We start from the raw sequence: 142,202 nt of genomic DNA, 5'->3' as shown, positions 1-142,202 counted from the left end.
ACTGAAAGGTGAACAAGGAAGGCCACAGTACTTGTCCCTCTGCTGGGAGAACTTGCTGTCCAGAGCAGGAGGGAGGGCTTATTAAACAAGCTATTAAAATATGAGATTATATGAGAAGGGGATTTTAGGATGCTGAAAAAACACAGATGGGGCACTTAAGCCCAGATAAAGGGAGTCAATGAAGGCCTCAGTAAGAAGGGCTGAGAGATCTAAGTTAGCATTTGAGGAATGAGTAGAGAGTTAGACCTTGTAACATGAGGGCAGAGGGGGGGAGGGCAAAAATATTTTGCAGGTAGAAAATGTGGAGAGGAGAAAAATGGAAGAAAAGAAATAATTTGACCGTGGCTGGCGACTAGAAGCTAATTTTGGAGTATGTGTGTGGCAGGAAGGGTGACAAATGGGGCTGGAGATGTGGGCAGGTTAGGGCAGTGATCATTAAAATGTAGAAAGCTGCCCCAAGCAAAGTGGAAAGGACTTGTCCTGTATTAGAATTGTCTAAGGTGACAGCAGAGGCTGCTCACTCATGGGCTGCTACCTACAGTGGGAAGAACAGTACCACACAGATCAACTTAATCTCAACTTAAAGTGCGCAGGTATTACTAAAAGTAAGTCTACTAAAGAATCTAAGAAGTTTGCAGCTACGTGGAAAGAAGCGGCTTAAAAGTGGTTAAGGCCACAGACTGCTAATCCATTTGCTCTGCTTGTGTGGGCTTGACTGCCATCCTCCCAGAGCGTGCAGTGGAGAGTAAAGCCGCCAGGGAGAGCAGAAGCACTCCGCCTTTATCGCTTTGAAATCAGATATTTATCACTTCTCAGTTCAGACTCCCTTTTCCAGTCGTAGAGTAACGTGGCCATTCTTTTAAAAACAAGAAATCCTTTTTTTATGAACACACAAATTCCTTTCTAGGAATCAAGCCAAGCGGAGACACCGGAGAGACGAGCCCTTTCTCGCCCGGATCTGGGCACAGGTCATAGCATTGGCGGCTGCTTCCGCCGTGCTGGTTTCTGCACATGGCCTCGCTCCAGCAGACGGGCTCAGACTTCCGAAGGCTGACAGTGACACTTCTGCTTATTACGGCTTAAGTATGGTGGGCTGGATTACAGGGAGAACGCTGATTTTAAGGGACGAGATCACGTGGAGAATAGTGAAGAAAAAACGAGGGAAGGTCCCACCGAGATTTGAACTCGGATCGCTGGATTCAAAGTCCAGAGTGCTAACCATTACACCATGGGGCCAGCAAGTAAAACGGCTTAATAGGTATCTCTTGGGGCAAATATTCATGACTGAGGCACTAGAACCTACATTTTGAACAACGGTTTCAACAAAACTATACTGCCCCCTAGAGGGGTATTTTGAAAATTCGTGAGTATTTGGTCTCAATAGCTGGAGGCACAACTGGCTTTTACAGGTCAGGCCCAGCAATCCTGGAAGTCCTGCGATGCTCAGGACAGTCCTACACAAAGAATTATCCTTAAGACTGCACAATTTTTGTAAAACGACCTTGTATGTTACGTCTGGATTTTCAGGGGCCTTTTCTAACAGTGAAATCCCTGCTCCCACCTTTGTACCCTCTCACTGAATCATCTTATATACAACTGGCAATGCTGTGTATGATCTTGTTAGGATTTTGACTTTCATTTTGAGATGGGAATTCACAGCTTCCGTCCGGGTGTCCTAAGAGACATGCCTTTGGAATCCTGAGCTATCCTAAGAGAAGTCTGGCCTCTCCGAGGCCACCATACTGTTAGGAAGCCCAGACCACATATACATGCTTTGGCTGACAGTCCCAGCAGACAGCCAGTATCAGTTGCTAGACAAATGAGTGAAGATGCCTACAGATGCTTCCAGCCCTCAGCAGCTATCCCAAGAATCACCACAAGCCAGTGAGCTTCCACCTGAGGCCCCAAACATCTTGGCGCAGAGAAAGCCATCCCCACTATGCTCTGTCCTCATTCCTGACCACAGAATAATCCATGAATATAATAAAATGTTTATTATATTATAATAAAAATGTTTGTTTTACACCACCAAGCTTACTATGCAGTAATAGTAACCAGAATAACTCCAGAAACAGGGATTTTCCTTGTCTACTCCCTCAGTATTACCCAATAGGACTGTCCCCAATTTTTTGCCACCATAAGTAATTCTTTAGTGAACATCAGTGTTCATGTCTCCCTGTGGCCTCTTTAAGAATTTATGTATTTTCGAAAATCATGATTGGTTATAAAATTGTTGGCCCTGAGAGTAGAATGAAATGTGAAAAGTAAAAAACATTAAGTGCATGATTAGGGATAAGAAAACTTCCCAAAAGACACCCTCTAAGCGCTATGTATTATAAAAAGACATTTGTCAGGATGCCTTTCATTCACCGTACATTCGAGCTTCTGCTCTTGGTGCTGGGGGTACGGCTGAGAACAAGACTCCTTCATTAGAATTCACCTCTTTAGGGACGGTTCTACAATATTGTTTGGTCTCCTAGATCTAGCAGAGGTGGGGCCATTTTCTCTTATTTTACAGTGCATTTTTTCAGCAGCTATTTAAAGAACCGCAGGTTTTTGAGGCTCTATGCAGAAATTAAGTTGGACTAAGAAAAAGAGGCAGATACTTGAAGCTCAAAACTTCTCACCCCAGGGCTCCCTGTGCTCCAAACCCACTAGCCTCTCTTGCTGCTCCCAGAATACGCTACACAGAGACCTGACTTGGGTGGTTTCTTCCACCTGGAATGGCTTCCCCCAGATAGTGACTCTCACCACTTTATGCCAATGAGGTCTCAGTGGGGCCTTGTCTGCATACTCTGCTTAAAGTCACAATCCCCAACTCCCTACCCCTTCCCTGCTTTATTTTTATCCAAATCACTTATCAAGTTGCTCACATATTAAGAATTTTGTTAATTTACTTTTTGTCTGGCTCAATCCTCCCCTGAACGTGCCACAAGAACAGGAATTTCACATGTTTCTTTTTTTACTGTGTATCCTCAATTCTAGAATAGTGCCTGTCATATAATAGGTGCTCATGTTTTATGATTAAATAAATTAATTTTTTTTACACTGGCTGATTGGGTCACATAGAGGTAAAATTACTGGCTCTACAATGATTTGCCTGACTTATAACTAGAGATTGCAATAATTTCTATATTATTCTTCTTCCCTTAATGCATGATGCTGAATTATTTCCCTGTTACATATATTTTTACTCGATTCAAACAACTTCCTGGTGAAATTGGGCTAGTTTTCAACCCCTATTTTGCAGATAGCTATAATGAACATCACTGACTTGTCTGTGATTGCACAGTGACCATAATGGCATTTGCCTCTTTGTGGTGGTGAAGTCACACCTCTGTGATCTCAGATCCTCAGTTGTTTTTTTTGTCAAGGAACCAGGGTCCCAATATCTAAATGTTCCAACTCCTATCTTCGCTGCATGGAGGACAGAAAGATCTGTGGGTCAAAGTGGGAGGTTGGACTCTTTTGCTTGGTTAACCATGCGGGTCTTCTTGCGCCTTTTTCTTTCTTCCTACAGCACAGCTTTTATAAGTGACAAAGTCTTGTTTGAAAATTCCGAGTCTGTAGTCTTTTTTGTCCACACAGATACTGAGATTCCAAATCAACACACTTGAGAGCCTGAACTGTGCTAACCTCTCCAATATGTGAGTGCATCTTTTGGAGCTGTCATCCAGGAATTCAGTTTTACAAGCCTTAACTGAAGTTCTTTCCCAGAATTTGAAGAGACAGTCAGAAATAAAATATGGTTATAATATGAATAGGAATAAAACGGATGAGATTCTTACAAAGTACTTCCAAGCCTCTACTATTTCTCAGATATTGAGAAATAATGCAGTCAAATGTAAAATGATATAAAGTGAAATTCCAACAATCTAATGACACATGTGCATAGGAGTTTTGATGTAATGCTTAGAATCTGAACAAAAGGAAAACTGAAATGTGAGGACTGTTGACAAGCTATACCTCAAACCAACCGAGGAAAGACAACTGGGTCAAGCTGGATTGGGAGTGTGACTGTTTAAGATACAATTATACCAAGAGGAAAGAGAGACAAGTTATAATGCTAAAGATTTATGGAAATGTTCCTTAGGAATCTGGCTACTTCGTTTACTTTGACTCTTTGCTCACAGAAGCAATTTCTGATCAATAGCTTGCGGTGAGTTCTTAGGCCAGACATATTTCCCACTACAATTTATACAGTGAATTCTAGTTTGGTGACTATCTCTTGTGAGTTTTGTTATCGTGAATATATTCCTGAGATGCAAGCATCCTAATAAAGTCCTCACTTGAAGCACTCCATTGCCACATCCAGTTTATTACAGCAGAGGCTCATGAAACACCACAGAGGAAGACAGGCAAGCGGAGAATGTCAGGTTTGCAGGACCCTGCTTAAGGTTTTCCAGCCTTAAGCTCTATGCATTATTCAGGCCTTTGTTACAGCTCAGATCTTATAAACTTTCTGAGACAGATGGAAGAGTAGGTTCTTATAGGAGACTATGAGGGTATAGGGAACCAATTTAGAAAAAAAACTTGCATGAAAGAAGATGGGGAATGTACCTACAGTAAACATATGAAAATAACAAAAACCAAAGAATACCCTTATTATTGACAATCAGCCAATGTGTACATTAGAATGAAGGACCTCCTAGATGGTGGAAGATAAAGCCCTGTTGAAGGACACTACATGCCCCCTATTCTCTTGTTATGAAATAAAATCCTCTTCAGCCTCTTTTCTATTCCTCCATGTAAAATATGAACTCAGGCCTGCTCTTTCTTGTAATATTGACTAATAAAATTTCAGAACCTAGCCTTAGAAATCAAAGTCTATAATTAATAAGATGATTGTCAAAACTAAGGAGATAGTCCCTTTCCCCTGAAGCTACAGGTACAAATCTCTTTTATAAAAATATTCAAAAGAATGTGATCTAATGTGTCATTAGATTCTCTCTTGTCCAATATGGGGTTCTGTGCCAGTATTCAAAACGACTAACAAGTTGCTTGTTCTCAGTTAATAAAAATGCAGACTGTCATTTGATTTGTAAGGGGTCTCCTAGGACATCCAAACATTAGATATTGCCGCACATCCCTTAGATATATATCTATGCAGCATGCAATTCTATCCATTGGCTTATCTGATCACATGCTGTGAGGGTTGCAATGTTGTATTTGACATCTCTCTCTCTTTTTTTTTTTTTAATTTTATTTATTTTTCCCCCAAAGCCCCAGTAGGTAGTTGTATGTCATAGCTGCACAACCTTCTAGTTGCTGTATGTGGGACCCAGCCTCAGCATGGCGAGAGAAGCGGTGCGCTTCAGGGATCCGAACCCTGGCCGCCAGCAGCGGAGCTCGTGCACTTAACCGCTAAGCCACTGGGCCGGCCCTGACATCTCTCTTTTTAACTGGTGAAAAAAAGACTATGTACTATTTCCAAAAGGGACCAATGGTACTTTCATTTTCTCCTTCATGCTCAGAGGAACAAAGAAAATCCTGACTACTAGATTAATTTAACAAATAATTTGAGAGTCTGCTCCATTTAAATAACCATACAATGTTAAATTGGCATCTAGAATTGTGCATATTTCAGAATCTTACTTGATAAGCTCTTCACAGTTCATACCTAGTTGTTTTATCCTGAAGTTCTGTCATCATTTTGAGAAGCCTGCCCATAGTATAGAAGGAAGCCCTTGGTGTAACATTCAGTCAGACTACTTGCTCAGCCCTTTGGGCTGCTCCCTTCTGCCCACCTCTGTAGACTTTAGCCCCACCAACCATTTCTGATTCCTTGAATGTGATCCCGATTTTCTTACTTCATCTGCCTAGAATGCTGTTTTGTACTCTCTCTACCCCCACTGGTAATATTATTTATTCTGTGCTCCGTGGGCTTTCCATACACATCTCTACCAAAGCATTTATTATCTTTTGTGTTTTATTTATTTACTTATTTATGTATGGACAATGCACACATACGATTCAAAACTAAAGAGCATAAAAGGGTTACAATTGAAAAGATCCTCCATCCATCCCTCCCCCTAAGCCATCTAGCTTTCTTTCCTCAGTGCTAACCAATGTTAGCAGTTTATCTAGTATCCTTCTAGAGATATTTTACATTTATACAAACATACTAATACAAAATTCGACTGCATACTATCCTGTACCTTGCTTTTTGCACTTGACAGTAAATCTTGGACATCATCAGATTATCAATACCTGGAGAGGTCGTATAGTACACAGTGGTTACAAATATGGATTGGGAGGCTAGACTGTTTTGAATTATGTTTTTACTACTTATTAGCTGTGCAACCTCAGGCAATTTTCTCAACCTCTCTGAACCTCCATTTTATAATCTGTAAAGCAGGTATAATGCTGGTAATTTAACTCAAAATGTTGTTATGAAAATTAAATGATTTAATGCATGTAAGGAACTTTTTAGGATACTTTCTGGAACATAGCAAGCAATAAATACTAGCTGCTATTATTATGAGAAACAGCTGTCTCATTTGCTTTTAGCATCAAATAGAATGATGTACTGTGATTTACTGCTTTATTTTTGATCATTCACATTGCTTCCAGTCTTTTGTGCTACAAACTGGGCTGCTGAAAAACCCTGCACATATGTCATTTTGCACATTTTCAAGAATGGTAAATTCCTAGAAGTGGGGTTGCTGAGTGTAAAAATATATACATTATTAATTTTGATAGATATTTCCAAATTTTCCTCCATGAAATTTCTGCCAATTTTCAGGGCCACCAGTAGTGACTGAGAAAGTCAGGAAGTCTTATTCACGGTTTTCCATTCCTATCCCAGCATACAATGACCGACCTATAGTGAACAGTAGATGCAGAAAAAAAATGTTCGTTAATTGGCTGGAAAAATGATTTAGCAAATACAGTTGGGTTTAGGCGGCAGCAAGAAAAACATTTTAAAATCCACTTTGGTATTTTGTTTGCTGGTAAAGTCATTGAATATTATTACAAGGCAAGGTAGAAATAGTTAAGTTTTACTGATTTTGAGCTGGTCTGTTATAACAGATATTTCTTTTAGAATCTTGAAAGGGAGATAGAAAAGCACTACTGAAGTGTTGTTACTACTGTAATGCACAAAGGCGGCAGGAGAGCGTTGATAGAAATTTGGCCAGAACTCTATTGATTTACTGGCTTTCTTGTAGACAAGTGCTTTGTTATTGTCATGGTGTGCCTTCACATTTATTATCTCATGTGATTCTGATACATATGCAAAGACACAAGAGCAAAGAGGACAAGAGAACACGGAGTGGCTAAATGCTGCTAAGCTTTAAATTTATCATTGCAATCTTCAAGTTATCCCCCTTTACAGACAAAAGATATGGAGTCGTATACCTTATGTAACTTGCTGCAAGACAGAGCCAAGTGGCCTAGCTGGGCTGAGGATCTAGCACAGCACTCGAAATGTGGTCAATGCCCAATACATTTGAATAAATGAAAAGTTACCGTGTGAGAGTGACCGATAAAGCAAAGGCCTATTTCAGTGCTTCATTTGCACTTTCTGTTTCCACAGAGGTGGATTAGGACCTAAGACAGGCAGTAGATTCTACTGCTAATAATACAGACTCAATTTTGGCTGCTTCAATTCCGTTCACCCTATTTTTTTGTGCCGTGACCTTGGGTACATTGCTTCTGTTTTGCCTTACTTGAGAAAGGAAGGTGATGACAGCACCTACTTCACAGAGCTATCCTAACAGGTTAACAGACATGGAGCACTGTAACATGCCATGTCGTGCACCGTGTGTTTGCTAATAGCATGTTCACTCTACAGATCAATAATCAAGAGTGGGTAAATTTATCTATGGTCACATAGCAAATAATGTAGCTGGGGTCAGAAGCCAGTACTTCCATTCCTAATCCAGCTTGGGCTGCGAGCTTCATTATAGCCTGTGTTTACATCTGCAGTTTGGCGGGTAGCAAGTGGAAACCCATATTCACTGACTAATCGCTTTTTCTTGCCTAAAATATTTACATCTCTGAGTCTACAGCATCCTTTCTCCCCTCCCAGGGCACCGCGCAGCCTGCCTCACCTTTATCCAAGACGGCCTCAGCGACTCGGGAGCAGCCTCGGCTGGTGCCCCCTGCTCCACCTTTGTTAGGAACACGGAAGGGGGTGGATCGAGAATTGCGAGGCTTTCCCGCCCGCGTTCTTCTAGTTTTCAATTTGGTCCGAAGGATGCAAATAAAAGGCTGACCTCTTTTTTTTTTTTTTCTCACGAGAGCGCCGTTTTTCGACTTTTGTTCTTAGAGTTCTGGTCTATACTCTCAACATCATGTCCGGCCGTGGCAAGGGTGGGAAGGGACTAGGTAAGGGTGGTGCCAAGCGCCACCGCAAGGTCCTGCGCGACAACATCCAGGGCATCACCAAGCCCGCCATCCGGCGCCTGGCCCGGCGCGGCGGCGTCAAGCGCATCTCCGGCCTCATCTACGAGGAGACCCGCGGGGTGCTCAAGGTCTTCCTGGAGAACGTGATCCGGGACGCCGTCACCTACACCGAGCACGCCAAGCGCAAGACGGTCACCGCCATGGACGTGGTCTACGCGCTCAAGCGCCAGGGCCGCACCCTCTACGGCTTCGGCGGCTGATTCCATTGTATCTTGTAAAAGGCTCTTTTCAGAGCCATCTACTCTTTCTTGTAAAGAGCTGAAAGGCTGTTCAGACTGCTGATTTGTTCCTTCCTTCCTGCACTTGTGTAGGTCATTGTGATCTGAGGCAAAGTGCTAAGAGAAAAGACATGGGTGTGCATAGTGAGTTTGAACTTCAACAGAGGAGAGCTTCAACAAATAATTCCTCTAAATTGAAGAAACTTTTTGATATCAGAGATGCTTGCAAAAGTGCAGCGGTAAATGTCCATTTTTCAGACACCACGCGCAGTCGCCCCAAAAGCACAATCCCTTTCGAACTGATAGGCAAAGTGCACCAGCTCTTTCTTGGGTAGTTAAGTGGCTCTGAAAAGAGCCTTTGGGTTGTGGGTAGCTGCGGGCCTGCTCACTTGGAGCTGGTGTACTTGGTGACAGCCTTGGTGCCCTCGGACACGGCGTGCTTGGCCAGCTCCCCGGGCAGCAGCAGGCGCACGGCCGTCTGGATCTCCCTGGACGTGATGGTCGAGCGCTTGTTGTAATGCGCCAGGCGCGACGCCTCGCCCGCGATGCGCTCGAAGATGTCGTTGACGAACGAGTTCATGATGCCCATGGCCTTGGACGAGATGCCGGTGTCGGGGTGGACCTGCTTCAGCACCTTGTACACGTACACGGAGTAGCTCTCCTTGCGGCTGCGCTTGCGCTTCTTGCCATCTTTCTTCTGGGCCTTGGTCACCGCCTTCTTAGAGCCCTTCTTCGGGGCGGGAGCGGACTTGGCTGGCTCAGGCATACTGAACGGTGGCGAAAGTGAAGCAAACAGCCCAACGGCCTCTCTTTAATTATAGTGGCTTATGCAAATTAGGTGGCGTCGAGGTCTCTGGTGATTGGCGGGTATCCTTGGTTACGTCACAATCCAGTTTCACCCAATCAAGATACGCATTCTGCATAGTCACGTTTCCATTGGTCTAAATGAAAATAAAATATTAGCCAATCGTACACCTTCCTTTTCGCGCCCAGCAGGGCCTATAAACAATGTGTTTCGGTACTTTCGCTTTAGTCAGTCTTGACAACAGCTGTTGCGCGCTTAACCATGTCTGGACGAGGCAAGCAGGGCGGCAAGGCTCGCGCCAAGGCCAAGACCCGCTCTTCGCGGGCCGGGCTGCAGTTCCCCGTGGGCCGAGTGCACCGCCTGCTCCGCAAGGGCAACTATGCCGAGCGGGTGGGAGCTGGCGCGCCGGTGTACCTGGCGGCGGTGCTGGAGTACCTGACGGCCGAGATCCTGGAGCTGGCGGGCAACGCGGCCCGCGACAACAAGAAGACGCGCATCATCCCGCGCCACCTGCAGCTGGCCATCCGCAACGACGAGGAGCTCAACAAGCTGCTGGGCAAAGTCACCATCGCGCAGGGCGGAGTCCTGCCCAACATCCAGGCTGTGCTGCTCCCCAAGAAGACCGAGAGTCATCACAAGGCCAAGGGCAAGTAGAAGTCGCTCGTTTCAGCAACTCAAGCCTCCCAATCAAACCAAAGGCTCTTTTCAGAGCCACCTACCACTTGCTTGGAAGAACTGAGCACTAGCTTTTAAAGGTTTCAACTCTGGGTACTTCTAAAACCCACTATAGATAACTACATCAGTTTCATAACTTGAGTTAGGTAACGTAGAGGCTGGCTGAGTCTCATATTCCCCCACCTCCTCCCTGTCTCTGGTAATGGGGCTATTTGCTTTTGCCGGGGCAAATGTGGCAGTTTTAAGACACTTGTTTTCTGTGTCTTAGCAATTAACATACCGTGGATCCAGGGGTATACCCAAACCCTTATGCTAGGCCAGAGACTCATTTTTGAGCCTTTAGGTTTCTGAGAAAGACCTAATCTCATATCAGTATATAAATTTGTTTCATATTCTTAATTAAGCTAAGGAAAATTTTAGTCAGCCTATTTTTTGGAAAAGTTAATTGAGGTGCCTGATAAGTGATGGTCGTTTGTGTCAGGATAAAAATGCTAAATTCTATTTTTAAAATGTATTTGTCTTTTTATTGTGATTTAAAGATCTTGTTGATGCACGGATGGACTTATATTCTCTTTTGTAACTGCTGGCTTTGGTCACTTCTAGGCCTTGGAGTGGCAGTCAGATGTATCAGTTAACACGCAAGGAAACTATCATATGGTTTTGCCAGTTGCTGATTAGAACTATTGGATGTGGATGGAAACTCAAGGAGTGATTTAGCTTGTCCTAACCACAGGTTACTGGTAGGGGGGAATTACATTCTTTAAGAGCAAAGGAATTACAAGTAACCCGGTTAGATTAGAGACATATACTGCTTCATGCCCCTGGTGAAGCCAGCACCCCTCCACCCCCCAAATTAATAAAACAAGAGCAAGTATATTTCTGTTAAAATTTTGAATTTCTAGGATAGTAGAAAAATTATGGTGCAATGGAATTGTTTTATATTATCTGAAAATGAAATTCGTCTGAGGATGCGTTTCTCTAGGAAGTTATTAGCCCTAGAATTTCTCACATGCAAATCATATTTTTCTTGCTGAAAAATAAAAAAAATTCTTAAGCTTTTAATTGTTCAAAGGATAGAAAATTGAGGGGAAAGGGTATAGAGTTGAGCTATCCAGTATGGTAGCCACTAGCCAATTGTGGCTAGTGATCACTGGACACGAGGCTAATCAGAATTAGAACAAGTGCTGTACATGTATAATACACACATGATTTTGAAGTTAGTGCAAAATAAAAAAAGAATGAAAATATCTAAGAATTTTATTGATTACATGTTGAAATGAATGTTTTGGATCTATTGGGTTAAGTAAAATACATATTATTAAAAGTAATTTCTCCTGGATTTATTTTGTTCGAATGTGGATCCTAGAAACATTATATTTCTTACGTAGCTCGCATTTAATTTCTACCGGAAATGGCTGGTATAGAGCGAATAACTTTACAGGAAAAATAGGAAAAAAAAAAATATTGAGACTATGGACAACTAAGAATATCAGAGGATTTGAGGCACAACAAATAAAAATTTCGAGTTCTTAACCAATCCGGTTACCAGTTGGGTGGGCCTAGTCTCCTCTTGTCCAATCAGCTTCTGACTCTCAGTATAAATAATGCGGCCAGCTTTCATTTCCTACACGAATCCAACGTTCAGACGATGGCTCGCACCAAGCAGACAGCTCGCAAGTCCACCGGCGGCAAGGCGCCCCGCAAGCAGCTGGCTACCAAGGCGGCTCGCAAGAGCGCCCCGGCCACCGGCGGCGTGAAGAAGCCCCACCGCTACCGGCCCGGCACGGTGGCGCTGCGCGAGATCCGCCGCTACCAGAAGTCCACCGAGCTGCTGATCCGCAAGCTGCCCTTCCAGCGCCTGGTGCGCGAGATCGCGCAGGACTTCAAGACCGACCTGCGCTTCCAGAGCTCAGCTGTGATGGCGCTGCAGGAGGCGTGCGAGGCCTACCTGGTGGGGCTCTTCGAGGACACCAACCTGTGCGCCATCCACGCCAAGCGCGTCACCATCATGCCCAAGGACATCCAGCTCGCGCGCCGCATCCGCGGCGAAAGGGCCTAAGACTCAAGGTCTCCCACTCATCCCCAAAGGCTCTTTTCAGAGCCACCCACATATACACTGAAAAGGACTGTTTCCCTGTGACCCTTAATGGTATTAGTTTTACCTTTGACAAGATAGGCTCCGTTTCCAGGCACTTTACAATCTTGCTTTCTAGAGACTGAAGATTGTTCTCCAGTGGAGACTATGGGGCAGAAGTTCCTTACAAGTGCTTTTTTTTTTTCTCTCAGCTGTCTTGACAGGTTAGTGCCCCAGTTTACACTACCTTCCAACTGTGGCTGTGGTGGTGTACATCAATGCTTTCCCCCTGGTAAAACAAAAAAATTTTTTTTTTAAGATTTTATTTTCTTTCCCCCCAAAGCCCCAGTAGATAGTTGTATGTCATAGCTGCACATCCTTCTAGTTGCTGTATGTGGGACGCGGCCTCAGCATGGCCGGAGAAGCGGTGCCTCGGTGCGCGCCCGGGATCCGAATCGGGGCGCCAGCAGCGGAGCGCGCACACTTAACCGCTAAGCAACGGGGGTGGCCCAAAACAAAAATATTTTTAATCTAAGCATTCAAGTAGAATTTACCTACAAATACATTTTTTTTTAAAGTTACATAACTAGTGCAACTGTCAAACTATTCGATCATAATCAGTCTCATTACATTCCGGTGAATGGGTTCACGGGAAGTAGAATCTACGATTTCCACATACGGAATTCAGGATAATGCTAATATGTTACCAGTTTAAAATGTTCTAATATGTTCTATTTGAATCAACACCTTAAGCAAAATAAAGCATTGAGTGTCGGCTCTCAGTAATCAGCCTTCCTCTGGAAAGGAAGATTCAATATTTGGAAGGAAGTAGTGTCCTCCCTGCCACCCCCTCCTTGGGGGCCCTGCTGATCCAATCTAAGGCCAATTTCTAAACAGATTGGTATTCTTGAGTGTGTATGCGGTGCCTTCTTTCCTTCCGGGTTGGGAAACTAAGGTATTAGTAAGTCAGGAAGGGTCCACAACAGAGATGGCCCTTTCTACACTTATCAATACTTTTGCTGGCTGGGTAGGGCACTCTCTCCTGGAGATATGCAGTCAATATACTTCTCCAAATTAATCTTTCAGCTCTGATTATGTGAATTACTCAAGGGCAGTGAGTAGTTCTAGTTATGTGCACATTCCTAAGTATGTGGATACGGATACTTCATGTCTCTCAAAACATTACATGGGCTAAACTGATGGTCTGGTAGCCTTCTACCTAGGCTCTTTCTGGGCTTTCAACATGCTCTCATCACCCCATACAAGGAATTGAATTTTACTATAGTAATGGCACACAAAAAAGAATGCTCAATGACACTGGACCATTTTGGCTCATGCTAGTGGGTAGATGATGATACCAAGTAATGAAAGAAGGATCATTGGGGATATAGTGATGATGATCACTCTGGGATATGATTTTGAGTTTCCTGGAGATATACAAGAATTTCAGAAAGTAGATGAATATGAATGTATGAACTCAGGAGACAAGTCTGGGATGGATGTAAAGATTTGGGAGTTATTAGCATATAAAAGGTATTTAAAATCAAGGGAGAGGCCTGCACATCCCTTCTGGCACTTTCCTATCTCTTGTAACCTCTTCCTTATTGCCAATATCCACCTTCTTGTCATTTGCCTGCACATGTCACAAGTGATGAGTCTGGTGATGCTCATTCTTTGCTGGAATCCCTACACTTTGCTCTAATTCCCCAATCTCTTTAATTCTCAGATGAGACGTTACCTCTCACAGATCTTACTTCTCTATGCTCCCCTAACATTCTGTGCTTACTTCCCTTGCTACATTGTGCTTTAGTTGTTTGCTTTTGTGTATTTCTCCTATTTGATTGAGTTTCTTTAGTATAGGCAGTGTCTTTTTAACATTGTATCCTTAATGCATGAACCCTAAGTGTGAAGTAAATATTTGTGGAAAGCTTAAGTACATTAGAATCTAAGAGGAAACAAAAGAAGTAGTTTTTGTGCCTGGTTTGGAGTGGCAAACTGGTAAGTAGCATAAATGTTTCAATCCTTCCCTAGGCCTAGAATAAAAGGAACTTGCTATGCCCATATAGAAATATGGACAGCATACCAGAATCTTTGATATCACGATTCTCAAAATAGCTTTTGGTATTTTCAGAAGAGGCATCCATATTTTTTCAAACTATAGGTATCATTAGTGCTTCTGGAATCAATTTAATAGCATCCAGTACCACTGTTGTTACAACCAAACTTGGACTACTAAACTTTAACATCTACTCATTTGGCAGTATGGTAATATACATAGGTAGGATATAAATATAAATTATATTCAAGGACTTTCAGTAAGCATATTGAAAACAAATCCTTCAAAGTTTTAAAAAAGATTTACTGTCTTCCTACTGACACCCCAATGGGTTTCTGTGCATCATTTATGGAAACCACCCCTGTGTACAAGAGATGCTTGTCACCTACAGCTAACTCCAGACATGAACCGAGGTAATTATCCTGAGTCAATTTATTGATCTTGCTGATGATTCAACTTAATGCATTTTAAGTCCTACTCGTAACACAAATGCCAACTTACTTTGTTGGCAAAATTCCTAACTACCAGTTCTGTAATGTGGACAAAGAGATTAAAGAAGCTAGGACCAACTGAAGCTTAACTAGTAAGTGTAAGTGTCACGTAGCAAGTTGTACTGAACAATTAACAACTGAAAACACAAGTGTCACCTTTTTTATGACCATGTAAGTGGCTCTGAAAAGAGCCTTTTGTGTAGTTGTTTCCAATCTTGCTCTTTACTTGGCCTTATGATGGCTCTCGGTCTTCTTGGGCAGCAGCACGGCCTGGATGTTGGGCAGGACGCCGCCCTGCGCGATGGTGACTTTGCCCAGCAGCTTGTTGAGCTCCTCGTCGTTGCGGATGGCCAGCTGCAGGTGGCGCGGGATGATGCGCGTCTTCTTGTTGTCGCGGGCCGCGTTGCCCGCCAGCTCCAGGATCTCGGCCGTCAGGTACTCCAGCACCGCCGCCAGGTACACCGGCGCGCCGGCCCCCACCCGCTCGGCATAGTTGCCCTTGCGGAGCAGGCGGTGCACGCGGCCCACGGGGAACTGCAGCCCGGCCCGCGAAGAGCGCGTCTTGGCCTTGGCGCGAGCCTTGCCACCCTGCTTGCCTCGTCCAGACATGGTTAAGCGCGAAACAGCTGTTGTCAAGACTGACTAAAGCGAAAGTACCGAAACACATTGTTTATAGGCACTGCTGGGCGCGAAAAGGAAGGTGTACGATTGGCTAATATTTTATTTTCATTTAGACCAATGGAAACGTGACTGTGCAGAATGCGTAGCTTGATTGGGTAAAACTGGATTGTGACGTAACAAAGGATACCCGCCAATCACCAGAGACCTCGACGCCACCTAATTTGCATAAGCCACTATAATTAAAGAGAGGCCGTTGGGCTGTTTGCTTCACTTTCGCCACCGTTCAGTATGCCTGAGCCAGCCAAGTCCGCTCCCGCCCCGAAGAAGGGCTCTAAGAAGGCGGTGACCAAGGCCCAGAAGAAAGATGGCAAGAAGCGCAAGCGCAGCCGCAAGGAGAGCTACTCCGTGTACGTGTACAAGGTGCTGAAGCAGGTCCACCCCGACACCGGCATCTCGTCCAAGGCCATGGGCATCATGAACTCATTCGTCAACGACATCTTCGAGCGCATCGCGGGCGAGGCGTCGCGCCTGGCGCATTACAACAAGCGCTCGACCATCACGTCCAGGGAGATCCAGACGGCCGTGCGCCTGCTGCTGCCCGGGGAGCTGGCCAAGCACGCCGTGTCCGAGGGCACCAAGGCCGTCACCAAGTACACCAGCTCCAAGTGAGCCATCAGCTGCAGAGCAACAGGTCCGTCTTTGTCCACGCCCCAAAGGCTCTTTTTAGAGCCATCCACGTTTTCCAAGGAAGAGCTTGTTCGCTATTGGCTCTATTGTCCTGTTTAAGGTATAAATGACTATTTTTATGCTTTCTGGAACGCGTGAGGAAAACTAGGTAAAATAAGTTTGGGACTTGCTTCGTGTATATTTTTGCACGTTTAAGTTGCAGTTGCCTTTTAATGTCAAAAACTTCGTGTCCTTAATGAAGAATTAATAATGCAAATAATACCTCGGCCCTTTGGGTTGTGGAAGTATTTGAAAATCCCGCCGTGTACTGCAAGTAGCCAGAACGTCACAGCAGTTCCTGGGGTTTTCTTTCAGTTTATCCCCGGATAGATAGATGCTAATTATTGCTCTTGGAATTGGAGTAAGGAATTAGCGCAGGATCCGGAAGTTAGGTCTCACTTGACAAGGCAGCAGAACTCTACAGTCAGTGTCTGAGTGCTTGCTCCTAAAGCTGCAGTAGGCCCACAACCTCCCGTAAACTTTTAAAACCTCTAACTTTACAGTTGGAAGATAAGGTGATCTTAAACAATAGTCCTGACCAGACTTAGTGACTTGTTATGAGGCAGCATAATTTAGATTGTGTTCTGCTTTCTCCTTTCTCACCTAGTTACCTCTCTGTACAGTTTGCCCCTGGTCCACCACCTCCTATCCTCCCCTGTAAAATTATAGGCATGGTTAAAGGGATTAAATGACTTAGTTTTGTGACAATAATGGTTTGAAAAGTAAACCTGAGTCCTTTCTCTTGTGTCAGGCTGAGTGAAGAGTTGGAAAGCTCAAAATTTCTTTTCCTTCTCCACCTCTTCAGTTCTCTTTGAAATAATATATCCAGTAAAGCAATGTGTCTTTCTGTGTTGGCAGAAAATCCTGGTATCTCAGATGGTAGGAGAAGCCAAAAGCCATGTCTGGTGTGGGGGGCTACGTTGGGCTACTGGTGGAGGAAATCCACTGCAGAACTGTTGTTATATCTTTGCTCAAGAGTAAGAAATTGGAGAGTGTAGATTGCAGGAAATAAAGTACAGTATGGTAAGTGTGCTTGTTCTTAAGGCAAGCTTCGAAATTTGCTTACTCAATCCGTCTACCATTTTTTACTCTTTCACATTTATTCAGCAAACTGCTCTTGAATGCCTAATATGTGCTAAGAAATATTCCTGAAATGGGAAAGTCCCAGCATCCTCAGGCAAAACAGTTAAGAAAATGACTCTAAAGAGAAACTGAGAAATAAGCAAAATGGAGCCTGCCTAATTTGATAAGATCCTGTAGTGGGGGAGGGGAAGGGTGCTCTAGGCTGAGGAGTCTGAACACAGAGTAGGCTGGTGGAATCATTTAGAGCTGCTAGAGGCTGGAATGGCTGGAGATAAATGTGGAAAGGTAAGCAGGAAGTGATAGCAAGGGGCTTTGTACACCTTGAAAAGTGATATAAAGTTTATCTACCAGGGGAAGGCAGAGTCTATGCAGATTTCAAAATCTTGTTAAAAGTATGATTCAGATTTATTATTCTGATGGCTCAGTTGAGAGTAAATTGGAAGGGAGTGAGATCCAAGTTGAAGAAGTTGTAAATAGCAGCCAGTGGTGAGGGTCTGAACTATGGCAGAGAGAGCAGTCAGAAAGAGGAGGAGGAGGGGATAAAAAGGAGATTTTTTAAGGAGATAAACAGATAAAGGAGGCAGAAAGGTTAGGGCTTGCTGCAGACTGACTTGCAGGGGGTGGTGAAGGAGAAGGACAAGCCCGGAATGATGTCCAGGTTTGCTTGCGCAATTTATGTTCTCAAGAAAGCGGTTTCGGAAGGTGGGCCAGGGAGGAAAAGAGACTTGCCATTGTTCATTCTGATGGGGTTCAGCATGCGCTACCCCAAAATATGGTGCCTTGGCATACTGAATATCTTATAAACTGAAGGTGTTAGAGAAAATGGCAGAAGCAGGAAGGTCACTCTGACTGCCCTCCACCTCTCACCCTTCTTCCCTGAAAGCAAGAGATAAATCTCCCATGTCAAATGTACCCTCCCTGTACCAGGACGAAGAGAGACACGGTCCTTATCACCAGAGACAGGGAATTTAGGGCCCAGAAGGCTGTATAAACAAACTTTGTTACTTCTTCACCATTTGCTACCCCTAGCCCAAACCTCTTTGTCTTGTCAATTCTTCATAAGTTTATTGTTTCTTTGTCTCAAAGGCGTAAAATCTTCCTGGTCTGGTCACTTCTTTGGTCTTTATTCTCTTGCAAAGGCTACCATGTACATATAAAAATTCAATGAAATTTGTATGCTTTTCTCCTGTTAATCTGTCTTTGTCAGGTTACCACTTAGGCCAAGCAATCTTTGTGCCCTCAATTTGCTTGGGTGTATTCTATTCCAGTTTGCCAAGTTTGTTAACAACCTCATTTAAATCCAAATGTCACAGCTGATTATTCTGAAGCAAGGATTAAATTCTTTGAAAAGAAAAAAAATCTAGTTTTCTGCTGTTAGTCTTAGGACTGGGAACTGTCTAAAAAAGACTAATTCCTAGTAAAGATGGTAAATAGACTTGAATTTCTTGTGGAATAATAAAAGAGCAATACTCAAATGAATTTTGGGTCTCCTGTTTTGGAAAAGGGTAGGTACACTAGGCAAAGGGCAGTGCTTAAGGGCAAAGACTCAGGGTGTTCTTTTTGGCTGGAGATTAAGAAACTTTTCCTGAGTCTTTCAGGAAGTCTTTCTAACCAAAGTAGTGACAAACTTCCCTCCCCCTTAGGCAGCTTCTTGATTTTATAACTTTCTTCTTTCATATCTTTTATCTATGCTTACTATAATTGATTTAAACTATATAAGAAATATCCTCTTTATTGATATAATGGTTATATTTGAAGGTTGGGAAATGGAGAACCTTGAAGGAGGATCTTAATGTGATTATATCCTACGTATATTTTAGCTATAGAATACTGTTTAGAAGTCATTTTAAAACATGCCATTTTAGGTAAAGATTTATACAAATATATTAGAAATTTAAACAAAATAAAAATTTTTATAAGTGCTTTATTTGAACGACATGCAAATAGAATAAATGTGAATTATGTAGGAAAGGAAAAGTAATTTTCCCTCTATGCTTCTAACTTCTTGGCTGAGACCCCTGTAATAAAAGACAGATTAACAAGAGAAAAACAAACAAGTTTTTTGACATGTATACATACAGACACCCAGGGAAAAACAAATAACTCAAAAGAGGCTGCTTAGAATTATGGTTTAAATACCTTTTTCACAGGGAAAGGGGAGAGAGGATGTAAGCCTCTTAGGAGAAAGTAAATTTTTTTTTTTTTATGTATAGGCCTCCTTTAAAATAGAAAAAAAATTAGAAAGCACGTTATTGTTAAATACTAGAAATTTTAAAATATATCATAGAAAATGCTTGTGTTGGAGTATTATGCAATCACTTTTTTCATTTTCTCTATGTAAATTTTCTAAGTTTTAAATTTTGCGTTCCCGTGAAAAAGCAATTTTTAAAGTCTTTAAGCATAATAACAAAATAGTTACTATGGTACAAAACAGTACAAGGGAACACAAAAAGCCTTTTTTGCTGCTGTTATATGCCCCTCCCCCACACGGGCGAGACTTCCCGCCTCTTTTCTTAGGTTCTCAGTTCGGTCCGCCAACGGATGTATAAAAGCCTGCGCCGGCTGGGGTGGCGACAATACGCTGTGGAGTTTTGTTTCTCACTATGTCTGGCCGTGGCAAAGGTGGGAAGGGTCTGGGCAAAGGCGGCGCCAAGCGCCACCGCAAGGTCCTGCGCGACAACATCCAGGGCATCACCAAGCCCGCCATCCGGCGCCTGGCCCGGCGTGGCGGCGTCAAGCGCATCTCCGGCCTCATCTACGAGGAGACCCGCGGGGTGCTCAAGGTCTTCCTGGAGAACGTGATCCGGGACGCCGTCACCTACACAGAGCACGCCAAGCGCAAGACGGTCACCGCCATGGACGTGGTCTACGCGCTCAAGCGCCAGGGCCGCACCCTCTACGGCTTCGGCGGCTAAGTGTTGGCGCTTTTGTCTCCGTTCCCTTAGCAAAACAAAAGGCCCTTATCAGGGCCCCCCACTCTTTCACCTGAGGAGCAGTAATGCTGGTTTGGCCTTTTTGTTTTTTGCACTTGATCTGGTTTCATACTCTTAATCATCTGGTTTTATTTTTTTTTATCTCTAAATCTGTTTAGGAGAACTCAATCCGTTCTTGGATTAGTGAGAGACGGAAAGTTTGCAGTGGTTTCAACATGGTTGTATTGAATTTAATTTGGCTTTTCTGTATTTTAGCTGGTAACCCTGCTGGAACGGAGTGTTTCCATTTTGATAGGCGTGGTGTGACAGGACTTGGAGAGAAACATCCAAATACATAGGGTTTGAGAATTTTGAGCAGAATGGCATTCTCTGGTTTTAGTGTATGTGTTAGGAATGGAAGGAATGAAGTACACCTGACACCTCAGCGCTAATTTGAGACGTGGCCCATTCAGTATACATGAGGCCTTAAAACTTGACCACAATTTGGTGACACCTACTGGCACCATACGTTCTCTCTTCAAGAAACAAAACTCACGGCTGTTCAATAGGCTAATTGGAGAGCTGCAATTGTGACCAGCCCTACTTACCTTTTCAGGTCTCTTTGATAGACCAAGTATGTCATTGGCCCCTTGCTCCAATCCCAGTTAGCACTCAATGGTATGGAAGGCTGGTAGAGTACTTATGTGCTAACTTAAGTAATATACCATAGAACAATTGGTGAGGGTGGGGTGCAATTAAAATGGATCTCAACTAAATTATGAGAGAAATGAGGTTGCATTACAAGGCAGCCTTCTAACCCAGCAGGGCTACTAAAAAGAGACCCTTGATATAGAGTGGAAAAGGAATCAAAAAAGGAAATAAATCTAGGCCTCAACTCAAAGGAGGTTTTAGCATCCTCCAGAGGAGGTCTTAGAAACTACAGAAAGAAACCCAAAGGTGAAAATTTGGGTGTTGGTGGAAACCTTGAGTGATGCAGATACACAGACTAAAGCAGCAATTATCCACATGTATATAAAAAGAGGAAACAATGACCAGATTTATATATGTTAAAGCTAAAGTTAAAAACTTTAAAAACTCTCTTGCCTCCCCAAGACTTACTTTGTAAAATGAAATGCTAAATAAGCATCTAGCCACTCTCCCAACTCAGGAATGTTTCCTCAAGGACCCTAGAGCCATGTCTTTGAAATATAGTCATTAAGGAAGATAACACTCTTGTCTCCCAGTTTCCTGGGTGGAGATGGGCCTATCAGCTATCACATGCCTCCAAGTTGCAAAACCTTCCTGTTTTGAATGGGTTGTATCCACTTGGCGCTGTAAAAGAGAGATTTCTTTCTGTCTTTGCAATGTCTTTAGCAGACTGCCTGTGATGCGTGTCACAATGTGGTTTAATGCTTACTCAATAATAAAACTTTTCTGTTTCTATTACCTTTGTGGAGAGGTTTTCTGGATTGGGAGATTTTGTTTTTAATTACATTTCCTCAACACCTTCTGAGGGTCTATTATCTATTTGTGGCTTTTCATTGATTTCTTGAATATTTTTGACATCTCTCAGTTCTTAAAAAAAAAAAAACAAAGCAGACAACAGGCAAAAAAAAAATCTGTAAGTATTTTCTGCATAATTTAAATGCTATTTTTATAGCTAATATTTTAGTATTTGTCTTTAGAAATCTATGACTTACATTCATAGCCTCATGTAATGAAACATTTGAAACTTTTAGATATTATCTTTTCTAAATCCAGGCACCAAATTTTGAATAATAAAACCATTAAGGTGTTACTGATACCTAAACTATTTTTGTAGTTTCCCAAGTGGCCACTAGGCCACACATAATATTTGTTCTCTAATTTTATAAGCAAAGACATACTCAATATTTGTAATTAGCCATATACAATTGTGAGAACTATTCTGTTATATATTGTACAATATGGAAAAAGAGGGCAAATCAAAAAAGGAAACTATACATCCCTAAGTTAATCAGATAAAATGTTAGTAATATAAATGTTTAACAATTATATTTTTTAAGTTGGATAGAACATACTTATATTCATATAAAAGACTGACGCAAAACTACCAACAGATTTTATTCCCGGGTATAAATGCCTTTCTCATTTGGTGGCAACAATAGTAAATACTTTATGAGATATATCAGAAGGCTTTTGGAGATTTATCAGTGTCCTCACTATACCTAAATAGAGGATTCTATCCTACTCCATACTGATAATATTGATTAATGTAATAAATTAACCAGACATATTCTTATTTGTCATCAACAAATGGTTACTGTTTTTTCATACACTTATCTCTGAAGGCTCCTGCTACAAAATACGGATCTGAAATTGAGTTTTCCAGAAGAAGCATCCAAAGAACTTTAATAAATAACTGTACCAGATACCTGTCAGACTCTACCATAGAACTGATTTAAGATTTTCCAAGCCATGTTAGAAGCAGGCTATTTAACCCAAGATCAACAAAGCAAGAATTAATGACTTAGGATTGAATGAACTGATTTGATTGTGGCTAAAGTTTCTTTACTAAAGCCATTTATACTTTCAGTTGCTATCTTTTTCACACTGATTCCTCAAATTTTAGAAAGATATTCTATTAAAAGGACTTCTGATAAGTTGTCAGGAATACTTAAAGAATAATGACTCTGTAGAAAATATATGATGCATATTGATTGGCCCTGTCTACAAAACCACACAGAAGAATGATTGGATTTTATACAAAATTCTTTTTCCCAGGAATCTGGTTACTAAGTAGGCTTAGAACTAATTGATCTTCCTTAAACCAAGTAGGCCTTTATCCCTTTTCACAACTATGTCATTAAAACAGACCAAGTTGAACAAAAGATAAAATTTAAAATATTTATTATAAAATACCTAAGGGTCTGACCATATTTGATAAAGTCCCTGATCTTGGTTTCCTAAACATTTTGATATATGTATTTCTTATACTATTTGCAGAGATTTAATTCTGCTACAGAGAAACAAATGTGATGGATGAAACTCATATGATACGATAAGTATAGATAAGTAGTTAGGAAATAGAGGGATAAAGGACCAAGAGATGTGTAATATTCATGAGGCACTAGTTATACTTGATACACTTGGACACTAAACATGCATGAGATACGTGAGGCACTAAATATGCATGATACACTAAATATATTTGGGACGTGTGGGACCTCAATTCAGTCACCCATTGGTGATAGCCATTCTGGCCCCAGGTGTTCTTTGCCCAAGATACACAACTAAAACCCATGGCTATTTGGCAGGCAAATTGGTGGGCAATAGCTGTGGCCAGGCATAATTGTCTTTCTTCAATGAACTAAGTGCCTATCATTGGCCAAGGGTACTTTCTATTTGTGGAACTTCTTGCCCAAACCTGCACTCTGGGATTCATAACCACACCATCAGCAAAGAAGGCTGGTGCAGCAGAAAGATATCTGAATGTTATATAACCCATGGTCCATCACCTTACACCTTTATCCTCTTAACTTACCCCAGGTCTTTCCCCTTGTCTCAGGCTGTGTGTTTAAATTGACTTTAAAAACCATGCATTCTCCAGCATTTTAATTTGGTCTGAGTCTTTTTGTGCCGGAGGAGAGCTTTCCTGGTAGTGTAATATTTGGAGCCTACCAGGGCATCAAGGTAATTTCCCACAGGACAGTGGAGAATCAAAAGTGGAAGCAGGGAAAACACTAAGGGCACTGAAGCCAGTAATTTAAAGGAAAGATGATAGTCCTCACATCAAAGTGGTAGCATGATGGTATTGAGAATTGGTCAGTTTTCATATATATTTTAAAGTCAAAACCAAGAGGATTTCTGGAAGAATCAAATGTAAGCATGAAAAAAGACAAGGATGAAGTTATTATCAACTGAATGGAGGAGTCTTTTAATGAAAAAAGATTATGGGGGGGGGAATATCAGGGTTTTTATTTTGGATGTGTTAACCTTAAGAGGTCTATTAAACATCCATGTGAAGAAAGAAAGTAGGGAGTTGGGTACAAGTCTGGAGTTTGGGAGAGAAGCCTGGGTTGGAGATATAAAATTGGAAGTCATTGATGTACAAGTGGTATTTAAAGCCTGAGTCTGGTGAGATCCAAGGAGTGAGTGTAGAGAGAGAAGTAGTAAAAACTTAGCCCTGAGTCCCCCAACCTTAAGGGTTTGGGGAGAAGAGATGAACTAGCAGGAGACACAGAGCCTCTGGTAAAATAGAACCAAGTGAAGAAAGTATATCAAAGAGAAATTGTAGGGTCAATTATGTCAATGTTTCCAATAGGTCAAGTAAAATGAAGGCTAATAATTGGCCACTGGATGTAACAAAGCAACTTTTGTATTAGTTTATTTTCTGTCTTTTCGTAGCAAAAAGTAAATACTATGAGGGCAGGAATTTTTTTCTTTGCTATATCACCAGTGCCAAGCACAGTGTCTGAAGCACAGCAGTCATTCAGTAATATCTAGTGAATAAATAAATTAATTAGGTAACGTTCCTGATGCTGTCAACTGAGACCCCACCTGATTGACTATATTAGGGTATATTCTCTAGGGTAGAGTCCTGAACAAGAGATGAAACTGTCAAATCTGTGTTAAGTAATACATGCTAATTCTCAGTGCATTTAGTCATTATACTTTTTTCTATTTGTTAAGGTTTTAGAGTAAAGACTGTATAGCTGGAAAAGAAAGCCAAGTGACTGTCCTAGAGTTTTGACTCTAACTACTGAACGTAGTAGATGTTTATAGCAAGATCTTTTCACACAAGATTTAATCCATTAACCACAGATTAAATAAACCCATGAGCTTGGCAATGAATCCTCTCTTGGGAGGAAGATAAGAACCTGAATTCCTGGGCAGGACCTGTAGCTTCTCATTACAACAAAGAAAGATTGATCCTTTGTCCCTTAATGTGAGTCAGAGCTTTGGGGCTGAGTTCTACAGCGTTTGAGTGTGTTCTCTTATTTAAAGTTGAAGTTGATTAAAAGATGCTATTAAAACACTGAGATTTTCCCCTGGATTTGAAAAGGTCTGTGGGACTAGTATCAATGAGAAGGGCTAATGAGTCATATTTGAGGTGACCCAACCCTGATATTCTGATTTAATTGGCCTAGGGAAAGAACCAGTTATTGATATTTTAACAAACAAAAACTTTTCCAAGTAATTCTTATGTGCTGTCACATAAGAGAAAGATCTCTGATCCACATATTGTCTGGGTATCTTTTTGGCAATTAAATTCTATGATATTCAGAAAAATGGGTTGAGGTTAATAGAAAGTTAGTGAGAACATGGAGTTAGGGAAAGACAAAAATCACAGCAAACCTATCCAGTCATGTCATACACATCCTCAAAAGGCTAATGAAGACTCCTCGTGCCCTTCATTTACCACCCAGACTGTGAGTACAAATGAACAGTTATGATATTGTAGGAATAATCAAGATAATATCTTGTTTGGGAGGAAGAATTTTCCTCTCCAGTTCAAAAGTTCTTTCAACTGGTCTAATAAATCAACATGAGACAGATTAATAGGAGAAAATCGAATTTAATTGCATACATACAAGAACCCCACATTCATGAGAGAGTCAGAGACACCAAATACATGAGAATTTAAAGACAGAACGGTAAGATGAAGTATTTACACCATCTTGAGGCAAAGAATGGGATAGTGGCCTGGGGCTTCAGAGAGGAGGAGGGTAATTCACAGGATGATAAGAGGAGCAGATGTACAGTAATTAGATGGTTGCTCTGCCATACAGATGGGTCATAAAAATGTATTTCTAGTAATAACTCTTATTATGAGCAAAGCTCCCAATTGAAAGTCTTTAAGGCAGAGGTAAAAGTTTCTCTTGAGCCTGCAGGGTCTCGATTGGCTTTAGCTCAAAACATTCCACATGCCAAACTAGCACATCTTGTAGAGGCCTATTCAGAATTTCTTCCATGTCCATTTGCAAAAATTGTTTGGAAAAAAGTACTGACATTAGGGTGTTTCCCCTGGCTCCCTAATGGAGACAAGAGTATCTCCTAATCTAATCACGCAATGGTTGGCTGAATCTTGCCTGGAATGTAGTTGTTAAAAAAAGTTGCTGACACCCAGAGCTTACAAAGTCAGATGCAATTAGGGTCAAGGCATAAATGAGTGCTTCACATTGCACTTACTGTGCGTCAGGCACTGGTATTTAAGCACTTTTCATTTATCAACTCACTAACCCTCACAGCAATCTTTTGAGCTAGGTACTACTATCATCATCATCACACGATTGTACACATGAAGAAACTGAGGCCCAGAAAAGCTATGTTAACTTAACCTGTTTTCACAAGTAGAAAAGGATGGTATAGGTTTGATCCCGTCGTCAGTTTCTAATGATTGTGCTTAAACATTTCACCATCTCGCATCACTTTGGTAGTAAAGTTGTAAAACAGGACATTTATATGTTAACTTTCAAAATATTTTTTTTTTTCTTTTTTTTCATCCTAAACGAAGAGATTATTCTTTATGTCTGAAGTATATGTGGGTCCGGTTAGTGGTGCCAGATCTGACAATTTTTTAAGGGTTAAAACTCAATACAGAGCCAGACCTGATTGCCTAGTGGTTAAAGTTCAAAGTTCGGCGCTCTCACTCCTTCGGCTGCCGGGTTTGCATCCGGGTGGCCGAACCACACCACCGGTCAGTTAGCACTCTCTAAGGGCGGCTCACGAACTAGACAGGACTTGCGACTAGGATATATAACCATGCACTGGGGCTTTGAGGAGGGGGAAAAAAATGAAGAGGGGCAACAGATGTTAGCTTAGGGCAAATCTTTCCCTGCAAAAAAAAAAAAAAAAAACCGAAAACATTTTTCATGTAACACGTTTAGTGATAAACTCAAATTAAGAAAAAAAAAAGTCGTCTAAATAAAACACATTTGCACTCCACAGGTGAACCAGAAATTTTGTTCCTTTGCTGTATCTCAATCAAATTTACTATCACTGTCCCTCCTGAGTATATATTACCACCAGACTCACATTCATCATTTCACCGTCATAAATTAACACTTGAGTGCCGATTATAAGCCTTGTTGTTAAACACCCCTACTCAAGATTCTGTTAATGTAGTAATTTAAACTTAAAAAATCTATTCTCTTCTTTGTGGTATGTAAGTGATTGAGACTAGCAGTAGGTTTAACGTCCCTCCAGGCACATAGAACATGCCAGCGACCTCCTGATTTGATAAGACAGCCATTACGTTTAGACGGAACATAGCAACCTCTAAGGGATTCTTCCCACAATATTTATTTCCTTGCGCAAATTACGCAGCTAAATGAAGATCTCCCACTGTTAACTTTAATAAGAGTCCTTGATTATAAAACCGGTAAACAGGAGTGGGGACCTGTGCTGACCACGGGTGCGATTGCGCACGCGTGAGACCCGGAGCGGGCGCCCAATAGTGACGCAAGCGGGCGGTTCCAGCTTGTAGTCTGAACGCTTAGCTGTACGCCGTGTGTACATTACCAAAGCAGCATCACAGCTCCTCGGGTGAAAGAGTGGGGGGCCCTGAGAAGGGCCTTTTGTTTTGTCAAGGAAACGGAGACAGAAGCGCCAACACTTAGCCGCCGAAGCCGTAGAGGGTGCGGCCCTGGCGCTTGAGCGCGTAGACCACGTCCATGGCGGTGACCGTCTTGCGCTTGGCGTGCTCTGTGTAGGTGACGGCGTCCCGGATCACGTTCTCCAGGAAGACCTTGAGCACCCCGCGGGTCTCCTCGTAGATGAGGCCGGAGATGCGCTTGACGCCGCCACGCCGGGCCAGGCGCCGGATGGCGGGCTTGGTGATGCCCTGGATGTTGTCGCGCAGGACCTTGCGGTGGCGCTTGGCGCCGCCTTTGCCCAGACCCTTCCCACCTTTGCCACGGCCAGACATAGTGAGAGAGAAACTTCCACAACGTCTTGTCGCTGCCTCAGCTGATGCAGGCTTTTATACATCCGTTGGCGGACCGAACTGAGAACCTAAGAAAGGAGGCGGGAAGTCCCTCTCTAGTGGGGGAGGGGAATCTGACCAAAAAAAAAAAGAAAAAGACTTTCATGTGTTCCCTTGTACCACTGTTTTGTAGATAGTAACTATTTTGTTACCATGTTTTAAGGCTTTAAAAATTGCTTTCAAATGAGAACGCAACGAAAATGAACAGAATGCCGTATAGGACCTTTTGGAACCTCTTTACACTGATTATATTTTTATCAATTTCCGTTCTAAGGAGAAAAAAGTTATTTTTTTCTTGTTAACCCATTTATTATAGGCTAGCAATGTTTCAAATGGCAAAGCTTCTACTGGTCTTTCAATTCCTTCAGTCTTCTGATGGCCGACTTGACTGTGATGGCAGGAGTGGTGGTGTAGGTTCAGGCACCACCAGCTACCGTTTTCATGCAGGAACCACAGTGCCAGATCCCCATAACTCATCTCTTCATCTTGGTTTTGACACAGAAGGAGCAAGTGTACTTGTCGCGATGGCTGATTTCAATTTTCTTTACCATTTTCCTGAGAGAGGCACCATAAGAGGCCCGTATTTACCGATGATTCTGACCTTCTTGGTTTAGGCCATGTCACCACAAACTAGGTGCCAGCCCAGAGAGGGGAAAAAGTTATTTTTAATGTCAGCTTGTTATTCCTTCTTATGAATTCTCCATAGTACAATTTTAACGAATTCCAGAGCAGCCAGTTCTTGTTTTTTTTAATAATTCATTTTTTCCACACTTAAATTTACTTCTATACTATACTAGGGTATACTGTTCTATACTGAAATTTCTAATGAAGGGTAGCAGAATGTGCCACTCCAAAATACGCCTCTTTGACATAAGGATTATTTTGAGCTGATTATTTTTGAGAAAAAGGAGATACAGGAGAAGTGCTAAAAGTAGTAAAATTTACCCTTTTGTAAGGGAAGTTTACATTTATAAGTGAAATCTCCATTTGTAAGGGTATCTCCCTTTTTGTATCAGGAACAGAAGGATAACTCTAAATCACAGGAAACTCTTATCAATGGAGAAAACACAGACTTAAATCTGCCTAACAACTTTATCCTTGGTTACTGTGCTTTTCCTAGTAACCTCCTATAACTGGCCTCCCCCTGTCCCCATCTCCCTCTTGTCCCCCTCTCCAACATCTTTCTTTTGTCTTTAGTTGAAGATGATATTTAAGGAGGTGGCTTGGGCCATTTAGAGGTGTTTTACCCAGTTCTTCTGGGTATCTCCCATGGACGTATACGTGACCTGTACATATTATTAAACTTTTGTTTGTTTTTCTCTTGTTAGTCTGTCTTATTACAGGGGGCTCTCAGCCACAGAAACTAGAAGGGTAGAGGGGAAATTATTTTTCCTCCTTTACACAATTCTTTTTTATTACATCAAAATTTTTAAATTGTAGGGGCTGACCCTGTGGCCAGGTTCACTGGTTCGGATCCTAGGCACGAACCTACTCCATTCATCAGCCATGCTGTGGTTGTGACCCACATACAAAATAGAGGAAGATTTGCACAGATGTTAGTTCAGGGCTAATTTGCTCAAGCAAGAAAAAAACCCAAAATGGTAGTTGTATTAGAGGTCATAATTTGGTACTGCAGTTGTCATTATTTATTTTCAAAATTTCATAATCTAGTTTCACAAGATTCCTGTTTTGGGCAACTTTAGCATCATTTTATGGAGTTTGAAAAAAAATCTTTGAGATTTTAATCATAATTGCATTAACTTTATAAATTAATTGGAATAGAATTAAGAACCTTTAAAAATCAAGTTCTTAAATCGAAAAACTTGATGTTTCTAGTTTTTTAAAAAGCCTTTTATTTTTTAGTGACCAAACTAAAGATTTGGTTTTCATACAATTTTTAATATGGAATCTTTTATGCATACATTGAATTTTCTTTCTTTTTTTCAACAAATACAGGGTTGTACTCTGAAATTCTTTTATCACGAATGTAATTTTTAAAACTCCTATAACTATTTTAATAGAATCCCTTGTTCTTCAACTGTTTTAGCAAAATGGATAGGAGCTGAATCTTTGGAGTTGGAAAAACCTGGTCTTAAATCTTTTCTACTGACCAGATTTTAGCTGACTAGCTTATGCTGTCTAAATCTTTGCTCATCCATAAAGTGGGATTGGGGTAGTAATGCTACTTACCTCATACAGCTGCTGTAAGAATTAATGGAGATGATTTATATAAAATACTGAGTACAGAGCCTACCTCTATTTAGTATAATAAGTAATTTTTATTTTTAGTAACTAAATTTAAAATATTTTATATTTTTGAAGGGGTTCAGAACAAGCATCCCCAGAATATGCCACTGTGGCGTGCTGATTATTTTGAGCTGAAGACAATTAAGGCCCAAAGACTCAGGAAGAGCTTCTTACCTTCCTGTTACTGCCTAAAAGAATTTAGATAGAGGGCCTGGTCCAGGAAGAGAGCTATCACCAGAGATATCTACAAAAAGTATGGGCTGGGTGTGGTAAGCTGGGAGGGAGCTTGGCAGGGCCTGTTTGTTCAAATTCCTCTGTGTCCCATTATCTCTGCATAGCATGACAAATATTTGTTTGCCAAACATTTGCTCTTTCCATCTTCCTGTGAATTGTCTTCCTTCTCTTTGAAGCCTCAGATCCTTACCCCCTTCTCTAAAGCTCAGGATGGCATGTAAGCCTCAATTGCCTGACTGTTTTGGAATCTCACATTTTTATGTGATGCTCCCGTATATATGAATTTCAATTTGTTTTTCTCCTGTTAATCGGTCTTATGTCAGTTTAATTAATAGACCAGCCAAAAGAAACTAGAAGGTGTTGGGGAGGAAAAATTTTCCTCTACCCTTACAGGTTCTTCTGGCTGATCTAAGAATTAAATTGACATGAGACAGATTAACAGGAGAAAATCAAATTTAATTTTGCACATATGGGGCCTCCATAAGAATATGAGGCCCAAAGGGCAGCCAGGTAATTGAAGTTTATATAACATTATGAGCTAAGGAAAGGGGTAGTGGTCTGGGGATACAAAAGGTCCTGCAAAAGGACCATTTGCAGGAAGGTGAGAGGAGATGTTTGAAAACAAAAGTTTGCCCTGTTATGCAGATAAGTTTCTTAGGTAAAAAGGAATCGCTGGTAATAGCTCTCTTTCTGGTACAGGCCCCCTTTCCATTGTAAATTTAGGCAGTTGAGGGGGAGCTAAATAGTTTTTCCTGAATCTGCTGGGTTTGGATTGTTTTTAGCTCAAAATACATAACCTTTATGTCAAAGTGGCATATTTCTGGGAGACTTGTTCTGAATTCCTTCAAAGGGCAGAGGAAAAATTTTTCCTCCCCTACAATATTATACTTTAAATTACATTTACAATATATTTAAATATATTTAAAATATATTTACATTAATAAATACATACATTTAAAATATTTAATATTTAAAATAATATATTAAATAATTTAAATAACTAATATTTATTTTTACTATAAATTATCACATGTTATTAACACTCAGTCTGTGTTTATTTTAAACATGTATTTATAGATTTTTATTGACATTTATTTTTGGTCAAAATATATTTTTAATATTTATTAGCCTGAAGAAAATAAACATCTAGTACTTTATTTTTCTGTGCAAATTTCTGATATATGTATGTAAATCTTTATCAAGTATTCTCTGTCTTGAAACAACTTCTAATCAGTATCCTAACAACTAAAAATACAAGTGGAGGATTGTCACAGTGAAGGACCCATTGCTGCTCCCTCTTTACCAAAATCCTGCCCTCAGACACCACCACCACAGCAGTTATACTAATATTTCTATATAAACACTTGAAATAGTAAGCATAGATAAAAGTCTGGAAGAGGAGAAATTTATAAAAACCACAAAAAACAATCTTAGAGGAAAGGCATTATTACGGAGCCTCAGAAATTTGTATTGTTGGAAGATCATAATTTTCCACTCTCAGGTTTTGCCCCTTGTCCAGAGTCCCTGCCTTGCTCTAAACCACTGGTCCCCAAAATCACTCAAGCCATTTCCTTATGCCAGCAGATAATTTATATTCATTAACATCAGTAGCATTTATTTAAATGTGAGATTGTTGATACATTGGAAGAAGAAGCAGGAGGTAGACCCAATTAATAACGTCATCCAGATCAACCTTTGTCCAGATAAGTTAATTTCATGAAGTAATAGGGCAATATAAATCTTTCCAAGTGGTCTTTCCCTCATGGAACCCTCTGATCTTAAGTCTGCCTCCTCCATTTTAACTACTTTGAATATTCATTTAACAATCCCTACATTTTCCTACGTGCAATCTCATCCTCATTTAATTTTCAACTTCTTTTTGGCTTTTATTATATGTCACTTACTTTGTATTAATTTCATAATAATAAAAAATCTTATAATTTATTGACCATATTTTATAGGCTTGTCACTGAACTAGGGTCTAGGGAGATGTAAAATATAAATAAAACCCAGTTTCCACTCACAGGGACTTTGTAAATTAATAGATAAGATACACAACGAATCTAATACAGGAAGACACTGTTAGGTGCTTTCATAGTTGTCCAGAGTCTGCAAAGAGAGAAATTAATAGGAAGGCCAACTCCAGAAAGAAAGTTTAAATAATTCTTTCATAAGTTTTCTGCCACTAAAATTGAACTTTTCCTCTTATGAAAATAATTTTACAATATAAACCATGAAGTTCTAAAACCTTCTTCAGGATCTAATTGCAATTAGAAATATCTAAATTATTTTAGCAAGATTTTTTGAAAGTTTTATCTCCATTTTTAAATATCTTTTAATTTTTTTCTGATTATGTAGATAGTTCATCTTCATGTATCAAGTAAAGAATAGAGGTGCTTTAAATGACTAGTTTAATGAGATCAGAGCAACAGTCAATTAAATAACTCAGTTAACATGTGGAATTATAAACAATGATATGCGTATCACAAATGAATATTTTACTTTACTTAAAACATAAAAATTTATATTCAGGGGCCCGCCGGGTGGCGCAAGTGGTTGGGTGAGCGCACTCCACTGTGGCGGCCAGGGGTTCACCGGTTCGGATCCTGGGTGTGCACCGTCACACCGCTTGGCAAGCCATGCTGTGGCAGCGTCCCATATAAAGTGGAGGAAGATGGGCACGGATGTCAGCCCAGGGTCAGTCTTCCTCAGCAAAAAGAGGAGGATTGGCAGATGTTAGCTCAGGGCTGATCTTCCTCACACACACACAAAAAAATTTATATTCATTTGTCAAATATTTGATTATTGGTTCATTGTTGGGTAAATCAAAAACACACCAATAATTATAATGGTATGATTTTAACAATGTGTTGGTTTTTATTGGGGGGAATAGAAACAAGGCAATAAAGCAAGTGTTAGTAACTACATCATCAACATCAATAATAATAACAATAGCATATTTTATTATTAAAAATTGAAAGAACTCATAGGCCTTCCTTGGAGCTGTATCATTTACTCTACTTGACATTTCTAGTTCTAAGAGAAATAGTTGTTTAAAACTTACATACATGATGCACATGACTTTTTAGAAGGAACAATTGAATAATAAGATTCACTGAAATCAGGGTTTGGGTCCTGCAACCTCAAATAATCATGTTAAAAAGGAAAAAAAAGGTAACATTTACTTCCTATTTGTGATTGCTGTGGTCACTTCTATTCCAAGGAATATTATTTGCATGTAATTGCAGTTGAGATTTAAATATAGGAGATAGAAATATTTCAAGAGACTCAGAAAATAAATGTATTCCAATGGACTAGAAATGCCATAGAAATTCAGTTCCATTAAAATGTATTCATGAGGAAAAACTAAACAGTAGCTGACGTGTGCTTAGATGGAGGGGAATTGAAGGCCCTCTTTAGCTAAAATGACTTGATGATCTGAGAAGGGTGAGATTGATGATGGTGGGGGAAGGGGACAGCAAAAATCATTGACAATATCAGGACTATATGATCCTGATATGGTAAAGAGCCTGATTTACAATATCCACCTTTCCTGTTTGTTAAGGCTCACACTCTTCCTAATTAATTCCATACCACTTTAACTTCACCATCATTTATGTAAATGGTCCATTATGAAATGTATTCTCTGCCTGAACTGATTTGAAACAAGGAATTTACCTACCTGGTTTCCTACTGTACTGCCATTTTGGAGGGTGAGGGTGCTCAGGAAGATTCAATTGAATTAGAAGGTAATGTAGGGAAAAGTCATAAGGTGCTAAGTTTTTGTCCCAGATGGACAATTGATCCTGCACAGGGATCACAGTGATTTATCCAGATTTTGCACTCATGGGTTTACCAAACAACTATGAGCAAAGCTTTTATTTTTTACAAGGCAACTCAATTCAGGGTCTTGGGAAAATATAACACTATATAAATGACATAGCCAAACCTTTTGTATACCCGTTCATGCTCAACAACATCTCTCTGCTATCCCACAACAATGTGACTTGAAGAAACAGCTCATTTTTGTGATAAAGTGGGTGGCTCTGAAAAGAGCCTTTTGGTTTGGAGACAAGGCTGAAGCTGCAAACTATACTAGATTTCTACTTGCCCTTGGCCTTGTGATGACTCTCGGTCTTCTTGGGGAGCAGCACAGCCTGGATGTTGGGCAGGACGCCGCCCTGCGCGATGGTGACTTTGCCCAGCAGCTTGTTGAGCTCCTCGTCGTTGCGGATGGCCAGCTGCAGGTGGCGCGGGATGATGCGCGTCTTCTTGTTGTCGCGGGCCGCGTTGCCCGCCAGCTCCAGGATCTCGGCCGTCAGGTACTCCAGCACCGCCGCCAGGTACACCGGCGCGCCGGCCCCCACCCGCTCGGCATAGTTGCCCTTGCGGAGCAGGCGGTGCACGCGGCCCACGGGGAACTGCAGCCCGGCCCGCGAAGAGCGGGTCTTGGCCTTGGCGCGAGCCTTGCCGCCCTGCTTGCCTCGTCCAGACATGATGGAGGTATAACCACTGCCCCGATTAGGGTGTAAATTGAATCAGCCAGAGCTACATTACTTATAGTCTTTACTGGGCGCGAAAATGAAAGTGTACCATTGGCTAAAACTACACTTTCAGTTAAACCAATGGAATCGTGGTCTTGAAATACACTTATTTTGATTGGACAAAATTAACATATGACGTTTCCAGGATTCACCACCAATCAGACACACGACTTTATTCACTGCCTCCTTTGTTTAAGAAGCTGTGACTGAAGAGGACATTTACAGCCTCATACTCATTCTTCCTATTACTTTCTAGCGCTTCTGCAGTTACTGCGGACCATGCCTGAGCCCTCCAAGTCTGCCCCAGCCCCGAAGAAGGGCTCCAAGAAGGCGGTGACCAAGGCGCAGAAGAAGGACGGCAAGAAGCGCAAGCGCAGCCGCAAGGAGAGCTACTCCGTGTACGTGTACAAGGTGCTGAAGCAGGTCCACCCCGACACCGGCATCTCGTCCAAGGCCATGGGCATCATGAACTCGTTCGTCAACGACATCTTCGAGCGCATCGCGGGCGAGGCGTCGCGCCTGGCGCATTACAACAAGCGCTCGACCATCACGTCCAGGGAGATCCAGACGGCCGTGCGCCTGCTGCTGCCCGGGGAGCTGGCCAAGCACGCCGTGTCCGAGGGCACCAAGGCCGTCACCAAGTACACCAGCTCCAAGTGAGCCCACCTACAGCCAAGCGCTCCGTCAAGCTAGGCCCACACCCCAAAGGCTCTTTTCAGAGCCACTCAGTCTTCTAAAGAGAACTGGCACTCACTTTCTACAGCAGGTAAGTGTTGTTTGCTGCAAAGAAACCATTTCCGTGTTTCCTTATTTTGATCCTGTTAGAAATTACTTTCACTACAATGTGCGTGCTGCAGCAACGCTCGAGACATTTTTATGAATGATCCGGTTCATCATCAGACAAACGTAGTAAAGGATAATAAAATACCCTTTGTCCTAAAACAAAATCTGCTCACCGTTAAAAATGTCAACCAGCCAGAAGGTTTTGTTAACAACGCCTTGAGCGCTCTGTCTTTAATTTTAACATGTGCCTTAACAAATGAAGCACTTGGCACACACTAAGAAACGTATAGATCGTTTTATTTACGTATGTTTTCTTTTGGGGATGGTCTTGGCTCTCTTCCCTTCCTCTGAGTTTGGATTTGCCAAGAAAGGCAGAAGAAAAAGAAATGGAAGTTGGAATTCAATTCAAATTATTTACGCTTCAATCAGGTGCCACGTTGGTACCCATAGCCAATCCAGACGCTGCGCGGGCAGTTTGAAATTAACCACCGGTTTCCTTTTGTGAGTCTGTCAGAATTGGGAGAATTCTGGGCAGCGCGGCTTTATGGGAGGAACTCGGCGGTTTTGCCCAACTCCCTCATTTCTGAGTGAAATTCCTTTTTATGAAAAGGATTAGGTTCTATTCCCCACCTTTCCTGTCAGGATCTGCTGTATGTTTTTCTCTCTGTGTCACTTGCATTTACTGCTTCTCTATTAATTAGAGGAAATTTAAAAAGAAAATTAGGAAGTAGAGCAAGAGAAGGGCTATTCCCTCACCCCCACCCCCAATTCAGGAAGTCAATCCATTTCTCCATTTTAAGCTCTTAGGAATGGCATATTTAAAACTATTTTGGTATTTGCTGGCAATGGTGTGGAAACGCTTCCACATGAATTGTATTAGCTGAAGGTTTTTGAGGATACCCTTTATCCAATTACAGTACTCCAGTGACAAAGAGTTTCACTCTTAGGTGTTTACCTGAGAATATTCTGCACATATGCAACAGGAGACATACAAAATGGAGCAGCACTATTCTTAATACCAAAATGCTAGAAGCAATTACATGTTCATGGCCAAAAGAACAAACAGATTTATTGAGGTACATTCACACAATAGGATATCATATAGCAGAGAAAATAGTTGAAATACACAGTAGTTGAAATACACAGTACTTGGTTGAATTTCAGAATCATAAGTCTCAGAAGTTTCATATATAATACCATTTTATAAAGTTCAAAAATAAAACTAAATTATCTGTTTATTTGAGGATATGTACAAGTATGTGTAAGTGTGTGACTTAAAAACTTTTTAAGAGATAGCTTCGTGAATAAATTTTTTAAAATATCAGGCAGTGGGTATGTCAGGGATAGAAGTAGGGCAAGGGGATGGGGAAAAACAGAGGTAAATATGAAGTTGTTGCTGACATTCTAGATTTGGGGTTAGAAGTTCCATCATAGGTGTTTTATCTACTTTGCTTTATACCTTAAATATATGTTACATATATTCCCTTTATGTATCAGATACTGTACTGAAAAATATAATAGACATACAGGGAAACAACCTGTGTATAAAAACAAGTTCCAAGCAACATATAGTTTGTCATAAAGGAAAACTTGTAAATGAGAACCCAGTAGTGATTCTGTAGATAATATTACATTCTTTTAGAGAGTAGGAGAAAAAGAAGACTGTCAGAGGCCATTAAAAAGGCCTGTGGATTCAGAAAACAAGATTTTTGCTACAGTTAAAGAGTCAGCAGCTGATCCCTCTAGCTCCTCCAGCTCCTCCAGCTCTTGTAAACTTCCTGTCTACACAGCTTCTTAAAATCTTTGTGACAGCTCTCTGGTGGAGGTGTGTATGTATGCATCTGCATGTGTGTATTTTGTATATATTTTATGTATTTATGTGTGTATATGTGTATATCTCTCCCTCAATTCTGTTAGAAGAAAAATTATACTTTTTCATTTCTGTATCTTCTCTCATTCTACCATCTCCCTCTCAAGATATTTGAGGACAGTAAATTCACCAAACATTTGGGTTTTTTAAATCGCTGCTTTTCAGAGTGCATGTGCCTTTGATCCTGTCTATTAATCCACTAAGTCAGAAAATTGGCAGAAAATTCTGATATTGTTTTGTTTTACAGAATGAGGAAATCAGCAGATAAAATTCAGGAGAGGAAATAGGAAGAGGATTTAGAGAGATTAAGTTACCTAAACGCATTCCCAGGCCCAGGATATATATATATATGAGTTTGGACATTCAGGGACTGATTGATGACTTGGAATTGTCAGCAGGCAAGAAGATGTCTAGAATAATATGGGAGGGGGGGTGGCTAAAATCTGTATGCAGAATGGAAAGGAGAATGAAGAAGGAATTTGTGGCCCCTCTATACAAGGTTCACATATCAGGTTCATTACACTCCAGTATTTAGAAAGTTAAAATTCCTAAAAGACAGGGAGAGAAAAATAAAAAAACTCAAAGCTAGATCTTGTGGGTTATTTGCATCTTGGTGAGCCAAGCGTCTAACCCTTTGTTGCTGAAGTTATCTTGATTAATTTATGCCATCATTGATCAGCCTTGGGAAATTGATTTAAGCTAATCCAAACCAGGATATCACCTTACTGTTGTACTCTGGAATTTATACTTGGTATCTTCAAGAATTCACATGATTTGCCCCAAATAATATTTTGGTCAATATTTTTTTTCCCTAAAGAACAATTTACAGAGCAGAAGGGAACTGATTGGAGCATAGAAATAGATGAGAGAATCTGATCCCAAAGGACACTTTTTCTAAGTTATGTCGCCTGAAAATGACCTTTGTTCAGCCTAGAGAAATTTGTGTTTTCCCCATTGGAAAGAGCACTTCCTTCCATGGAGATTGTTCAAAATGTACTGACAAAGCTTAACTCTTTTTTTACTCCTTTCTATATTCCATGCAGTTTGCCATCATTCAGTTATGACATTGTATTGGGGACATTAAATAAATTTGATTACAATTTATCTTAGTTACATTTTAGATCCCTTGATGTGGAAAACACCTGCATCTCATCCTCCAAATATGTCTGATCCATCTCAAATGTGTATTACTTCTACAGATGACTAGTTTATCCATTTCCTAATACCTTTTAACTTCTACTTCAGAGGTTGACCTTTTCCTATATAGTCCCTAAATCATAAAGATGGTGCCTATTGGGAGACTTCATGAAGTAAAGAAGAAGTGTGGTACTGAAAAAAAAAACAAATTAATAAAAAACACAAGGAAATTTTTCCAGACTTGAATAATGATCAAAAAGTTCTATCAGCTCCTACAGAGTTGAACACACACATAAGTATTCCTAGAGGGTCAATAAATGTGACTGATTCCACTTAACAAGAGTTTAGTGAGGCCTGAAGAGTGCAAAGAACAAGGCTAAGAACTGGGTAGGGATAGACTATGAGGACAAATAACCCCACCCCCTGCAGGTATGTAACAATTCCCATACCTGATATAAGGAAGAATAACATAAGTGCCTCAGCCAAGGGTCTATATTTACATTAGAAATAAGCAATTATTTTTGATGGAGAAATTATGAAAAGCTGTATGGGAACACTGGGATGCCAAGGATATTAATTTGGGGAGAACCTTTACATTTCAAGACACAAGGGCAGAGGCTTAGGCCAGGTTCCAGTGCAGCCACTTGGCGTAGCAGTGGGGATTGTGACCTGTGCTTATTGATGACCTGTGAGGTCAACACTTATGTAGTTTATTAAACAATACTATCCAGCAATTGTGCTCCTTGATATATACCCAAAGGAGTTGAAACTTATGTACACACAAAACCCGCACATAGATGTTTACAGTAGCTTTATTCATAATTGCCAAAACTTGGAAGCAACCAAGACGTCCTTCAGTGGGTGAATGAATAAATAAACTGTGGTACATCCAGACACTGGAGTATCATTCAGTGCTAAAAAGACATGAGATATCAAGCCATGAGAAGACATGGAGGAACCTTAAATGCATATTACTAAGTGGAAGAAACCAATCTGAAAATGCTACCTACTATATGATTCCAACTATATGACATTTTGGAAAAGGCAAAACTATGGATGACAGTGAACAAGATCAGTGGTTGCCAAGGGTTTGGGGGGACAGAGGGATGAATTGGTGGAGGATAGATTTTTAGTTCAGTGAAAATACTCTGTATGATACTATAATGATGGATACATGTTATTATACATTTGTTCAAACACATAGAATGTACAACACTAAGAGTGAACCTTAATGTAAACTATGGACTTTGGGAGATTATGATGTGTCAATGTAGGTTCATCAACTGTAACAAATGTACCACTGTGGTGAGGGATGTGGAAAATGGAGGAGGAGGCTATGCATGAGTGGGGGCAGGAAGTATATGGGAAATCTTTGTACTTTCCTCTTAATTTTGCTGCGAACCTAAAACTGCTCTAAAAAATAAAGTCTTAAAAGAAGGCAAAGATAAAACAACATATAATTGTGTATGTATTTCATATGTATTTAGCTAGTAGATTTGTGAACTACCTTGTCACTCAAGAATAAAAAAAATATATGCTATTCTGGGGCCAGTCCCACCGCGAAGCTGTTAAGTGTGCGCTCTCCGCTGCTGGTGGCCCAGGTTCCCATCCCGCCGCGCACAGATGCACCGCTTGTCAGGCCATGCTGTGGCGGCGTCCTATGTAAAGTGGAGGAAGATGGGCATGGATGTTAGCCCAGGGCCAGTCTTCCTCAGAAAAAAAGAGGAGGATTGGCATGGATGTTAGCTCAGGGCTGATCTTCCTCACACACACACAAATATATATAATATATATATATGTATATATGTATATATATACATATATATATATATACACACATACGCTATTCTACCAATTGACCACTTGATGCAAAATTTCCCCTTTGTTCAGATTGCCTATGAAAATATATAGGTGACTTAATATGTTTAACTTGGCATATGGCAAGACACAAATGACTGGCGAGCCATGAAATGTCTCTCAAGGATAAGGTCTTGAGACCGGGGAGGGGGGAATCTACTTTGAATCTTTGCTTAAGGCCTAGCATTCAAAGTTGAATAGGTGTGGACTACATCTTTTTGGAAACTGTTATATTATTTTTTCTAGGTGATTTATAATTCCAAATTTTTGAATTTTTATATTAGACTTGACTTTAAAAAGAATAATTTTAATGTATATTATAATAAAATATAGAAAAAAATATTTCCAAGAAGATTTCCTCAGATGCTTGGAATGAAGAAAAGTATCCATTAATAATTTAAGAGATTTTTGCTGTGTTTTAATTCTTTAAAAATGACTTTTTATATCACTTCTGCTTTAATTGTGAAAGTAATACAGAACATAAAATTGAGAGTGTAAGTATGGCCTATTCATGCAAATATTCAGGATCTGCATAAAACCAAAATGTTCGATAATGATAACTTTCTAAAGTCCCTGCAGTTATCTAAGAATAAGAAACTATAAAGTTACACCACAATTAATATTAGGAATATATATATGTGATGTGACTATGGAGTTGCATCTAAAATATGTTATAATCTAAATATACCAGTGTCTTTTCCTAGTTGGTTCTTGTGAAAGAGTGTTTTGAGAATATGGAACTATATAAAATTCTCTCACTCAAATTTGGAAGGTGACATTGTATAAATGTAACACAGGACTTTTAAAAATAATTCTTTATTAATTTGATTGCATTTAGCTTCATCTTAATTTACTTGTTTTTTTTCCAACTTTTTAAACTGATATCTTGAAAATAAACCAGTAGAATATTAAGGTATTCTGTATGTGTTAATGTATTTGTATTTGGCCAAAAGTCTTAAGAAATTGAAATTCAATGCTGCCTGCAATTAAAACCATTATGAGTGTATATGTATATGTGTATATGTTTATGCATATATATAGTATATACATACAAAATATGTATTATTTGTAGATATATACACTAAAATATTTTATATTTTAATTTTTCTAACACTCTTACTCCTAGAGGATACCACAAAACACAAAGGCATTGGCTGTCCAGTTTCTGATTATTTCATGCTCATGGTACAGAACAGTAGTGAGATGGGGAATATAGATAGATCCAATCCTTTGAAATTTTAGCTATATATTCCATGAATCAAAATACGTTTTATGCATTCATACATACACTGAAAAATATATATATATTATACATATATTTTACATATATTTTTGTTATACTTAGTAGAATTAATGAGATAATCAGAAACTGGACACTCAATGCCTTTGTATTTTTTAGTGTTCTCTCAAAGTAAGAGTGTTAGGAAAATTAAAATTCTATTTTGTTTTAAATAACTGATGTGCAGATAATAATGACTGGGAGAATCATTTGGAACTATACATTGCAAAAAAAAAAAAAAAAACATAGAGTATCCTCATGTTCATTAGCTGTGGACTTTACTAATTTTTCCAAAAGCTCAAAGCGGAATATTAAAATTATTAATGTGTCATGGGTATTCTGTTAACATATACCTGGATAACAGTCCATTGTATGCTTTCTAAAAAATTTTTTGAAGCTATTAGCTCAGGAAGAAAAGTGAGTTAGATTAAAAAATTTTTTTATGCTAGGACAAGGTAAAAAATTTAAGTGAAAAACGGTAACGTGCACTTAGCCTTTAAAAACAGTTTTTTTAATCTGTCATTAAAGTGGTCTCAAAGTCCTCTGAGTTAGCCAGGTACATAAGTGCTCATGCAGAACAATCTAACATAAACCCTAGTATGGAGATTTCCATCTCTATTCAAGAACTGAAAGTCCTTCAAGAGGAACTGATTACAAGTTTTGAGGCAAGGGAAATCCTGATGGGTCTAGGACATCATGCTGACTGAAAGCAAGGGTTATCTCAGATGTCTGGAGTAACAGTAAAAAGAGTTAGAGCAGGAGAGAAGCAAGAAAGCCTGAAAGAATCCCCACTGTGTAAGTAGTGCTAATTTGAGAATTAAAATTAAACAATTGTAGTTGTCAATTAGAATAGATTCAGCATGTAAAAAGCCATGAATCCATGATAATAATCAATTGGAACAAATAGTAGAATAAGCTGAAAAAGAAGTTTACCCTGTGCGTCTCTCGATTCATTTCTTCCCAGGCCACTGTGCCCTACATGGCTGAGATCAGCATCATGTTCCCCAGAGAGCACCCATCCTCGCAATCTTAAGGTTCTGTTGTACTTAGAGAAACCTCCATCTCCTGCAATGCTATAGATGAAGGCTCAAAAAACAGCTCCCTGAGAAACTCATTGATGCTTTGTTTACTGAAATTTAATTTCAGAAGAGCAAATTTCATTTTAATGACTGTCTTGGTTGGGAATCCAAATTCTAATTCCCAAGGCATTCTCAAATTATCCTGTGTATCAGCTTCTGACACAGCCACCCCAACAGTACCACCAACAATATGGTTATTAAATAAATAAATGAAATGTTTGCTTTCTTTTTGTCCTAAAGGCAGTGATTCTTAAAATGTGGTCTGGGGACGCTGAAGGTCCTTGAGATTCATTTGGTAGGTCTGTGAGGCTGAAATTATTTTCAAAATTATCTTGAAACTTATTTTCCTTTTCCACTCTCATTTTCATTTGACAGTTATTTTGCTACAGATCAAATGCACAAACAAATACAAGAATCTGTCTTCTATTAAGCCAGACATTAAAAATATTTGCAAAATGTAAAACAAGGCCACTCTTCTTACTAAATATTTATTTTGAAAATATAGCTATCTTTGTAAAATATATCTGTTAAAGTGGGTTTATTGTTGTAATTTTAAACCAAATTGATAAAATAAATATTTTTCCAGTTTTAATTTCTAATAAGGTAAATGTCAATAGCTATAACCTATGGAAACACAAACTCTTTGGATCCTCAGTACTTTCTAAGAGTGTAAGTGGGTCATGAGACCAAAAAGTTTGAAAACTGCTGGCTTAGGGCATGTCGCACTAGGAATGCTGGAACTACTGTTTTTTAAAGTATTTGGAATATTCCTTCCTGTGTGCTTATGTTACCATCTGGATACACAGATCCACTTGCTTCATTTTGCTGTTTATATTTAAGGATTGGGCTTTTAAAATTTGGTTTTATTATTACATAAAATATTTTTACATATTTCCAAGGTCAACTTTTAATGTTATGATTTCTCTTTCCATTGTTTGTTTGTTAATTATAAGCAATATATGTATGTATTCTTTTTTGTGTGTGTGAGAGGAAGATCAGCCCTGAGCTAACATCCGATGCCAATCCTCTTTTTTGCTGAGGAAGATTGGCCCTGGGCTAACATCTGTGCCCATCTTCCTCTACTTTATGTGGAACGCTGGCCACAGCATGGCTTGACAAGCGGTACGTCGGTGCATGCCCGGGATCCGAACCTGGGAACCCTGGGCCGCCACAGCGGAGCGTGCGCAGTTGACCCCTACAGCACCAGGCCGGCGCCTATGTATGTATTCTTCCAGCCCTCTATTAAATAAATAGTAACACCTACACACAATTTTCTCTAACTTGCTTTTTTCACTTAAAATATATATTCTGAAGATCATTCCATAAAAGTATATGGCGCTTTTCCTCCTTTCTTATTTTCTAGCTGCATAATACTCTGGATTTTCTTCTTTTTCTGGTTTTTGGCTCTGTAATCCTTCATTGTCTTGATAGCTGCCTGATACCTTCAATCAGATTGTTTTGTAGTTGTTTTAAGCGTTAGGTTTGATCTGAGTTGTCTAGTCTACTATTACTAGAAATGTGAGCAATAGTATAGTAGTTGTTAAAATAGTTTTTAAATGTCAGCACCTAAGTTACTCTAGGACATCCAATCCTTAAAATCTTTACAATGGGGCCGGCCCCGTGGCTTAGCGGTTAAGTGCGTGCGCTCCGATGCTGGCGGCCAGGGGTTGGGATCCCGGGATCGCACCGACGCACCGCTTCTCTGGCCATGCTGAGGCCGCGGCCCACATACAGCAACTAGAAGGATGTGCAACTATGACATACAACTATCTACTGGGGCTTTGAGGGAAAAATAAATAAATAAAAAATTTTAAAAAAAAATCTTTACAATGCCGTTGTATAAAATTGATATATGTCGGTGCAGTGATACCCTCTGGTCCAGGGATGGTTTCCCCATGTAATAACTCAAGTTCTCACTAATGATGCTCAAGTTAGCAAATCGGTTGCCACGGTGGGTTGGTTGTGCATGACCAAAGAAGCGAGATGGTCAATTGAATGTAAATAAATAACTAGTCATAGGACTAGAGGAAGAGACTAAACATTGTATTGTTGGGTCAAGAAATCATGTTTATAAACTTAAATAACTCAATGACTTTATAGTTAAAGTGTCTGTGAAGTCCAAAATTTAAACATACAGAGATTAATTGCACCACCTTATTGGTAAAGGAAATAGGATATACCTAAAATGTATATGTCATATTTGAGTCAAATTTCTTGAAGGTTAGGCGTTTCATTCTTCCTGTATATTTTTGCAGAGTCCACACCAAGGAGCTTAACATTCAACCATTCAACCATCCTGACCTCACCCTCTAGAACATTTTTATCTGCTCATCACATCTTTCTTCCTTGATCTTTCACTTTCACTCTGTTTTCCAGAATTATATCTACCACTTCTTGCACTAAGACAATTCTTCTCAAGCCATCAGAACACTAAGTTCACCAGAGCACTAAGAATGATGTTTACAACAGCTTCACCACTTCTGCCACCCTGATGATCCTCTGATATATTTTTGTTGGATCCGAAAATCTTGATAGAGGGAAATCCCTGAACACCATCCTGACTTCTTAAGGTGGGATGCCTAATCCTTCAGCTACATCAACCTGCAGTTCTTGCTTCCTTCCATCTATAGACTTTTTTTTTGCTGAGGAAGATTTGCCCTGAGCTAACATCTGTGCCAATCTTCCTCTATTTTGTATGTGGGTCGCCACCACAGCATGGCCACTGACGAGTGGTGTAGGTCCACACCCGGAACTGAACCCCGGCTGCCAAAGCGGAGCGCACCAAACTTAACCACTAGGCCACGGCACCAACCCCCATCCATAGACTTCTACAAGCAACAAACCATAATTTAAATAACTTTTCGCTTGTAATTTGATGGAGTTAAGAATCATAGAAGAATATATACTATTCATCTGCACTATGCCCTGCTGTTCCAGTGTCCCTGCCTTCAGTTCATTCTATGTAGGAAGGTGATGAATGGTCTGCAATAGACCTTTAAGGCTGCTATCATTCCATGTCTATGTTATAGATGAATAAACTGAGACCCAGAAAAAGAGAGTACTTTGTCTAAGTAGTTGGAGGATCAATGACAGAGTCAGTTTATGATCCTCGTGGCAGTCACCTTCACTGTAAAAGTGAAAGATTCTGTGGTCTTTTGTTACCATCAAACTAAATTCTGTCAAAACAAATGGAGATGAGCATTCATATTTGTTTTAATACTGCAAATAAGATGTCATTCTCTACTTAAAAATGTTTTTCTTCCTTTTGTCCCCAAGGACAGGAAAAAATAAAATGGAAACATTTTCTTGGAGATCACTGGTCAAATTCTCTTTGGAGGGTCATATAGCTACTCCCTATCATCATACAAATAATAACTTTTGCCTTTCCTGTGGGAAACAAGCATGTATAGCAAAGTCTGCCTGTTGAATACTGTACAGAAATTAAGACAAACTAAAATCGATATGTAACTTTTCCAGAAGATAACATTCAAAAATTGCAAATTATATATCACATAATGCTTGCAAACACCCTATATATCATTTGTCTGAAATGTGTTCCAATTTGCAGCTAAATCATGCTACCAAAGAGCAGAGAGAAACTTACCCACTGAAACCGCTCCATATGAGATATGGAGTTATCTCACATCTGACCATCATTTCTGCCTTGAAGGCAGTGATGAAATAGACCATAAGAGTCCCCCCTCTGAAGCAGCAGCCCCCATGGGAAGACCCTCTGTGCTCACTCTCCCAGAGGGTAGCAGTCCATATTTGCCCAAGTGAAGACTAAAAAGTATCACTGTGGATGAGACATGAATGTTGTTTACTTATTTTCAATAGATTTTTTTAAAGTAGCAGTTTAAACATGAACTTATCCTTATTCTTAGTTTCCTTTTGTCTGCCTCATTGTTTATTATCAAAGAACCAAAACTAGGCCTAGTCCAGAGCACCCCTGATTTCTATGGGATATTCTACTTAAAGGAAGGCAGCTGTTATGGGGTGAATTGTATCCCCCGCCAAATTTATATGTTGAAGTTCTAACCCCAGTACCTCAGAATGTAACTGTATTTGGAGGTAGAGTCTTTAAAGAGGTAAATTAAAATGAGGTCTTTAGGGTGGGCCCTACTCCAATATGACTAGTGTCCTTTAAAGAAGAGGAAATTTGCACATAGACATGTACAGAGGGAAGACATGAAGATAGAGGGAGAAGATGGCCATCTATAAGCTAAGGAGAGAGAAGTCTGGAACAGGTCCTTCCCTCACAGCCTTCAGTAGGAACTAACCCTGATGGCACCTTGATCTTGGACTTCTAGCCTCCAGAACTGTGAGAAAATAAATTTCTGTATAAGCCATCCAGTCTGGGGTACCTTGCTATGGAAGCCATAGAAAACTAATATAGCAGCCAATACATTAATATAATGTTACATTTTGAGTCATCTGTCTCTTTATCTGTAGACCAAAGATACCACTAGTACTTACCTCATTGGATTGAAAAATAAACTAGAGAATGCAGTGTCTAGAAGATAGCGCACACACACAATAATTGCCAGCTGATAACTAAAGTTATTTTTTCTCCATACACCAAAAGCAAGATGTAAGTGCCATAGAGTTTATTCCTTGAGGGCATATCCTTAAGTGCAGAGCCATAAGGTAAACTCTGACATACAGTAGTCCCACAAATAGCAAAATATTAGAGCAAACTAAATCAAGAACTTCCAGATGTGTAGGGGGATAAGCAAGAGAAATACATGAATAAGAATAAAATACTGAAAATAGAAAAACTGGATGGAGCACCAAAGCAGGTCATTCTGATGTTCCACATTAATTAAGAACCTACCCAAGCAGCCTAAACAGGTGGAAGGAGCACAGGAAACTCTTTGGAGACTGATGTTCTACTCCATACTTCCTAGCTGGGTATCTTGGATACTTCGAAGAGCCTGTGATTCTCTTGATTGTCTGCAAAATAGAGGTAATAATAAGGTCCCAGTTTTTTAGAAGGATTTTATGAGGTGATGTACACTGCTTCCAAGCATGTTCTTGAGACCTGGATGAAGTGCATATGTGAAAGTTACTACAAAAAAAGACGTTGCATAAATTTTTTCTTTCAACAAGATAAGTATTTGTTAAATAGTGTGAGAAATAAAAATGAGTATACTTTTTATAACTGTTCCACCACAATGTGAGCTTCTCTGGTTGTATATTTTTTTTATATTTCCTGAGTTAGGCATATAATAGTGGCTCAATTAAATAATACATTAACTAAACTAGCGTTTTCCCAGATCTCTACCAAGTACTACTGGGGGCATGGGAAATTATTCTAAGCAGTATGCGGACTCTGATATTTGAAATGTTGCAAAAAAGAGTCAAAATATCATTCTCTTTTCTACTTTCTTTAAATCTTTCTGATTAAGTAACTGGGAAAGTGTCAATTCGGTGCTGGCAGGTCTTTAAGAACTCACTAATGCTTGTTAATGCCTCTTCACCCCCACTTTTTAACTTTATAACAAAGAACAGGTCTCAGGCTCAAAGTAGTAGGCAGCAAACAGCTTATAACTGGGATTAAATAATATATATATGTTTAAAATATTATTTTATAGTTGCCTTCTATTTATGGTCAGAGGTAGATATTTTCCACTAGGGTAGAGATGTAAAGTTGTCTTTTAAAATAAAGCTATTTCATTTTCTAAAGAGTATTTTTAAAAAAAAATATTAAGTAGGGGCCAGCCCTGTGGCCTAGTGGTTAAGTTTGGTGCACTCCACTTTGGCCACCAGGGTTCGGTTACCAGGCACAGACTTACACCACTTGTTGGCAGCCCTGCTGTGGCGGCAACTCACATACAAAATAGAGGAAGATTGGCACAGACGTTAGCTCAGGGTGAAATCTTCCTCAGCAAAAAAAAAAAAAAAAAAGGTTAAGTGAAAAGTAATACTGATTGCACCCAGATGCAGCAAAAAGGAAAAAAATTGTAAAAGTGGTAGTCAAATGACTGTGTAAACACTACTGAATAAAAGAATATAAGCAATGTCATAAAACAGTAAATGCCAAAATAATACTATGGTTACATTTTATATTTCTATCTAAATTATATATCTAGACATGTTATATAAATATATAAATTATATCATTATAATATTAATACAATACTAATTATGTTATTATATAATATATATAAATTTTATATATTATAAAATATTTATATAATATAAATTATATAAAATATAATATTGTGTAATATAATTAATATTATATACAATATATTAAACTATATTTAATATTGACTACTGTGGGAATTTGGAGAGAGTAAATATTATTCTGGAATGTGGCGATCTGGGAACATTTCTTTGAAGAGGTATAACAAGGTTCAACCTGGAAAGAAAGGCTTTACTTGGACTGGAGCTCCCAAGGTCCAAAAAAAAAGGCTCCATCATATGACTTTTAGCTGGAGGCTTCAGTCCTCACCATGTGGGCATCTCTGTAGGGTTACTTATGACCAGGGCTGGCTTCCTTCCCCTGCAGCAAGTGATCCAAGATGGAGTGTGAGTGATCAAGATGGAAGTCTCTTATCTAACCTTGGAAGTGACGTTCCATCACTTCTGCCATATTTTGTTGACCAACCCTGGTACAACGTGGGAAGGGCTACACAAGGACACAAGTATCAGAAGGCAGGGGGTCACTGGATGCCATCTTAGAAGCTGCTTCCCACAGTTGACACAGAACAGTGTGTCTCTGAACCCTCACAGCCATTAGCATCGCCTGGGGAGATTCAAATGTACCAGATGCCCAGGCCCCTCCCCTGATCAATGAAATCATAATGTCTAGGGTGGGAGCTAGGCAATGATATATTTTTTTCAAAGATCTACCAGCAATTCTGATGCATGATTAAAGTTGAGAAGCACTGGATGCAAGAGGAGTGAGAAACTGGGAATATAAAACGGATTAAGTGAGAGTGGCCCTTTGATTATTACCTAGTTATATGGATAATGTACCGTGAGAAGAAATATGAGACATTTTGCTCTCTTTGCTCTCTTGGGTGGAAATAAGGTTGGAAAAAGTAAACTGGCAGAAAAGTTAAAATTCAGGAGTGGACATATGTATCAAATGGCAGGCATGCTGTTTAACATTTGAAAGACAGTCTGATTTTCCAGAGGCCTTTGTGTGGTCCCTGGTGATCCCAACTGGAAGCAGATTCAAAACTGGTGATTCTCCCACAGGAATTTGCTCAGTTCAGGAGGCTATGGAGAAGGAGACTGTTCTGGAACAAAAAGTAACTGCTGAGAGTGAAAGGCCTGGGGCTCCCATATCTGTAGGGAAGGGTCTGGCACTTCTCTGGGGTCCCTGATGCCCTGACTCAGCCTAGGAATTCTCCTTCACTCTAACCTCTCTGGGAGGTTTTAGCAAAAGACGTAAAATAACACACACAGAGCACCTTGCATATTGTCCATTTGAAGTCCTGGATCAGGGGTTGAGATGAGCCACAGCTGATCACCCCAAATCCACAGACTTCTGCAGCTGCTTAGAATTTGAAATACTTGACAATAAAATCCAAAGCCATTATGCTGTCATATAAGGTCCTACACATTCTGGAAAGCCCCCTCCCCACCTGTTACCCCACCTCCAGCTACATTCCTCCTTGCTACCTCAGTTCCAGCCACATTGGCCACATGCTGTTCCTTAACTAACACAAAGTGTTTCCCCCTCCCCCCTTCAGATACATCTCAGGGCCTCTTTAGTTGTTCATTCTTCTTTCTGCCTAGAATAATCTTCCCCTATGGCCTTCTCCCTCATCTCCTCATCTGTGTTAGAATTTCACCTTCTTGATGAGCATTCTGTGATTATGTTATTTAAAACGGAAAATACAAAACCACTCCTTGTCTTCCTTTTCTGCTTTGTTTTCCTCCCAAACATTTAATATCTTCTGACACTTTTTTTGTTATATGTTTGTTCCCATATTAACATATTAGAGAAAATAAACTCAATGAATGTGTGATTCTTTTTCTGTTTTGTTCACTGCTATATTTCTGGCAGCTAGAAGAGTTTCTGGGACATAATATGTGCTCAACAAATATTTATTGAAAATAAAAAGTGAACTAGGAAACAACTACAGTCAACACTGTATGGGCTGAACTTTGAGGTTCAGTTTGATGAGTAAGTGAAGATGTCCTAAGCATTTCAAATGGCAAATAGATGCATAAGATTCCTTTTCAATATACAAAAGTATATGTGTGCTTAATAATCCACAATTCATAAAATGTTCATAAAGCATTCCCACCAATCTTCCCAATAGTCATGTGGCTATGAATTGCTGTTATCCCCAATTTACTGATATGGAAAATGAGTTTTAGAGAATCCAAAATCTGGCCTCTTGAAGTAAGTAACCAACTGTTTTAGGAATTGGTCTGCTAATTTCAAAGCTGGGTACCAGAGTAGGTCTCATAAGCCAACCATAACAGAGGAGACAGGTAATGTTGGTTAAAAATGGATTATAAAACCAAAATATTAAATACTAAAAACAGACTGTCTAGAAACAAATTACACTTCTGAGATTCTTAGGTCTAGTGGAGATGAAAAAGTAAAGATACAAGAAAGAAAGGGAAGTCTCAGCTTGCACATGGGCAGGGAGAGATTGAAACGAGAAAGAAAAAACTCTGAAGAAGCTTCAAGAAGGGTAAATAATGCAAACTGGAATAATCAGGGAAGGTTTCAGAGGATATTAGATTTGTGATTGGCTCTGAAGGAAAGACAGGTTTGGATGGTAGATGAACAGGGACTTTACAGCAATGAACAGCTATAAAGTGCATTTCAAGAAATAATTGTACCTTTGTGAGCCTGATTTAGTTCATTTCTTCACTGTATCAGTAACAGTACTAATTTTATATTCAATATTGATTGATGTAGTAAGGAAATGGACTAATATTGATCCCCATAAGTATTCTACAAGTGTTTACAGCCACCTTTTCAAGGCTAGGGGGAAGAGAGCCACTGGATTTGTCTGCAGATTTGGTGTAACTCTGTCCTTTGCTCCCTGAGTTCAAAAATTCAGCCCATATTTTGTGCCTTTTATTCCCACAAGCCTGTCTAAGGCCTTCTGTCTTTTAATGGAAAAAGACTGAGTAATAGCTAGAAAAATAATAAACACTTTGGATTTTAAGATCTTAATAACTGATGGTCTGTAGGATGGTAAGGACTTGTATTCCCACATAGGTTCTTTTTGTTGTTGTTTCTGTGAGGAAGATCAGCTCTGAGCTAACATCCATGCCAATCCTCCGCTTGTTGCTGAGGAAGACTGGCCCTGGGCTAACATCTGCGCAGGTCTACCTCTTTATATGGGACGCCTTAGCAGCATGGCCTGACAAGCGGTGCCTCGCTGGGTGCCCGGGATCCGAACCCGGGCCGCCAGCAGCGGAGCGCGCGCACTTAACCGCTACACCACGGTGCCGCCCCCCCAGACCCCCCCCCCCGCCCCCCCCATAGATTCTTGAAAAAGCAGAATCAGCTCTAAAATGCCTGCCTAAACACTGGGAGACTGTGCTTCCCTCTGTGAGAAAATGCCTTCGTGCCACTCTCTCCTTCCCGGTTCAAAAAGATTGCCATTTAATTTATAATTTCTCCCTTATTATAGAAAAAAAAAAGGTGCGGGTGAAATAGACTGAAATGAAATGTGGAGCTGACTCAGAAAAGAAACTGACCTATATTCTGAACTCTTTTTCCCAAGAAAAATTTTGACCATGTAAAAATCAATGTGCAGAACGGCATCCCCTAAAGAGGTAAAACGTTAAAATGTGAGTGAAGAACATGAAGCAGGATCAAATTACACCTTAGTGGCCTTTACTAGGAAAGATGTGGAGGTGGAGATATACACGCTATGTACATCTACCCAGGACAATGTACATAAAGCTACCGGTAGAAAAATTCAAACTGCTGGAGTAGCTCTGGATTAGCAATGCTCATTCCCAACTGGTGAAAAGAGGTGATTTTCATGTAAATGAAAATGAAAAGTTTACTTCTTTCCTCTTTCCCCATCTTGATCCCAATACTATTAGGTTATTTTGTGCAAAAGTAGGCCTGGAGTGAGAGGTGGCAAGAAGGTACATACCCAACAGTGATGTTACAAGAGAACAGGGGAAAGGGAATACGGTCTGGCGAGTTTCCCTTAAATCAATTTACGTGATATTCACCGAGCGTCCTACTGTGGAGGGGGAGCTGGTGAAAAATGGTGGTGGAACCTGTAAAGGAAATAAATGTTCAGCCAGTATGATTTTTCACTAGTTGTTAGATGTTTTTTGCACCTGAATGAGCATTTGAAATCTTTTAGCCATGAATGTACTCAACGAGTGATTCTCAGCATTAAATAGTCTCGATGATAAATGAAATGAACAATAAAATTCCCTTTGGGTTTGAGGTTTGTGACAAAAAAAATTGTTATCAAAAATCTTAATTCAAACACACAAGACCAAAATCTAACTTTTGCGAAATTAAGACACCCTTGCCAGAAGGTTAGGATTAAAAACTGCCTTTACCTACCTGTAAAATGGAATAAAATGAGTGCCAGCTCTCTTTAGGAAGCGTGGATGGCTCTGAAAAGAGCCTTTGGGTGTTTTAAGGAGCCTGATCAATCGCTCTGGGGAGAGCGGGCTCACTTGGAGCTGGTGTACTTGGTGACGGCCTTGGTGCCCTCGGACACGGCGTGCTTGGCCAGCTCCCCGGGCAGCAGCAGGCGCACGGCCGTCTGGATCTCCCTGGACGTGATGGTCGAGCGCTTGTTGTAATGCGCCAGGCGCGACGCCTCGCCCGCGATGCGCTCGAAGATGTCGTTGACGAACGAGTTCATGATGCCCATGGCCTTGGACGAGATGCCGGTGTCGGGATGGACCTGCTTCAGCACCTTGTACACGTAGATGGAGTAGCTCTCCTTGCGGCTGCGCTTGCGCTTCTTGCCGTCCTTCTTCTGCGCCTTGGTCACCGCCTTCTTAGAGCCCTTCTTCGGGGCCGGAGCAGACTTGGCCGGGTCCGGCATGACGAAGATCAACTGCCAAAGACACTGAAAAGTAAGGAAGAATGAGTGTGGGGTCGTAGGTATCCCCGTTTATTTACAGTTTCTTATGCAAATAAGATGATTAATAAAATCATGTCTGATTGGTGGTGAATTTTGAATGACGTCATACAGTGCCCAATCAAAATAACCGTATTTCAAAACCACTATTCCATTGGTTTAAGTGTGACTTTAATTTTAGCCAATGACACGGCTTCCTTTTCGCGCTCAGTAACGACTATAAGCTGTCCAGCTCTGGCTGATTTCAGATCTTACTCTCTCTGGTCATTATCTTCCAGTTATGTCTGGACGAGGCAAGCAGGGCGGCAAGGCTCGCGCCAAGGCCAAGACCCGCTCTTCGCGGGCCGGGCTGCAGTTCCCCGTGGGCCGCGTGCACCGCCTGCTCCGCAAGGGCAACTATGCCGAGCGGGTGGGGGCCGGCGCGCCGGTGTACCTGGCGGCGGTGCTGGAGTACCTGACGGCCGAGATCCTGGAGCTGGCGGGCAACGCGGCCCGCGACAACAAGAAGACGCGCATCATCCCGCGCCACCTGCAGCTGGCCATCCGCAACGACGAGGAGCTCAACAAGCTGCTGGGCAAAGTCACCATCGCGCAGGGCGGCGTCCTGCCCAACATCCAGGCTGTGCTGCTGCCCAAGAAGACCGAGAGCCATCACAAGGCCAAGGGCAAGTAAGCCCTCAATATCAACTTCTTCCAACCCAAAGGCTCTTTTCAGAGCCACCTACTATTTCCGTGGAAGAGCTTGGACAATAGTTTCACTTAATCTCGTCACTGTCGACTGAGAAAAGGAAACAGTTTCATTTAGAACGAATCTGGCAAGCAGTTTTAGGAAGTGATTTTTCAGGTTCAGATTTTAAATGCCATATTAACATTCTTGGATCTCTCCTAGTCATGTCCCTGGGGTGTCAAGAAAAAGTCAGGAGCTTTAGTGGGCATATAAAAGTACAGTATCAGTTACTGAAATGAGTAAACGTTGCTAAAATGGCCCCTGAAGACAATACATCCTTTCTGAGCTAATTTCTGTCAACTTTGTCTCACCCAATGTTATACTGTATTTGGAGGTTTTGCCTTATCTTGATTTCTGCAATAGATTTTGAGAGTCAAGTAAAAATATGACCATAAGCAGTAAGTCATGTTTTGTTGAGCTTGCTATTTGTGTGAACTTCATATTACTTTAGTCTATGTAAATATACTTTTAAAATCTTAAATGAATGACACCACGCATGTACGATCCTGAACTTGCTCCTCTTCTCTTCTGGTTAGGTCTGTGGCTTGTGAATGCTGCCTATACTGCCAATCGATCAAATAAAGTAGTGTACTAACTGGCATGTAGGTGGCGCGTGAACCGGAATTAAACTTCCCGTCGAGCGAGTAAAAAGAATTGACCAATCGGAACGTGCGCGGGCTTTTTAAAATTCTAACCCCTTCCTTGTCGTAAGTAAGCAACCAGAATCAAAAGCTCCGAAAAGCCGATGCTGAGCCATCTATTCAAGATACGATTCCCCGGAGTTTTTTTACAGGGTGGTGGCACACGTAGGGGCCCTTAACTCCCCTTGCTTTAGTAAGCTTTGCTGAGTATGACATTAACTGTAACTTGACGGTTTCGCTTTAAAGTTTTAAACAGAAAAGCTGAAAACGTAAACAAGACTTTAGTAAATATACTGTTGCACGGCTCTCATGGAGGTTGGTCGGGAAGGCAACAATGATGGTAAGTTATTCAGTGCACAGCCATTTTCGGAGATCTCTGGGTGGCTCTGAAAAGAGCCTTTGGGGTTCTGTCGTTTTTAAACGCCGACTACCTACTTCTTTTTGGGAGCTGCCTTCTTCGCCTTCGCAGCTTTGGGCTTTGCTGCCTTGGGCTTGGTGGCTTTGGGTTTGGCCGCCTTCGGCTTCACTGCCTTGGGCTTGGCGGGGCTCTTGGCAGCCTTCTTCGGCTTGGCGGCAGCTTTGGCCTTCTTGGGACTCTTGGCCACTTTTTTGACGCCAGCGGCCGCGGGCTTCTTGGCCTTCTTGGGAGTCTTCTTCACGGCTTTCTTCGCTCCCGCAGTCTTCTTGGGCTTTTTAGGAGTGGCCCCTGCAGGCTTCTTGCCTTTGGCTGCCCCCGCCTTCTTAGCCTTGGGCTTAGCTTCACCAGAAGCCGCTTTTTTGTTGAGCTTAAAGGACCCCGAAGCACCGGTACCCTTGGTCTGCACCAGAGTGCCCTTGCTCACCAGGCTCCTGAGACCCAACTTGATGCGGCTGTTGTTCTTCTCAACGTCGTAGCCACCAGCCGCGAGCGCCTTCTTGAGTGCAGCCAAAGACAGGCCATTGCGTTCTTTAGAAGCAGCCACAGCCTTAGTGATCAGCTCAGAGACTGGGGGCCCGGTAGCCTTGCGCTTAGCCGCGCCACCGCTCCCGGACTTCTTGGTTGCCTTCTTCTTGGCAGGAGACTTCTCCACTGGCGCCGGGGCAGCCGTCTCAGCAGGAGCGGTTTCCGACATAGTGATGAAAGTACCTACTAAAGAAAGAGAAACTCAAAATGCAAAGAGCAAGGTTTGCAATGCTGTCTTGCTGGGGCCCGGGGCTTATATAAGCCGGTGCTGCCCTCTGATTGGTGGAGCGTCCAATCCACCTCCCTCGGGCAGCCGCCTCTCCCGGTTGGACTCTCAAATTGTGTTTGTTAGTCCCCAAAATTTGATTAAATGCTGAAAACAATAGTACAGAATTTGACGCTTTGATGCTCCAAGAGAGGAAAACAGCCTTCGGGTTTACGTATTTGTTTGTGTTTTCATAAATCACGCACAATTGATGAAAGATATATTTAAAAATCCCTTAGGCTTTTCATATGAATCCACCCGGCTTAAATCATCCTGCTACTTAGTTGCATGTTGCAATAAATTTTTACTAAGTATCAAGTTAACGTTTTTTAAAAAGATTTGTTCCTAAATTCAGCCTTTGATTTTTGCAGGAGGAAAGACACTAGGTTCCTTGGTTTGGACATAAACTTTGTTTCAAACTGTAGCAAGTAACACAGGCGTAGGGTGGCTGGTTGCCTACAGCCCCAAATTAAGCACATGGACCTTACTTTAAAAACCGGTTCTGCCTCCTAGGAGTTTCCACATGCCAATGCCTTTAGAGAATGGTATTTTGCAGCTTGGAAAAGTTCAATTGCCAGAGTGACTTCTTCCACCTTGCTCCAAGAGGAATAGAAATTGCTTTGGCTTCAGGATCCGTCGACTTGGATTCAAATTCAAACTTAAATTTGGTACATTTTTTATTGAGATGCTTTCTCTCTTTGATTCCTAAGTGAACCCATTAAAATAAGGACGGAAAATGCTTAGCCCAGATAATGTCCTTTAGAAAAATCTCTGAAACCTGCTTCCAGTAGCCCTCAGGAGCACAAACTGTTTAGATGAATGGGACTTGGTCAGGTTTTCGAGGTGCTCTTCCCAATGCTCTCACTCAAACTCCTTACCTCCATCAACATTTACCAAATTGCATCCTCAGGAATACCCTCTTTTGTAAGCAGCCAGAAGACATCAATGTGGGTATTTTTTGTGTGTTTAAGTGAAGATAGACGTGTATTTTAGAAAAATAATTGGCTACTTGACTATAAGAAGGGTAGATTGGGTATTGAGGGACAGGAGGTTATAGAGGTTCTGAAGAATTCAGGAAAATATTAACATCCAAAGGAGTTCAGGCAATGACCATGAGTTGGAATGGAGAGTGAGGTTTGCTATTTATTTGAGGGTGGGGTGGAGAATGGACAGGATTTTGTGCCTGGATGGTAAGAGATCAGGTAATGGTTATGATCTCTAATGCAGTCAACAGTCAATGCTTCCCTGTGAAAAACTGTGTTAGCCAACACACTTCATCTTCTCTCCAGGAGCTCTTGGATTTGAAAATTCAGTCAACTATGGCCAAATCTGGACAATGACTTGTTTTTGTATGGCCCTCAGGCTAAGAGTGGTTTTTATATTTTAAAATTGTGTTAGGGGCCGGCCCCGTGGCTTACCCTTTAAGCGCACCCACTCCGCTACTGGCAGCCCGGTTCGGATCCTGGGCGCGCACCGACGCACCGCTTGTGCCGCCATGCTGGGCCGCGTCCCACATACAGCAACTAGAAGGATGTGCGACTATGACATAGAACTATCTACTGGGGCTTTGGGGGAAAAAATAAAAAAATAAAATAAAAAATTAAAATTGTGTTAGAAAAGAAAAATGCGATGAAGACCATATGTCTCCTGCAAAACCTAAATAAACTATTTACTAACTCTCTGGCCCTTTTGCTGTGTTTTGAACTCCTCCACATAGACGCAGTTCATGGTATATTGCTACAAGCTTGCCTCTTTCAGAACAATGCAAATCGAGAACTAAAAGAAAAGATTTTAACAGGAAAATGTTCTGAACAAGCATTTCCACTGTTTTTATCACAAAACTTTCAGAAGATCCAGAGGAAAAAACCTTCCATGTTTAAGCAGCAGGAGAGGGTGATAACTTTAAGAGCTAATATTCATTGAGCATTTACTAAGTACCAGGAACTAATCTAAGATACTCTACAGGTTTTAATTTGTCACATCATACAGCTGGACAAGCTGAGTCCCAGAAAGAGGATGAGTAATTTACCAAAAATTATACAGCTAGTACTTGGCAGCTCTGAGTTTGAACCTAGACCACTTGGCTTCATCTCCATTATGATGGGGAGATCCTGGAAGGGGTGCAGAGAGAGAATAATCTTTGAAGTTTGGAAGAGGCAGCATCAAATCGTCCTTACACCTAGCAGGAAGCCAAAAAAGGAGCGCTAAATTAATCTGTAGGGAGAGGCTTCTGGCTCCATGGATCAGAACCGTTTTTGCTGAATCAATTCCAAAAAGCTTTAGAAGGAGCCAGTGATGAAATATAAGCCTCTCTGGAAGGGCAAATACAAAAATAGGGGAAAGAAAGGAAGGCTCAGATGGCTGACCTGCCTTCGAACACTCAGGAGAAAAATTGCCTTCACTTAACTCCGCTAGCTCCTGGAGTTAGGATGTGTACCCAAAAGCGTAAACAGAAAAATAAGGCAATGATAGTCGTACATGAGGAGACTTTTTAAAAAGCTGAAAACATTGGACAACATTAATAAGGAGTCAAGTTTGGAAACAAGGAACAACTTCAAAATGACATCTCACCTTTAATTTCCAGTCTGATTCTCTATTTGGAAAAACAAAACAAAACATGAACATCCAATTTATAGACTGACAGGCAGATTTTGAAAATACTTGAGCAAATTTTTTTTTAGATTTTTACAGCTATTGGGAGCTCATTTTACAGATGACAGCCTGCAAGTCAAAGTGTCCAGGCCTTTGTGGGCCCACTGTTTTCCACACATAATCACATACATGCAAAGCCCCTAACATATGCCTTTGTTAAACATTACAAAAGAGCAACAGAAAAGCTAGCAAGTTTCTAAACACTCATGACGATACTTGTTCTATTCCTTCGTGTCACAGGAAAGCAAATTAAGAGGCATATTTCTTAGGTCATCCCAGGAATCCTTGGCAAAATTAAGCTGTATTTGCCATTTGCACAACTATCCACAGTAATTTGAACTAAACTTTTCTAAGGCATAAGCCAGTCTTGCTTCGGTTACTACATGTAGCCAAGGGTGTTTCTGAAATGCTTGTATCATTTTAAGAATGCCTATCCAGAAACAGCTCCTCACTGCGCAGAGTACAAGCAAGGTGTTCCCGTGGAATCAAGTTGTTGGGTTTACAGAATACACAGTCACCTCTCCAGCCTGTAGACCAATCTCCCAACTGAGCCCACAATAACTATTTCGTCGAAACGCTCTGCACTCTTTTCATATAGTGCTACCATATATTCTGTAGAACAGCTCCCTTTTGGTGACAACGGAGGGGCTCTGAAAAGAGCCTTTTGGGGTAGAGTTCCCTTTGGGGTAGAGTATGTCAGGTGGAACACTAGCAAGTTTAAGCTCTTTCCCCGCGGATGCGGCGCGCGAGTTGGATGTCCTTGGGCATGATGGTGACGCGCTTGGCGTGGATGGCGCACAGGTTGGTGTCCTCGAAGAGCCCCACCAGGTAGGCCTCGCACGCCTCCTGCAGCGCCATCACGGCCGAGCTCTGGAAGCGCAGGTCGGTCTTGAAGTCCTGCGCGATCTCGCGCACCAGGCGCTGGAAGGGCAGCTTGCGGATCAGCAGCTCGGTGGACTTCTGGTAGCGGCGGATCTCGCGCAGCGCCACCGTGCCGGGCCGGTAGCGGTGGGGCTTCTTCACGCCGCCGGTGGCCGGCGCGCTCTTGCGGGCCGCCTTGGTAGCCAGCTGCTTGCGGGGCGCCTTGCCGCCGGTGGACTTGCGAGCTGTCTGCTTGGTGCGAGCCATAGCTAAGCAGAGCCAACTACTTAACACTAATGAGAGCAAGAAGCAGTCGTCCCAGTATTTATAACGACCCTCGCGTTCTGATTCGACAGCAGACTGCTGCCCCGCCCCGCCTCGCCCTCAGAATTGGCTCTTGGTTTAATTCGCTAAGGAAAGGAAGTGTTTTCCCGCCTCTCCTTCAGTTTTTAAGATAATGTACAGAGAAAATGTCTTACTGGCTTTTTAAAAAGCCTCTAGGATGCATCAAAATTCTCAAGAAAATGTTGTCTTCAGAATGCGAAAGTACCTTGCACTATTTTAAGTAAAAGGCTTCATGATTGCATCCTTGGCAAAAAATCTTTACTGAATAACATGAAAGGGAACCGAGAATACGTTAAATGTTAAGTACTGAAGCGGGGTTTGAAATTCTAGCCACTATGGGCTATGCCAGTGTTCTCAAACTTCACCGTGCTTAGGAATCAACGAGCTCGTTAAAACAAAGGTCAGCCAACTCTTTAAAGGTCAGTTTACTGTCTTTGCCATTGTAGTGCGAATGCAGTAGACAGTAAATAGATGAGTCCGACTTTCAATCTTTGTTGTAACAGGTAGCGCCTATTTAATAATGGCCGGATGATCTGCCATTTTACTAGGTGATGGAGATGCTGATGGGGGGGAGGCGGCTACCAAAGCAGCTAGGAATGTTTTAGGGACCTTACTGTTCAAGATGCTACATTTCCCAAAAAACTAATCTGACGCTTGCAGCTGCTTAGCATACAGTGCTACTGAAAGATGCCTACAGCTCTTTAACAGATTTTGTGGGTGGCCCTGAGAAGGACCTTTGAGTGATGGAATAACGTATTAAGACAAATCTAGCCGCCGAAACCGTAGAGGGTGCGGCCCTGGCGCTTGAGCGCGTAGACCACGTCCATGGCGGTGACCGTCTTGCGCTTGGCGTGCTCGGTGTAGGTGACGGCGTCCCGGATCACGTTCTCCAGGAAGACCTTGAGCACCCCGCGGGTCTCCTCGTAGATGAGGCCGGAGATGCGCTTGACGCCGCCACGCCGGGCCAGGCGCCGAATGGCGGGCTTGGTGATGCCCTGGATGTTGTCGCGCAGGACCTTGCGGTGGCGCTTGGCGCCGCCTTTGCCCAGACCCTTCCCGCCTTTGCCACGGCCAGACATGCCTGCGACTCGAGCAGATGCAATCCGCCAACCCTCCGCGGCAGTGGTTTATATAGTGTTGTGTCGGACCTGTTTGAGAACTGCGCTTGCCAGCTGTATCCGCCCAGTGGAGTCACAGACCCGAAGCCCTGCCCACGTTTTCGCGAAAAATGGAAAGGGCGGTGCTTAAACTCTGGTCTAAAATCACGCCTAACTAAAAATGCCTCAGTCCTACTTCTCCTCCCACAGTGTTTTGCGTCTCCCACCGCTGAAAGCCGTTCCTTTGTCTGGGTCAGGCTTTGCTGTCTGTTTTTTTTTTTCTGTCACCTCTTAGAATCGATCGCACTAGCGCCTTGTGGCTGGTGGACGCGAATCGCCCATTTCGAGCTGTGATTACAGTCATTTGGGGGCATTTGTGAAACCTTCTCGTACATAAAGTGCCTTCGGGTAGTCTCAATTTAATCAGCCTGAGAAGCGGCTGACTGCAGTTAACGCCGCCAGATTATAGACAGCTTCGAGGTGGGGTTCCTCACCTTTCTCAACTTGGGTTTTCTCCTCTTTTCCTTACCTTTTACTCATCCTATCGGCTACCTTTCCCTTCCCTCCCTCGCTGGCACATTTTTGGGGGAGAACTGGCTTTTTCAAATTTCCTTCATCAGGCTTGGAAACTTTAGGAAGTCGTTTGAGGAAGAAGGTCAGCTTTACTCGCCATTTCCTTGGCGAGTCGATGAGCCGGTGAAAACGCCTTTCAGCGCCCCCTCCTCTTCCCCCTTCCCTCCTTTGTTGGACTGGGAAATCAACACCAGAAACCCTGTGCCTTTCATTTACAACTAAAGTGCAGAATGTAGAGACCAGGAAGGACTCTATTCCAGGAAAAGAAACTCTGAAAGACGGAGTGACAGACGGTTTCCATGACTCCAGCTGTTTGGAATGACCTCCTTCTGGCCCTGGCTTGTCCCAGGTATCAGATTCCGTTTCTTCCGGGAAACTTGGACAGCCTTCTCCCACCCACATCCACCTTTCTCTTTTCCCGAGCGTCAGTAATGTTTACCCTTTCTATTTCAAATTGTGTGATTGATTATTTACTCCTTGAACAAATGTCTAATTTTATTCTAGGAATCAGTTTCCAAGTTCTTTATAAACTCCTCTATGGTTACTGTAGGTGCAAAACATTACCTGCCTATGTTCTATGGGTTAGTCTATTTTTTTATTGCGCTTCTAGTCTGGCCTCTTTTTCTCTCCGTGTGTAATAATGGCATCTGAGTGCTTAACCTTGAAAGTGTAAACCCGGTATCTGCTGGTGGAATAATCTCAGCAATCCTCTTGCCTTGCAACTAAGGAAAAACCAGGGGGCATTCTGCCTCATGCTAGCAGCTGTTCTTGAATATGTTCTTTTAGGAGCAATCTTTTCAAGACAAAGTCTTGAAACACTGAGAAAACTTATCAGTGCTCCTTTATCTGGTGACGGTAACATACTCTGAAAGATCTGTAATTTGGTTTGGTTGCTTTGACAATGCTTTGCCCTGGAAAGGATATTTATGTTCACATCTGTTTCCCAGAGGTATAATTCTCTTTGTTAAATTAGATACTTTGTTAATTCTCTTCTCCTACCTGCAGAGCAAACAAATAGACTGCAGATTTTTTAGCTGAAACAGAGTTTGAAAATCTCGTTTCATTTAAATTAGGCACTATTAAAATGCTTCCTTTTGGTTTTTCTTAGCCAATAATAATACTAATTGACGTGAGTTGTCCAATAAATTCTTGTTGAATAATTGAGATAAATACTTAGGGGCTTTTTTCTCACATTAGGAGAGAGATTCTTTTCCAAAGGAAATGTTGGCAGTGTTTTAAATTCCATAGACTTCTCTTCCCCTTTAATCAGATGAATAAATGAGGTGTACTTGCCTTTTCAGGGTTCTGAGGGTTTCTTACTGATCCACACTTGTTTGGTTGATAATTTCTTAACGTTATTAGTTCCAAGTTTTGGGCTCAAGCCTTTTCACTATTGTTATGTTTTCAATTTGATATGCTACACATTATTTCCTAGACACCTGATTTTGTTTGGTTTGTTTTGATTAAGGCTTTGAAATCGGCTGGTGGGTTGTGTTTTACATCTCTTTTACTTTTCTTTCATTATTCTTCATTCAAAATTAGCTTACCTACTAGTAATTGGTACCTCTCCTAATTCTCATTTGTCCTGTCTCCAAAATACATACGCACTCACACATAAACATGCACCCACATATACTAATCCAAAACACCATTAGCCCTTTAGATCCACTCCATGAAATTATTCTCTCAAAGTTTTTCTTCCATTCCATAGTGTCTTACCCTTCCAAATATATTGGTCTTTTACCAGGTCAGAATCTTAAATATGAGACCTGGAAGCCTGGAGTTTCCTTTCTTCCTTGGTCCCACCTCAGAGCAATCACCATCCCTGCTCTCATCCTTAAAGCTGGCTTAAGCTTCTCTGCCTCCATGTGCTACTAAGAGCAACTAAAGCAATTTGAAGATGGCAGAACCCACTGCCTTCCCTGGCCTCTTCCTGTCTTCGTCTGACCACACCCTCTTTCCTGAGGTTCACTCTGCCATATTCTTGTCTGCTCATGGCTTGAAACCTGATTGGCAAAACCCTTTTGTCAGAGAAACCCCTTACTTTCTCCCAAAACTCTCTCAAGACCTAAATGTATTCTCCAATATACAAAGCGTTTCATGCCTGACAGTCCCTCCTTGTTTTATGTAATGCCGTACCTTGTTTCTGCAGTTTCTTACAACCGTATGACAAATGATGGTTTTTATATTCCCTTCTAAGTTTCTCTTAATTTAACTGGTTTTCATGCCTGAAATATATCAAACAATAGTTGCCAGAAACTCGGATTCTCTTTCACTCTCCTCACCTCACTAACATCTTGAGGGTTAGTTATTGAGAGAACAAGAATCAAAATGAAAGTGAGGGTCCCTGGTGTAGGGGTCTGCCGTTGCCTCATCCTCCTGCCTTCAGAACAGGGACAGAGGCTAAAAACACAGTTCCTACACTTCTATTCTTAAAAGAAGACTGGTTGCTATAGATGAAATGTTTGTGTTACCCAAAATTCATATGTTGAAACCTAATCCCTAATGTGATAGCATTTGGAGGTGGGGGGTGCTTAGGTCTTAAGCATGGAGCCTTCATGAATGGGATTAGTGCCTCTGTAAGAGCCACTCCAGTGATCCATCCTCTCTTCCACCATCTGAGGACACAGCAAGAAGAAGATGGCTGCCTGTGAACCAGGAAGTGGGCTCTCAGGAGAAACCAAATCTACAGTGCCTTGATCCTGGACTTGCCAGCCTCCAGAACTGGGAGAAATAAATTTCTGTTGTTTATAAGCCACCCAGCCTATGGTATTCTGTTATAGCAGCCTAAGTGGACTAAGCCACCAGTGTTCTGTAAATCACGTTCTTTAAAAAGTACTCAGATTAGATGCCTATTCCAGGTTATGTGGAAGTAGAGCAAGAAAAGTCTGTTGGAGATCCTGCACAGGTGTGCTCAGGTATGAACTGGATGACAGTAGCAAGGTTGACTGAGCCTTGGGTTCAGTTCTTGTTTTTGCCTTTTACTTGTTTCTTGACCTCAGAAGAAAGAGAGTATTTCTTATTATGCATCCACTATATTTTACTTATTCATTCCCTTGAATTATCTCTACCTTCCTGCTAGCACAAATAGTACTTTGACGAATATTCTTCATTTGTCCTCTTATGGCTCTGTAGCAGAGTTCCTTGGGGCATGGCCTGGGCACACCCAATTTTACTAAATAAGTTAGCCAGTTCTCCAAAATGTCTTGTGCAAAACCACCATCAGTAAACCACCATGTGAGAGTTCCTCCACCTCCCATCCCAACACTTGGTTATACCCAGCTTTCTGATTTTGCCAATCTGATGGGTGTTAAGCAATATTTCATTGTTGTTTTACTTTGCATTTACCTGATTACAAGTGAAGTTAAATTTTTTTCTTATAATTATTAGCCATTCAAGTGTCTTCATTTAAAAACTGAGATTTTTTCTTCAAGATAGGAGATAAATATACTCAAGGCATATTTTCTTACACAGACCTCTCATTCCTATATACCGTGTCAGGCCAGTTATGTAGGTGAAAAATTTAATGTAGCTTCTACCAGTTTCTATCTCAAGAAGTACACTATTTCTAATCTTGTCCATATCAGAAACTTTACATACATGTTGGCAGAGATATATGAAATATCCATTTCTTTTTACATTTCAGAACCTCTTTCACAATGAGAACCACATCAGTGGGAAAGACTTTTGGCGGCAGATCCAATTACAGAGTGAATATTCCCCTAAGCTTCATTTATAATGAATTCTTGGTGACTTTGCTTGTTCTTCTGTTACATATCCTCTCAGGGCTTCAAGCTTTCTGGAGAGGTGTTGAGGGCAGAGCAGTTCTGAAAGCATTTGCTCTCATCTAATTGTTTCAACATCTTTCCTGCCTCCTAAGCAGAGATTTTTCCTGTGCTCCAAATAGTGTCCAGAATTTGAAGATAAGAGAGAGAAATTTCACCGCGTGAGACAGAAACTAACAGAAATCCTCAAAGAAACAAGATTGGCCATTAGCATAAGTCACATCACTAAAATGACTTGCTGATGTGTTACTGATTAAATTGGATTATTTCCCAAATGTCAACCAATGACAATCTAATCTTATCAGAGGACTTGATTGTATTTTCCCAATTCTACAGAAGGCACCAAACTAAGATTCTGAGATGAAATTACGTTCAACGACTATTTATTGTGTACTTGATATGGTCTCTGGGGTACTCTCCTAGATACCTTCATATATTACCGCACTTCACCTTTAAAGCAATCTGTTGAGGAAATAAAGTACTCATTTCATAGTTAAGGAAAATGGCATCTAAAATAACCTGTAATCTAATTGATTGTTGGTCTATATTGGTGTGGGGTCTGGAAAAAGGAGAGTCACAGAATAATGATTTGTAATGGTTTATTTACCAAGTATATCTGACCATTAGAAATGGTACCTCTGACAGGTAGAAGTTTTCCATAAAGAAGAGAGGGCTACTAAGATAGAGCAGGGAGTCAGCTCCAGTCTCTAGCCCTGCCTGCATTAACACCAAACTTCCCATGCCAAGAATTTCTCTTTGTGAAATAGCTGGGCCCTAATTAGGTTTTCCAGTTCCAACCTACCTCACAATTTTCTTTTTTAGTCAAATTTGACAATAAATGTAAAAGACCTTTATAAAGTAAAGGGCATACAAATATGAATTGTTGGCTATTCTGCTAGGAAATGGTAAATTTTTTTTAAAAAATTCAATACTGATTTGCAAGTCAATGTCTGGTCACATGGAATTTGATTCCTTTTCTTACTCATTGCTAGGTGAACTGAAACAAAAAAAGTGAGTTTTTTCCCTCACTCCAAAGTTGATAGCCAGAAGTGACCATACCAGGTGCATACCTGCAAACGAGCCCTATCTGAACAGTCAATAGATTTCATCCTCTTTCTAAATCCTTAGCAGCACTAAGCTGGTCTCAACCTCGCTGGATAGCAGCAAAAGAAAATCCTGCTGATTACTGGACAATGACTAAGGCAAGCAAGTTCCTGCAAGCCCAGACTTCCCTGTGGTGAGGTGTAGTGCTGTGGGATGTGGTCATCTCATCTAGACTAGTGGAGTCTATCCAATGACTCCAAACTTGTCTTATTTTTTCTATTGTCTCAGTTATTTATTGTTGTGTGAATTACCCAATAACTTAGAAGCTTAAAACAACAAACATTATCTCACACAGTTTCTGAAGATCAGGAATCAGAGAGTGGTTTAGCTGGATAGTTCTGGTTTAGGGTATCTCAAGAAGTGAAGTCAAGCTGACAGCAGGAGCTGCAGTCCCCTGAGGTTTGATTTACATGGCTGTTGTTAGTTCCTCAACGTTTGTTGGAGAAGACATCAGTTTCTCATCATTCAGGCCTATCCACAGGGGCTGCCTGAGTGTCCTCCCAACATGGCAACTGGGGTCTCCCGGAGCAAGGGAGAGAGAGCAAGCAGCAAGCATAGTACCTTTTATGACCTAGTCTCCAAAGCAGCTCACCATCACTTTGGCTTCCTGACATTTGCTTCATTCTGTTCACTAGAAGCCAGTCTCTAAATCCAGCCCACTCTTAAGGGGAGAGGAATTAGGCTCCATTTTTTTGAAGGGAAGATTGTCAAAGATTTTTTGAACATTTCCAAAAATTACCTTTTCTATGCCCAAACTTAGGCTTTGAACAGAACATATCCTTACTGATCCATAGTGCACTTCTGAGATCTGATCTTCTGAAGTTCAGATCTCAAAAGACTTCCAAATCCCAGCAGACGTCCTTGCTGAGGAGTTGGAAGACAACAACTCTAGCTTCTGCCTATCCACTTAAAGGACAACACGCCTTTCTGCCCAGCTTTGTTTTTTTTTTTTTAAACTAATTCTCCTTCTTTGTTGTCCTACAGCCATTGGAGGCTTATCCAGATGTCCTTCCCTTCTAGGGTTTGTGGAAAGAATCCCAAACTGAGATCTATCAGCTTTGTCCCCCAATACTTGGACACCTTTGGCAAAGAAAAACTTTTCTAGAGCCAGTGAGAGAGTAATACATACCCTGTCTAAACCCAAAGAGCTATTGTCAGGTTCACAAGCAAAAAGACATGGGAAAATACTTTGGAAACTGTAAAGTTTCCCACATAATTGTTGTTAGTATTTTATCTACTCACTATAGAAATCAAAATAGAGGTGACAAAAAGCAACTGGGATGAAATTTCTAATGCAGGAGGGGGAAATGTTTAGTGACTACCTGAGGCTGAGTGGGAGCTACCTTGTGTCTAAAAGATAGCAAATTAGCAATGCATTCATTCAACTAGAATTTGGTGAGCATCACCATGTGCCAGGCTTTTTCTATTCTAGAGACACAAGAGCAAACAGAATGAAAAAACCTTTAGCCTTATGACATGTACATTCTATAAGGGAGAGAAAATGGGGCAAAATTTGACTTTTAAAACAGGTTCACACAGAGTTGGGGGGAATACTCTCCTGGATGTAGTGTTTCATACATGTGAGTTTTGTCGTGTAAGGGTCATGTAATGAGTCATAGGAAGCTCTCAGGTGGGGTAGGGGGTATTACTGCCTCAAATAGTCCCCCTGTGCCTTCTACCTCAGGGAAGTCACCAGAATGTCAGATGATTGGCCTCCAGATGTTGATGGCATGGTTCCTTTGGATTGCTCCTCCGGCACATGTCTGCATTACCAGGCTCCTGGAAGCTGGCAAATAAAAACCAAAGGGCTAATTTGCTAATTGCATAACATCACAGTCTTAAAATGGGTTTGAAGGAGAGGAAACATTACATAGCTCTAGCCTATAGGCTTACCAGGTGTTACTGCTAAACAATGAGAAACTCACTTATCACGAGAACAGTAATGCTCAGTCGGAACACCAGCCCGTTTTCTTGGTAAACAGTGTCAGCCAAATTCCAATTTTTTGTTCTTATTGGAGTTGTATAAAAGAAATTATTATTAAGAAAATCTGAGGTCTGCCCACCATTGCTAGATCCTAGACAAAAAAACCAACAGTACCTGATTTACTTAACCTAGACGGGCTCGACACCTCCTGAGAACCTGTACAGTTCAAATTAGTCAACTTTTATGGAAGAATTACAATATACAAAGTGCTCTTTGATGTGTTGTGGGTACATCAGAGAGAACTTAACCAAAACTCTGTTCCCAAATTGTTTATATCTGACAAATAAATGGCAAGCAATAGGATATATTGGAGCATATGAGGAAGACATTTGGTGTAAAACTAATTCTGCCTGACCTTGTTTTTCCAAAAGAGCCTGTGGCCTTTGAACATGCATTGTATATCTGCTTTAGGCAATTAATATGTCCCAAAGACAAGAACAAATGCCCTTAAGATAAGGATGCAACTTCCCCCACACTGGCCTTTCCTTAAGGATAAGCATTTCTCCCTAGGCTAGGATTCGATTGCTGCACTCATCCTGTGACCACCCAACTTGAGACAACAGACCTGTTACCTGCTGAGCCCATCAGTCGCTGTGCTTGCAGGGCAATCTTGTGACTATTGTAAAAGGGACATTGCAATCATACGTAACACATGCTCTTTGAGGGTATATAACCACTCTGTACACCCCACTTCTTTGCGCCCTTCCTTCCTTGGAGAAGGAAGGCCCCCAGGCTATATGGTCCTCAAATTTGCATCATAATAAACTCACCTCAATTTTGATTTATAGATTATGGAATATTTGCTTCGACATACCCAAAATAGGGGGAGGGAGGTACCAATATCTGTTACTATGAATCCTATTCTACTTGATTGGCAAAGTTCCTTTTCTGTTGATTGATTCCTTCTTGTTAATTCCTTATACCTGCGTTATTCAAAGGTCGAGGGGTGACTGTGCGGAAACTCTGTTGCCTTTAAAGATTAACTGCAGAAACATGGTTGCTTTTAAACATTAGGTGCCGTTAAGCAATTTCCTTTCCTTACATAGCTAATGTAACAAAGCATGTAGGTCTTGGCAATCGCATTTATACCGATTTCGCACGAGTAAAATCAGACGCTGTTTTTCTTAGAAAAGACCCCGTTATCCCTCCCCACTTCCCCTCAATTCCGCTCTTGTTTACATTCCAAACACCCAACCCAGTAATGTAACAGCTACTCTCAGTGAGAACGTTAGTGGCTCTGAAAAGAGCCTTTGGGAGACAGAAGGCAAACGCGCCCAGACAGTTGAGGATAGTTTATGCCCTCTCCCCGCGGATCCGGCGCGCAAGCTGAATATCCTTTGGCATGATAGTGACGCGCTTGGCGTGGATGGCGCAGAGATTGGTGTCCTCGAAGAGCCCCACCAGGTAGGCCTCGCACGCCTCCTGCAGCGCCATCACGGCCGAGCTCTGGAAGCGCAGGTCGGTCTTGAAGTCCTGCGCGATCTCGCGCACCAGGCGCTGGAAGGGCAGCTTGCGGATCAGCAGCTCGGTGGACTTCTGGTAGCGGCGGATCTCGCGCAGCGCCACCGTGCCGGGCCGGTAGCGGTGGGGCTTCTTCACGCCGCCGGTGGCCGGCGCGCTCTTGCGGGCCGCCTTGGTGGCCAGCTGCTTGCGCGGGGCCTTGCCGCCGGTGGACTTGCGAGCTGTCTGCTTGGTACGAGCCATTACTAGGAAACTTCTGCTGTGAAAACAAGCAACTGGAGAGCTGATGCCGGACCAGAATTTATACTGATGATCTGATCCTGATTGGTCATAACTGTTACAGGAGTAACCTGATTGGTTCTTAATCCAATCTTCATTTGCTCCTACCACGCCCGGAACGGTTTTGTTTTCATGCTGTCCTCCATCCTGAGTTTACTGTTTTCGGCCCAAACGTTAAGATTCTACCAGTGAAAAGGGAATCTGATCTGGAATTTGTGGAAGTCAGTGCCTAAAGTGTTCTTAAAGAAACGCATTTTCATTGGAGCCTTTTTCCCTTTTCAGGTAATGTGGGGAAAAAATTACAGCAGAATAATGTATTCGTTAGTCCCTTTAGAAAGTAGTAACGGTTTCATAACTGTATCGTTAAGATTTGCTTTTAACGACTGTACCAAGACCTAGAACAAGGAAAATTTTAAGATAGATTGGCACACCGGCCCCCTAGAACACCACAACATCAGTTTGCCCAGCATGGTGTGGGAAGAGGGCAGCTTGTGTGCTCGACTAAATTCCAGTGAGTGATCTGACATCTTCATTAAATGATTTCGATGCCATCAAAACGCTGGACTATTTAATATGTAAATTGTTTACCTGAATTAATCAGCAGGTGTGGAGTGGTGATTGATTTACATTAGTGATTAGAGCTTTTCCTGTAAATAGGGGTAGCTCTGCAAAGGGCGTTCGGGTTAGGATGCTTTTAGTTGACCAGTGGACCATCAGATTCTGCAAACGATAAACGCCCAGAAACAAAACAAAGAAAGTTGATTTAATATTTAACCTATTTGTTGAAGCAAATGATCACGAGGAATTTGCTTTTTGACTACCCAGAACGTTGTGTTCGTGGGAAGGGGACAATAAAGGCGGATGGTTTCAGTCTTCTAATTGAACAAACTGTGAATTGAATGGTCCTTACCAGACCTGAGTTAACCTATCAAATCAAAACGGAGACTAGATTTCATGTTCTTTAAACTTAGGTATTCGTTGTAGGTTTCAGAAGAGTGCTCAGTTCTTCCACAGAAATGGTGGGTGGCTCTGAAAAGAGCCTTTGGTCTTACAGACTTAAGTATGAATTCAGACTTTATTTGCCCTTGGCCTTATGATGACTCTCGGTCTTCTTGGGCAGCAGCACGGCCTGGATGTTGGGCAGGACGCCGCCCTGCGCGATGGTGACTTTGCCCAGCAGCTTGTTGAGCTCCTCGTCGTTGCGGATGGCCAGCTGCAGGTGGCGCGGGATGATGCGCGTCTTCTTGTTGTCGCGGGCCGCGTTGCCCGCCAGCTCCAGGATCTCGGCCGTCAGGTACTCCAGCACCGCCGCCAGGTACACCGGCGCGCCGGCCCCCACCCGCTCGGCATAGTTGCCCTTGCGGAGCAGGCGGTGCACTCGGCCCACGGGGAACTGCAGCCCGGCCCGCGAAGAGCGGGTCTTGGCCTTGGCGCGAGCCTTGCCGCCCTGCTTGCCACGTCCAGACATAATAAAATATCTGTGACCTACGCCAGAAGTAATGGAAACGAAAGTAGAAAAATCCACATTTTATAGATGCAGCTGGGCGCGAAAAAGAAGCTGTGTCATTGGCTACAGTTGCAGTTCCATTTTAAACAATACAAAAGCAGTTCCTTAAAATGCGTGTTCTGATTGGACAATGTTGACAGTGACGTCATCCAGAGTATCCGCCAATCAGACATAGGACTTTACTATATCTTATTTGCATATGGACTTGTAAATAAAAAAGACACGACCCATCTGGTGCTCATTCTTTTGCTTTTCCAGGACTTTTTAACTCCTCTCTACTATGCCTGAGCCCGCTAAATCCGCCCCAGTTCCGAAGAAGGGCTCTAAGAAGGCGGTGACCAAGGCCCAGAAGAAAGATGGCAAGAAGCGCAAGCGCAGCCGCAAGGAGAGCTACTCCGTGTACGTGTACAAGGTGCTGAAGCAGGTCCACCCCGACACCGGCATCTCGTCCAAGGCCATGGGCATCATGAACTCGTTCGTCAACGACATCTTCGAGCGCATCGCGGGCGAGGCGTCGCGCCTGGCGCATTACAACAAGCGCTCGACCATCACGTCCAGGGAGATCCAGACGGCCGTGCGCCTGCTGCTGCCCGGGGAGCTGGCCAAGCACGCCGTGTCCGAGGGCACCAAGGCCGTCACCAAGTACACCAGCTCCAAGTGAGCCGGCCCGCAGCTACCCACAACCCAAAGGCTCTTTTCAGAGCCACCCACACTTTCAGAGAAATAGCTGGTGCATTACATCTGTAGTCTAGTTTTTCTTAAAAGGGTCGGGGGCTGGTTTGGGAGCGGAAGAAAACTGGAAGGCAAGGTAAAATGTTAAAAAGTCCTCCGCACGCATTCTTGGGTAAACATTTAGGAGCAGTGTCATGCCAATTTAGTTCTTTGACGCCCTTTGAAAAAGAGGCTTTCGGTCTTTTTCTCTCCTACAATAGCCAAAATTCCCCTTTTGGTAACACTTTATCAAGGCAAGCAACGCCCCGTCTCTGATTGGGCAGCAGCACTATTTGAAAAGCCCGCCGTGGTCTGCAATTTGCCAGATAGTCTGTTATCTGGTAACACTTTATCAAGGCAAGTAACGCCCCCGTCTCTGATTGGGCAGCAGTACTATTTGAAAAGCCCGCCATGGTCTGCAATTTGCCAGATAGTCTGTCACCGGGTTGTGCGTTTCCAAGAGAGTCTCCGGAAAGTACAATTATGACTTCTGCCTTTTCTGCGGGAAGGCACCGGGCTCTGAAGCCAAAAAGCCATAAACTGAAAATTAACAGTTTTGTGTTCTGCAGTCGGATCCTGAGCGAAGTTAACTTCCTGTCCATTTCCCTCACACCACCGAATAGTCACTAACAACACTGCCTACCCTACGGAGATATTAGGGTGAGTTGAAATGATTTATGTCGCAGCGCAATGGGAACGTTAAAGGTCAGGGAAGCTCCTTAAGGATAAAATGTTTAATGAGGAACCCAGCAACTTGGGAAAGTCGCGTTTTCCCATGTTTAATCAAAATGCGTTGGGTGGGAGATATGCCTGGACTCACCGGGACGACGGGGGGCGGCGGGCAGTTTTCAGGCTGAGAGTTGAGTCCACGATTAGAAGTCCTGCGAAAGAAGTCGAAGAACCCAGTGTTAAAGAGAAGCGGACCACAGAGGTAGAAAATTGACCAAAAGCGTGGGCTAGCTAGCAACACCAGGGAGTGAAGACTTACAAGGCACGATGGAAACGGGAAAGTCCTTCAATTCCCCCCTCCCCTGCATCTTTCAATAGTCCCTAAATTCTCCTTTCTTGCACTTCAAAGTGTTGACATCCTCTGCCACCCTATCATCCCCTCTCCAATAAATGATTAGTATTGTTAATCTATTTTTTCATTAACACAAAATAACAAGCCCTCCACCACATCCCCACACCAGGCTTCAAGTCACCTGTTAATTTTTCCTGTCTTTATTGTCACTTTCCTTAAAGTTGTGGGTGTGGACTCGATCTCGGAGGAACAGTCTTGCTCCCGTCACAGGCAACAAACATCCCCGAAGTTATGCCAATAGGTCAGCGGGTGGTGCAAAATAGGCAGGTTTGTCGTTCACTTCTCTAAAAGGAGGTTCTCTTTCCCCAGTCCCTGCGCCCCTGTCGTTAAGGCTTGGGGTTTAGTGACAGAGCCCACCGACAAGCTACCCTACTTGGTGGAGAGCAGTCCCTTAATTTCATCGTGTTCCTGAACTCGTCGGCATCATGCTCATCCTCTCCTCTTATTCTTTGCTCTTTCGGAGGTTGATTTTTTTCCTCCATCCTTGAGAGATCATCTAAGGGATAATTACCGAGTGGGTTGGATAGGACTATTTGTCCTCTTCTGCCATCTTGTGGCAAAACAGCAGAAGCACAGATCCATGGCGTTGTGTTTTCTAGACCCAATTGAAACCTTTCCTAACTTCAACTTTCTGTGGACAGTCAGTGAGTTGGGCTAGGTAGAGTTACCGTTCCTGTCTTCCTTTGACCGCTGGATTTACCTCAGTTTCTCCAAGAGTCACTTGTGGGCAGGAGATGGAGGGAGAGAGAGAGAAAGTCGTGTTGGGTTTTGTGGTTTGGTCAGAGCTGTCCAAATAAAAAAATCAAGAACCAAAATACTCTGCACCCTAAGATAAATAAAAAGTAATAGGGTTATGTGCTCTCTAGTTCTGGTCCTCATGGTCCTCAAAGTAATAAACACTTGAGTGTTTCCTGTAAACTTAAACACCTGACAAAACAATGACACCCCTAATTTTTGCTAGGCTGCTCTTTGAAGATATGTTAGGACATATGATTATCATGTGACTAAGTTGCAATTTTTCCACTGTAAACAGGCCAATGTAAACTCGGTAACCTTGGTCACTTTGCAGTTTCCCTCCGCCTTAAATACTTGTGTGTGTGTGCATGTGTGTGTGTGTGTTTTCCCCAAAGTCGAATTCTCTTGCCCTCTTTGCAGGGAGACTTTTTCTTTTCTTTCCAAATGTTTCTGTTCTTAGTCCTCTTATGACAATTTCTACTGCTTAACCAAGTGCACACATCTATTAAAATACTTGTATTAGTTTGCTTGGGCTGCCACAACAAAATACCACACATTAGGCGGCTTAAACAACAGAAATTTATTTTCTCCCAGTTCTGGAGGCCAGAAGTCCAAGATCAAGGTGTTGGCAGGATTGGTTTCCCCTGAGACCTCTTTCCTTGGCTTACAGCTGGCTGCCCTGCTGTGTCCCCATATGCCCTTTTTTTCTGTGCTTGGGCGCCTCTGGTGTTGCTTCTTCTTCTTATAAGGACACCAGTCCTATTGGATTAGGGTCCCACCCTTATGACCTCATTTAACCTTAATTACCTCTTTAAATGCCCTCTTTCCAAATACAGTCACATTGGGGTTAGGGCTCAAACATGAATTTTGGGGGAACACAATTCAGAACTTAAGGCCATTTTCCATGCTTTGATCCCAACCTTCTATTCCAAATTGTCTTTCATAAAATGTCTACATTTAACTTAGACTGTGGCTAGAGAGATGGTTGTGATATTCCCTAAACCAGAGGTTAAGTCAAATGCTCACAAGGGCCCAGCAGATAAGAGTAAAAATGGCTGGATGTTAGAATCCATGCCTCATCTCCACAAAGAAAGGAGCTCTTTGCTATTTTTCTTGAAGTGTACAGATGTTCAACACTGTATATCATTTTCCCAGTTTTAATAGCATATTTCACTGTTCTCTTAGTACTGCTTTAAGAACAACCACAGCACAAGGATGTTGATAAATGCCAGCTAACACGTGGAAACTAAGTGGGAACTGCAGAGAACTGAAGAATACAAAGCCTGTGCAAGGCAATTTCTCTTGATTGTTCCCTCGTGGGGCTGCAGACCCAGGGACAGCGAGTCTTTCAATTTTTCAAGACGATATGCATTTTAAAAAGGAATATTCTAAACTTTCAATGTGGGCAACTAATAAAAAATTTATAACATGGTGCAAACAAAAAATGTCTGCAAGCTTCATCAAACTCTTAATCTCACAGCTGGAGATCTCCAGACATTAACAGAGATTTCTGTGCCTGTGACGAGCTGTCCAGTATACCCTCCCTGCCACCAAAGCCCAGGTCCAGTGTCCAGATCTCCCCAGCTTCCTAAATCCTCAACTAAAAAGAATCTGTTCCTCACTGGACAGCTCTGGACAGAGCACACGGTCACACACACAGCAGACATTCCAGAGCTACTTTCTGCAAGTTAAGCAAATGGATAGAGAAGTAAACTAAAAAAAAAAAAAATTAAAACTCTTTAAGCTCACCACCAGTAATGAGATAAAAATGGTGAAAGGTGTTTGGAGTTGTTTATTGTGGATGAGTAGTTATCTGGATAAATAAAACTATTCTTTTCTAATTATGTTACATTTCTCTTATTGTACTATGTTCTCCTCTACTTACTTTTTTTGGTCCTGTCTCAAAATTTCCCCCCTTTTCTTTAGTGATTGTTCCCAGCTCTCCTGAATAAAATGAATAAAAGGAAAGAGGAAGGTAGAGGCCACAAGGATCTTACGCTGAAGCTCCACCTCTTCCCTGCCTAGTATGACCGCCTTCTGCAAATGGCCTACGCTAGTTCCCTGAACCCCGCTTGTGTCTCTCTCTCTTTTTAGCCCCTTATTTCTGACTGTCTATTTAAATGAAGCATAGACTCTCAAATTCTGTTTAAATCAGACATCTATCTAGTGAATCACTGATTTTATTTAATTTTTTTTTTTTACTTTACCTCCATGCATATGGGAGAAGTAGGAAGAACCAGTTGTCTTCTTTTGATTTAACAAAGAAATATCACAAAGATAAAGCTCTTGAGGCAAAAAGGGGATGCCAATTAGCATTTTATTACTAGGGCAACACATTTTTAAAGAGCAAGACAATCAAGTAGAGACTTAGAATTTAAATGTTGCTTTCCTAGGTCATAGTAACAATCTCTGAAGTTGATGTCTTTGAAAATCCTTCATCAGAAATATCAGGTCCATTTTATGAAGCCCTACAGGATCTGTTCCTCTGCAGCTACAAGGAAGGGGATTGTCTGATCTTACTGATCCCCTGTTCCTCAACTAAAAGTGATCTTCAAGGTCTCTTCCAGCAGAAATAATCTGTTACGAAAAATACATTTCCTTCATGAGGGTCATTTGTTAACTATCACTAGCAAATGTAACATATGACGAGCTTTGTTTCAATCTTGGAAAAAAGCAGTACTGTGTAAAGAGAGTGTGCTTTGAGGACCCACAGTCTCTGGTTCTTTTCAAAATGACTATCTTAATATAGGTGTTCTCTTTTCGTTTTTATGCTTGTTAATAAGAAATTCTTCATAGAGAGTGGAATTAGAGCCTCGTAGAAGATTAGGAGGTAAACAACTTACCACTTTGAGAAGATGCTCAATCTATGGTTACATTATCCAAGAACAAACTGGAAATCTATTTCTCAAATAGGACCCAGGAGAAAATAGGAAATAATGTTTCATCTTTCTTGGCAATTTTTTTCTTTTAGATTAACCACATGTGCCTCTGGTAATCTGTGAGATTAGAAAGCTTGTTACTGAGAAGAGTGTTTTAAAATTCATCTCAGATGGAAATCATATGGGCATATATGTGGGCAAGAGTGAAAATAGAATGGGATCTCACCTGGCACCTAAACTGAATATTGTGGTTCTTTACTGTGATGGGAATTTCATGTGAAAAAAAACAATTACATACAGTCAATAAAAGAACTTTAATGATAGGATTTCTAAAACTTCTATTGCCAAATTGATAAGGATGTTGCCTCCATTTTGGAACCAACTGAAAATCAAATATAGCCCTTTGGCCTTCCAGACACCTGTGTAGATATTAGGTATGCTTGTATGTAGTCTGTCACAGATTAACACATAGAAATAGACAATATCAACAGTATTGTAATGGAAAGCCTTTTATGTGGATACTCATAAAATGAATGCTTTTTAAAATAAGCATTGTGTCATTTTAATGAAAGCATTAATATAAGCTGTTCCCATACTCTTTGCAAATAAAAATTATTCATTGAAAAAAAATGAAATGAGAGAGATGCACATCAAATTCACGAGAGTTGCCCTGAGAAAGGGAATATTAGGATCGGGGATGCAGTTGAAGAGTATTTCAATTTGATGTGGGTATTTTTGTTTTCTTAAATATAAAAGACATTTGTAGTGAATATGCCATAATGTTAATTAGTAGATCAATTGTGTGTGATCATTTTTGGTACTCTTCTGTAACTTTTAAAAAGTTAAAAGAAGAAGGTGAGAAATAATGTCAAACTCTGGTGTTTGGTGTATTAGAAATTGCGGCTTTTAACGTATTTACCAAATCACAAGTGCCTAAAATGAGCCACACAGTGTTCTAGATGCTACAGAAACCACAGTGGCAAAACAGACAAAAATGTCTGCTCTTGTGAATATACATCTCATGGGGGAGAAAAGACTAAACGAATAAATAAAATCTACTGTGTACTACGTAGTGATAAGTGCTAAGGAGGAAAATAGAACAGAGGGAGAGATTGTTGGGAGAGCTGTTAAATACTCTCAACTCCCTGTAACTGAATCTCTGAAACTGAAATTAGCTATATACGGTTCTTTTGAACTCTAAATGTACATTCTTGTTTACAGTATGGGAGCAGGTTGAGATGGAGACCTTTCAGCTGATGGGTTAATATTAATTCTCTGTTCTCTGAGATGCGGCACATGACGTTTCTCAATTAAAAACTTTCAGATTTGTAATATTCGTCACAAAATATTCCTGGGATGAGAGTACTTGCCAGACTGTTGCCCAAGGTTTTTTTAGGTACAGAAATAGGTCAGGGTTGTGAAGATTATGTTCTAAATGCTTCCAATATTTTTCGAGGGGCAAAACTACTACTAGCAGAGGATGGTTTCGATCCATCGACCTCTGGGTTATGGGCCCAGCACGCTTCCGCTGCGCCACTCTGCTCGGCACGGGGCAATAAGTTTTGAAGTAAGTCTTTTAATTATATATTCCTTTAAAGGTGGTTGTTTTCGTACGTTAAAAAAAAGTAAATTTTTTTTTTAAATTCAAAAGCCATTCATTGGTTTTACGCATGCTTCAAACAGGTGAATGAGTCCAGAGTACATTGACTCCAAATATTCTGAACGCAAAAAAATTCGATATTTCTGTTAGGAAAACAGCCCGTCGCCAGCCTGCCCCTTTCACCTAACAGAAGCGACTCCAGGTCTTATTGTCACAGAATGTATGAGTAGGCCAAAATTCGGATGTAGAAAGTATTCGACTTCTAAACTGCAGCATTTTCAAGATGATTGGATTAGAAAAAAAGAGGAATTAGAAGAACTGGGGGGGAAAACGAAAAGTCAAGCAGCTGCATTGGCCGGGAATCGAACCCGGGCCTCCCGCGTGGCAGGCGAGAATTCTACCACTGAACCACCAATGCTAACCTGACAAACCGCCTCTGTTAACTCTAGAAATGTTTTCTGCCTGTTATTTTTATCGACATATTCACATCTTTTAAAACAGAAGGCTGTTTAGTTTTTCTCTCTTACTATCTAGAACCTGGTAATGCTCCTTCTTCCTTTCTTCTCAGGGAAATCCCCCTTTCACTGCAAGTTCAGAGCGTCCCCGCGACACTGGAGGCTGGGGCGGGTGTGGGCGGCCATCCGGGGCGCGTCTCGGGCGCCCTAGGACCGCTGCGGCGGTACTAGCACCTCGGCCCCGGCACCTAGCGGGGCATGCAGCACCCTCGGCATCTTTTCCGCCGCCGCTCGGGGGCCCTGGGGATCTAACTAGAAGCCTAATTCCCTAGTTTGCTCTGGAGGCGGGAAATATTTTGTGTCTGTGGGGAGGCTCCACGTCCGGGCGGGTTCTGGAAGGAAGGGGAGTAGAAGAAACAGGGAACAGAGGCGGGAAGGAAGAAGAAAAGGGAGGGGAGGATCGAGGAGGAAAGAATCCGAGGAGCGGAAAGAGGCGGGGAAACAAAAGGAGGAATGGAGGGGAGGAACAAGAGGGAAGAGGAAGAGAAACTGGAGCCCGGCGTTGTTCTCTGTTGGTCGCTGGGCGATCTAGGAATTTTATGGGTTTGCGGAAGCTTCGGTTGCCGTGGTTATGGACGCGGCACTAGAAACTCCTTCCAGTCAATTCAAAAGCAAAGGTCTCATTAAAAAGGTAATTTTCCAAAAAAAGTACGATGACTCTCATACAAATATAAAAATGAACCCCTTTTAGATTTTATTTAACTCATTAGTGAGGTAAGTGGTGAGGTGGTACTACCAGTTCAAAGGAGAATTCATGGAATGGGTGCCACTGACAGATCAGGAATATTGAAAAGTATGTGTCAATAAGCTCAAAACTGGCTTTTCAGCAGCGGGGAGGGGGGCGGAGGGGGATGGGGGGAGGACTGGGGAGGGGGAAAATGTCCCATCACGGGACAGAATTAATTTGCATGTCTATAGACACGAAATATTTTCTATTGCTATCAGTTATCTACAATTTACAGAGTTGTAAAATAGCTCCCATAGAACCAGAATCAGATAATACAAAAGGGTGTGCTGTAATTTTCCCTTGAAGCGCAAATTTTCCTGACAGTCCTTTTCTTTTTCAGGGAAATTCTGCAGTCTCTGAGGACAAACGGTAAAAGCTAAACTTAAAAGTTAAACACACCATTAAAAGCTCACCCTTGCTCAAAGCCAAGGGCGCTGCTCTGCTGTTTCTGATCATCTTCCCTTAAAGTCTAGGGTGGGGAGTTCTTAACATGTGGGTTCACAGATCCCGGTAAAAACGTGATGGAAGATCTGAGCACACTCCCTAGAAGCCCCTGCATACACACATGTATTTGCATTCAATTTCAGGTTTGGGGCGGAGGATGAGTCCCTTCACCAGTAGTTCTGGGGTCTCTGTTCCCCCTCTTTTAACCTGGAAGGTGGTCTTCATTAAGCACCATCCTCCCCACGCTACTCATTCATTCAGTCTCACCCTTACCCTCTTCAGGACCTGCGGCCTCTCCTTTATGAAGGCCCCACATGGGGGCTCAGCTTAGATTGGGGGAGGGGAGGAGATAACGTGTAACTGGATATAGATTAACCTGTGTTCCTTAAAATCATGCACAAGGCCCTCCCTACCTGCCTCCCCGACACACACCTCATCTCTTCCCACTCCAGGCCTTGTACACTGTGCTCCAACCACGAAGAACCATGCAGCTATTCAGAACCCTCCAAGCACAAGCCCAGAACAAGCATTTACAGTGTCTCTTCCCTATGCTCATAAAGCTCTTCCCCCTGATATTCATCCAGGTCTCTCATCTCCTTCAGTCTCTCTCCTCCTTAAGAGTGTCCATCATCTATGAATTATAAGTCATCTTGTCCCTGAGGCCTTTCCTGAATTCTCTATTTGACAGACAACACCCTCCCTCAGAAAAAGATACACACCCTCCCCTCTTTCTTTTTCTTTTTTTTTTGTGAGGAAGATCTGCCCTGAGCTAACATCCATGCTAATCCTCCTCTTTTTGCTGAGGAAGACCGGCTCTGAGCTAACATCTATTGCCAATCTTCCTCCTTTTTTCTTTTTTCTGCAAAGTCCCGGTAGATAGCTGTATGTCACAGTTGTGCATCCTTCTAGTTGCTGTATGTGGGACACGGCCTCAGCATGGCAGGAGAAGCGGTGCTTCGGTGCACACCCAGGATCCGAACCTGGGCCACCAGTAGCGGAGGGTGCGCACTTAACTGCTACGCCACGGGCCGGCCCTCCTCTTTCTTGCTTTGTGTTTTTCTTCATAGGAGTTAGTTCCTTCTGACATACCATAAATTTTACTTTTTTGTGTGTGTGTCTGTGTGTGAGGAAGATCAGCCCTGAGCTAACATCCATGCCAATCGTCCTCTTTTTGCTGAGGAAGACTGGCCCTGAGCTAACATCTATTGCCAATCCTCCTCCTTTTTTTTTGTCCCCCCTTTTCTCCCCAAAGCCCTAGTAGATAGTTGTACGTCATAGTTGCACATCCCTCTAGTTGCTGTATGTGGGTTGCCGCCTCAGCATGGCTGGACAAGCGATGCGTTGGTGCTTGCCCAGGATCCAAACCGGGGCTTCCAATAGCAGAGCATGCACACTTAACTGCTAAGCCACGGGGCTGGCTCCCAAATTTTGCTTTATTTTCTGTCCACTTGCCAGATTAGATGCCTCAAACAGAAGGAGATTTTTGTCTGTTTTGTTTGCTACAATGCCTGAAACCATGCAGACAACTACTAGATGCTCAGTAAGTACTTATCAATTGAATGAATGAATGAATGAATTTGCACCCCTTATCTTGGTGTTGTTCACATAGTACACCCTTGAAGTGCACAATGTTGATTGACTCCTCAGCATTCCTCTTTTGCCTCTTCAAGTTCACATTGCAAAACTCCAATCTCAAGATCTTCCAATTAGTTTAAACTAGTGGTTCTCAAACTTCAGCATGCATCAGAATCCCCTAGAGGGCTTGTTGTGTTACCACCAAAAGGGGGTCTTCTATTCACGGCAAGACAAGCCAGCAGTCGAGAGGCAAGGTGGTAGGAGAGAAAGGGTTTTTATTACAGCTTGCCAGCAAGATGGAAGATGGGGGACTAATGTCCGAAAGAACCATCTTAAGGGGGTCACAGATCTTCAAGTGGGTTCTATAGGCCAGTGGGTTACAGGGGAGGAGGTTAGGAATGTTGACCCTCTGGTGTTACATACTGGGAGTCACCACACCAGATCTTTCAGTTGTCATGGATATCAGGATAGAATCTCTGTCCAGCCTGCCCTAAGCCCTTAATGAACTTGCCTGTAACTTGCTACAGCATGCATTTCCCAAAATGCAATTCCTCTGCTATTACTGAATAACCTCAATTTCTGGTAATTTGAGCTTGCCTTGATTTACCTCTTTATTTAGGTTGACATCCCCTAAGTGACTGTGATACTGGCTCAAGACAAGGTTGACATGAGGGAAGCCATGTTGAAGAAAAGAAACCCTATTGTAAGTTTGAATGACCTCTGACAAACTAACCCAGCTGGATATGCACCCTCCAGGAGGTCTAACTGCTCTGCAGATTTTACGACACCTGCTTGTGCATGTACCTCCCAGCTGTGATAACATAACTTTGTTCTTTTGAGTTGCTTAGGAATGTGATGGCCCCCAAACAGAGAGTCTATGCAGATAGCCATCATCAATGAAAACTGAAAGATCTGATGTGGCACTCCCAGTCTGTAACAGCCAAGGGTCAACATTCCTAACCCCCTCCCCAATAACCCACTGGCCTATATAACCGCTGTAAGATTTTGTGCCCCCTTAAGATGGTTCTTTCAGACATGAGTGGGCCATCTTCCCCCTTGCTAGCAAGCTGTAATAAAAAGTCCTTTCTTTCCTACCACCTTGCCTCTTGGCTATTGGCATGTCTTGCGGCGGGCAGAAGGCCCCACGTCGGGCGGTAACAACTGGAGAGTTAAAAAAAAAACTGTACACCAATTTTTATAGCAACTTTATTCATAATCACCCCAAACTGGAAGCAATTAAGATGTCTTTCAACAGGAAAATGGATAAACAAACTACAATACATCTGTACAATAGAATACTATTCAGTAAAAAACAAGAAAATGCTATTGAAGTAAGTGCCTGGCATGTAACAGACACTCAGCACGTACTTCCCTGAGCACCTCTAAAAGAACCTCCAAGGCCAGGATTACTGTCCTAATTTTTCAGATAAGGGAGTAGAGAGGTTAAGTCATTGCCCTCAGTCACTCAGCTGATAATAAATGAAATCAGGAATTGAAGACAGGAATATTTATACTTTATTAATAGAACAATACATAGTTACCACTCAACTTGATGGAGATCCAGGGTGTCTGAGGCCTATACTAGGCACAGAGGAATGACAAAATGAACAATGAAGAAAAAACAGTCCCAATTTCAAGTAACTTAGGTTTTAGGGAAAAGAGACTGGGAAGTGATGGCTGAGGATGCAATACAGTACTTTAAAAGACACAGTGCAAAGGACTGTGGGATGCCCATGTGTCAACAAGGGTAGAAGTCTTTACAGAGGAGGTGAAATCAATCTGAGGGGCATTTGAGAACTTTCCTATGTGACAGTATGTTTGTAGGAGTTTTGTTTGTTTGTGTTTAGTGTCAATAGGATCTGAGTGTGCATTCTATTTTGAACCAGAAAGCCCCCAACAGCATGTTTTTTGGTAATTATATCAGTGCAGCTTCTTCTGCATAGAGTTTCACATTTAATACATTTGCTAATTTAAAACTTTAAAAAGTAGAATTTCATTGCTTGCATTTCCTTGCTCATGCAGTTAAACATTTTTCTTGTTTCTTAGAAAACATTTTATAGTTTGAGAAAACTTTGATCATATCCCTTGCACCTTTTTCCTTTTTTTTTTTGAGTTTCATGTTTTATTATATAACACATATGGACTACAGAAAAATGTCTTTTAAAAGATAGATGTACCCGGAAAATGACTGGAAATTCACCACGCAAGAATAACTATTACTAAAGTGATTTTGCTGTTTATCCTTCTAGACTTCTCTCGTGCACTCTTGTGTGCAAATCACATATACAGTAATTTCCTCGTGGTGACCCTCACAACAATCTAGAAATACAAATATTACTTCCATTTTCTAGATGACCAAAAAAAAAAAAAAGACTAGAATTCACTAATGTTAAGTAATTTGACTCGGATCATTGGGTGCTACGTGGTGACACTGGAAAAAGAATCCTGTTACTTCTTCTTTGAATGGCTTCCTTTCTCTCTTTAGATTCTGGTTCCCTCAACTGTAATGTTTGGAAGTTAGTCTAGAATCTAAATTATAGACTATCTCTCATGTTCCTTTTCATTGTTTCCACAAGAAATTTGCTTACTATATCCTTAAGTGCTCCAGTGTTGACTTTGGAAGAAGAAACTCATGGAGTATAGAGGCAGCCAGTCAGTCAAGACAGGCCAAAAATTTGGAACAGGCAGTTTCAAAATTAAATTGCAGAAGGGCAGTAAAGATTGGCTTTCAAGTTTCCTACAGGGGCCACTGAAAGGAAAGTGATTCCATTTTCAGGGACAGGGAATACAGAAGAATGGGCAGGCCTGCCGGTTTTGTTTCTCAAGGTGGTGATTAAGTTATTTACTGCCGATCTCCTCCACAGGGTGAGCTCAACACTTTATATATCTCAGCTCCACTAGAGGCTCCCTGGAGCAAGTAAAGCACTGGATCCTTTTCTCCTGCAAAGTCTCATTTCTTATTCTATTCTTATTCTTTGGATTCTGTTTCAGCAACAGATGAATGATCCTAGAAAGTCAGAGGTGGAAAAGAATCAAATTCAGTAAACCTAGGGTCCTCGTTAACAGGCAGAGGAAGAGGAGGGAAAAGAGGCTGTGAACAACCATATAATTTTTACTTCTGTCACAAGAGACTTTATCTTGTACTTTTACTTTATTTACTTTGGATTCAGCAAGGTATAGTAGAAAGATTGGGATGAGAGAGCCATGAAAGAGAGGAGTTTGGGAACTTAGTGTGGGACAGAGGTACTGGAGCAGCTCAAGTCCTGAGATGTGGTTGTGGTGGGTTTACCTGGCAAAAGGATCCCCTGTAGCTCCCTGGTATATGGAATGCCTTCAAGCCTCTGAAGACTGAGGTGTGACAGGGATGGATAACACTGCTCCTGTCTTGGGTGAGCAGGCCTTTCATCTCTACATCCTCAGCACCAGATTTGCAGAATGACCTGGTTAGTACTTTGTAAAAATTTGTTGAATGGGTGTTTTATGAATGTCTCTGGATAGAAAATAGATTCAAATTTTTTATATCACACTGTTCTAATTAGAAACGTATCCTATTCAGTTCAGAGTATTTCTTTGTGATTTCTACCAACGTGGTATCTATTACATCACATTGATGTGTTCTAAGATTCCATGCTATAGGATTTCACCTGAGCCACAGGCCTGGAAGAACATAAAAATTTTCCTTTTCACTTATTACAATGACAACTATCAACCGGTATTTGATATGCTGTTTCTCTTCTTATTGCATGGTTCCTCAGGTTCAAAACTTTATAGATACAATTAGTTGCTGTTTTATGCCAAAGTTCTTCATGCTTATATTTTTTTAAACATGTAACTATGTAAAGAGTTTTCCATAAAAATAAAATTTCTATGACTTCAATGATGTAATATCTCAGATAATTTTTAAAAATTCTCTTAAAATAGAAGTAAATATCACCATCTGCTGTTACCCAGGGCACCATTGTAGGGAAGATACTGATTATAGGTGAAGAAATCTAATGTCAGAGGGGTTGGGTAATTTCCACAAGTTACATAGCTGGTAAGAATTACTGCTGGGATTGGAATGTAGGTCTCTCCAATTCTACATCTTAAGTGATCTACTTGTTTTAAAAGTTATTTTGACTGCAGAAATTGTGGAAAATAAAAAATGTACAAAGAAATGGTGGGGCCCAGGGCACGCCACCCCAAAATATCCCACAATAGCATACTGATTATTTTGAATTAAAGTTACTTGAGAAGCAAAAACACAATTCTGACCCTCCTGTCTCTGTTCTCCATGAAAGCAGGAAATAAATCTCCCGTGTGAAAGGTGCTCTCCCTACATCCTTATCACCAGAGCTAGGGGATTCAGGGCTGAGAAGCCTGCATAGACAAACCTTGCTAATTTACTACCTGGACCCTAAACTCTGCTTAAATTCCTCACTAATTACATACTTCAACTCTAGGTTTCTTTGTCCTATCATTCCTCAAGTTTATTGTTTCTTGTGTAAAAGATATATTTACGGCTTGCTTTGTTCACTCTCCAAACATCATTTCTGTATGGTCTCCAATACATATGTATTAAACTGGGTTTTTCTCCTGTTAATCTAGTCTTGTGTCAATTTTTTAAATTCATTTTTTTTTTTTTCTGTGAGGAAGATCAGCCCTGAGCTAACATCTATGCTAATCCTCCTCTTTTTGCTGAGGAAGACCGGCTCTGAGCTAGTATCTATTGCCAATCCTCCTCCTTTTTTTTTTCCCCCAAAGCCCCAGTAGATAGTTGTATGTCATAGTTGCACATCCTTCTAGTTGCTGTATGTGGGATGCCGCCTCAGCATGGCCGGAAAAGGGGTGCGTCGGTGCGCGCCCGGATCCGAACCCTGGGCCGCCAGTAGCGGAGCGCGCTCACTTAACCACTACACCATGCGGCCGGCCCTGTCAATTTTATTATTAGTCCAGCCATAAGAACACAAGAAGGATAGAAAGAGGGTTTTCCCTCTCCCTGAAAGAAGAAAATAAAAGTCCAATGTAATCTTACACAGAGATAACCACTCATGTTTTGGTGGTTTCAGCCTTCTTTTCATTGCATATGTAAATATAGGGCTCTATATGTATATATATTTATATAGATTCCACCTAGTTATATATACTTGGAAAAAAACCATTATGATTTTGGCATATTATGAGAAGATAATCAGAAAATATACCCATGTTGATAATGTTTCTTCTTAAAATTAGAATTTCAAGTTCTTTACAAAAGAACTTGTCCAAAAGTTGGACATGATTTTTTGAAACCAAAATTATTTTAGATGTTATGTCTATAGAGTCATTTCTCACAAACTCTTAGCATTGGAATGAAAACAAAAGAGTGGAAATAGCATTGTTCTAATGTCAGGAATACAACTTAAATATCCCTTTATAATTACTATATTTAATATCTGTTCATTATTGCCTTATGTATTAAAAATTATAGGAAACTGCTTACTAAATTAACCCTTTTAATGTCCTACCTGATTCTTTCACGGCCTTTGAGAGTTAATGAGCAATAAATTTTTAAACCTCTCAAGTCATCTGATGTCTATTCAGTGTTTGGTAATCAATACTGTGCCATAACTACTTCCTGGTAACGGAATGGTTTGACCTAGTCTTATTTATAGTCTCTTCTGAGTTAGAATATTCTCTTCTGACATATGGAAACACTTAACTTTTCAAAAGATAATTTTTTCTTTTTTTCCTTCAAATCTAAATTTAGATTTCAAATGTAATCTCCAAGCTACAATTCATACTCAGACTTTGAGGCTTTGGATCCTGGATCCTGGACGAATAGCCCGGGAAGGAGGAAAGAGGGCAGCTTGCTCAGGACCAGGGCAGGACTGCTGACTCTACAGGAACCTGAGGACTGCCACCAGCAGCAGTACACATCAGTAGAATGCCTCACAGCAGATTCAGCAGTGGACTTCTGGACTGCCTGCTGAGCCAGTTGGACAAAGCAAACCTGAATTTCTACTAACTTGGATCTTAGGCTGGATCAAGACTGCAGTCTTCTAGAAAAAGGACCTCAAACAGTGGACTTGAGTTTCCTTTATCTTTCCATTAAGCCACAGTACAAAGAATTATCAGCAGGAAGAGTATACTGTACACTGAATGAGTATATCAAGTCAGGTACTATGGGCTTATGTTTCTCTTCACTTTGGAATGAAATTTCCACAGTGGACAGAACAGTGGGCTGGGAGTCAGAATCCCTGGCTTTAACTGTAGATTTGTTACTTTTATGCTGTTAGATATGCAAATCACTTAACTCCTCTAAGCCTCAAATTTCTACAGTAATTTCCTCCAGCTTGTATTCTGTGATTCTTTTTAATTACCCAAAGCATCTTGGATGGTTCTGGGCTCTTGGCAGGCCTCAAGAAAAATACCTGTATACTGAAAATTACTTCTGAAAGTTCTGAAATGGCCAGTATTTGCTGAGGCAGATCTTGAAACTTAATTATTGATAATAACTCAACATATTTGCTTCAGATGGACTTATTGACACTGGTGACTAGATTACTTTATTTTAAACCAGATATACTCTGTTTACAACATGAGTGTTTAGTAGTGAGAGAAAAACTGGGGCTGTGACTAATTTCTATCAGGTATGAATTATTTCAGTGATTCATCAGACATTGATTGCATACCTACTATTTATTTGTCACTGTGTGACAAATGGTATGAAAAGATGAAAATGATACCTTATCTATTCTCAAACTACAGTTCATAATCTAGTGGAGATGCTAAGCATGTTTGATGTATTATCTTATTTGATCTTCACAACAATCCTATGAAGTAGGTCCTATTGCTATCTCCTCTCTCTTGAGGAGGAAACTGAGGCACCAAGAATTAGTTGAGTTGCCCAATAACGCCAAATGGTAATTGTGGATCCTAGATTCATACCTGAAGCCTGGCCTATCAACTATTCCCCCTATCACAGCAGCTTGTGGAGAGGAATTAGTCCATACCACTTATTCCAGATGTTTTAAATGCATATCAAGTGGCACAAGCTACCCTGATCCTTTCCTAAAATCAAATAGAAGATAGGAGGTCAGGACAACTGTACTGTCCCAGTGGGAAATGGAAGAAGTTATGTTTGTTCTCTGAGCAGTTTTATTGGATCCTTCTAATGAAATACAATTACTCCACTAGAATGAAAATATTGCTACCCTACATGCACAGTAAATTTTGCCTGGCCTCTTTTAAAGCATTTTTTATCCTAAGTAATTCTTGTCTTAACTGCCGGCTCTCTTCTATCACTGATGTTTGGCCATTTTGTTATATTTTTTAAAAATCCTGATTGAGTTCCTACACTTTTGTAGGAGCTTTTTACTCTTTGGCAAAAACAATACAAGATATAGTTTTGAAAACTAGAGACAGAATTTGGCCATCAAATGTAAAAAAAAAAAAAGAAAAGATTATTTAGTTATGCTAATCTTTTTTTATATTAATCTTCTCCATTGAATGGAAATTTACTGAACAACAAAAAATTAGTATTAAAAAAGAAAATGCAAATAGGAATATAAATCTTACTTACAAGCTGAGGAGAAGAAAAAGAAGCAAGAAACAAAATAAGCAAATGACCTTTTGGAAGAATAGGATTGGGAAGGCCATCTAAACACTGTCCAGTGTCCACATTAGCAAAATGCCCAAGCTACAAGTCTGTGTGATAATTGAAAAATCAGAGCCACTCTGACTGATCATTGGAATTGAGCAGGGATTCAAAAAAGTGTAAAACCATAGCAACAGATCAACATAGAATCTTTGGTCCACAAGCAACTTCCTTTTTTTTTTTTTTTTGTGAGGAAGATCAGCTCTGAGCTAACATCCATTCCAATCCTCCTTTTTGCTGAGGAAGGCTGGCCCTGAGCTAACACCCATGCCCATCTTCCTCCACTTTATATGGGACACCACCACAGCATGGCCTGACAAGCAGTGCATCAGTGTGCGCCCAGGATCTGAACCCGGACCGCCAGCAGCGCAGTGTGCACACTTAACCTCTGCGCCAAGGGGCCGGCCCCGACAAGGAACTTTCTGAACTATCATTTGTTATTTATTGGCTGAGTTAAGTAAAACCATTTTTTTTGTGTTAGCCTGTTTTGATATTTGGTTAGATAAAGTTCAAATGATTCCTTAAGATAATTTATTAGAAGTTATGGCATGTTTCCTGTCTCCTACAGCAAAAGCCTTGGGCATTGTACTGTTGTTTGCCATGTCAGGGTCAAGAAAAGGAGGATAAGTCATGTGCCAGTCTTAATCCCTGTTCTTTCTCTTCAGCTATTTTTCCCCACTTAAATTCCTACTTGTTATCATTAAGGTGACTTAAGGCAGAGAGGGAAAGAGGGCGAGAGTGTGAGGCAGCCAGGGAGAAATATCTGTCACATTCAGAGTATCTCACCTCTTTCTTATCCACACTCATGCTACTCTATCTTGGTTGCAGACAAGAAGGGTTGCCATTGAGAAGACTGGTCTATGGGTTTGTGACTGCTTCAATCAACACAGTATGACAGAAATGATACTGTGACATCCAAGGCTAGATCCTAAAAGGACATGTGGCTTCCACCTTGTTGGTTAGAACTCACTGTTGGAGTTCTGAGCACCATATTAAGAAGTTTGACTACTCTGAAACCATTCTGAGGTGAGGAAGTGCAGGCCACATGGAGAGGCCACTGGCAGTGCCCTGGCTGACGTTCCCAGCAGAATCTAGCCTTCAAATTATCCCAGCCCAGGTATCGGGCATGCAAGTGGAAACGGCCTTATATAATGTAGTTCCCAATGTCTGAGTCTTCCCAGATGAGGCCCCAGACACTGTGAAGCAGAGACAAACCATCTCTGTGCCCAGTCCAAATTCACCCACAGAATCCATGAGCATAATAAAATGGTTGCAGTTTTATGCCACTGAGTTGTCACATGGCAGTAGACGACTGGAATATTTACTGATCTTTGTATCCTATCTCTGTTTCAGCCTCTGGATTGTGAGCTTCTTGAGGACAAAAATCCTTCTTATCCATCTTTGTATCTTAGCACTGTTATTGGCAAGTGACGACTCTCAGTCATATTGGTGTGTGAATAAACTGCTTTTGTTGGCTAAATGGAATGGAATAAATAGGGAACCCATTTTTTTCTCAATTTTTTTAAATTCTAAAATTTTCTACCTTTTAATGTACCATTAAATGTTGGGTATAGCAGAGCTTGAACTAATTGTGTAGACTCTTCAAACCAAAATAGAGATGAGAGAAATGACACAAAGTCCTATAAATATAAAATTTTTACTCACTTACGTATATTATCTTTTGATGCTTAACTATCAAAAAAGTTTGGGATCAATGGAAAACAACTTTTTAAACACTCTGAATTACATGTAAAAACACCAATAGGTTTCCCCAAAATGTAGACAACACCATTGCATTAAATACATATATACAGAAAAAATCAACACTCTTTAAGTTGGCAGGACTCTTCTGCTCTTGTTTTTTCTTTTTGAGGAAGATTGACCCTGTGCTAATATCTGTTGCCAATCTTCCTCTTTTTCCTTTTTCTCCCCAAAGCCCCAATACATAGTTGTGTATCATAGTTGTAGAGATGTAGCTCTCCTATATGGGATGCTGCCTCAGCATGGCTTGATGAGCAGTGCGTAGGTCTGCGCCCAGGATCCAAACTGGTGAACCTTGGGCTGCCAAAGTGGAATGCATGAACTTAACTGCTATGCCACCGGACAGGCCCCTTAACACTGTTTAGAGGAATGGAAGACAACATAATCCAGACACTTTGCATCATATCAACTAAATGTCCAACATACAATAAAAAATTATCAGGCTTGTGAAGATATAGAAAAAATGTGAATCATAATTAAGAAAATCAACAATAAATAGAAACAGATCCCAAGATGATCCAGCTGTTAGAATTAACAGACAGGGACCTTAAAACAGCTATTGTAAATATGTTTGTTATAGATTAAATGTTTGTGTCTCCTTAAAATCATATGTTGAAGCCTTAAACCCCAGTGCAGTTGTATGTGAAGACGGAGGTCTCTAAGAAAGTAATTAATGTTAAGTGAGGTCATAAAGGTGGGGCTCTGATCCAATTGGATTAGTGCCCTTGTAAGAAAAGACACTACAGAGTTCTCTCTCTTGACACACACACGAAGAAGAGGCCATGTAAGCACACAGTGAGATGGCAGCTGTCTAAAAGCCAAGAGAAGAAGCCTCAGAAGGAAACCTACCTTGCCAGCCCTTATTCTTGGATTTCCCAGCCTCCAGATCTGTGAGAAATAAGTTTCTATTGTTTAGCCTCCCAGTCTGTGGTATTTTGTTATAGTAACCCAAGCAAGCTAATACAATGTTCAAGGACTTGAAAAAAAAAAGAATATAAGGAATGAACAGACATAGAATGTCAGCAAAGAAATAGAAATTATTCCAAAAAAGGAAGTTACAGAAATGAGAAGTTCAATATTTAAAATGAAAAAATTGAGTAGATAGGCTTAGTATCAGATTGGAGATAGCAGAAGACAGTGTCAATGAACATGAAGAAAGATTAATACAAATTATGCAATCAGAAAAACAGAGAAAAAAGATTGAAAAAAAGTAAGAGTCTCAGTGGCCTATGATACTATCTGAAGTGATCTAAAAGAAATGTAATTGGAGTTGCAGAAGGAGAGGAGAGACTGGGGCAAGAAATTATTTGAAGAAATAATGGCCAAAATTTTATCACATTTGGTGAAAACTACCAATTTACAAATCCAAGTATTTAGCAAATTTCAAGCAGGATACATACAAAGTAAAGCCTACTTAGACACATAATAGACAAATTGCTAAAAACCACAGGTAAAGAAAAATCTTTAGAGCAGCTGGAGACAAAAGATACAAGGGAACAAAAAGATGAATGACGTCCATATCTCATTAGAAAAATGGAAGCCAGGAGATAATGGAACGATGTTTTTAAAGTGTACAAAGAAAAGGAAAACCTGTCAGCCCCAAATTCTATATGTAGTGAGAATTTCCTTCAAAAATAACAGTGAAATAGACATTTTTCAGATAAATAAAAGCAAAAGGAATTCATTGCCAGCAGACGTGCTGAACAAGAAACGTTAAAAGAAGTCTTTAATATGAAGGAAAATGATACTAGAAGGAAACTTGGATCTGCTATAGGTGATTTGTACTTCATGTTGTATCCAATCAGGAGAGATATGCTGTCTAGTTGATCCACTATCAGTGATTCTAAGATTGATCACTGGATTAGGATAAAGACGACCTCTCCCCTCTATTGTTCTCCTTAGTGGCTAGAAGGATATATATGTGGTACTACTTTGGCACTCCACAAATGCCTACTTTCCTGTCATCTAAACACCCAATGATTTTAACACTATTTTTTCTTTGCCTAAGCCAGTATTTTCATTGGGGGTTGCAGAGTGATAATTCACTAATTCTTTCATTTCTTCTGCACATTTACTTAGCAGTCTTCAGTAAAATAGAGCTGTTCCTCGTGAAATGGCTGTATCTTTACTCTGAAATACACATAAAAATTCCCAGCTTGCTATTTTTTTTTAAGTATCATCAAAGAGTCATGAAGTTTCATTGCATTAATTTACTTCAATTAACTAAACTCATTATGCTTTTAGACCCTTTGGTCTTTGGGAGGCTTTTCAAATGGACCGTGTGTCCTTTTCTGGCACAATAATATGTCCCAGGCTCACCAATTACCTTCCTTGTCCCACATACATAATAAGCTGTTTCTTCAAGAAGATCTCATTCTTTTTAGTGGCAAATGATATCAGAGACCAAACAACTAAGGAGTTGTCAGAGCAACCTTATTGCTAATAAAATGATGTTACTTCTAAGCCATTCACTGAACAGAGCTAGATGATATATATTTTAAAACTCATGAGTGCATATTGTTATTTTCAATTCAATTTTAAATTTAGAGTGTTTTCACTTTATTAGTTTATAATTATATCTGTATCATAATAAAAATCTGATTTCTAATCAACATGGTTAGATGTGCTGTCTATCCTACAATATAAAAAAAATTAAATAATAGTATATTTTTACAAACAATAAAACATTTGTTTTATGGCTGGGAGCCCTTTATTAAATGATACTTGTAGGGACCAGCCCCGTGGCTTAGCAGTTAAGTGCATGCACTCCGCTCCTGGTGGCCCGGGTTCGGATCCCGGGTGCACACTGATGCACCGCTTGCCAGGCCATGCTGTGGCGGCATCCCATATAAAGTGGAGGAAGATGGGCACAGATGTTAGTCCAGGGCCAGTCTTCTTCAGCAAAAAAAAAAAAAAAAAGAGGAGGATTGGCATGGATGTTAGCTCAGGGCTGATCTTCCTCACAAAAACAAAAACAAAAAAAACAAAACAAAACAAAAAATAAATAAATAAATGATACTTGCTGGTTGAATCAGCATGTCTTTTAAACTTTGATGCTTTACACCAATCAAGCAACCTTTTAATTTTATTTTTTTTCAAATTGTTGCTCCTCCTAAAAAAAAAGTTTAATAAATTGGACTACTCATAAATCATTTTCACCTGAAATTTAGTCTTCACAAGCTAGTTGTCTGAAAGTTTAACTGCTATTAGACAAGATCAAAAAGAGGTTCTTGTAGGTAAGATTCTGGAATGCAGAAAGGCAAGCAAAATCCATGCTGATTTTTTTAAATTTTTGCTTTTTTACATGTTTTATCATTTTATTAGGAATAATTCCAAATGGGTTATGGAGAAAACTTATTTACTGAATTTGCTGAATTTTCCAAAAACTCTTAATGAAGATATGTCACCAATAAACAATAAAACATCAGCAGAACTATCATATACCGGGCAAAGAGTCAGGCTGATACACTATAAAAGTGTATACACTAAAAAGATACACTATAAAGGAAGATAATCTGCTGAATATTAAAAATCATCTCAATACGAACTCTTGGCAACCAGCACAGAACTAGTTAGCTCTCAAATCCAAACCACACCAAAGTAAGCTTGGCTGATGGAAGCCAGGAGACAATAATGGGAAAAAAATAAGTTTCTCAGTGCAAGAGATCTCAATAGTGTTTTGGAGCATTTTCCTGGTTGGTACAAGCAATATTAGAAAATCTGTTTGGCAAGGGAGAAAAATAAATACAAATGGAATGCTATATTTTCAAATCAGGAGACTGTCCCAAGAATGATAAAAGTATCAGTAAAATAACAAGATGATAACTTTAAAATATTGTTTGTTGTGGATTCAAAAAACATTCAAAATATAATTATTTAAAGGTGTCACCATAGCTATGCCCAGGCATTTAGGCTTAAGGGAAGTAAAATTAAAAGAAGACACTTCTTTCCCAAGTTAAGGAGAATTTCTTTAAAACTAAGCATATTGCTAAATAGCAACACTATACTTGGCAGAAAATGATTAGAATCAAAATAAGTTTAAATGCTCTAATGTTCTGCCCAAACCAGTCCCAGATACCATTTAATAACCAAGATGCAAACTGATTTTGTTGTAACATGCCTAGATCAATTCTATCCAACATGCCCGTGGTTAAATATCCAGTTTCATTTAACTTTTTGAAAGCTCATTTGATAGCCAGTCAAGCCCCTCATACAGACCAGTTCCTTGTGTAGGTAGCACAAGTGGCTTGAACATACCATGTTTTGTTACAAAGAGACCGAAGATCTAATTTATCCATCATTTCGCTGATAGCCATAGCATTTGGCAAATCCTGTTTGTTTGCAAAAAGCAGCAACACTGCATCTCGCAACTCATCCTCCTGAAGCATTTTCTGCAGCTCTTCTGCTCCTTCCTGAATTCTTTCATGATCATTGCTATCTACTACAAAAATAAGACCCTGAATATTTTGGAAGTAGTGCCTCAGAGAGGCCGAATTTTATCTTGACTACCAACATCCCATACTGTGAAATGAATGTTCTTATATTCTACCGTTTCCACATTAAAATCAATGGTAGGGGGCCGGCTCGGTGGCGCAAGCCGTTAAGTGCACGCGCTCTGCTGCGGTGGCCCAGGGTTCGCCAGTTCAGATCCCGAGCGTGTACCGACGCACCGCTTGTCAGGCCATGCTGTGGCAGCGTCCCATATAAAGTGGAGGAAGATGGGCAGGGATGTTAGCCCAGGGCCAGTCTTCCTCAGCAAAAAGAGCAGGATCGGCAGATGTTAGCTCAGGGCTGATCTTCCTCACACACACAAAAAATCAATGGTAGAAACGATGCTGACTATGTCCACTAACTTCAGTTTATACAGAATGGTCATCTTGCCAGCAGAGTCAAATCCAACCATCAAAATGCACATCTGCTTCTTGCCAAAGAGATGAGAGAAGAGGGAGGAGATGATGAGGCCCATGGCAATAGAGGCACTTGTGATGGGCAGAAGCAGAAGCCATGATGATATTCTTTTATATCTGTTCACCTCCTGTCATCAAACTATGGCTGATACAAACTCTGTACAAGGGAAAAAGAAAAAAGGAAATTTTTAGTTTGAAGAACTTTAACAATTTTATTTTTTCAGATGTGGCCAAGAGAAATTAAGAGACTTCCTTAGTCATACTGCTAGTTACTGGCATAGATAAAACTAACACCTTGGTCTTCTGATTTTCAGTCACATTATATTATCATCTACGCCCAGGGGTGTGCTGGAAAATGTTTAACATCCAGCTCTCTGTAAAAGGAAAACACAAATACACATACACAAGCACACACACATACACACTTTACTGATATACAGGACGCGTAGCACACAATTTACAAATAATAATAAAATATACGATACTCTTTATTGTAAATTCTATATAGTCTATTGATTCACTCAGAATGCTTATGTTGATTTTTTTCCTGAACTTGTTACCACCCAATGTGAAGCCTTCTGTTCACCACAAGACACGCCAATAGTCAAGAGGTAAGGTGGTAGGAGAAAAAAGACTTTTTTATTACAGCTTGCTAGCAAGAGGGAAGATGGCCGACTCATGTCCAAAAGAACCATCTTAAGGGGGCACAAAACTTTACAGCAGTTATATAGGCCATTGTGTTATTGGGGAGGGGTTAGGATTGTTGACCTTCTGGTGTTACAGCCTGGGAGTGCCACAACAGATCTTTCAGTTTTCACTGATGATGGCTATCAGCATAGATTCTCTGTTCACAGGTCATCACCTTCCTAAGGAACTCAAAAAAGCAAAGTTATCATCTTATCACAGCTGGGAGATACATGCACAAGCAGGGGTGGTAAAATCTACAGAGCAGTTAGATCTCTTGGAGGGTGCATATCCAGCTGGGTTAGTTTGTCAGAGGTCATTCAAAGTTACAGTAGAGTTTTTCTTTTCTACAATATGGCTTCCCTTATGTCAACCTTGTCTTGAGCCTGTCGGGGGAAGAGGGAGAATCTCCCTCTGCCCTTTCCTTTAAGGTTCTTCTGGCTGGCCAAATAATCAACAAGACAGGTTAGCAGGAGAAAATAATACCAAGTTTAATAACATGTATACATGGGAGAAAGCAGGGACACTGCGTTTCTCAACACAATAGCAGAAATTCTCGTCTTAAATATCATTTTCAGCCAATGACAAAGGAGGATTTTGGGGGTGGGGGAGTCAGTTACAGGAGATTACCACTAAAGCACAGTAAACAAGAGTAAGGTTTATTATACAGCCCCAAGGCCTCATCTTCCACATTGATAAGTTACTAGAAATGAGCTCACCCCCCCTTTTTCTCAATACAGAGAGGGAGATACCTTTACAAATGGAGACTTCCCTTGTAAATGATTGTCTGACAACTCCTCGCAGGGCCATCCAAAGAATGTGGCCAGAGAGACAGGACTCCCGATAAGATGGTCTTGTTGGTGCCTTTTCTATTGTAACCTCTATCCTAAATTATCTTTTATAGCAGTCATGATAATAACCCCTTCCTAAAACAGATTTTTTTGGTTTTAAATTCTTTAGGCAGTTTGGGAGGGGAAACTCAAATATTTTTCCTGCGCTCTCTGAGTCCTTATTGTCTTCAGCTCGAAATAATCCGCATACCAGAGTGGTGCTTCCTGGGGCAGCTTGCCCTGAGCACCATCAAGCCATTATCAAATTCTTGTATCTGTAACCAAATTATGGTTGTAATTCAAACATAATTTAACAAATGAAGCTGCATTGCAATCTGCTCTTTTCTTAATAACTTTGTAGTCAGTAATCTGATATGTGACATGAGTAGTGGTTGATATTTTTGTTTATGTTAAGAGTAAGATGAAAATAAAATGACAGACATATATTGAAGCTTCATTTGTTTATCAGTGATGTGAGAAACTTTTTTGCTGAATCAGACAATAGTTTTCAAACTTTGGAAGAATATCCCATCAATATTTTGTGCTATTCACAATATAATGGCTACAGATTTGACACACATTTTCTTTTTTGGTGAGGAAGATTAGCCCTGAGCTAACATCTGTGCCAATCTTCCTCTGTTTTGTATGTGGGACGCCGTCTCAGCATGGCTGACGAGTGGTGGGTCCATGCCTGAGATCCAAACCGGCGAACGGGGCCTGGGAAATGGAGCAAGCAGAACTTCACCACCATGCCCTGGGGCCTGGCCCCCCAGATTTGACACACTTCTAAGTTTAATTTGCATTATTAAAATTTTCTCCATCACTTTTTAAAGTCTAGACAATTAAAAAAAATAAATCAAGTCCTTATTTGTAGCTTTTGTTAATTTCTACATGTAACTACTCCCACCATAGTAATTTCAAGCTGCCATCTTGATGAAATTGAATGTGGAGCTGGAAAGAGATGTGAAGTAGCACACCATTATACAGTATTTCTACCATACAGATACAAAAGATGTAAAAAACTTCCAGAGCATAGAGCAACTATGGTAAAATAACTAGGATGTGATGAGTTCAGAATATTTACTGTCTTTGTTTTAAATATAATTTATTTAATTATAAGTTTATATAATTTAATTTTAATAATGGCTATGTTAACCTAAAAATAAGAGTCAAAATGAGAGACAGACAGGCATTTATTTGGGATCGAAGAATTGCAATTCGAGGAGCACATATTCAGGTAGAAACCCAAATAATATCCCACTAGGGAGTAAAAGCCAGGGGCTTTTAAAGGCAAAGAAAGGAGGCTTGCATTACAAAGAATGTTAATTGAGGTTGTCAGCAGAAAGCTAATCTTGGCTAAACATAGTTGATTGTTGAGGCTAGCTAGAGGGAAACAAAAGTCCTTCACTGTGATGAGTTGCAAGTTTCTTGCAGTGTTACTCAGTTCAAAAGTTCACGTTCTGCTGGAGAGGGCGTGCATAAGGTCTGTTTCCTTAGTGGCTTCCCGGCTCCATTTTAAAGCCCTTAGACATAAATGACTTTGTTTTGTTTCACATTGCACAGCTATGTATAATGAGCAGCCTTGCAAAATTCCTGTAAATTTAATAATCTCGCACAAGCCTGTACAAGTGAGCTCTACTACACCTGTATAAATTATACCACTTTTCGTATGAAATTTACACCTTGCTCTGGAGAACAAAGGCCGTCTAGACCTGTAAAAGCAGGGTCTTTGTCTCATTCGATTCTGTATCCAGTATCTAATACCTGGTAAATATTTCTTCAGAACTGGTTGAATGAATGAATGAATGAATGAAATGCAAAGATAAAATTCAATATACACATTTAGTTGTTGGCTTACCATAAGAGATACAGCATGCCACATTTTTTTTTTTTTAAGGAGGATTGGCCCTGAGCTAAAATTTGTTGCCAATCTTCTTTGTTTTTTTCCTTTTTTTCTCCCCAAAGCCCAGGTGGATAATTGTATGCCATAGTTGTACATCCGTCTAGTTGCTCTATGTGGGACACCGCCTCAGCATGGCTTGATGAACAGTGCTGACATCCACGCCCAGGATCCAAACTGGCCAATCCTGGACTGCTGAAGCTGGGGGCACAAGCGTAACCACCATGCCCCTGGGCCAGCCCCCAGCATGCCCCATTTTTACTCTCATTACGCTCATTATATATAGCAGCATTGTATACAGTTAATACATAAGGAGAGGATAAAGGTCATTGATGTTTTTCACATATGGAAAAGAGGAAAATGTGTGGCTCTGGAACCAGGTAGGGCTCAATCGTTAAACAATTCACAAGATCTAAATGACAATGTTTACAAATGTACAATTTATTGCAAGAAAAAAGTATAAGAAGTTCTCTCTTTACAGACGTTTTGATATGTTTTCTAGGGATAAATACTGTGTTTTAAATTTTGCCTTGCTGATGCAATTTCTGAGGAATGCCATATACTGGGAGGACATGAAATAACACTGTTTATGTGGATTTCTATGGTTTCTCTGCCAATATTTCTCAGGAGAAGGGCCCTGTTAAAGTACATTGTACATTGGGAAATTGGGAAATATGTGAACATAGAATGGTAAGTTTGGTCATTTTAGAAGAATAATGATCATTATGACTAAAGCTCCCCTATTAGAGTTTCCTAATATACTTCTCAAAAATTACTTCTGAAGAGGAAGGGTCACTCATCAGATCTGGAACCTCAGATCCGAGATAGGGAAATATATAAAAGATCCTTTATTATAAAACCCTTGGTTTAACGTCAAAGTTGACAGTTTTTACTGTTGAATTTTACCGGGTTGGAATTCTGACCCTGACACTTACCCCACTTAGAACAATGCCTGGCACATGGTTAGCACTCATTAAACGTTAGGTATTATTTTTATTATTATCACTAGAATCAATATTATTATTACTCACTGCCTACTTCTTCTTGGGTGGATTTTCCGTTATCTACCTGGATACACGTTTTATATGATTTCTTCTTCCTAGATTTCAGCTGATTTTCTTAACTTGACCACTAACTCATCTGGATTACAAAGTATCTGTCAAATATCTTCCTGTCCGGTCTAATTCTCAGTAATGGCACTCGGGTTTCAGATCTATGAGACTGACTACTGATAAGTTAGTCTGAATATTCATAGATTAATACATGCGTGCTTGGGTGGTTGGAGATATCTGCGAAGGATGTACATAGAAACAGATATGAGTATATGTATTTGAATGTCAGTTATCAAAGATGGCTGAAGCTGGCCCTGACCAAGAGGTAACCTTGTAATCAGAAAAATTTAACCTCTTCCTGAAGAATAGTTACCAGGGGTTGAGCCTAAGTAAAACATTATTGATCTTTTCTCCAGAAATATATGTAGTTACACATAGGGTAAGCAACTATCTCAGATTTCCCAGGACTGAATGGTTTCCTGGGACACAGGACTTGCAGTGCTAAATCCCGGACAGTCTGGGGCAAACCGGGACTGTTGGTCACTCTGGCTACTCATAAAACTGTGCATATATTTCAGGGGTTTCCCTGACCCCTTGAAGTCCATCCATGGACCTTCTAGGGTTCCATGGACGTATAGCTAATAAATCTTGGTCTAAGATATGTCCACTCCTATGACTATATAAGGCTATCCAGCCAGGTTCTCAGGAGTAACAATGAAATTCACATACTGCAATTCATGATTGCAATAGCAACTATGTCATGACTGCCACCTAGCCAACAGCGATTGTAAGATGTCATTAATTATAAGATGAATCACAATTTTTAGAGAAGTTAAACACGAAAAATTGTGCATCTTGGAATTTATGAAATTCAAGGATATAAACTGGGGAGGATGGAAACAAACATCTATAACTGAACTAAGTTTCTCTTAAGCTTGCAACACCTAATACTTGTTTTCCCATAGCTCTTATACCCATGTGCAATACCCTCCAATATGCTAAAAATGAAGTAGGAAAAATCATGCACCAGGATGATATTATCACCAACTCTCTTGCCTGAAATAAAGATTTTCATGATCTCTGTGATTTTTGTGAAATGTGAGGGGATGTTGGAAGTCATAACATTGTTAATTGTTTACAGAAAATATTTCATGTAAGCTATACAAATAATTTCATAAATATTTATAAGTGGAATTATATTTTTATTTTTAAACCTCTTTACCTTAAAAATTTATTTAGCTTTCATTCATTTATGCCCAGCTCAGGAGTTAAGATCCCGTCTCCTGGTTTTGGGTGAGCAACAAAAAAATTTTCACTGGTTAATCAGACCTGAATATTTTTATTTAAAACATGGAGGAAGAGGGAGAGAGAGAGAGAGATTATTCACCAATCAACAAATGCTAAGGAGGTAATACACATAAGTAGCCAGAAAAACCCGGGAACCGTCAGCGTAGCAGAATCAATGAACACAATGACCAGGGATCAAGGAAAAGAAAAATGGTTTAATTTTGCCAGCAAAATGAGGCTGTGGTGGGCTCAAATGCCCCCAAATCCACAGTCCTCCTGAGGCATTAGGAGTTGGGGTTTTTAAAGGAAAGTCTGTGGGAAAGAATGTATCCTTGGTGACTGTGATTATTTGTTGGAGGAGGGATCCCAGCCCTCTGGCGCCAAGCCGGCTGTTATCTCTATCTACAGCAGGAGATTTAGGGCTCCATCAATCAATCTTCTCGCATCACTCGAAATTTGGCCTTGGGGAGTGGACGGCAATTGCCTCCAATTAACGATTACAAAGTTTACAAGGTTTTAGGTAGGGGCGGGGGAGCTGTGGCTTTGCAGTTCGGTGTCCTTCCATCAACCTGCATTTGGCTGAGTTAGGGAAGCTGCAGGTGTCCTCTGTTTGTCTGTCCCTGTGATGAATGGTGGATTCAGTGCCAGGAACCAGGAGTTGGGGAGCTTCAGCTTCTTGATAATTTCCAGATATCAGTCTCCCTGTAACAAACCTCAAGAACTGGTAATTAGACAGAGTTTCAGTTTGTAGCCACCTGGGCTTTTTAACAATTTATTACCTCCACTCGCCTTGTGGAATTCAGGGACACAAAAGATAAAACAACCAATATCTACATGTGAATGTAACTTAGAGAAGCAGGGAAGGGGGAATGAGTGCTTTTTGATTTTAACCCCATATATGCTGGGGTCAATGCAGGGGAACAGATATCAGGGCCGGCATCATATACTATGTGCCTTCAGAAAAAAATTTGAAACTCTGTTTAAAGTAACCTATTTAATTAAAATTCTATTTAATATAACCTAAAAAAGTCAACAGCTGACAAAAAATTATAAAGAAGATCTTACATATGGAATGACTTATAAATATTAATAGATCTATAAACAATCTGGTTCAATTGACAAACTGCATTATTCATACTGCATCCTTTTATGGACAAGAAAACAGAGAGATTAAATAACATGCCCAAGCCCACAGTTAGCCATGGAGAGCATGTCACTTCTCTACCACTCTGCCTTTGACCATCCATCTGGGTAATCTCACAGGAAGTTACCCTATTATGAGGTTCTGTTAGATGTAGTGAGTTAGGTTATACTGGCTATGTAGGAAATAGTCTTAGGTAATTTTTCATAGTGACAAACTATGTTATAGCAAAAATGCGGAATATACTTCAACACTGAGGAAAATTGTGAAATGGATTGTTCATATATCATAAAGCTTTATCTTTTCCTAGTTTTATAAACTTCCTCTAAAATATTTAGTGAGTCATTAACACATTCAAGAGTCAGATAACGTGTCCTAAACTTGCCAGTATTAGGTGCGAAGGGAGGCTGAGCTGTCCCACTACTGGCTGGTTGTAATGCTCAGCCTCATGTGGTTGTTGTGGGCCCTTCAGTCTCTTCGTCAGGTGTGGGGGGCCCCAGCACAGATGGCTGCAGAGTCTAATGGTACATTCCTGTTGCAGTGTTTCTGTTAGGTAAGTAGGCCCCCAGCACGGCTGGTTGTTAGGCTCAAGGGCTTACAACTGCTATAGACCTCTGGCCTATAAGGCTCTTGTCAGCTCTCTGAGGATTGCAGCTAGGTGGGGCTGGCCCCAGGCACAGGAAGACCCAATTGTTTCAGACTTTGGAAGATGGGGCTAATCCCCATGTGGCTGTTTGAGAAGACTTTTCTGCAGCTGACAAACCCCACCACCTACAGGGCTACACACACTGTCAACAAAGTCCTGCCCCATGCATGTGACCCCACCCACTGAAGCGGACCCAGTCACCCTATGGCAGAGGCCTCACACACTCCACGGGCTCCTAAGGGACCTCTGAGACAACATCAAGCACACTAACATCCCTGTTATAGGTGTCCCAGAAGGAGAAGAGAGAGACAAAGGGGCAGAGAATCTATTTGAAGAAATAATAGCCAAAAACTTCTCTAACCTAAGGAAGGAAGCAGACATCCAGGTACAGGAAGCACAGAGAGCACCAAAAAAAATCAAACCAAAGAGGCCCACACCAAGACACATCATAATTAAAATGTCCAGAATTAAAGATGAGAGAATCCTAAAAGCCACGAGAGAGGAAACAAGTTACATACAAAGGAAACCCCATAAGGCTATCAGCTGACTTCTCAGCAGAAACCTTACAGGCTAGAAGAGAGTGGAATGATATATTTAAAGTGCTAAAAGGAAAAAAATCTACAGCCAAGGTTTCCACCCGGCAAGATTGTCATTCAGAATGGAAGGAGAGATAAAGAGTTTCCCAGACAAGCAAAAATTAAAGAAGTTTATCACCAAGAAACTAGTCCTACAAGAAATGCTAAAGGGACTTATTTAAGGGGAAAAGAGAAGATCACAAATAGGAAAAAATTATCTATTTCCATGATAAGAGGGTAATGGATACAAATGCACAAAAAAGAGGTTAGATATGGTATCAAAAACATAAAATCTGGGAGGACAGGAGTAAAAGGGTAGAGCTTTTAGAAAGAGGTCAAACTAAAGAGACCATCAACTTAATATGGATTGCTATGTACGTGTAGTTTACTATATATGAACCTCATGGTAATCACAAACCAAAAACCTATAATAAATACACAAAGAGCTAAGAGAAAGAAACCCAAACATAACACTAAGGAAAGCCATCAAACAACAAGGGAAGAGAGCAAGCGAAGAAGAAAGGAATGAGGAAGAACTACTAAACCATCCAGAAAAAAGTAACAAAATGGCAGAAAGTACATACTTATCAATAGATACTTTAAACGTCAATGGACTAAATGCTCCAATCAAAAGGCATAGGGTGGCTGATTGGGCAACAAAACAAGACCCATATATATGATGCATACAAGAGACACACTTCAGACCCAAAGACACTCAAAAACTGAAAGTGAAAGGATGGAAAAAGATACTTCATGCAAATGTCAATGAAAAGAAAGCTGAGGGTAGTAGTACTTATATCAGACAAAATAGACATTAACACAGAAACTGCAACAAGAGACAAAGAAGGGCACTACATAATGATCAAGGGAACAATCCAATAAGAGGATATTACACTTATAAATATCTATGCCCAACCAACATAGGAGCACCTAAATATATAAAGCAATTATTAACAGACATAAAAGCAGAAATAGACAGTAACACAATAATATAGGGGACTTTAACACGCCACATACCAACGGATAGATCATCCAAACGGAAGACCAATAGGGAAACATTGGCATTAAACGACACACTACAGCAGATGGACTCAGTAGATATACACAGAGCATTCCATCCAAAAACCAAAGAACACACATTCTTTTCAAATGCACATGGAACATTCTCCAGGATTGATCACATATTAGGCCTCCATAAATTTAAGAAGATTGAAATAATACCAAGCATCTTTTCTGACCACAATGGCATGAAACTAGAAATCAACGATAGGAAGAAAATCAGAAAAGCCACAATATGTGGAGATTAAACAAAATGCTACTGAACAATGATTGGGTCAATGAAGAAATGAAAGGAGAAATCAAAAAATACCTGGAGACAAATGAAAATGAAAATGTGACATGCCAGAATTTATGGGATACAGCAAAAGCAGTTCTAAGAGGGAAGTTTATAGCAATACAGGCCTATCTCAACAAACAAGAAAAATCTCAAATAAGCAATCTAACAGTACACCTAAGGGAACTGGAAAAAGAAGAACAAACAAAGCCCAAAATCAGTAGAAGAAGGGAAATAATAAAAATCGAGGAGAGATAAATGAAATAGACACTAAAAAAAGAATAGAAAAAAATCAATGAAACCAAGAGCTGGTTCTTTCAAAAGATAAACATAATTGTCAAACCTGTAGTTAAACTCACCAGAAAAAAAGAGCGAAGGGTCAAATAAATAAAATCAGAAATGAAAGAGAAGAAATTACAATGTACACCCCAGAAATACAAAAGATTATAAGGGAATACTACAAAAAGCTTTATGCCAACAAATTGGATAATCTAGAAGAAATGGATAAATTCTTAGAATCATATAACCTTCCAAAACTGAATCAAGAAGAAATAGAGAATTTGAATAGATCAATCACCAGTAAGGAGATCAAAACAGTAATCAAAAACCTCCCCCACAATAAAAGTCTAGGACCAGACAGCTTCCCTGGTGAATTCTACCAAACATTCAAAGAAGACTTAATATCTATCCTTCTCAAACTCTTCCAAAAAACTGAAGAAGAGGGGAAGCTTTCTATTTCCTTCTAAACAGCCAACATTACCCTGATACCAAAACCAGACAAGGACAACACAAAAAAAAGAAAATTACAGGCCAGTGTCACTGATGGATATTGATGCAAAAATCCTCAACAAAATGCTAGCAAATCACATACAACAATACATTAAAAAGACCATACACCATGATCAAGTGGGATTTATTCCAGGGATGCAGGGATGGTTCAACATCTGCAAATCAAGCTATGTGGTACACCACATTAACAAAATGAAGAATAAAAATCACGTGATCATGTCAATACATGCAGAGAAAGCATTTGACAAGATACAGCATCCACTTATGATAAAAACTCTGAATAAAATGGGTGTAGAAGGACAGTATTTCAACATAATAAAGGCCATATATGACAAACCCACAGCTAAAAGCATTCTCAAGAGTGAAAAACTGAAACCTATCCCTCAAAGAATAGGAACCAGACATGGATGCCCACTTTGACCACTCCTAGTATTGAAAGTCCTAGCCAGAGCAATCAGGCAAGAAAAAGAAACAAAAGGGATCCAAATTGGAAAGGAAGAAGTGAAGCTGTTAATATTTGCAGATGACATGATTTTATATATAGAAAACCCTAAAGAATCCACCAAAAAACTCTTAGAATTAATAAATGAATACGGTAAAGTTGCAGGATACAAAATCAACACACAAAAATCAGTTGCATTAGTATACACTAACAATGAAGTAGCCAAAAGAGAAATTAAGACTACAATCCCATTTACAGCTGTAACAAAAAGAATAAAATACCTGGGAATAAACTTAACCAAAGAGATGAAAGATCTGTACACTGAAAACTATACAACATTGTTGAAAGAAATTGAAAAAGACACAAATGGAAAGATATTCCATGCTCTTGGATTGGAAGAATTAACATAGTTAAAATATCCATACTCCCTAAAGCAATCAATAGATTCAGTACAATCCATATCAAAGTTCCAACAACATTTTTCACAGAAATAGAACAAAGAATCCTAAAATTTATATGGAACAACAAAAGACCCTGAATAGCCAAAGAATCCTGAGAAAAAAGAACAAAGCTGGAGGTATCACACTCCCTGATTTCAAAATATACTACAAAGCTATAATAATCAAAGCAGCATGGTACTGGCACAAAAACAGACACACAGATCAATGGAACAGAATCGAGATCCCAGAAATAAACCCACAAATCTTTTGACAGCTAATTTTCAACAAGGGAGCCAAGAACATACAATGGAGTAAGGTAAGTCTCTTCAATAAATGGTGTTGGGAAAACTGGACAACCACATGCGAAAAAATGAAAGTAGACCATTATCTTACACCATACACAAAAATTAACTCAAAATGGATTAAAGGCTTGGATGCAAGACCTGAAACCATGAAACTTCTAGAAGAAAACATAAGCAGTAGGCTCTTCAACGTTGGTCTTAGCAACATATTTTCAAGTACCATGTCTGACCGGGCAAGGGAAACAATAGAAAAAACAAACAAATGGGACTACATCAAACTAAAAAGCTTCTGCACAGCAAAGGAAACCATCAACAAAATAAAAAGACAATCTAACACTTGGGAGAAGATATTTGCAAACCATATATCTGATAAGGGATTAATATCCAAAATATATAAAGAACTTATGCATCTCAAGAACAAAAACACTAACAACTCAATTAAAAAATGGGCAAAAGACCTGAACAGACATTTCTCCAAAGAAGATATAAAGATGGCCAATAGGCACATGAAAAGATGTTCAACATCATTAACTATCAGAGGAATTGCAAGTCAAAACTACAATGAGATATCACCTCGCTTCCGTCAGAATGGCTATAATGAACAAGACAGGAAACAACAAGTTTTGGAGAGGATGTGGAGAGAAGGGAACTCTCATACACTGCTGGTGGGAGTGCAAACTGGTGCAGCTACTATGGAAAACAGTATGGAGATTCCTCAAAAAATTAAGAATAGAACTACCATATGATCCAGCTATTCCACTACTGGGTGTTTATCCAAAGAACATGAAAACATGCATGGGTAAAGATACATGCACCCCTGTGTTCATTGCAGCATTATTCACAATAGCCAAGACTTGGAAGCAACCTAAGTGCTCATCAAGGGACAAATGGAGAAAGAAGATATGGTATCCATACACAATGGAATACTACTCAACCATAAAAAGAAATGAAATATTGCCATTTGAGACAACATGGATAGACCTTGAGGGTATTATGCTAAGCGAAATAAGTCAGAGGGATAAGGTCAAATACTGTATGATCTCACTCACAAGTGGAAGATAAAAACGACAACAAACAAACACATAGAGACAGAGATTGGATTGGTGGTTACCAGAGGGGAAGGGGGAAGGGTGGAGGATGAAAAGGATGATTAGGCATATGTGTGTGGTGATGGATTGTAATTAGTCTTTGGGTGGTGAACATGATGTAATCTATGCAGAAATAGAAGTATAATGATGTGCACCTGAAATTTATATAATGTTATAAGCCAGTTACCGCAATAAAAAGCAGATTTAAAAAATAAAAAAAATTTAAAAAAAAGCCATATAAACTATATCAATTATTCATATCTGCCCCAAAGAGTTTTATTTTTCCACCAACTTTTCGCCAATGATCAATTCAATGTATGTATTCAAAAATTATATAATCTATCTGTTCTATAGTTTCAAACAGGAAAATATATATAGCTTAAAAATTCTAATGATAAGAGATAGTGATGACACTAGGAGTAGGAAGAAAGTTGGATTCTTGCTAATTTGATCAATAATCTAAAAAAAAAGACTTCACAAAAGTTAATGTTATTCTCCTTTCTTCAGGGGACGATAAAGCACATAACTCTGAATGTTACAGATGGTGTAGTAGGTTGAATGATGATCCCCCCAAAAGATATGTTCACTTCCTAATCCCTGGAACCTGTGAATGTTACCTTATATGGCAAAAGTTGGATTAAGTCAAGACTCTTGAGGAGTTTATCCTAGATTACCTGGGTGGGCTCTAAATGCCTTCATATGTATCCTTATGAGAGAGGCAGAGGGAGACTTGACTGAGGCACACACAGAGGAGAAGGAGGTGTGAAAACGGAGGCAGAGATGAGAGCCATGTGACCATAGGTCAAGGAAAACAAGACAGGCAGGCAGCCACTAGAAACTAAAATAAGACAAGGAACAGATCTTCTTCCTACCTCCCACAGCTTCCAGAGGGAGTATGACCTTACTGACCCTTGATTTCAGACTTCTGGGCTCCAGAGCTGTGAGAGAATAAATTTCTGTTGTTTTAAGCCATCAGTTATGTGGTAATTTGTTATGGCAGCCCTAGAAAACAAATACAGTTGACTACTTCACTGTATCCTTTATTTAAATATTTCATTACATCACAAATTTTATCTCTAGGAAGTTATTTTTTATATCTAACCAAATCCCCTCTATATTGTTATTGACACAGCCATAGACTTGCTGGTTTAGAAGGGATCTTACAAGTCATGCAGTACAACTTCCCTCCAGTATTTAAAAGTTATATCTCCACAGAGATATTTACCCGTTCAAGCTATTCCATTTTTTTCCAGTGTTGACTTCCATATGTTGAATCAGAGTAGCTTCCACCTAGCTTTTTCCTTAGAAGCCACACTCAACTTCTTCTACATGACTTTTTGCCAAACTTGTCTTGGTTATATCTATCATTTTCTCTATGTCTGCTTTTGTTCCTTTGGTCATTAACAGAAATAGTTATGACAAATGTGATTTAACTATAGGAAATTCCCAAAACAGAATTTAAAGAGAGAAGGCATTAGGTAGATTATTTAATCTCATTTTATATAGATTTCTATGTTCCCACATGGCCAGAAGTGTTCAAATATTTCATCATAGTATAATATAAGATTTTTGCGAGTTCTTTCTTATATCATGCTAAAATCTGCTTCATTTTTACCCATTAGTAGGAATTCTAACCTTTATGGAACAAGTTATACTCTGTGCATGACTGTCCTTTAAGTATTTGAAGAGAACTATCGTATCATGTTTTGACAAAGCATTTGTGACTGTGTTAAACACATCTATGTCTTCAATAATTCTTCAAGAGGCATGATGTTCTGATCCCTCGATTCTCTGGTCATTGTTCTGTAGAAGCATTTTAGTTCTACAGTGTATCTCTTAAATTGTGAGTCCTAGAACTGAAGCCAAAAATCTACATGTTTTGTCATCAATATGTTCTCAGTTGAGATTTTATGAAACTCACTGCTAGTCATATTTCTACTATCCTGTGGAATATAATATGAAGTAAATACCTCAGTATTAATTTAAATAGTTAAATTTCACCCATTTTTTATTGCTTTTATTTTTAAATTTTATTTCTGACTTCTGTAGAATTATCAATTTCTCTCAGTTTAGTGTCACTTTTAATCTATTATGCCTGTCATCTTTAAGCTCATACAAGTTATTAAGTGCATATTCTAGTAGGATAAAAAGATGTAAGTCCTGTAACAATAGTACCTTCCATCCAGAGCAGTAGCACTTAATCAATCACCTTTTGAGTGAAGGTTTTACAAGCAGATAAGAACAAATAGAATTTGTTTACTTAGTCATATTGCTCCATATTATACAAAACTATAATGAAAAGTGTTTTCAAATTCTACTTGGAAATTGAGATATATTATAGATATGCAATATTTCCTTTCTATTTCAGTCTAGTACCTCTATAAAAATAGGTTACTATTTGCTGTTCTAAATGAATCCAGAACAGATTCCAGTTTTATATATATACATAAAATATATAATAAATATATATATTTTTAAATAATATATTAAATACATCAAAAATATATTAAATAGTGTATTACATTAAATAATAAATGATACAGTACATCAAATAATATATTAAATAATTAAAATACATATTTAAAATATATAAAACATTATATTTACATATAATATATATAGTTTTTATATGTTATACTTAAAAAATAATCTCAAAGTAATTGATAGTCAAATATTTGTAGAATTTTGTTATAAATCACTTTAAAACTTACCAGTAAATAACATATTGAATCAATTAGTGGTTCATTTTAAAAAATGTAAAATACCTCAATTTCCATTATTCTTGTTTCACTGCTATTTTCTCATAATTCTTTAAAGATCACTGATATTGACTTTGATCACATCAAAATTTATCTCTGGAGGTCTAGCATACCATTTATTTAGATTTCAAAATATGAATGCATTTTCATTGGGCAATGTCCTCTCAAATTTCAATACACTCTTTTAGGGTTTGCTTTTATTTTCTGTTTAATTCTAACATTCTTACTGATAAAGATAAAAGGAACTCAACAAAGCATCTTTATTTATTTTAATTACTAGCATAGCAGTCTTTAAAGTGTGGTCCCTTGTCAGGATTAACTGGAAATTATAAATTAGAAATGCAAATTCCCAGTCCCCCCCCCCCACTGCCTTAGAAACTTTGGAGGTGGGAGTGGGGTGACTCCCAAAGATAGGGATTTTAAAAGCCCTTCAGGTGATTCTGATGCATGTTCAAGTTTCAAGATCCATTGTGTTCTGTTAGAATTACACTGAGGCAGCAATGTACATTGTTACTGTAATGTCTTAAGGAGAAACGTGCTTAGTATGTTTCTTAGTTATTGTATTTTCTGTTTTTATGACATATTTAGCAGAAGAAAAAAATTGGAAAAAGTATAGTGAAAAAAGCAGTTAAAATGTTTACAGTGTAACAAATCATAAAATCAACCGACTAACCAACTCACAGTGTGGAAGCATTTTCCTCAGCACTTTGATGAGCTCTGAAGGCCATATGGAAGAAGTATAAATTACAGTCTATGCTACCTCAAGGGAACTAACAGGGAATTAAGCTTTTCTTCTTGCACAAGAAAAATGCGTTAAACAAGCAATGGACATTATACGATGTGCTATTTTTGTGATTTAGACTATAAGTGCTTTAGGAGTTAAAAGGAGAGAAATAATATAGACAATAGCAGAATCATGAAAAACATTTTCAAGAAACAAGTACTTGATTCAGGTCTAAAACACAGCTACAATTTTATTTGGTAGATAAAATAGAATAAGATGCTTCAATTTGGGAGTGGAAAGTATAGAAACAAGAGAATGAAAGATCTAGGTAAAGCTGTGGAAGAAAAATCACTGTGATTTTAGTATTATATTGATGTGGGAATAGTGTAAAAAATTTGAGCTAGGGCTATTAACTTTATATTTATAATTAAGAAGTGGGGAGTATGGATGGCTTTATGGACTTCTGTTATATCTCCTACAACTGAAAAAAATTTTGTGGTGTGTGTATGAATGCATTTGCATGTGTATAAAAATGTTTTGTTTCCTCAGCTTTTATTTTAGTCTCACAGAAGTCTAAGACTTTTCTCCAAATATACCAACCAGTGGTATTAATCTTGAGACCTTTCAAGGTTACACTATTTTAGGAGATCATAATAGACCAGTTCTCAAGACTTGTGCAATGAATATATTTAGACATTAGAAGGTAACTGTAGTTTTCTGTCAATGACACTTTATTTGAGGAAGATCACCATAACAGTCTTTTCTAAGAGTAGTGAGAATAAAGCAACTTGGAGAGAATTAAATTATTAAAATATGGAAACTTCAAGTCTTTAACAAGGTTTATCATTTGGGTATTCCTATTTCTTGATTAAGAAGACCCTTGCAATTAACCTCCTAAATGCTCCCTTTACATCTTTGTTCCTAAGTGTGTATATAAGGGGGTTCAACATGGGTGTGATGATTCCATAGAAAAGGGACACCATCTTTCCCCGGTCCTTGGAGGCAGAGGATGGTGGTTGCAAATACATATAGATGGCAGTGCCATAAAAAAGTGACACCACAATTAGATGGGAGCCACATGTTCCAAATGCTTTTCGTTGACCTTCAGCTGACTGTATTCTCAACACTGCTTGGACAATAAAAGCATATGATATAAGAATGAGTGCCACAGGTATTAGAAGAAATAGCACACTGATAAAGAGCAGTTCAGCCTCATTTGCTGTTGTGTCTGCACATGACAACCTGAGCAGAGCAGGAACTTCACAGAAGAAGTGATCCACTTCTTTCTGGCCACAAAGCGGCATCTGAAGCGTCAAAGTGGACTGCAATACTGAGTTGCTGAAGCCACTAATCCAGGATGCAGCTGCCAACTGGAGGCAGAGCCTTTGGTGCATGATCACTGAGTAATGGAGAGGTCGACAAATAGCTACAAACCTATCAAAGGACATGACAGCCAGAAGAAGACATTCAGTGGAACCCAAGGCCAGGAAAATGAAAAGTTGGGCCACACAGCCACCATAACTAATTACTTTCCTGGTGTTGTATATGTTTACCAGCATTTGTGGAACTGTACTTGTCGTGTAGCAAAGGTCAAGGAGTGAGAGATTGGTAAGGAAAAAATACATGGGGGTGTGGAGTTTGGAATCCAGACGTGACACAAGAATTATTGCCAGATTGCCAAAGATGGTCAAGATATAGGAAACCAGGAACACCACAAAGAGTGGAAGCTCCAGCCATGGTCGATCTGAGAAACCCAAGAGGATGAACTCCTGTGGGATGCTCTCATTTACCTGATTCATTTTAAATAGTTCAACTCTTGGTTCCCTGAAATATAAAAAGTCAATAAGTTAATAAACACGTATTTATTTATTCTCAGTTAGTTATAATCATTTTGCTAACAATTTGCATAAATTTACAGACTGATGCTATTAATAATGTGAAAAATGTGTTGATAGAAATATAAAAATTTATCTTTTCAAGTATTTCAAAAGTGTTTCTATATAATAGCACATTAGCAAAATGAATTAACAAATTTATAAAGTATATCCTCAGTTTCCACATTCACAGAATTTATCTTTCGATCTTTTGTTATTTTGTAAGTTCATTGTTCTCACTTCTTTCCACCGAGATCTCTGCTATTAGGTAGATGTCGACATAGTTCCTGTCATTTGAATTCATTCTAATTTCTCCTTAATGCCAATGAGATTACCATTTTGTGTGAATCAGTTAAAACTGTTTAAATCTCATCCCTCCACCCCTGAGGAAAAAAAAGACAATGTAGACAGTATCTAGTAAGTTATCAGACACAATTTAAGGAGATATATATTTTTCTTTTAGAAGCTCAGAATTCTTATTTAATAACACGGAATTTGAAGTCTAACAGGCCTGGGCTCATATCCCTACCTTGCCTATGTAGTCACATTACCCTGGGAACGTTTCTTGTCCTCTGATCATCAGGCTCTTCATTTGTGAAATGAAAATAATCCTGCTTTTCTAAGTTGTCTTGATGTGATGCATAAGTGTTGTGAAGCATATATGCACACTGCTTAGTCTAGACTCTGGCCCTTAAAAGCAGAGAACTGTGAATGAAAGAAACTATAGTGATTCAAGGTCTCTGAGGTGCTCAGAGCATCATGATTTTTAGAACTTTAAATTTACTAGGTTTACCAATGACAAATGGCTCTGCCAGTTGAAAACTCACCTTCCCATTTCTTCCTTAGCCCCCAAGCCATCAACCCCAACAAGAGGGATTATGGTAACCACCTGCTATGAAATAGAAATGTGATTTTTAGCGTAAATTGCCTGGCATGGTGCCTGGCACATAGAAACACAGCCACGTCAGTGAAAGTATGATAGTGATGTAGGGACTCTGAGATGCTTTGGGCAGAAGCTATTCAGAACCTTGCATTAACTAGAGGTAGTAATATGTCAGCTCTATCTGCGAAAAATGTATTCATCCCCAAGAAATCTTAACAGGATACTCTGAATTATTTTATTATTTTATCAATATGAGAATATAAATTTTTCGTTATTATTCACGTTCATCAAAATGTTAGCAATGTGTCTTTTAATTTTGTTCTACTTATTCTAAGACTGTTAGCCCCTGAAAAATGTCATCTTGCTCTCATCTGATAAATTTGAGATACATAGTCATAGATATAGATATGAAATAATGTTTAAAAGTATTTTTATGTGAAGAAAGGCAGTAACTGAACATTTGTATAACATGATCCCATCAATTTAAAAGAGGAATAAAATATTTTATATATATAAAAATATATATACATAAAATATATATAAAAGTTCTAATATATAAATTCAAAGTTACCTTGAAGAATACAGAAGAAAGCGCTACCCCCGGGAAATGGGGATGAGTCAGAGTAAAGCTGATTTTATTCGTAAGTTTACCAGTTTTTTTGTTCTAATTTTTAATAAGCAGACATTACTCTCGTAACATATTTTCTTAAATCTCCCCACTCACCTATTTATTCTCTGCATTTTACTCTCAGACTAGCACTGCTTTAGTTTAAGACTTCAATCCCCATAAGAGTACAAATCTTCAAAAGAAATTTAATTTTTGTTAACTCTTCATACTTGCTTAAACTTAAGTCTGAATCTGCAAGGAGCTTTTCTAACGGGTGGATTGTGGAAGTATTTTGTATCTAATTGGCCAAAAAACTGTTGCTAAGGAATGGAGAAGTCAGGCAAAGCAGGATAAATGGCATCAGTAAAGAGAGGTTTCACATACTTCACGGTTTCCTTGAGTTGCACAAGTATTGAACAGCTCTCCTCAGGTCCATGTAATTGGGGTGACTGAAATGCCCCAGTTTACCCAGGACTGCTGAGTTGACTTCTGCTGTCCTGACAGTTTCTTATAGAGCCGCTTCCGTTCTCAGAAGTCTTCCTGTTTGGATAAGATCTAAGTTCTCTCTAACTGCAATGTTGAAGGTGAAACAATCCTTACATTATTGCTCAGCAGGAATCTCATCATTGACGATATTGCATCTGTTTTCTCATCTAACATGGGCCAAAGGCCTTTCCTGACCTACCTTAGATCTGGTGTTTCCTTCTAGAACGCAGCCAAAGACTGCCTCTCTAAGAAATCCTCTCTGCTCAAGATTATAGAAGGAAGGAATCAGCTAATTTTTTTTTTTAATCAACTGACTCCCTCACTCTGAGATTCAGTACTTACGAAAGTAATAAACTGCCTTTATCATCAATGTAATATATTAATTCGTGTATTCTGTTATATGTAGTATCCTCCCATGTTCTGTACTCAGTGAGGGCCCAAGGAGGGAGAAAATTACTTATCACTACAGCAGGAAGCACTGGAGTAGAATGAGGAACAAGAATGATGAGGCCAGAAAGCAACAAGCAGAAGAAACTGGGATTTTCAGAGCAACGAATTCTTATATTCTGCTTTACTCATTTTTTTTTTTTCACGTTAACTCATCTCCCAAATACACAGTAACCTCAAACATTTATCCACTCTTAAAAGTGTATCTTTAGAGTCAATAGTTGTTGGGGCTGGCCCAGTGGCACAAGCGGTTAAGTGTGCATGCTCCGCTGTGGCGGCCCGGGGTTCCGCTTGCTAAGCCATGCTGTGGCGGCATCCCATATAAAGTAGAGGAAGATGGGCACAGATATTAGCCCAGGGCCAGTCTTCCTCAACAAAAAAAAAAGAGGAGGTTTGGCATTGGATGTTAGCTCAGGGCTGGTCCTCCTCACAAAATAAATAAATAAATAAAAATAAATAGTTGTGATAACAATGTGTATTTTACAAGTTTTTTTACAAGGAGAATTATTTTTTTTTATTTATTTTTTGTGAGGAAGATCAGCCCTGAGCTAACATCCATGTTAATCCTCCTCTTTTTGTTGAGGAAGACCGGCCCTGAGTTAACATCTATTGCCAATCTTCTTCCTTTTCTCTTCCCCCAAAGCCCCAGTAGATAGTTGTATGTCCTAGTTGCACATCCTTCTAGTTGCTGTATGTGGGACACGGCCTCAGCATGGCAGGAGAAGCAGTGCATCTGTGCGTGCCCAGAATCCTAACCCAGGCCGCCAGTAGCGGAGCACGCGCACTTAACCACTAAGCCACGGGGCCAGCCCATGCAAGGAGAATTGTTTTAAAAAAATATGTAACTATAATATATTTAAATTGGATCAGCAAATTTATTTGTTGGAAAATTGGACTACTATTTGAGGTCTGTGTGTGTGTGTGTGTGTGTGTGTGTGTGTGAGAGAGAGAGAGACAGAAAGAGAGAGAGCAAATGAGATCTGGGTTATTAGAGCATTCCACACCAATAGAATCTGTAAAGGGCAAAATATATAATAAATTCCAAGCTGAACTTCATGAATTGAATTAAAATTTTGCAATAGGGGGTATTCAGCCACATGAAATCAGTATAGGGAGTTTTTCAACATACAAGAAAAAAAATTGGTTTCAATGTAATATCAAAACAGCACATCTTGCAGCAAGTATATAATTTGTGAAATAACTGGGTAATTAATAGAAAAAAATTTGAGAAGTGCATGAAGCTTGTTCATCTTTCAAAAAATGTAGCTAAGATGGCATATGGTAGAATGTAATGCATCTCTTCTCTGTGGCTTTGAATGTTAATTTTATAAACTATTGTAGTTCATCCAATTTGTAAACCTAAATATAAATTTCAATTCACAGGAGAATTTTTGACTTAATGCCATGTTTTCACTGCTTGTTTTTTCGAAATTAATATGAAGTGTAATGGAATATTTCCTAAAATTTTAGAATGCCTTCACCTTTTAAAAATGTCTTTTTATCTTCTTTCCTCCCTCACTCAGTATTTTCCTAATATAGGTCATACTTTAGGAAACATGCTAGTTACATTTCAAGGCCACTGTGTATTTTACTTCTGATATAACCTTATTGTCTCAAAATATGTTATTTTCTTGCCCACATACTCCAAACCTCTGTGGGAGATCAAAATTTGGCCACCCTGAAATATATCTCTTTACCTTGATTGTTTTCTCTGAAGGACATTTGACCTCCCCCACTAACTGCCTAAAGAATTTGACATGGTGGCTCCTTCCTGGAACAGATCTTCCATCTGATGGCTGTAATATAATGTAAAATAGATGTTACAATAGGAAAGGCACCAACAAGCCCATCTTATCAGAAATTCTGTCTCTCTGGCCACATTCTTTGGATGGCCCTGCAAGGAGTTGCCAGACAGACATTTACATTTATAAGGGAAATCTCCATTTGTAAAGGTATCTCCCTCTCTGTCTTGGGAAGAGGGGGGATGACCTCATTTCTAGAAACTTATCAATGTGGAAGGTGAGGTCTTAAATTTGCATAATAACCTTACCCTTGTTTACAGTGCTTTAGTGGTAATCTCCTGTAACTGACACCCCCCACCCCCAACATCCTCCTTTGTCTTTAGAAGAAGATGGTATTTAAGATGAGAATTTCTGCTATTGTGTTGAGAAACGCAGTGTCCCTGCTTTCTCCCATGTATACATGTTATTAAACTTGGTATTATTTTCTCCTGCTAACCTGTCTTGTTGATTATTTGGCCAGCCAGAAGAACCTTAAGGGAAAGGGCAGAGGGAGATTCTCCCTCTTCCCCCGACACCTCAATCTCACAGAATTTCTCCCCAAACGTGCCAATCTCTCTGGTGCTGCTGCACCAAAGGGCCCTACTCAGATATACCCTTCTCTAAAACAACATCATCTGACCTCTGCTGAGTTAATTCCTCCTAGAAGTTTTAAGTCATTTGAGTTCTGATTCACATCCCCAGGATTAGAATTGAACTATTTGTTAACAACTACAACAAACAAACAAAAACCTAAGAAGTCCTTATCTGTGTCTCTGAAATTATATCAGATAGGCTCCTGATTACTTACTTACCTGTTAACAACTGTCCCAACTGCTGGCCATTGTGGCTAATACCTCAAAGGCCACTGAGTAGATCTCTCTGCTTTTGAGTAAAACTACATTGCCAGTATCTCAAGATAGTGTTACTCTCATTTTGAATAACAAACATTCAATTGGGCAGCAAAACAAAACACTTTAATTATGTGAGATGTCAAAGGGATCAGAAAGGGAGGAAGGCTGGGTTAAAACGGAAGTTAATGGAAGGAGAGAACTGTAGAAAGCTGCTGATGGGATATTAACATATTTTATGTGTGATCATCTTAGAATATTTTAACCCATAGTTTAGAATACTTGCCTAGATGAATACACATCATCACCTCCTTTTCAACTTGTATATTGGTTGACCTAATATCTGTCATCTCTCTATTGAATTCTCTCATTCCATATCTGAGCTTGAACATTCAAAAAGATAAGGTTCAACAGAGTCTTGGAAGCATCTTTATAAGCTGCACTATGGAAAGAGTATCGAGACAAGAGAGGTAACAAAAATCTGCCAGCAAGTCATTGTATAATTGGGCAAATTAATTAGAATTTCTGGATGTCACTTTTATCTTCTGTAACATTATGGGGTTGATATTTTCCTCTCAGCATAAAAACTGTTTACTTTTAGGTTTTCTCTAATTATCTCATATCCCTACAAGACGGGATTCCAAGTATCATGTAGATACCACCTTCTTGCTGGAGCATAAGGATGAATAATAAGAGTAATTTTCACAGTAATACATTGTAAATTGGCTTAGCAATACAAGAAAGTTTTTAAAAAAAACTTTCCTGGTCATGAAAGATTTTTGTGAGGAGAAACTGAATTTATATGTTCAGAGAAGTTACTTTCCCAAGGTCCTAGAGCTAGTAAGTAGCAGACTTACTAAGACTAACCTAAGACTGATCAGCTCTAAAGTTCTTATTTCCCACAGAGATTACAAATATATTCAAAATAACATTATATATGTAATAAATATATGTATATAAAGGTTATATATATTATATATATATGAATATATACTTATATATTCATAGAAGCTGAAGCTGAATGAATCAGGTTTTTCCTAACAGATAATTTGGTCTTTGCTGAGATTTAAAACATAAACAGTCTAGGAAATGAGTGCTTAGAACACTCAGATTTTACTTAGTAATTTTTTGGAACGTATTCTACTTACCTCCATTTTAAGCATTGGTGATTGATCAATTTATTTTTATGTCCAAGAAGCCTTGAATTCAAACAGGACCAATATAATGTTCACAGATACAGTGATGTCTTCATATATTATTTAGTTGTATAACTGATCTGATGAAAGTCATTCAACTTTTTTTAGTTACACTCAATATATAGCAAGTCACGAGATCTCCATTCAGAGTTAACCAGAAGGACTAAGTGTTACAGATGACCACAATGTGGTGTTCTGGCAACACACCACTTGGAATTAGGGCATCCACTGCTATTTTCAGAGCTTTTTTCCAACCAGTTCTGCAAAATGGATAAAAGTATGGTGTACTTGCTCTATCAATAGTATTGGTGTTTGTTTTGACGTCTAGCAGGAACCTCAAACACTGAATTGCAAACTCTTCCCCCATAGTTTATAGTAATTCACCACATACCCAATGGGAAAAGAGAGGGAGGAGATCTCTGAAGTGATATTTCTCTTTGCCATTGATTTGCTCAGCAAACTCTTCCTCTAGGGACTGAACTCTCAACTTTCTCTAAGACAGAAGGAATGGCAATGGGGACTAAAATATCTTATCAAAGCAAGTTTGAATTTTGTGCTATTGAGTTGGGTTGAGTTTTCTTTTGTAAACTACTCGCTGAGTTCTCTAAAGCCACTTAATTACTTCTTTCAGGAAGGAATTCTTTATTCCGTGTGTAAATTCTCTAAGATTCCATCTGAGGTCATGTTACCAAGCGTTTGATTTCTATATCAGAAAATAGACCTCTATTGGCGCCAGCCCCGTGGTGCAAGCAGTTAAGTGCGCTCGCGCTCTCCGCTGCAGCAGCCCGGGGTTCGCTGGTTCAGATCCCAGGCGTGCAACGACACACCGCTTGTCAAGACATACCACTTGTCAAGCCACGCCGTGGCGGCGTCCCATATAAAGTGGAGGAAGATGGGCACGGATGTTAGCCCAGGGCCAGTCTTCCTCAGCAAAATAAGAGAAGGATTGGCAGATGTTAGCACAGGGCTGATCTCCTCACAAAAAAAAAAAAAAAAAAAAAAATAGACCTCTACTGAATTTATTATAAGAAAATTGCTTATTAACTTGGTTTATGATACATTTTACATAAAGCAGTTTAAAAAATTAATATAGAGCCAATATCTCTATCTTTTCTTTCATGGAGTTTTAAGTTTCTAGGCCTAGTTACTAAGTACTTCTTCAAGATTGTATAGATTGTCTTGTAAGAATTAAATTTATTTTTTATATTATAGTATTTAATCCAACCAGAATATAAATTTTTTTTAATGTGTTATAATATGCAGATTGATTTCCATTTCCTTTCCAAATGGGTAAATTTGGAAGATATTTATTTATAATTCTGAAAAAATAGTACCATCTATTAAATAGAAAAAAACATGCTTTTAACAAATTTGAAAAAAAATCCACAAACGGCCCAATAGGAAAATGACAAATTATAGGAACCAACAATTTAGAGAATAACAAATCCAAATGACCAATAGGTATAAGAAAATGTGACCAAATTTTCAAATAGAGAAGCATATGTTAAAGTAACTAGAAAGCACTTCATACTCACCAGATTGGAAGCAAAAGGAGAATTCAATTCTACTGCTAATGAGAATGAAGGTAAAAGGCTACTCACAGATTACTGGTAGAAATTCAAAGTGTCACAGGCTTTCTGGGGAAAAATATGGCAATGGCTTCTAAAAATGACATATATTCTCAACCTAGTGCTGTTACTCCTAAGAATCTATGGTGAATTCCAGTAATTCATTTTTTGAATCTTTTTTTTTTTTTTTAATTTTTTGTTTATTGCAGTAACATTGGTTTATAACATTGTAAAAATTTCAGGTGTACATCATTGTACTTCTATTTCTGCATAGATTACAATCTTAAAATAACCTTGCATCTCTGGCAGAAACCACACTTGCTCATGATGTATTATAATATATACAGTTGGATTATAGAAGTATGTACACAAGGGATATTGTTTGGTCATTTTCTTGTAATATCTGTGTCTGATTGTAGTATTAGGATAATCTTAGCTTCATAAAATATATTCCCTCCTCTTCAATTTCCTGGAAGTGTTTGTATAGAATTGGCCTCATTTCCTTCTTAAATAATTGGTTAAATTCATCAATAGCTCCACTGGGCCTGGAATTTTCTTTGTGGGAAAGTTTTAACTACAAATTCAATTTCTTTAATAGCTATAGGGCAGAGTTTCTCAGCAACAGTACTGTTAATATTTTGATCCAGATAATTTTGGTTGTGGTAGGCTGTCCTACACATTGTAGGATATTTAGGAAAATCCTTGGCTTCTACCCACTAGATGCCTGTTGCCTCACCCCCCACCCCCAACCCCATTTGTAAAAGTCAACAACACTCTCAGACATTGGCATATTTCTTCTTGGAGGTAAATTCACGCGGCTTAGACATTGCTGTAGGGCTATTTAGGTTATCTCTTCTTGAATGAGCTTTGGTGGTTTATGTTTTCCAAGGAATTTGCTGACAAAAAGTTGTTTTTAATATTCCCTTATTATCCTTTCAACATCTGAAGATTTTTCCAGAAATCTTTTTATTAATGATTTCCAATTTAATTCCATTATGGTCAGAAAGCATACTTTGTATGACTTGAATCCTTTAAAATTCATTGAGGCTTAGTATACAGCCCAGAATATGGTTTATCTTTAGTAAATATTGCAAGTGCCCTTGAAAAGAATTAGAATTTTGCTGTTGTTGGATGAATTGAATGTCACTGCATATAAAAATTGGAGTGTTCAGATAATATCTTCTTCCAGACAAGGTTCACCTTTACTTTTGCTAGGCAGAGTGGGATATTGAGTGCCTGCAAGTATGTAGGACCCAAGCTGAGTCAAGAGAGGGTTGCAATATTGGAAAGGCTTGGTCTGTCTCCTGTTATCCCTGTTCTTATGGTATAGTCTTTGAGTTCTTTCAACTGAGAGACTAATGTATTAATCAGAGTCCATCCTCTGGGCTAGTCATGAACGCTAAACTTTAATTCCTCAGTACCATAAGACTGTTAAAAATTCAGCTGTGTTTTCAGAGGTTTTTGGCATAGCTTTTAATTTCCCTCCTTAAAGGGAAATTAACTTAAGGCTTGTCAAGTACTGTTAGAGGAAAACTGCCTTGTATTTCAGGCCCTCAGTACTTCATTTTTGTCACTTTAGCTGCACAAAAATGACAAATTTTCACTTTTTTCTTTATTCCCAACTAGTAGTCCTTTTACCAGCTGAAGGTAAGTTATTAGATTCTTGCTTGCATTCAGAATCAGCAAATTCTCCCCGGGAAAAAACAGCTTCAGCTCGCTTCTTCACAGTTCTTCACTCCATGGAATATTAACTGAATATTATCTTTTTTGTCTTTATTGCTTCAGTAGCTCTCTGATATTTTACACAAATGATTTTTTGTATTTATTATGGCTTTTCTAGTTCTTGAAGATGTCTGAAAGCTATTCTATCTTGCCTCGAGGCAGAATTCTTGATTCAGATTTGAGCTAAGTTTGTAATTTGCAGCACAGATTTTGTTGGTCTGGGTGGCTTCATGGGCAGGTCAGAGATGGGTTTACCATGAGACTGAAGGAGCTTGATCTTCATAGTCTATCACTTGTATGGGGCTCCTTCCAAGACTCCGGGAAGGATCCTGCCAATGTGTTCACATAAACATATGCTTTTATAAAATTTGCAAAAATAATTGTATCCGTAGTTAGTTAAGGCCACTCTTTTCCACTCCAACTTCCCTCTGTCATAATTCTCATGTCAACTGGTAATGATGTAGCTATGAGAATTTTTGTCATCTGGCTAAGAGAAAGTTGTTTTAGGGATACAGATTTGTGGTCCACAGTCACTTCTATATATAGGTTAGTTATTGTTAACTGTCTGGTACAGGAATGGCTTCTAGGAATAGTCTGACTTCTGACTCTGCTGACTCACCAGCATCACGACCTAAAGTGCAGGGCCAGAATGTGAAGATGTGTGATGATGCCAATCATCTGAAGTATGTGGACAGTGGATAGCCATTATACAGCTGCTCAAGCCTTAAACTATGGGTACATGATCATTGTAAGGACTCCAATTAATGAAGGAGTATATTTTCAGAGACTTAAAACAGAATTCAGAACACAAATGAATACAAAGAACTTTTCAAAAAGTTGCTAAAGCTCAACTGAAATTTGGAAAAATGTTTTGCAATGTTCAAATAAAACAAGTGACAAATTATAGACTCCTGATTTGTATAGACAAAGAGTACCCTCCATTGTCATCTTTGAGTTTGTTTACTAAAAAACAATAAAGGAAAAACTATAAGACAAATTATTTAATAAAATATGAGAAAACCAATAAGTATGAATGTAGAAATCGTTCAGATTTTATTTTCTTCCATATCTTATAAGAAAATTCATTAAGCGGAATAGGTAAAATCTTTTTTTTTTTTTTGTGAGGAAGATCGGCCCTGAGCTAGCATCTGCCAATCCTCCTCTTTTTGCTGAGGAAGACTGGCCCTGGGCTAACATCCATGCCCATCATCCTCTAGTTTATATGGGAGGCCTCCACAGCATGGCTTGACAAGCGGTCGGTGCGCGCTCGGGATACGAACCGGTGAACCCCGGGCCGCCACATCGAAGCGCGTGCACTTAACTGCTGCGCCACCAGGCCGGCCCCAAGGAACAGATAAAATCTGAATAGAAATAATGAATAAGATCTTAGATTTTTTTGATATTCTAATTAACAAAGAGATATGGATAAAAAATATTCGAAAATGATTTTTCATTCTTACTATTTGAAGGAAAAATTGGCATCAATGAAGATAACATAAAACTAGTAATATGTCATTATAACTGGGCATCATTATAACTGGGGCATCAATGAGAAAATGATTGAGTGCAGTTATGTTATGCTATTAATTGCTTCTCAAGAAAATTTAAAATATCCTCAAATCTTACAAATCTTATAAAAATGAAACTGAACACAAGTTTTTCCCAAATTTGAAACAATAGCAAATACCTACTTGATAATGAGTTGTGAAAGAAAGAGGAACTTTTCTAAACTATTTCTTTTAACTTATAAGAAGTAAAATTTGATCAACCATGCTAAAGGAGAGATTCAATTATCTTTCTATTCTCTCTATAGACAATTGTAACATGAAATTATTTTTATATTAAAAATTGGCAAAGTAATTAAGGAGTTTTTATCTATAAAATAGGATAAAAGAGCATAGATGTGTGTCAGGTAGTTAATTTTAAAATGTTATATTATTTTTCTAGATTTTGTGGTGTCAGGGAGGAAAATGTTTTTCTCTACACTTTTAGTTCAGTGTCTGGGGGCCTGTGAATTAAACTAACAAAAAACAGACTAACAGGAGAAAAGGCAAACATTTTTTTTTTTAATTTTTTGTTTATTGCAGTAACATTCGTTTATAACATTGTAAAAATTTCAGGTGTACATCATTGTGCTTCTATTTCTGCATAGATTACATCATGTTCACCACCAAAATACTAATTACAACCCATCACCACACACATGTACTGAATTATCCCTTTCACTCTCCTCCCTCCCCTCTTCCCCTCTGGTAACCACCAATCCAATCTCTGTCCCTATGTGTTTGTTTATTGTTGTTATTATCTACTACTTAATGAAGGAAATCATATGGTATTTGACCTTCTCCCTCTGACTTATTTCACTTTGCATTATACCCTCAATGTTCATCCATATTGTCATAAATGGCTGGATTTCATCGTTTCTTATGGCTGAGTAGTATTCCATTGTGTATATATACCACATCTTCTTTACCCATTCGTCCCTTGATGGGCACTTAGGTTGCTTCCAAGTCTTGGCTATTGTGAATAACGCTGCAATGAACACAGGGGTGCATGTACCTTTACAAATTGGTGTTTTCAAGTTCTTTGGATAAATACCCAACAGTGGAATAGCTGGATCATATGGTAGTTCTATCCTTGATTTTTTGAGAAATCTCCATACTGTTTTCCATAGTGGCTGCACCAGTTTGCACTCCCACCAGCAGTGTGTGAGAGTTCCCTTCTCTCCACATCCTCTCCAACACATGTTGTTTCCTGTCTTGTTAATTATAGCCATTCTGACGGGTGTGAGGTGATATCTCATTGTAGTTTTGATTTGCATTTCCCTGATAGTTAGTGATTTTGAACATCTTTTCATGTGTCTGTTGGCCATCTGTATGTCTTCTTTGGAGAAATATCTGTTCTGGTCTTTTGCCCATTTTTTAATTGGGTTGGTAGTTTTTTTGTTGTTGAGATGCATGAGTTCTTTATATATTTTGGAGATTAACCCCTTATCAGAAGTATGGTTTGCAAATATCTTCTCCCAATTGTTAGGTTGTCTTTTTGTTTTGTTGATGGTTTCCTTTGCTGTGCAGAAGCTTTTTAGTTTGATGTAGTCCCATTTGTTTATTTTTTCTATTGTTTCTCTTGCCCGGTCAGACGTGGTGTTTGAAAAGATGTTGCTAAGACCGATGTCGAGGAGCATACTGCCTATGTTTTCTTCTAGAAGTTTCACAGTTTCAGGTCTTACATTCAAGTCTTTAATCCATTTGGAGTTAATTTTTGTGTATGGTGTAAGGTAAGGGTCTACTTTCATTTTTTTGCATATGGCTCTCCAGTTTTCCCAACACCATTTGTTGAAGAGACTTTCTTTTCCCCATTGTATGTTCTTGGCTCCTTTGTCAAAGATTAGCTGTCCATAGATGTGTGGGTTTATTTCTGGGCTTTCAATTCTATTCCATTGATCTGTGTGTCTGTTTTTGTGCCAGTACCATGCTGTTTTGGTTACTATAGCTTTGTAGTATATTTTGAAATCAGGGAGTGTGATACCTCCAGCTTTGTTCTTTTTTCTCAGGATTCCTTTAGCTATTCGGGGTCTTTTGTTGTTCCATATAAATTTTAGGATTCTTTGTTTTATTTCTGTGAAAAACGTTGTTGGAACTTTGATAGGGATTGCATTGAATCTATAGATTGCTTTAGGAAGTATGGACATCTTAACTATGTTAATTCTTCCAATTCAAGAGCACAGAATATCTTTCCATTTCTTTGTGTCTTCTTCAATTTCTTTCAGAAATGTTTCATAGTTTTCGGGGTACAGATCTTTCACCTCTTTGGTTAAGTTTATTCCTAGGTATTTTATTCTTTTTGTTGCAATTGTAAATGGGATGGTATTCTTAATTTCTCTTTCTGCTACTTCGTTGTTAGTGTATAGAAATGCAACTGATTTTTGTATGTTGATTTTGTTTCCTGCAACTTTACCATATTCGTTTATTACTTCTAAAAGTTTTCTGGTGGATTCTTTAGGGTTTTCTATATATAAAATCATGTCATCTGCAAATAGTGACAATTTCACTTCTTCCTTTCCAATTTGGATCCCTTTTATTTCTTTCTCTTGCCTGATTGCTCTGGCTAGGACTTCCAGTACTATGTTAAATAGGAGTGGTGACAGTGGTCATCCTTGTCTGGTTCCTGTTCTTAGAGGGATAGCTTTCAGTTTTTCACCATTGAGGATGATATTAGCTGTGGGTTTCTCATATATGGTCTTTATTATGTTGAGGTACTTTCCTTCTATACCCATTTTATTCAGACTTTTTATCATAAATGGATGCTGTATCTTGTCAAATGCTTTCTCTGCATCTGTTGAGATGATCATGTGATTTTTATTCTTCATTTTATTAATGTGGTGTATTACGTTGATTGATTTGTGAATGTTAAACCATCCTTGCATACCTGGAATAAATCCCACTTGATCATGGTGTATAATCTTTTTAACGTATTGTTGTATGTGATTTGCTAGTATTTTGTTGAGGATTTTTGCATCGATGTTCACCAGTGATATTGGCCTGTAATTTGCTTTTTTTTGTGTTGTTCTTGTCTGGTTTTGGTATCAGGGTAATGTCAGCTTCGTAGAATGAGTTAGGGAGCTTCCCCCCTCCTCAATTTTTTGGAAGAGTTTGAGAAGGATAGGTATTAAGTCTTCTTTGAATGTTTGGTAGAATTCACCAGGGAAGCCATCTGGTCCTAGACTTTTATTTTTGGGGAGGTTTGTGATTACTGTTTCGATCTCCTTACAGGTGATTGGTCTATTCAAATTCTCTACTTTCTCTTGATCCAGTTTTGGAAGGTTGTATGATTCTGAGAATTTATCCATTTCTTCCACATTGTCGAATTGGTTGGCATATATATTTTCACAGTATTCTCTTATAATCTTTTGTATTTCTGAGGTGTCTATTGTAACCTCTCCTCTTTCATTTCTGATTTTACTTATTTGTGCCTTCTCTCTTTTTTTCTTGGCGAGTCTAGCTAAAGATTTGTCAATTTTGTTGATCTTTTCAAAGAACTAGCTCTTGGTTTTATTAATTTTTCTATTGTTTTTTTGGTCTCTATTTCATTTATTTCTGCTTCCCTCTTAGAACCGCTTTTGCTGTATCCCATAAATTCTGGCATATCGTATTTTCATTTTCATTTGTCTCCAGGTATTTTTTGATTTCTTCTTTGATTTCTTCATTAACCCAGTTGTTGTTCAGTAGCATTTTGCTTAATCTCCACGTATTTGTGGCTTTTCTGATTTTCTTCCTATAGTTGATTTCTAGTTTCATACCGTTGTGGTCAGAAAAGATGCTTGGTATGCTTCTTAAATTTATGGAGACTTGTTTTGTGGCCTAATATGTGATCAATCCTGGAGAATGTTCCATGTGCATTTGAAAAGAACGTGTATTCTTCGGTTTTTGGATGGAATACTCTGTATATATCTACTAGGTCCATCTGTTCTAGTGTGTCGTTTAAGGCCAATGTTTCCTTATTGATCTTCTGTTTGGATGATCTATCCGTTGGTGTAAGTGGAGTGTTAAAGTCCCCTACTATTATTGTGTTACTGTCTATTTCTGTTTTTATGTCTGTTAATAATTGCTTTATATATTTAGGTGCACCTACATTGGGTGCGCAGATATTTACAAGTGTTATATCCTCTTGTTGGATTGTTCCCTTGATCATTATGTAATGCCCTTCTTTGTCTCTTTTTACAGTTTTTGTTTTAAAGTCTATTTTGTCCGATATGAGTACTGCTACCCCAGCTTTCTTTTCATTGCCATTTGCGTGGAGTATCTTTTTCCATCCCTTCACTTTCAGTTTGTGAGTGTCTTTAGGTCTGAAGTGTGTCTGTTGTATGCAGCATATATATGGGTCTTGTTTTTTTATCCAGTCAGCCACCCTATGCCTTTTAATTGGAGCATTTAGTCCATTGACGTTTTAAGTAGCTATTGATAAGTATGTACTTACTGCCATTTTTTACCTTTTTTTTTTTCTCAGTGTTTTAGTAGTCCTTCTCTGTTACTTTCTTCTTCTGTACAGAATTGATGGTCACTTTAGTTTGACCTCTGTCTGAAAGCTGTACTCTTTAACTCCCCTCCTCCCTCCTTTTATGTTTTTGATATCATATCTAACCTCTTTTTTGTGCATTTGTGTCCAATACGTTCTAATCATGGAAATAGATAATTTTTCCTATTTGTGGTCTTCTCTTTTCCCCTTAAATCAGTCCCTTCAGCATTTCTTGTAGCACTGGTTTCTTGGTGACAAACTCCTTTAATTTTTGCTTGTCTGGGAAATTTTTGATCTCTCCTTCCATTTTGAATGATAACCTTGCTGGGTAGAGTATTCTTGGCTGTAAGTTTTTTCCTTTTAGCACTTTAAATATATCGTGCCATTCTCTTCTAGTCTGTAAGGTTTCTGCTGAGAAGTCAGCTGATAGCCTTATGGGGTTTCCTTTGTATGTAACTTGACATTTTCTTGCGGCTTTTAGGATTCTCTCTTTATCTTTAATTCTGGACATTTTGATTATGATGTGTCTTGGTGTGGGCCTCTTTGGGTTTATCTTGTTTGGGGCTCTCTGTGATTCCTGTACCTGAATGTCTGTTTCCTTCCTTAGGTTAGGGAAGTTTTCATCTATTATTTCTTGAAATAGATTCTCTGCCCCCTTGTCTCGCTCTTCTCCTTCTATGACACCTATAACACGAATGTTAGTGTGCTTGATGTTGTCCCAGATGTCCCTTAGACTGTCCTCACTCTTTTTAATTCTTTTCTCTTTTACCTGTTCACCTTGGGTAATTTCTTCTAGTCTTTCATCCAGCTCACAGATCCATTCTTCTGTATCCTCTACTCTGCTTTTGAGTCCCTCTAATGAATTTTTCATTTCCAGTATTGCATTCTTCATTTCTGATTGGTTCTTTTTTATATCTTCCATTTCTTTGTTGACATTCTCACTGAGTTCATCTATTCTTCTCCCCAGATCAGTGAGCATCCTTAACACTCTTAGTTTGAACTCTGTGTCGGGTAGGTTGCTCATTTCTGTTTCACTTAGTTCCTTTTCTGGGGTTTTGTCCTGTTCCATTACTTGGAATGTATTCTTTTGCCTCCTCATTTTGCTTCTTTCCCTGTGCTTGTGTCTATGTATTAGGTAGGTCAGCTACGTCTCCGGCTCTTGGATAGGTGACCTTATGTAAGTGATGCCTTAGGAGGCTTCCAGTGTGCTTCCCTCAGTTCTCAATGTTCCAGGGGTGACCCCTATGTGGGCTACGTGTGTCCTTCTGTTGTGGCCTGTTTGCTCTCCCTGTAGGCGCCCAGAGAGGCTGAGTTATGCTCCTGGCCAGCTGTTGTAATGCTCTGCTGCTTGTAGTTGTTGTGGGCCCTTCAGTCTCTTTATCAGGTGTGGGGAGCCCCAGCACAGTTGGCTGCAAGTTCTAATACCACATTTGTGTTGCAGTATTTCTTTTAAGTGAGTAGGCCCCCAGCGTGGCAGGTTGTTAGGCTCAGGGCCTTACAATTGCTGTAAGCCTCCAGCCTATTAGGTCTCTTGTCAGCTCTCTGAGGATTGCAGCTGGGTGGGGCTGGCCTCAGGCACAGGGGCACCCAATTGTTTCAGGCTTTGGAAGGTGGGGCAAACCTCTTATGTGGGTCTTTGAGAAGCACAAGTCTTCTGCAGCTGACAAGCTCTGCTGCCCACAGGTCCACACACACAGTCAACACAGTCCTGCCCCGTGTGAGCACCGACCTCCCCAAGCCGACCCAGTCTCTCCACTGCCGGAGCCCCACACTCTCCACCCACTCCTCGTGCACACCCTGCCCTGCTCAAGTCGGCTCAGTTGCCAGGCTGCAGAGAATCCAGTCACCAATCTATGCAGGCCCACAAGTTGCCTGAGGGCTTGTTGTTGGGTGGGGCCAGTCTCTAGGGTGGGCTTCCTGCCCTGGCTGAGCTGGATTAAATTGCTGCTCTTGCCAGTGGGGCAGACCCTGGGCTAGCAGGCCTCAGGGAGAACTCCAATGGCGTCTGTGTCAGCACGCCCACACCAGGCCACAACAATGGCCGCCGCCAATGTCCCAGTCCCTGGAGAGGTCTCACCCCTCACCAAGATGCACTCAGGGCCTATTAGGTGAGTCTCTTTTCACCACAGCACTGTGCACCTTTCTTTGTGGTGATTTTAGGATGCTTTCTGAAACGGGTGAGTTTGCGCGCGGGCCCTTTAAGAGCCAGTTTTAGTTTCTTTGTGAACCGGGTTTTCTGGGGGTGCTCCCCAATGCTTTAGTAGCAGGCAAGTCAGATATTCTGCCACTGGTCTCGATTGTGCTGGGTCCACAAAATGCCCACAGCGGGGGCGCTCCCCGACTCAGGGCCCCGCGCCTCCAGGGAGGCTGTGTACCTGTGAGCTGCTCCCGGCGGCCGTGAAGCTGGCGGCTTGTGAAGGCAGCGTTTTTCCTCTCCAGAAGGCAGTCTCTGCCTCTTCCACCTCAGTTAGGATTGTCCGTTGTTGCAGGAGTTCCTCTTATCCAGTTTTCAGTTCTGTCTCAGGGGTAATTTTTCCACGAGTAGTTGTAAATTGGCTGTGTCCACCGGAGGAGGTGAGTTCCGAGTCTGCTTACTCAGCCATCTTGACTCCGCCTCCAAGGCATACATTTTTAATTAATATTTTAGTTCATAGAAGTTCACAGAAAAGAAGTGGCTAGACTCAGGGGCTTATATATTATTTTAACAAAGGAAAGGAGTTTGGGCTTCAAGGGATGACAAATTGTGGGGAAGTGAATAAGAAGTATATGGAGGAAACTAATGGAAGACAAAAGTTATTTCAGTAAGATTTGTTTAAGTAGACTCATCTCAGTGCTGACTCTGTCTCCAGTGCTAAAAGGGAAATTCATGCCCTGCTTTTAGGCAGAAAAGGGGAGGGCAGAGAACTCTTCCTGCATCTGCTTATTCTCATTTGCCTTCAGCTCAAAATAATCCTTATGCCAAAGTGACATATTTTAGAGTGGCATACCCTGATTGCCTTCAATGGTGATAATGATATTTGTCTCCTTTTAGAAATATGTAATATATGTTATTTCTTTTCTAATTCTAATAAATATTGTTATTAGATCTAATGTTGATTTATAATTTTGTATTTATTTTATTAAAGAGAGCCTCCAGGATTGTGTGATCTTCAGGCTTCCTCAAACCTGGATCTGCTCCTGCACTATATATACGTGGGACTGGAAGTGGCAAGAGTAGTTTTCTAATTACAGTAGAGGGAAATGGTTCCAGAATTTTTAGTTGTTTTGGCAACAGTTCCCTGGCCCAGAATCGTTCTGATTCAGGCAAAGGCAGCATGAGGCAGCAGATCAGGTCCTTTGCCATGTCAATTCTGCATTGTGGTTCTGAGTGTTGCTTCTGGAAGCTCAGCATAAAGCACATTCATGAGTTTGTGAATTTTCTAGTACTTCCTGATAACTCCTTAACTCTTTAGTTCCTTTAAGTGAACTAAAAGGAATTCTGTTGTTAGCAACTAGGAAGCCTTCTAGATGTGGTAATTGGTACCAGTAATATTTGCAGGTACCTGACCCTCAAGGTTATGGTGACCTAATTTTGGTTATCTGACTTGGTCCATCGTCTGTAAAGATTGGAAAGCATTAACGAATGGGAAATGGGTAGTCTGTGCTCTCTGGGGGTGAAATAAGCATCTTAAATTACCTCCTGTGGTATCTGGAGTGAAGCCTTGAATCCAACGCTTGTTGCTATAGATCATGATGGCAGGCATGAGGAACATAAAGCCTGAAGTATGGGAGAGTTGCTTCTAATCATGTTGGAGAGCTTAAAGAAGTAATACTATAAGCTCAAGTTTTTAAATTATCAGCTGGAATCATGATCAGAAGACCAAGATTTTTTAAAAATTATCTTTCCTAAGCTAATCATTTATTTCTTGTCATTATAAGGCTAAATATAAAAAATAAGTTACAGATCCTGTGGGTTTCTGGATCACAATGTAAATTAAATTTATAGCCCTTGTAATACAGTGCTATAAGAAATACATATTTGATGTTTAGTGCCTGGTTCCTGGCACAAGAACTTTTAAAACTGTTGGAATTCCCTGAGTGATGAGAATGAAAAGAGAGTCTTTTGTTATTCATAAAAGCCCCTTTCAACTATATCTGAGTTTATGCTAATGAGATGAGCCTTGGTGGGGGCCTAGATAGCTTCAGCATAAAGTGGGGGCTGGTTGCCAGAGCAAACAACCATATGATTAGAGGGTAGAAATTTCAACCCCACATCCTGACCTCCATGGTGAGGAGAGGGGCTGGAGATTGAATTAATCACTAATGGTCGGTGATTTACTCAATCATGCCTAAACAACTGGGATGTGGAGAACTGTTAGGTTGGTGAATACAACCGTGGTGCTGGGAGGGTGGCACACCTGGAGAGGGTATAGAAGCCCCACACCCCCTCCTCCTACCCAATACCTTACCTTATGCATTATAGGGGAGCAGAATTTTCTAAGCCAAAATGTTTCTCCTTGGCTTTATTATTTTTAAGAATAAAAGACTCAAGAAGAAACTTTGACCTTCTCCTTAACTGCCTAAAAGAATTTAAGATAGAAGGCCTGTTTCAGGAGGGAGCTAATGCTATAGATAACTATAGTGTAATATGAACTAGGTGTGGTAGACAAGGAGGAACCTAGCAAGGCCCACCTAACCAAAGGCCTCTCCATGTCTCCTTGTCTTTGCAAGGCATGGCAAGCATTTGTTTAACAAACATTTGCTTTTCCATCTCCATGTGAATTGCCTTCCTCCTCTTTGACATCGCAAATCTCCACCCCTAACATCCTCTTTTGTCTTTAGCTGAAGATAGTATTTAAGTTGGTGACTTCAGCCATTTTGGTGAGTTAGGTTTCCTGGTTTTCTTCCATGTATACATGTTATTAAATTTGTTTGATTTTCTCGTATTATTCTGTCTCACGTCAATTTAATTCTTATCCAGCCAGAAGAACCTATAAGGGTAGAGGAATAGTTCTTCCTCCCCTACACATCTCTTCCATTTGTGTCTGAGTTGTATCCTTTATAATAAACCAGTAATAGTGAATAAGCTGTTTTCCTGAGTTCTGTGAGCCATTCTAGCAAATTATCAAAACTGAGGAGGGGTTTGTGGGAACCCCTGAATTTATAGCCAGTCATTGAGAAGTACAGGAGACTCAGGACTTGCAATTTGTATCTGAAGTAGAGACAATCTTGTGAGATTGAACCCTTAACCTGTGGAGTCTGTGTTAACTCCAGGTTGTTAGTATTAGAATTGAATTAAATTGTTAGACATCCAGTTGGTGTCAGACAGTTGGAGAAGTGGTGGAAAACTCCCACACATTTGGTGTCAGAAGTGATGTCAGTAAAAACACTTCAGAGCCCTGCATGATTTATTTTTAATGAAACTATGGACATTAATTGGAGAGAGCGGAACCCCGAATATCGGAATGGAGACATTTGGGTGGTTTTAGTTGACTCTGTGTATCTAAATCCTCAAAATCCATGGAGACTTTAGCGACAGAAGAAGCAGACTCTCTTTTTTTCTCTATTGAGCAGTTACTTTGCAAGAGGATGATGATTCTTTTCACTCCCTATTCATAAAGATACCTCATTGCCTTCAGACCAAGGATCAGATCAAAATGTGCTCTGGGGAAGCAATTATAAGTGAAAACTTGGAGAAAAAGACTTTCATATTTAAAGAATTGCAGGAGTTTGCTAATTTTTATCATTAGGAACATAGTAAATATGTGTGGCGATGGTTTCTGAGAGTGATAGACCATGGAGGGAGGAGAATATTTTACATTGGACTATTTTTATCAATCTGGATTTAGCAGATATTTGGAGTTAATGTACTAGTTTGAATAGCTTAGAATGTTTTGATGTTTACTTAATTTAAAATTTAGGCTAACTTATTGGCTACAATAAGTACATTTATGATGTTAGAAATTCTTTAGAATGTAAATGGATTTATCTTGTGTAGCTGAATCACTGGCTTCCTAAATGTGAGATGGCCCAGAGGACATTCCTTTTATCAGGGAATTAAGAATTACATTGCTAAAAGTGCCAGCATCCTGAAAAATCTCTAGTGTTTGTTCTTTGTAAGCCAAGGATGAAAGTAGGAGATGTTAGCATTGAGATGAATTCCTAATTTCAGTGGGATATACGGACTCTCACGATGTCTGCAGTCTATGTGGCAAGATGTCAAGAGGATCAGAGTGATGATCAGAATGGTTTGATCCATGTGGGAGATCAAGATTTGGCCACCCTGAAATCTATCTGTTTACCTTGGTTGCTTTCTCTGAGGACATTTGACCTCCCCCACTAACTGCCTAAAGAATTTGACATAGTAACTCCTTCCTGGAACAGATCTTCTATCTGATGGCTGTAATATAATGTAAAATAGATGTTACAATAGAAAAGGCACCAACAAGCCCATCTTATGTCTCTCTGGCCACATTCTCTGGATGGCCCTGCAAGGAGTTGCCAGACAGACATTTACATTTATAAGGGAAATCTCCATTTGTAAAGGTATCTCCCTCTCTGTTTTGGGAAGAGGAGGGATGGTCTCATTTCTAGAGACTTATCAATGTGGAAGGTGAGGCCTTAAATCTGCATAATAACCTTACTCTTGTTTACTGTGCTTTAGTGGTAATCTCCTGTAACTGACTCCCCCCACCCCCAAAATCCTCCTTTGTCATTGGCTGAACATAGTATTTAAGACGAGAATTTCTGCTATTGTGTTGAGAAATGCAGTGTCCCTGCTTTCTCCCATGTATACATGTTATTAAACTTGGTATTATTTTCTCCTGCTAACCTGTCTTGTTAATTATTTGGCCAGCCATAAGAACCTTAAGGAAAAGGGCAGAGGGAGATTCTCCGTCTTCCCCTGACATCCACATGGATTGAAAACAATAGCTAGTTGTTTTTAGGAACCCCAAGACCAAATTGAGGGGCAGGTCATATAGGTCTTATTTGATTTGTAAAATCTAAAAGACTCTAAGCCTTATAATCAGCTGATTTGAGTCATCATGATGGCACTCTATGGACACTCATCTACATGCCATGATTGCCTTGTCTTTTAGGTTCAGAACCCCTTGTATGATGGGAAGCTATATGTACATGAGGATGAATCCTGCAATAATACTACAAATCCTTACTATAACTATTTCTCCTATCTTTCTCCAGTGGGACCTCCAGCCATTTATCTGAATAACTGTGCACTTGGGAAAGGAAATCCCATTTTCCAGGATTATTGGATCCTAGCTCTGAGCTAATCTTTTTTCTCCCTGGAGACTGACTACTTGCTCAACTATTAAGTGTGGAGATTTGTGGCAGTTAAATGGTATATATTGTTTTCATCCAAGTTTATCTTAAGTGGGCTTAGGGGGGTCCACACAATCAATCTGTAGTCATTTTCCCTGATTCTGGATGTACGGACCACGTGTACTCAACAACTGGAACAATCTCTACATTGGTTCCCTGATCCATGGAGCAACAGCCATCATAGCAGGAAAGGAAAAATGGAAGCTCTGGGAATTGTTCATTACTAAGAATATAGTTATCCAAAATCAATACCACCTCCTGGGAGAATTTCAGAGAATAATGCTTCCATTGAAGACTTGAAAGATGTATTGGATCCTATTTACATTTTCTGTTTGGCCTGTGAAGAGACAAATGAGTCTAGTAAATGAAATGGATTATTGTAAGCTTAATCAATTGGCAGCTTTAATTGCAATTGATCTTGAAGCTGTGGTCGTCTTTTTTAAATTTAATTTAATTTAATTTAATTTAATTTAATTTAATTTAATTTAATTTAATTTTTGTGAGGAAGATCAGCCCTGAGCTAACATCTGCCACTCCTCCTCTTTTGGCTGAGGAAGACTGGCCCTGGGCTAACATCCATGCCCATCTTCCTCCACTTTATATAGGATGCCGCCACAGCACGGCTTAACAAGCGGTGCATCAGTGTGCGAACCGGGATCCGAACACCGGGCCGCCAAAGCAGAGTGCGCTCACCTAACTGCTATGCCACCGGACCGGCCCCTGAAGTTGTGGTCTTCTTATTGTAAGAATTAGTCCAGCCTCTAACCAGAGGTAACCATCCTAGCAGTTACCTATTGATGTGGCTATTTCTAAATAGGTTCTAAATTTCACATCTAAATAGGTTCTAAAATTCATTTCAGTGAGCAGATAACACCAACAGGGGAGGAACAGAGTGTACCTTTACCACTTTCTCTCAGGGCTATATCAGCTCTTAAGCTCTATGCCATAACTTAGACTACAGGATCCTTTATAGTCTTATCATCTAACAGGACTTCATGGTGACTCCCTATACTGATGACATTGTGCTAAGGTGACCTATTGAGCTGAAAACAACAAATTCCTTACGTACTTTGGTAAGACAATACTTTCTTACAGATGGTGGGAGATCATTCTTATGAAAATTGAGGGGTGAAAATTTCTGGAAATCCTGTGATCCGGGGCATGTTAGGATACTTCCTCCAAAGCAAAAGGCAAGGTGCTACATCTTGTACCCTAACTTTAAGAATGAAACCCAAGTAGTAAGTGTGGTAGTCAGAATGATGGCCCCCAAAGGTGTCCTGATCCCTGGAACCTGTGAATATGTTACCTCACATGGTAAAAGGGGCTTATCAGGATCTCGAGATGGGGATATCATCTTGGATTATCTGGGTGGGCCTAATGTAATCACAATGGTCATGTTTTTTATTGTACACTTGCTTTTGTGTAAATGGACAATAGAGGCACTAGATAAGGTTATTTTCCACCAAAGGGGTTTCTTTACGATATACTTTAAGTACATCAGGTAAGGCGCTTCTTTTCCTTCCTCTTGACTATCCTCTATGCCTACATATCCCCTCACATACCAACCACCATAAGCATTTCAATTCTTTCATTTGCTAAACTCCTCTAAATTTTCCCTTCTCCTCTCTCTATATATACATTTTATTTTCTTAATCAAGAATTCACTCCCTAGTAATCTATCTCTCTGAGTTTTCTTTAGAATAACCTAAGAGGCCAGCCCGGTGGCATAGCGGTTAAGTGCATGCGCTGTGCTGCGGCGGCCCTGGGTTCGGATCCTGGGCTTGCACCAACGCACCGCTTGTCAAGCCATGCTGTGGCAGTGTCCCACATAAAGTGGAGGAAGACAGGCATGGATGTTAGCTCAGGGCCAGTCTTCCTCAGCAAAAAGAGGATTGGCATGGATGTTAGCTCAGGTCTGATCTTCCTCACCAAAAAAATGAATTCATGGAAAAAGAATTCACATCAAGAAAACTGTGATGTTTTAAGACTTGGTGACTAGACGAATCACAAAGAGGCAAAAATTAAGAAAAGCAGGTGTGGGGGGGTTGTGTTGTGGGGTTCATAACATATGTAGAATTAAAACTTATGACAAGAGTACAAAGGACAGGGAGCGGGAAATGGACGTATATTGTTGTAAATGCTTTCCATTGTATGGGAAGAGGCATCTTATTTGAAGATAGACTGTGATAAGTTAAAGATGTATATTGTAAACCTTAAAGGAACCAATAAAATGCAACAAATAGTAGAGACAAAATAGAATAATAAGAAATGCTCAATCCAAAAGAAAGTAGGAAACAAAGAAAAAAAAAGGAACAAAGTACAAATAGCAAGGTAGTAGGTTAAAACCTAACAATATCAACAATAACATAAAATATAAAGCATCCAAGAACAATTAAAAGACAGAGATTGTCAGGCTGCAACAATAAAGTTACAAATAGCTTAAAAGTAAAAGACTGGAAGAAGACATACCATGCAAATACTGATCACTCTAAAGGTGGAACGTCAGACAAAGAAGAGTTCAGAGCAAAGAATATTACCAGAGATGAAAACAAGCATTTCTTTAATGATAACAGAACCAATTAGTCAAGGAAGCATAACTATTCTATCTGTTTGTTCCCAATAACAGAGCTTGAAAATATAAAAAGCAACACTTGACAGTACTGAAAGGAAAAATAGACAAATTTACAGTGATGGTTGAAGAGTTCAACACTCTTCTCTCAGTAATTGATGGAAGTAGACAGAAAATCAGGAGGGCTAGAAAAGATTTGAACAAGACTCACAGCCAACCGGACCTAATTTACATTTAAGGAACACTTTACCACTAACAGCACGATACATATTCTTTACAAATGTGCACATAACATTAAACAAAAGAGACCATATGCTAAGCCATAAGACAATTCTCAATAAATTTAAAATCGTATAGTGTTAAAAAAAGGGGGGGGGGGGAAGAAAAGCAGATTTGGGAAATAAGGACCAAAGAAGTGATGAACATTTGACACCTAATTTTATGAATACATGTGATAAAAATTTTATAAATAATCTGTTGTTCACTTCCACAAAAGCTACAATGATAATAAATTAGGTTAAATTGTAATAAAAGAGAATTTGCTTAAATGTAATTACATTTGATGGAAAACATGACTGACAGACTTGTAGACTTCATTTCTTTTTCTGGCAACATCCTGTGATGTCATATTACAACATATTAAGTCATGTGGTAATATTCTAGGAAGCATCTTTTGTAATCACTTATAACTATTGGACTGTACTATTTTTATTTCATAGAAAATAGCTTTCCACTACTATAATATTTATATCAGTTAGAAGTTTAAATGTATTTGTAATGGGTTAGGGCCAGTGATGGGCCAGGTGTGAGTAAAAAGGGTGGAAGTGAGGTGGCAAAAAAAAATTGAAAGCTTACTTGTAAAATTTCCTCTTTGGCTAACAATTCCACATCCGCCATTGAGTTAAGTACCTCATGAGGACCTCATCTCCTTCCTTTCTCAGAGGGGCTCATTATCTCAGATAGGAAATTCTTGAAAGTATCAAATTCTCTACGTATTTCTCCCTAGTTTCCATGAGAAAATGTTAGGCTGAGATGGTAGCGCAAGCTAATAACTTAAGTGTAAGATGCAGCTCTCAGGGCAACGGCTCATCTGACTGTGCATACTGTTATTTTTTTAAGACCAAAATCAGTTAATTTATTCTAATGACTCAGCTGAAGTCATTTGTCAGACAGAAGATAGTAACTTACCTAAGATAATTTTAATAATTTTATACCAAACTAGGCAAATTGAAAAGAGATTATTTTAATATTTTGGCCAATTTTTTTGGTATTAATTTTATTTATTTATTTATTTATTTTTTTGGTGAGGAAGATGGTCCCTGAGCTAACCTCTGTGCCAATCTTCCTCTACTTTGTATATGGGATGCCGCCACAGCATGGCTTGATGAGCAGTGTGTATGTCAGCGCTGGGATCCAAACCCACGAACCCTGGGCCACCGACGCGGAGCATGCAAACTTAACCACTATGCCACCGGGCTGGCCCCTGTATTAATTTTAAATGTCAAAACCAATCTCTCTTTTTTTATTCTCCCTCCTTTTCCCAATGTTTCTTTCTTAAATGGAAAATATTTAAGTTAAGCTTTATTATTGTGGACCTTAAAATTCCATAAAAAATTAATCTTAAGTAAACAAAATGGTAAAGGACTATGAATAGAAATTCTTTGCTCTGCATGCACTAAGGAAGTAACAGAGGGCACGTATCACAAAAGGAAAGCAGGCACATATAGATCCTCCCACATCTCTTCATTGATTCTAAGTTCTACCCTGAAATGAGTATGAGGCAGCCACTTTCTGTGCCTTAATGCTGGTAACTAACTACTGATCTTGATAAGACCCAATGAGGAAGATTTGGTGCTCTCTCTCAGTCTCTCTCTTGGGCGAATCTGTAATATGTGAGTGTGTGTGTGTGTGTGTGTGTATGTGTGTGTTTGTTGGGAAAAGTGATATTTCCTCTGAGACCATATGCTCTCCCAAACCTTGTTAGAGATAATTAGTTAAGGTAA

At 39.9% G+C, this 142,202-nt stretch overlaps 14 protein-coding genes, 3 non-coding genes and 2 pseudogenes across 19 annotated transcripts; 5 read left to right on the top strand and 14 right to left on the bottom strand.

Moving 5' to 3' along the window:
• Positions 1–1,164: 1,164 nt before the first annotated feature.
• Positions 1,165–1,236, bottom strand: TRNAQ-UUG (transfer RNA glutamine (anticodon UUG)). The gene has a single exon. It is a non-coding gene; the product is annotated as a tRNA-Gln (tRNA).
• A 7,046-nt stretch (positions 1,237–8,282) lies between these two features.
• LOC131414013 (uncharacterized) lies at positions 8,283–20,125 on the top strand. Its single transcript, XM_058555049.1, has 4 exons — positions 8,283–8,580; positions 9,973–10,019; positions 11,753–12,086; positions 19,748–20,125. The coding sequence occupies exons 1-4, from the start codon at positions 8,298–8,300 to the stop codon at positions 20,071–20,073; spliced, it is 990 nt and encodes a 329-aa protein (XP_058411032.1). The 5' UTR covers positions 8,283–8,297; the 3' UTR covers positions 20,074–20,125.
• LOC131414007 (histone H2B type 1-C/E/F/G/I) lies at positions 8,968–9,408 on the bottom strand. The gene has a single exon (XM_058555045.1). It carries the CDS (start codon positions 9,391–9,393, stop codon positions 9,013–9,015), a length of 381 nt encoding a protein of 126 aa, XP_058411028.1. The 5' UTR covers positions 9,394–9,408; the 3' UTR covers positions 8,968–9,012.
• LOC131414002 (histone H2A type 1-H) lies at positions 14,907–15,337 on the bottom strand. Its single transcript, XM_058555039.1, has one exon. It carries the CDS (start codon positions 15,335–15,337, stop codon positions 14,951–14,953), a length of 387 nt encoding a protein of 128 aa, XP_058411022.1. The 3' UTR covers positions 14,907–14,950.
• LOC131414009 (histone H2B type 1-C/E/F/G/I) lies at positions 15,623–16,083 on the top strand. Its single transcript, XM_058555047.1, has one exon. It carries the CDS (start codon positions 15,638–15,640, stop codon positions 16,016–16,018), a length of 381 nt encoding a protein of 126 aa, XP_058411030.1. The 5' UTR covers positions 15,623–15,637; the 3' UTR covers positions 16,019–16,083.
• A 7,513-nt stretch (positions 20,126–27,638) lies between the features above and the next one.
• On the bottom strand, positions 27,639–61,653 carry LOC131413346 (uncharacterized). Its single transcript, XM_058553898.1, has 4 exons — positions 61,321–61,653; positions 60,142–60,580; positions 59,919–59,921; positions 27,639–27,992 (listed from the first exon to the last, which is right to left on the bottom strand). The coding sequence occupies exons 1-4, from the start codon at positions 61,625–61,627 to the stop codon at positions 27,668–27,670; spliced, it is 1,074 nt and encodes a 357-aa protein (XP_058409881.1). The 5' UTR covers positions 61,628–61,653; the 3' UTR covers positions 27,639–27,667.
• LOC131414011 (large ribosomal subunit protein eL43-like) lies at positions 28,345–28,655 on the bottom strand (annotated as a pseudogene).
• On the bottom strand, positions 34,555–35,038 carry LOC131414001 (histone H2A type 1). Its single transcript, XM_058555038.1, has one exon. The coding sequence runs from the start codon at positions 35,011–35,013 to the stop codon at positions 34,621–34,623; it is 393 nt and encodes a 130-aa protein (XP_058411021.1). The 5' UTR covers positions 35,014–35,038; the 3' UTR covers positions 34,555–34,620.
• Positions 35,324–35,733, top strand: LOC131414006 (histone H2B type 1-N). Its single transcript, XM_058555044.1, has one exon. It carries the CDS (start codon positions 35,341–35,343, stop codon positions 35,719–35,721), a length of 381 nt encoding a protein of 126 aa, XP_058411027.1. The 5' UTR covers positions 35,324–35,340; the 3' UTR covers positions 35,722–35,733.
• On the bottom strand, positions 53,639–54,093 carry LOC131414004 (histone H2B type 1-O). Its single transcript, XM_058555042.1, has one exon. The coding sequence runs from the start codon at positions 54,076–54,078 to the stop codon at positions 53,698–53,700; it is 381 nt and encodes a 126-aa protein (XP_058411025.1). The 5' UTR covers positions 54,079–54,093; the 3' UTR covers positions 53,639–53,697.
• Positions 54,372–54,834, top strand: LOC131414000 (histone H2A type 1). Its single transcript, XM_058555037.1, has one exon. It carries the CDS (start codon positions 54,395–54,397, stop codon positions 54,785–54,787), a length of 393 nt encoding a protein of 130 aa, XP_058411020.1. The 5' UTR covers positions 54,372–54,394; the 3' UTR covers positions 54,788–54,834.
• H1-5 (H1.5 linker histone, cluster member) lies at positions 55,855–56,624 on the bottom strand. The gene has a single exon (XM_058555035.1). It carries the CDS (start codon positions 56,592–56,594, stop codon positions 55,914–55,916), a length of 681 nt encoding a protein of 226 aa, XP_058411018.1. The 5' UTR covers positions 56,595–56,624; the 3' UTR covers positions 55,855–55,913.
• Positions 61,654–70,306: 8,653 nt separating the features above from the next.
• Positions 70,307–70,818, bottom strand: LOC131413989 (histone H3.1). The gene has a single exon (XM_058555009.1). It carries the CDS (start codon positions 70,793–70,795, stop codon positions 70,385–70,387), a length of 411 nt encoding a protein of 136 aa, XP_058410992.1. The 5' UTR covers positions 70,796–70,818; the 3' UTR covers positions 70,307–70,384.
• A 1,039-nt stretch (positions 70,819–71,857) lies between these two features.
• LOC131413990 (histone H2A type 1) lies at positions 71,858–72,318 on the bottom strand. Its single transcript, XM_058555010.1, has one exon. It carries the CDS (start codon positions 72,297–72,299, stop codon positions 71,907–71,909), a length of 393 nt encoding a protein of 130 aa, XP_058410993.1. The 5' UTR covers positions 72,300–72,318; the 3' UTR covers positions 71,858–71,906.
• A 285-nt stretch (positions 72,319–72,603) lies between these two features.
• Positions 72,604–91,938, top strand: LOC131413991 (histone H2B type 1-C/E/F/G/I-like). 3 transcript variants are annotated; one of them, XR_009222088.1, is made up of 4 exons: positions 80,935–80,955; positions 82,491–82,570; positions 88,334–90,675; positions 91,052–91,938. XR_009222088.1 is itself a non-coding variant. In XM_058555012.1 (3 exons), exon 1 carries the CDS (start codon positions 72,619–72,621, stop codon positions 72,997–72,999), a length of 381 nt encoding a protein of 126 aa, XP_058410995.1. In that variant the 5' UTR covers positions 72,604–72,618; the 3' UTR covers positions 73,000–73,709; positions 82,486–82,570; positions 85,597–87,187. The 3 variants fall into 3 exon arrangements, 1 of the variants encoding a protein (XP_058410995.1); XR_009222087.1 differs by having other exon boundaries at positions 82,486–82,570; XM_058555012.1 differs by lacking the exons at positions 80,935–80,955; positions 88,334–90,675; positions 91,052–91,938 and adding exons at positions 72,604–73,709; positions 85,597–87,187 and having other exon boundaries at positions 82,486–82,570.
• Positions 79,216–79,287, bottom strand: TRNAM-CAU (transfer RNA methionine (anticodon CAU)). The gene has a single exon. It is a non-coding gene; the product is annotated as a tRNA-Met (tRNA).
• On the bottom strand, positions 79,692–79,762 carry TRNAG-GCC (transfer RNA glycine (anticodon GCC)). Its single transcript has one exon. It is a non-coding gene; the product is annotated as a tRNA-Gly (tRNA).
• Positions 91,939–96,152: 4,214 nt separating the features above from the next.
• LOC131413345 (ADP-ribosylation factor 4-like) lies at positions 96,153–96,950 on the bottom strand (annotated as a pseudogene).
• A 16,790-nt stretch (positions 96,951–113,740) lies between these two features.
• LOC131413493 (olfactory receptor 2B2) lies at positions 113,741–114,682 on the bottom strand. The gene has a single exon (XM_058554022.1). It carries the CDS (start codon positions 114,680–114,682, stop codon positions 113,741–113,743), a length of 942 nt encoding a protein of 313 aa, XP_058410005.1.
• Positions 114,683–142,202: the final 27,520 nt, after the last annotated feature.

This window comes from Diceros bicornis, chromosome 14, assembly GCF_020826845.1.
Source record: "Diceros bicornis minor isolate mBicDic1 chromosome 14, mDicBic1.mat.cur, whole genome shotgun sequence".
Taxonomy (NCBI): Eukaryota; Metazoa; Chordata; class Mammalia; order Perissodactyla; family Rhinocerotidae; genus Diceros; species Diceros bicornis.
The sequence above is the reverse complement of the archived record's forward strand: the minus strand, read 5'-3'. Positions and strand labels throughout refer to the sequence as shown.

Excerpts from the sequence above, each read along its gene's own strand:
- LOC131413989 (XM_058555009.1), bottom strand. The coding sequence starts at position 70,795 with ATGGCTCGTACCAAGCAGACAGCTCGCAAGTCCACCGGCGGCAAGGCC.
- LOC131413991 (XM_058555012.1), top strand. The coding sequence starts at position 72,619 with ATGCCTGAGCCCGCTAAATCCGCCCCAGTTCCGAAGAAGGGCTCTAAG.
- LOC131414013 (XM_058555049.1), top strand. The coding sequence starts at position 8,298 with ATGTCCGGCCGTGGCAAGGGTGGGAAGGGACTAGGTAAGGGTGGTGCC. Across the intron at positions 8,581-9,972 it reads CTACGCGCTCAAGCGCCAGG|CTCAACAAGCTGCTGGGCAA; the intron begins GCCGCACCCTCT and ends AACGACGAGGAG. Across the intron at positions 12,087-19,747 it reads CTTCGAGGACACCAACCTGT|TTTTGTTTCTCACTATGTCT; the intron begins GCGCCATCCACG and ends TACGCTGTGGAG.
- LOC131414007 (XM_058555045.1), bottom strand. The coding sequence starts at position 9,393 with ATGCCTGAGCCAGCCAAGTCCGCTCCCGCCCCGAAGAAGGGCTCTAAG.
- LOC131414000 (XM_058555037.1), top strand. The coding sequence starts at position 54,395 with ATGTCTGGACGAGGCAAGCAGGGCGGCAAGGCTCGCGCCAAGGCCAAG.
- LOC131414006 (XM_058555044.1), top strand. The coding sequence starts at position 35,341 with ATGCCTGAGCCCTCCAAGTCTGCCCCAGCCCCGAAGAAGGGCTCCAAG.
- LOC131413493 (XM_058554022.1), bottom strand. The coding sequence starts at position 114,682 with ATGAATCAGGTAAATGAGAGCATCCCACAGGAGTTCATCCTCTTGGGT.
- LOC131414001 (XM_058555038.1), bottom strand. The coding sequence starts at position 35,013 with ATGTCTGGACGAGGCAAGCAGGGCGGCAAGGCTCGCGCCAAGGCCAAG.
- LOC131414009 (XM_058555047.1), top strand. The coding sequence starts at position 15,638 with ATGCCTGAGCCAGCCAAGTCCGCTCCCGCCCCGAAGAAGGGCTCTAAG.
- LOC131414002 (XM_058555039.1), bottom strand. The coding sequence starts at position 15,337 with ATGTCTGGACGAGGCAAGCAGGGTGGCAAGGCTCGCGCCAAGGCCAAG.
- LOC131414004 (XM_058555042.1), bottom strand. The coding sequence starts at position 54,078 with ATGCCGGACCCGGCCAAGTCTGCTCCGGCCCCGAAGAAGGGCTCTAAG.
- LOC131413346 (XM_058553898.1), bottom strand. The coding sequence starts at position 61,627 with ATGTCTGGCCGTGGCAAAGGCGGGAAGGGTCTGGGCAAAGGCGGCGCC. Across the intron at positions 60,581-61,320 it reads CACCCTCTACGGTTTCGGCG|GCGGGGCGGGGCAGCAGTCT; the intron begins GCTAGATTTGTC and ends TCTGAGGGCGAG.
- H1-5 (XM_058555035.1), bottom strand. The coding sequence starts at position 56,594 with ATGTCGGAAACCGCTCCTGCTGAGACGGCTGCCCCGGCGCCAGTGGAG.
- LOC131413990 (XM_058555010.1), bottom strand. The coding sequence starts at position 72,299 with ATGTCTGGACGTGGCAAGCAGGGCGGCAAGGCTCGCGCCAAGGCCAAG.